This window comes from Monodon monoceros, unplaced genomic scaffold, assembly GCF_005190385.1.
Source record: "Monodon monoceros isolate NGI ecotype Baffin Bay Population unplaced genomic scaffold, NGI_Narwhal_1 Super_Scaffold_3, whole genome shotgun sequence".
Taxonomy (NCBI): domain Eukaryota; kingdom Metazoa; phylum Chordata; class Mammalia; order Artiodactyla; family Monodontidae; genus Monodon; species Monodon monoceros.
Genome location: NW_021703780.1, coordinates 841,617 through 985,795, shown reverse-complemented (window position 1 = coordinate 985,795; position 144,179 = coordinate 841,617). Strand labels below are relative to the sequence as shown.

General features: G+C 40.4%; 1 protein-coding gene across 1 annotated transcript; it reads right to left on the bottom strand.

Annotated features, from left to right (window-relative positions):
• Window positions 1-61,686: 61,686 nt before the first annotated feature.
• On the bottom strand, window positions 61,687-127,825 carry VAMP7 (vesicle associated membrane protein 7). The gene is made up of 8 exons (XM_029244201.1): window positions 127,706-127,825; window positions 113,001-113,155; window positions 107,437-107,494; window positions 105,317-105,454; window positions 95,717-95,807; window positions 74,409-74,476; window positions 66,698-66,790; window positions 61,687-62,580 (listed from the first exon to the last, which is right to left on the bottom strand). Exons 2-8 carry the CDS (start codon window positions 113,144-113,146, stop codon window positions 62,512-62,514), a joined length of 663 nt encoding a protein of 220 aa, XP_029100034.1. The 5' UTR covers window positions 113,147-113,155; window positions 127,706-127,825; the 3' UTR covers window positions 61,687-62,511.
• Window positions 127,826-144,179: the final 16,354 nt, after the last annotated feature.

Below are 144,179 nucleotides of genomic sequence, written 5' to 3'. Positions count from 1 at the left end.
ATTTTTCTCAAGTGCTCATGGAACATTCTCCAGGATAGATCATATCTTGGGTCACAAGTCAAGCCTTGGTAAATTTAAGAAAATTGAAATTGTACCAAGTATCTTTTCCAACCACAATGCTCTGAGACTAGACATCAATTACAGGAAAAGATCTGTAAAAAGTACAAACACATGGAGGCTAAACAATACACTACTTAGTAACACAGTGATCACTGAAGAAATCAAAGGGGAAATCAAAAAATACCTAGAAACAAATGACAGTGGAGACACAATGACCCAAAACCTATGGGATGCAGCAAAAGCAGTTCTAAGAGGGAAGTTTATAGCAATATAATCCTACCTTAAGAAACAGGAAACACCTCAAAGAAACAAACTAACCTTGCACCTAGAGCAATTAGAGAAAGAAGAACAAACAACCCCCAAAGTTAGCAGAAGGAAAGAAATCATAAATATCAGATCAGAAATAAATTAAAAAGAAATGAAGGAAACGATAGCAAAGATCAATAAAACTAAAAGCTGGTTCTTGAGAAGATAAACAAAATTGATAAACAATTAGCCAGACTCATCAAGATAAAAAGGGAGAAGACTCAAATCAATAGAATTAGAAATGAAAAAGGAGAAGTAACAACTGACACTGCAGAAATACAAAAGATCATGAGAGATTACTACAAGCAACTCTATACCAATAAAATGGACAATCTGGAAGAAATGGACAAATTCTTAGAAATGCACAACCTGCCAAGACTGAATCAGGAAGAAATAAAAAATATGAACAGACCAATCACAAGCACTGAAATTGAAACTGTGATTAAAAATCTTCCAACAGACAAAAGCCCAGGACCAGATGGCTTCACAGGCGAATTCTATCAAACATTTAGAGAAGAGCTGACACCTATCCTTCTCAAACTCTTCCAAAATATAGCAGAGGGAGGAACACTCCCAAACTCATTCTACAAGGCCACCATCACCCTGATACCAAAACCAGTCAAGGATGTCACAAAGAAAGAAAACTACAGGCCAATATCACTGATGAACATAGATGCAAAAATCCTCAACAAAATACTAGCAAACAGAATCCAACAGCACATTAAAAGGATCACACACCATGATCAAGTGGGGTTTATTGCAGGAATGCAAGGATTCTTCAATATACGCAAATCAATCAATGTGATACACCATATTAACAAATTGAAGGAGAAAAACCCTATGGTCATCTCAATAGATGCAGAGAAAGCTTTCGACAAAATTCAACACCCATTTATGATAAAAACCCCTCCAAAAAGTAGGCATAGAAGGAACTTTCCTCAACATAATAAAGGCCATATATGACAAACCCACAGCCAACATCGTCCTCAATGGTGAAAAACTGAAAGCATTTCCACTAAGATCAGGAACAAGACAAGGTTGCCCACTCTCACCACTCTTATTCAACATAGTTTTGGAAGTTTTAGCCACAGCAATCAGAGAAGAAAAGGAAATAAAAGGAATCCAAATCGGAAAAGAAGAAGTAAATCTGTCACTGTTTGCAGATGACATGATACTATACATAGAGAATCCTAAAGATGCTACCAGAAAACTACTAGAGCTAATCAATGAATTTGGTAAAGTAGCAGGATACAAAATTAATGCACAGAAATCTCTGGCATTCCTATACACTAATGATGAAAAATCTGAAAGTGAAATCAAGAAAACACTCCCATTTACCATTGCAACAAAAAGATTAAAATATCTAGGAATAAACCTACCTAAGGAGACAAAAGACCTGTATGCAGAAAATTATAAGACACTGATGAAAGGAATTAAGGATGATACAAAGAGATGGAGAGATATACCATGTTCTTGGATTGGAAGAATCAGCGTTGTGAAAATGACTCTACTACCCAAAGCAATCTACAGATTCAATGCAATCCCTATCAAACTACCACTGGCATTTTTTACAGAACTAGAACAAAAAATTTCACAATTTGTATGGAAACACAAAAGACCCCGAATAACAAAAGCAATCTTGAGAACGAAAAACGGAGCTGGAGGAATCAGGCTCCCTGACTTCAGACTATACTACAAAGGTACAGTAATCAAGACAGTATGGTACTGGCACAAAAACAGAAATATAGATCAATGGAACAAGATAGAAAGCCCAGAGATAAACCCCCGCACATATGGTCACCTTATCTTTGATAAAGGAGGCAGGAATGTACAGTGGAGAAAGGACAGCCTCTTCAATAAGTGGTACTGAGAAAACTGGACAGGTACATGTAAAAGTATAAGTTTAGATCACTCCCTAACACCATACACAAAAATAAGCTCAAAATGGATTAAAGACCTAAATGTAAGGCCAGACACTATCAAACTCTTAGAGGAAAACATAGGCAGAACACTCTATGACATAAATCACAGCAAGATCCTTTGTGACCCACCTCCTAGAGAAATGGAAATAAAAACAAAAATAAACAAATGGGACCTAATGAAACTTCAAAGCTTTTGCACAGCAAAGGAAACCATAAACAAGACAAAAAGACAACCCTCAGAATGGGAGAAAATATCTGCAAATGAAGCAACTGACAAAGGATTAATCTCCAAAATTTACAAGCAGCTCATGCAGCTCAATAACAAAAAACCAAACAACCCAATCCAAAAATGGGCAGAAGACCTAAATAGACATTTCTCCAAAGAAGATATACAGACTGCCAACAAACACATGAAAGAATGCTCAACATCATTAATCATTAGAGAAATGCAAATCAAAACTACAATGAGGTATCATCTCACACCAGTCAGAATGGCCATCATCAAGAAATCTAGAAATAATAAATGCTGGAGAGGGTGTGGAGAAAAGGGAACACTCTTGCACTGCTGGTGGGAATGTGAATTGGTACAGCCACTATGGAGAACAGTATGGAGGTTCCTTAAAAAACTACAAATAGGGCTTCCCTGGTGGCGCAGTGGTTGAGAGTCCGCCTGCCGATGCAGGGGACATGGGTTTGTGCCCCGGTCCGGGAAGATCCCACATGCCGCGGAGCAGCTAGGCCCGTGAGCCATGGCCACTGAGCCTGCGCGTCCGGAGCCTGTGCTCCACAACGGGAGAGGCCACAACAGTGAGAGGCCCGTGTACCGCAAAAAAAAAAAAAAACTACAAATAGAACTACCATATGACCCAGCAATCCCACTACTGGGTATATACCCTGAGAAAACCATAATTCAAAAAGACTCATGTACCAAAATGTTCATTGCAGCTCTATTTACAATAGCCAGGAGATGGAAACAACCTAAGCGTCCATCATCAGATGTATGCGTAAAGAAGATGTGGCACATATATACAATGGAATATTACTCAGCCATAAAAAGAAACGAAATTGAGCTATTTGTAATGAGGTGGATGGACCTAGAGTCTGTCATACAGAGTGAAGTAAGTCAGAAAGAGAAAGACAAACACCGTATGCTAACACATATATATGGAATTTAAGAAAAAAAAAGAAATGTCATGAAGAACCTAGGGGTAAGACAGGAATACAGACCTACTAGAGAATGCACTTGAGGATATGGGGAGGGGGAAGGGTAAGCTGTGACAAAGTGAGAGAGAGGCATAGACATATATACACTACCAAACGTAAGGTAGATAGCTAGTGGGAAGCAGCCACATAGCACAGGGAGATCTGCTCGGTGCTTTGTGACTGCCTGGAGGGGTGGGATAGGGAGGATGGGAGAGAGGGAGATGCAAGAGGGAAGAGATATGTGAACATATGTATATGTGTAACTGATTCACTTTGTTATAAAGCAGAAACTAACACACCATTGTAAAGCAATTATACTCCAATAAAGATGTAAAAAAAAAAAAGAAAGCAAGGACTGGAACAGATATCTGTACCCCATATTCATAGCAACATTATTCACAATAGCCAAAAGGTGGAAGCAACACAACACATCCTTCAACAGATGAATGGATAAGTACAGTGTAGTATATACACAATGGAATATGATTCAACCTTTAAAACTAAGGTAATTCTCACACATGCTACAATGTGGATGAACCTTGAAGTCATTATGCTAAGTGAAACCAGCCAGACACAAAAGGACAAACGTTCTATGATTCCACTAGTATGAGGTATGCAGATAAGTCAAATTCAAAGACAAAGTAGAATAAGGTTGCCAGGGGTTGAGGGGAGTTAGTGTTTAATGGCTACGGTTTCACATGGGGAAAATAAAGTTCTGGAGATGGATGGTGAGGATATTTTTACAACAATGTGAATGTACTTAAGGCCATAGTACTGTATACTTACAAATGGTTTAAATGGGGCTTCCCTCGTGGCACAGTGGTTAAGAATCCGCCTGCCAATTGCAGGGGACACGGGTTCAAGCACTGGTCCTGGAAGGTCCTGCATCCTGCAGAGCAACTAAGCCCGCGAACCACAGCTACTGAGCCCTCATGCCACAACTACTGAAACCCGTGCGCCTAGAACCCATGCTCCATAACAAGGGAAGTCACCGCAATGAGAATCCTGCACATGGCAACGAAGAGTAGCCCCCACTTGCCTCAACTAGAGAAAGCCTGCGTGCAGCAACAAAGACCCGACACAGCCAAAAAGTAGAACATAAAATAAAATAATTTTTTAAAAAGGTTTTAAAAAATGGTTTAAATGGCAAATGTTATGTGTGTTTAATCACAATGGAAAAAATGAATGAAATAATGATCAATGTTACAATGCGGATAAACAGTGAAACCATCCCAAGTGAAAGAATCCATACAGAAAACCACCCAGATCATGCTCATCTTGTACACTTTCAATCCAGCAAGGTTTTTAAAGTGAGGAAAAGCCCCAGTGATGGTTCCAAGAGGAGAAAACTGGATTCGAATAGAAAAATACATTTCCACAAAGCTGGGGCAACTGGTGAAAGTTGAAGCGGGTCTGTGGATAGGATTATAATGTGGAAACCTTAATTATTCCTCACTTTGGGGTTATGTGCTGGTTCCCTGGGAGAGTAGCCCTCCCACTCTCACAGGGTAAAACAAACTGGAGTATTTTGTGAAGGTGGAAAACTTTATACTACTATTTAAAGTTTTTTATACACTTGAAATTTACTAGAAAATAAAGTACTTATCAAAACAACAACATCATACCACGCCAGAAATACATACATCAAACTCTGTTATAGAGGTCAAGCCCTACCCAGATCCAGTTCACACACAGTGGTGATGCTAATCACCCTTGTAGGAGTCCACATACTACAAGAGGCACCATGGGAAGATTATATTGGGAGCCACTATGTCTCGGGTGCTGTGGATGACATGGATGTAGATGAAACAGTGGGATTTCTGAATTCTAGTTTTCCACATTCAACCACCAAAAAACTGTTACAACTAAAAAATGAATTCAGTAAAGCTGCAGGATACAAAAAAAAAAAAACAATGCACAAAAATCATTTGTGATTCCATACACTGATAATGAACAATCATAAAAAGAATTTTTAAAAAAATCCCGGGCTTCCCTGGGGGCGCAGTGGTTGAGAGTCCGCCTGCTGATGCAGGGGACGCGGGTTCGTGCCCCAGTCCGGGAAAATCCCACATACCGCGGAGCGGCTGGGCCCGTGAGCCATGGCCGCTGAGCCTGCGTGTCTGGAGCCTGTGCTCCGCAACGGGAGAGGCCACAACAGTGAGAGGCCCGCATACCGCAAAAAAAAAAAAAGAATACTGTGAAAATATGCATTCTAAGGTGGGACTTCCCTGGCCGTCCAGGGGTTGGGACTCTGCGTTCCCACTGCAGGGGGCGCAGGTTCGATCCCTGGTTGGGGAACTAAGATCCCGCATCCTGCATGCTACATGGTGTGGCCCCAAATTTTTTTTAATTTAAAAAGAATATACATTCTAGCCAAATTAATGTACACATTCAATGCAATCGTTACCAAAAGTCCAATGACATTTTCCGTAGAAACAGAACAAACAATCTTAAGATGTGTGTGGAACCACAAAGGACCCAGAAGAGCCAAAGTGACCCTGAGGAAGGAGAACGGTCTGGAGGCGTCTCCCTCCCTGATTTCACACTACATTACAAAGCTACAGTCCCCCAAAAGTGTGGAATTGGCACAAAAACAGGCACACAGACCAGAGGAACAGAGCAGAGAACCCAGGAATCAACCTACAGGCATGTGGTCAGTTAATTCACAAGAAAGGAGCCAAGAACATACACCAGGGAAAGGACAGTCCCGTCAATAAACGGTGCTGGGAAAACCAGACGCCACACGCCAAAGAACAACACTGCACTCTGTCTACACCACACACAAAAGGGGCCAAAATCCCAGTTTTCCACATCAAGCCCTTCCTCTCCTGGGTCCTCTGAAGACAGACACCCTCAGTGGTCAGCCATGCACAGGAACCTTCTGCCCACTTTTCCTCACCTTCTCCCTCAGCGGCATCACCTCCCGGCAGGTCCTGAGGAGACCAGGCTCCTGTCAGCATGAACTGGACCCCCCAGTGTCCCAAAGCTGAAGCCCCAGCGGGTCCTGAGGAGACCCGGCTTCTGTTAGTGTGGACTCGACCCCGGCTTGTCCCGAAGCCCCGCCATCAGCGTGGACTCAGCCCCGCGTGTTCCAGAAGCCAAAGCCCCAGCAGGTCCTGAGGAGACAGGGCTCCTCTCAGCTTGAACATGAACAGCATGATCTGAACAGACATCCAGACAGTAAAAGTCATACAGAAACAAGCTCAGCATCATATACCATTAGGGAACTACAAATTAAAATCATGAGATATCACAGCACACCTATTAGCACTGCTAAGCTCCAAAACTATGACAATACCAATTGCTAGAGGGTGAGGAACAAAAGGAACTCTCCCTCACAGCTGGGGGAATGCATGTGCTGCCACTTTGTAAGACAATTTGGCAGTTTTTTCCAAAGCTAAACAAGTCTCAAGTTGGGATCCAACAATCACACTTCCAGTATTCAGGCAACTGCTTTGAAAATCTATGTCCAAATGCAAACAAGGATGCACTTATGCACAGCAGCACTTCCATAATGGCTAAAAACTTGAAGAAATCAGGATATCCTTCAAAAGATGAATGCATAAGCAAATTGGGGCACATCCATGTCAAGGCGAGTAGAATATGCCACCCCAAAATATGTCTCTCTGGCATAAGGATTATTGGTCTGCTTTAAAAAAAAAAAACGACTTCCCTGGTGGCTCAGTGGTTAAGCGTCCGCCTGCTGATTCAGGGGACACAGGTTTGAGCCCTGGTCCAGGAAGGTCCCACATGCCTCAGAGCAACTAAGCCTGTGAGCCACAACTACTGAGCCTGCGCTCTAGAGCCCACGAGACACAACTACTGAGCCCATGTGCCACAACTACTGAAGCCCGCACGCCTAGAACTTGTGCTCCGCGACAAGAAAAGCCACTACAATGAGAAGCCCGTGCACCGCAATGAAGAGTAGCCCCTGCTCGCCACAACCAGAGAAAAGCCTGCACGCAGCAACGAAGACCCAATGCAGCGAAAAATAAAATAAATTTAAAAACAAATCTCAGAAAACTGAGATTGCCGTTTAATGAAGGACATTTACAACAGAGAAATCTCCATTTATGAGGGTACGTCCCTCTTTGCACCAAAAATAGAAGAATAATTAAATCTTAAGTAACTCTTTTCAATGGGGAAGTCCTGACTTAAATGTGCAAACAGTCATACCCTTGTTTACTGTGCTTTGCATGATAACCTGCCGTAACTGGCCTTCCCCCCTTCCCCAGCATCTTTCTTCTGTTTTTAGCTGAAGACAGTATTTAAGGGGATGGTTTTGGTCATTTCAGGGCGTGACTCAGTTTTCCGTGGTATCCCCCCTGTATTCAGAAGATATACATGTTATTAAACTTCGGCTTTTCTCCTGGTAATCTGTCTTTTATTACAGGGGTGGGGGGGCCTCAACCAAGAACCTAGAAAAGTAGAGGGAAAATTGTTTTTCCTCCCATACACGTGCAGTGGAATACTACTCAGCAGAAGAGAATGCACCACCAACCTATGGAAAGACATGGATAAATCTTCAGTATATACTGCTAAGTGAAAGAATCCAGTCTGCGGAGGCTGCACACAGCATGACCCCATTGATGACATTCTGGGAAAGGCAAAGCTACATAGATGATAAGCAGATCATGGGGTGGGGGGTTTGAAGTAGTCCATGTGATACTCTAGGGTGGATACCTGTCACTATGCATTTGTCTAAGCCCACAGATGTGCATAGCCCAAGGGGCCAATCATAATCTATTCAAATTTAGTTATTTAGGATGTAGGAGTGTTGCAGGATGGAATACATAATGTCACAGAATCTAACTGTATTAGAAATATATGGAAACAACTCACTGTAGGGGATGGGATAAAAGGTGCTGACCTAAGTTACCTTTGGAAATGAATGGAATCTGTAGACTAAAGGCAAAATGGACCGTATATAAACAGTGGGCTTTATTCTACGAAGTTCTTTCCAGGGTGTAGTAGCTAACAATTCTGAAACCTCTGCACGTGTAACCTGGAAAGGAGCAATGCACAGATAAATGGCAGATGGTGGGAGCCAGGTTCCTTGCTGTGGGAGTGGGAGGTTACAGATAAGCAAGGGGAGAGCCTCTGCCCTCATAATCCTGGATCTGGGCTTCCTGGGAGGATGTTGACTGGCTGGGGGAAACACACACATCTTCCCTCTGGGAAGACCCTGCAGACATAGGAAATTCACGCCCCATCTTTCCACCCATACCTTCTGGAAACACTCAGCCCTCCATAATCAGTCAATTGCAGCGTTTAAGACATTCTCACCCCCAGGCAGATAAAGGAGCATGAGGGTCTTGCTTACCCCTAAGCTGTCCCAGAATCCAGGCCCTGGGGTTGGAGCCAGGTTGGGGGTTCCTGGGCCTCTGACCAGCAGGTGAGAGGAGGGAGGAAGACCCGTCCTGAGGACAGAGGTTCCCTCAAGTCTGTGAGCCCAGGAGCCCCGATGGGGTTCATTCCCAGTGCGGACATGGGCGGGGCCTGCAGTGGTTCTCTGTTCCCCCTGGGCCCTTTGATGAAGCCATGGCAGCACTGGGCCCAGACGTCTCCTGGCGGTGTCTGCAACTCTGACACAGCAGTTTTACAAAGGAACAAGAGAATGGAGCTGAGCCCCTGACGGCCACTCCTTTCTGGCTCTGAGTTGCTTCCAACAGGACCGCAGTCACCTGCACAGTCTGCTGTGACCCATCTGCCCCCATTGGCCTTTCCTCTCCCTCCCTGTGATGATTCCTGTGACATTTCCAGCCTGGACCCCTCTCCCAGGCCAGACGCCTCTGTCCAGCCGCTGCACCCCCATCTCACCTTGGGGGCTACCAGGCCCCTCAGAGGACTGGGATCCCACAGCTCTGCACACCCAGGAGCAGCCCCACCTTCCCAGGTTGCTGAGCCCAGGCACCGGGTGTAACCAAGCAGGAACCTACGGGGCTTTCCCAGGACAGACCCCTCCCCCACATCCTCTGCTGTAGGTCCTCTCTGAAGTACCTGGATAACAATGTCTGATGCACGCTTCCTCCACCACGAAGTGGAAGAAATTAACTACTTGATGATCATGAACAGGTAGCCCCGGAGCTTCTGGTGCCTAAGAATTTATAATATTAACCGCCTGTTACCTCACCATCAACCAGAGAATTGTGCACCAGCTGATCACATACCCTGCGACACCCCTCCTTCACCTGGCCTTTAAAATTGCTTTGATGAAATCCTTCAGGGAGTTTGGGGTTTTAGAGCACAAGCCACCTGGCCTCCTTGTATTGGCACTTTTACAATTAAAGCTGCACTTTCCTTCACCACACCCGGTGTCAGTAGACTGGCTTTACTGCACTTGGGCAAGCAGACCCAAGCTTTGTTCGGTAACACTGGGGTCTCCCAGGCTCCCACCCTCCTTGTGCCCCAGTGACTGTCACCTGCTCCTCCAGAGTCTTGTTGCAGCAAAAATAGAAATGAAGTTTTCCCTCCCCCGAGAACAAGGAAAACAAAGGAACAGCGAACAGGCTAGAGAAGAAACATAACCTGGCCTGAAAGAGTTCATCACTCCTTGTTTTACTTTGTCACTCACTTGTAGTAACTAGATTTGTACTTTACAAAGCTAACCTCACTCCCTGACACTATATAATTTACATTCGGCACCCATCACCCCTGACTCTGTGTGAGTTACATCCCCTGCCTCTCACTCCCTAACCTTATTATGTCCAGCATTTACATTCTATACGCCCCTCATAACAAATCACCCCCTATAGTTTTTCATTTCAGAAACAAGGTCACCGGCCGATAAACCAGAGGCAAACGGACGCAATTACCAGACTGCCGGACCCCAATTACCAGGCGGCCTGACGCCAACTATGACTGTTTTGAAATAATGCAAAGGAAAGGAGGAATGCAAGACCTTCACTAATTTTATCCTCATCCTATACCCCGGACTGCGAGAGCCCCACATATAAAATCTTCCCTGATTTTCAAGGAGGGGATGCCCAGTTCTTCAGGCGCTAGCCAGCTGTGTCTTCCCTGCTGCCTGGCAGAAAAATAAAGCCATCTCTCTCTTCCTCCAAAATCCCTGTCTCCGTATTTCTGTTCGGCCTCGGTGCACAGGGAAGCCGAGATTTCGACAACAGTCTGTGGCCAGTTCCCACACTAATTCCCCTCTACGCCCACAGCCCTGGCCCAAGCCCGATCTTGTGTGTGCCTGGTTCCTCCATCAGGCCTGGCAAAGCTCCCTGCCCGCATGGTGCGTCTCACATCCCACCCCAACGTGCTCTTTCTGAAGCATAAACGAGACTGACTCTCTCCCACCTGTAATCCCCCAAATGTTTCCCCACTTTCACTAGGGTATCTGCCAGGAGAGACACCTGCCAAGGCCCTGAGAGTCCCCGGCATCCCCACTAGGCTGCTGGCTCCTGAGCTCCCTGACAATGGGCACCTCAGCATGCCGGGAGACACAGCAGGAAACCCCAGAACTGCTCACCTCAGGACGGGGCAGGCACCGCCACGGCCTGATCAGAGAGAGCAGAGAAGGGGTCCCCAGCTGGGACACAAACTCTGCACGAGTGGCCTCTCCTTGAGCCATTACATCAACTCGTGTGACTTGAAGGAAGGAAGGACTGAAGCACACTTGGTTCCTCAGGAAGATGGTATAGGCTCAGTCACGTCCCTCCAAATTCACATGCTGAATCCCCAACCCCCAGGACCCCAGGATGTGGCTGTATTTGGAGATGGGATTCTTAAAGAGGTGATCAAGGTAAAAATGAGGTCACAGGGTGGATCCTAATCCAATAGGATTGATGTCCTACAAGAAGAGATTAGGACACAGATAGACACAGGGGGAGACCATGTGAGGACCTGGGGAAAAGACAGCTGTCTAAGCACCAAGGAGAGAGACCTCAGGAGAAACACCTTGATCTCAGACAGCATCCAGGTCTGAGAGATGTCTGATGTTTAAACTACCCTTTCTGTGGTATTTGTTATGGCAGCCCCGAGCAGACTCATACACAGGGTAAATCAGGTCTCAGACTGGACAGAACCCACTGTTCATTCCTCTCTATGTGAGTTACAGCAGCCTCAGGAACTGAGGAGGGGGTCCCCAAGGAGAGACGCAAGATAGAAGATGCTAGGCATTAACATGACTGCATTCATGTGAATTATGCCTGAACTACATTCACATGAGATAGTTCTGTCCTATATGTACACCCACCTTCACCACCCTACTCGGCACCTTCAGTCTGAACTGCAGATCTTTGGATTCACCACCTCCACTGAGACCATTAGTTTCACCTGCTGTGAACCACCTCCTATAGGATTTCCAGAACTACAAAGCATGGAAGAGCTCATGCTGATGTGTAATCACGTTTCACAGTACCCACAGACTGTGCGCTAGAGTCCAGAAGACCCCACCATGACATCCAGGTGACCCCGCCATGGTGGAGCCACCCAGTTGCCCACTAGAACCTGTTTTCCTTTTTCCTGTTCATGGCTACCCTGTACCTCCCAGCCTTCCCACCCCTTGCAGCTGGGGTCCAGTGTCTCGTGTTACCAACGGGAAGTGGTAGAGGTGGTGAGGGCCTTGGCCAGCCTGCATCCTAGGATGGAGGGCATGGTGCCCACGTGGTCACCCCACCCTGCTGGTTGGAGCCCTCTACCCAGAAGCAGGGAAGAGAAACAAGGTGTACAGAACCCACCTGCCCTGGACTCTCACATGAAGGGGACAGAGACACCTTGAGCCTCAGTCCATTTTGGGGGGAACACTTTTTGTTCCAGTAACAAACCTTTGCCCTAAAAGTCAAGGTGCTTTACAAACCCCTCCCCAGCTGTCACAGAAAGTCAGGCTTAACCTCACACACTTTTCTCAAACCCCAGCTCACACTGAGACCACCACTCAGGTGACAGTGCTTCAGAGCAGCCCCTTTAAAAGATACCTGGAGTTCAGCTCCCCCAGCTCTGCCTTCAGCTTAAAGGAGAAGTTTCCCTGACAACTTTGACAAACCTGCTCAGTTTCCTTGACAACAAAGCTTTGCAATCTCCCAAACTCTTCTCCTTCAAACATTCCTTTCTAGGCTTGCTGCACCTAAAGGGACAGTGCTGTCATCACGTGCCAGAAAGCGATTCCTCCAAGCCTGTAGTTATTGGTTACATGATGCTATTGATGATGAAATCCCAGAAGAGCCACCTTTGCAAGGTAACTGCTTCTGGACTTGGCACTAGGTCTCCTTCCAAGGACAGGATGGAGTGGCTGTTTTCATGGGCCTTATGGTGGAAGAGCTCACCTTCTGATGAAGCCAGGCCTTGATCCTTTCTTGGTGATTCCAGGGTCTTCATTCTCCTCAGACCCCCACCCACATGGCTGCTGTCTATGCCAGTCTAAACAGGACCTTGGTAATCTCCTAAAATGAGGGTTATATTATACACAGATAATGGGTTGAATGGTGGCCCCAAAAGATGTGTCCCCCCAGAACACATGAACAGGACCATATCTGGGAAAAGGGTCTTTGGAGATGTAGTTAAGGATCTCGAGGTGAGGTCATCTTGGGTTAGGGTGACCCTCAATCCAATGACAGCATCCTTATAAGAGACAAAAGAGGAGAGACACAGACACAGACTAGAAGCCACGTGAAGACAAAGGCAGACATGGGAGGAATGCATCCACAAGCCTGGGGATGCCTGGAGCCCCCAGAAGCTGGAAAAGACAGAAAGAACCCTATCCTGGAGCCTCTGGAAGGACTTCAGCCCTGCAACACCTTGATCTAAGATATCTGGTCTTGGACTTCCCTGGTGGTGCAGTGGTTAAGAATCCACCTGCCAATGCAGGGACACAGGTTTGAGCCCTGGTCCAGGAAGATCCCACATGCCACGGAGCAACGAAGCCCGTGCGCCACAACTACTGAGCCTGCACTCTAGAGCCTGCGTGCCACAACTACTAAAGCCCGCATGCCTAGAGCCCGTGATCCACAATGAGAGAAGCCACCACAATGAGAAGCCCGTGCACCGCAACAAAGAGTAGCCCCTGCTCGCCGCAACTAGACAAAGCCTGCGTGTAGCAACAGAGACCCAACGCAACCAAAAATAAATAACATTTTTTAAAATAAATAAATAAAATATCTGGTCTCCAGGACTGGGTGAGGATGAATTCCTGTTGTTTTAAACCACCCAGCTTGTGGTCATTTGTTAGAGAAGACACAGAACAGTCACACAGACCCTGCTCTGTAGGATCCTGGAAGTGTGGATGTCACTACACGCAGACAGAGGCTGGATTACAGAACCCTTAGAGTCAGCATTGGGCCCTCAGAAATCCTAAAGCAGTGGCTGGACACCAGAATGTCGAGGGGTCAGTCAGAAGCCCATCCCTCAGGGGGCCGGCTGCACATGGCCTCCTCAGGTTTTTATGCCTGTACATGTTGGGGATAAGTATTTCCATCCTAATTCAGGACCTCTGATGTCACCGTTCACGTTGCTAATTAAGAACCCACTAGTTACAGAGATGAAAACCCTATCAGGACACTTGCTCCAGCGGTAAACAATTCTGAAGTTGGTCAGAGGTGGGGAATCGTCTCCCATGCAGCCAGCAGCCCCCTGACAAGGAGTGTTATTGCAAAGCTGGTGGACCGTGCAGAGGCATCTCTGAGTAAACGTGAGCTGACCCCCAAGCCAGCTGCTCCTGAACCTTATCCCAGGTAAAACACCTAAATATGCGCAAACACCTTACAGGCTGGATGAAAGGGCCAGTGACAGCACGCTTGCTGAGTTAGCTCCTGCAGGCCATGTGAGATGGTCCTGGCCTGTATGCTTTTCTGAAAGCTTTCCATTTACCTGAGTTACCCCTCCTGTCCTGGCCCCCACTACCTTTTTCTTGCTTTCTCACCTCTGCCTGGAGAGAACTTCCAGTGGCAGGTACAGGCAACACATCCTCTTCCTTAGCAGGTAGCAGCCCGGCAACTCCTGCAGAAGGTCCAGCAGAGCCCCACTCACAGCAGGTCACCCGCAAGGCTATGGCTCCTCACTCCCTTCCACCAGCCGAGCCCCACAGCCACTGACAGGGCAGGAAGTATGGCGTCAGGTAAGCTGCAAGTACTCTTGCTGCCTGGAGGGGTTGTTTATACAGACCTCAACTCAGGCACACCTGGGGAGGGCTGGCTGGTTCAGAGTTGAAGAAAATGGGCCTTGCTGCACTGGCCCGGTCCAAGGAACAGGTGTGGGGTCCTGAGGATCAGGATAGACAAGGGGCTGCAGCTCTGGCTTGTTTTCTAATCATTTTAACTGGCCCATAAGTGGGAGACAATTTCAAAAAGACCTTCTCCTCACAAGAGGAATCCAGGAGTCATGGAGAGGAGGGGTGGTGGGTGGAGACAGGGGCCTGGTGTCCCGGATGCAGTAGAAGCCTCTGGAAAGCCCAGTGGAGGGAGCCCACACAGAGTAGAGCTCAGGATCACAGACCTGTCCAGGAACTGCTGTTTGTTAGTTCAGGTCCTGCTCTGAGGTGCTCAGGGTCAGCTCTGACCAACAGGTAGGCTGGCGGTGTTCTGCAATGAGAGCTACATGCACGGTTCCTATGCGCCAAGCCCTGCCGGGGTGCCTGCCCAGGTGAGCTCCATATCCTGGGAGGGGCCTGACCACGAGAGCCCCGCGCACTGGGAGGGGTGTATGAACAAGCTCGCTCTCTTTGCAGCTGGCACAGAGTTGCTTAGGATGCAGATTAAAATCAGCCGAGGGCAGAAGTGAGGAGCAGGGTCGGGGTCCTTCGGCTGTGGCCACCCAGGGAAGCCCACCTGAATCCTGAGGTGCAGAGTTTATTGGGGTCTGTCACGTCAACATCGGGACTACCATGTGCCGGAGCTCGGCTTTCAGTCCCCGGGGGGGCCTCAGGAAGCCCCACCAGGCCTCATGCCGTCAGCACAGACCAGCCTGGAGCGAGGCCCACACAGCACAGACACTCCCATCAGACTCAAAGTGACCTTCTGGAGCCAGGAGCAGAGGCCCGACCCCTCTGTGGGCAGGTGAACCCACACCGCACAGGCCCTGGTGCAGTGCCTGTTCCATGTGGTCAGCATGGGTGCATACAGGTCAGCCAGTGTCTGTGTGTCTCAGCCTGTAACCACTGACCACACTGTCCTGCCCTGCTCACAAGAGCGAGGCCAGTGGAGGGACAATGGAGACATGGGGTCAAAGCCGGGTCACGGTCAGGTGAGAAAGGGTCCGAGGAGACAGAACACTGCTGCTCTTGCCTGATGAGCTTGACGTCACCCTGTGGTCAGTCATGTCTCCCCACATCCCACGGTAGGGCTTCCTTTCCTGCGTCCTGGGGTAGGGTCCTGCGTGGGTGAAGCGTTTGGGAGTGTCTGGAGGGAGCCGGCACCTGTCAGCACAAGTGGTCTGAGGACACCCCCAAGGATGGGCAGGCATGGGAGCCCAGGGGATGGTCCTGCGTCAGCCCTGAGGCTGGACAGAGGCTGTGGAGCTGGGGGTGATGGTGGTTGTGACAAAGAGCTTACCACCTGACAGGAGATAGGCCAGCCGGGCCAGCACGGGGAATTGAACACTGTACTCCACGGGAGGACGGAGAGACCAATAGACTCAACCACTGGCGTGAATATCCGGGCTGCTCTTTGCAGGCCTGAACCCGGCCCCGCCCCCAGCGGCTGAACCCGGCCCTGCCCCCAGTGCCCGGGACCTGGCACCGCCCTCGGACCAATGGCCTCCCTCCAAGGCTGGGTCTATAAACACAGAGGCGGTCAGCTCCAGGTAATCAATGGATCAGTTTATTATCAGGTAACTTACCGGGTGGTATCAGGACTGGGGGACAATCGGAAGGATGTGCAGCTGCGCTCTGCATGGCCACGGGGTCATTGGGACAATTTATAGTTAACACAGGGGGTTGCTTGGAAACAGTACGTGCATTCCTAAGTCAAGGTTTATGAATGGGTAACTCTTCTCATTGGCGCCGGGAACACGTCAGCAAAGGTTTTCACTGTTTGGGGACTAACAAATCATAGAGACCACCTGGTCCTAATGATTATTAAACAGTCTCTATTAACTAGAAAGGCCTTGAGGACAGAGAAGTAACGGACAACACAGTACAGTCCTGGGTAGGGTCAGTGAAGGACAGGAGGAGCTGTACGGACCCAGGACGGCATCAGTTATGCTGACAGCCTTACACGGGGGATCCAGGTCTGGGGAAGGTGCAGGCTTGAGTCCCGCAGGGGCCGCAGAGAAAGGGACGTGGGCCAGGCAGTGGGGCGGGCCTTGCACCTCGAAGGCACAGGGGTCGTGGCCCTAAGAAGTGACCTCACGCTTGCTCGTAGGGACCCCGCTCTGCAGGGTGGACACGTCTGTGTCCGGGGTCATGTCCTGCTGCTTTGGGACCTGACTGCTCAGACCTCTGCGTGACCTCTGCAGGCCAGCCTGAGCAGGAGCATATTGTGTCAGGAGTCTCAGGCAGGACACATCCTCAGGGTTCAGGGAGGACCCCCAGGAGGCCTTGGAGGCCAATTCTGTTGGGGGAGGGGCGGAAGGGCTCAACTCCAAGCACCGTGGGGAAAGTGAGCCGGGCAGCGGGTGTCCCATGTGGATGGGGCGGTGTTATCAGCTCACCTAAGAAAATAACCTATCACGGCTCCTGTGCGTTATGTAAAAATCACATTTCTACCATGAGGTTCTCAAGTAACTGGAGGTGCTCTGGTCTTACTCTGCAGCCGTGCCCATGTTCCAGCAGTGACCATGGACTGAAGGCAGTGTCGTCCACTTCACCTGGTAGGCCCCAGCCTCGGGCTGAGAGGAGTCAGGCCACAGGCCCCAGCGTCCAGGGCTGCGGTCAGTCAGTCACCAGTGCACGGCCACCGGCCCCAGGAGGCTGTTCACACTTGATGATGAAGCCGGCCAGCCCTCCCAGTGGATTCTGTCCTGCGCTGCTGGGGCCGCGTCTACACTTGGGTTGAGCCCTGGGTCTGCCTCTGGACCGTCCCAGTGTGGGGTCATTCACTCCCTCCTTTACACTCCACGGTCCCCACATGGTCACCCAGGAACCACGTGGGCAAGCAGACGGGGTCTTTCAGCAGAAATGCGAGTTCCCTGTGGTGTCAAGTTGTTGATGTGATTAACGATTTTTTTTTTTTAATTGTGGTAAGATATATGTAACATAAAACTCACCATTTACCATGAAAGTGGACAACTCAGTGGCATTTATCACGTTCGAATGTTGTGCAAGCACCACCTCTATCTGGTTCCAAAGCATTCTCAGCCCCCCAAAGGAGAACCCATCCCCATCCCCATGAGCAGTCACTTCCCATTTCTCTTCCCCTCCCCCAGCACCTGGCACCACTAACCCACTTCCTGTCTCTCTGGATTTGCCTATTCTGGATGTTCCCTATAAATGGAATCATACAGTTTGTGGTTATTCTGGGCTGGATGTTTGTGTCCTCCCCAAAATTCACATGTTCAAATCCTAACCCCCAAGGTGATGGTATTAGAAGATGGGGTCTTGAGGAGGTGATGCAGTCATGAGAGTGGAGCCCCCATGAATGGAATCAGTGTCCTTATAAAGAGACCCCAGAGAGCCCCCTGGCCCCTTCCTCCATGTGAGGACACAGTGAGAAGACACCATCTGCAACCAAGAACAGAGCTTCACCAGAACATGACCATACTGACACCCTGATCTCAGACTTCTGGCCTCCAGAATTGTAGAAAATACATTTCTGTTGTTTAAGCCCTCAGCCTGGTATTTTGCTATGGCAGCACAAGCAGAATAAGACAGTGTCCTTCTGTGCCTGGCTTCTCTCACTGAGCATCATGTTTTCAAGGTTCATCCACGTTGTAGCCTGTGTCAGAGTTTCACTCCTTTTCATGGCTGAGTAATATTCTATTGTGTGGATGGAGTACATTGTGTGTATCTGTTCTCTATTTACCAGTTCATGGCCATTTGAATGGTTTCCACCTTTTGGCTGTTGTGAATCATGCTGCTATGAACATGCATGTACAAGTGTTTGTGTGGACATGTGTTTTCCTTTCTCTTGGGTTTATATGTAGGAGTGGAATTGCTGGGTCATGTGGTGACTCCATGTTTGACATTTTGAGAAACTATCAGACTGTTTTCCAAAACTAGCACCATTTCACATTCCCACCAGCAGTGTTTGAAGGTTCCAATTTTTCCCCTTGTTATTGTCTGTCTTTTCGATTCTAGCACCTTAGCAGGAATGAAATGCTATGTCATAGGGGTTCTGTCAGCCCATCAGTCCCTCACTCCTTTTGTATCAAGTATTTTGTGACACTCCCCTCACTTTCTGAAATCAAATGCAGAGGTAACGTAATCTCTATACACATATAATTTAAATATAATTATATTTATGTATCTATGCAGTTATAGTTACAATACAGAGGAGCATTAAAGGGAAATATATTTTAATGAAATAATACATAATTTAACAGGTGAGTGCTTGGCTTCAACTCCACTAAATAATCAGATGTTTGCTTGAATTTTTCTTCAATTTAGATGAAGAAAAGGTAGATAACATTCAACTGAATTCAACCTTTATATTTAATGTTTGTAAATGAGAGCAAATAGACATCCTTGTATATAATTTGAATTACTGTTGTGACAGCAATCCTGGTGCATTTACTGGCAATTCAGAAACTCTGAGCCAGGAGATACAATTTTCTAAAATGTTGGAGAATTCTTGTTAAAGTTCTGAATAACTATGAGAACAAGCTTTTCTAGAATCCCATCATTGTTATATTCCTGCATAATTTAGCGTATCTTAACGGCATACAGAAATAACTTGTGGGTAAAGTAGAACAGAGTCAGATTCTTGGCTCAGAAAATCACGAGCAGGTCCTTCCCAGGAAGGGTGGGGGGCACAGGGCAGCCCTTCCTGCAGGAGGCCTGGCAGCTCAGGGTACTGCCACAATGTGCCTGAGAACCCCAACCTTTGTGTCGAGCACAAGTGCACCATTCCATGTGTGCCTGGGAGAACCCAGCTGAGACCAGAGGTTCCCAAACAGGGACCTGTGCCCCCTGTCCAGGGTGCAGGAGAGTGCATGGTTTGTAAGGGGGTCACTTTGCAGCTGCCCCTGAAACTGGCCTTCCTGGAGCCCCTGCTTGCAGAGCAGCTCACGTGAAGAGGAACTCTGGTGCAGTCCCCCCTTCCTAGGACATTAAATCCTTAAGGCCCCATAAATGCAAGACATCATAACTTGGTTACCATAACAAATACAACACACAGGGCTGCTTAAACAGCAGACATTTATTTCTCACAGTCCCGGAGGCTGGAAGTTCCAGAGCAAGGTGTCAGTGGGGCTGGTTCCTGCTGAGGCCTCTCTCCTTGGTATGTACACGGCCGTCTTCTCCCTGTGTCCTCATATGGTCATCCCTCTGTGTCTGCGTCCTAATCACCTCTTCCTATAAGGGCGCAGTCACGTTGGAGTATAGCCCACCCTAGTGATTTCATTTTACCTTAATCATCACCTCTTTAAAGACTTTGTTCTCCAAACACAGTCCCATCCTGAGATCCTGGGGGTCAGGACTTAACATGTGAATGTTGAGGACACAATTCAGCCCACAGCAGGCACATGCCTGGACCACAAGACTGCCTGCCTTTCCTGGCCCGGGGATGTTTGTGTTAAGGGCGAGGACAGGAGATGGGGCAGGGGGCCTCAAGGGAAGGCAGGAAATAAGCTGTTGGTGGAGCCAGGACAGTTCTGTCACGTGTGCCTCATCTATCCTCCAACCACATGAGAACCACTGCCCCCAAGTGGGAGCCCACTTGGACAAGGTGTCCGCAGCGCTGGTGAGAGGGGTGAACACAAAAATGTGTCACTTTTTTAATACAAGCAGTTCTTTTCAGCTTTTCTCTACATGAAAGGAAAGATCCCAGGAAGGTCAGGACAGGATGGGTTGTCAACTGTCATGCTGTCCTGGGCTGCGGCTGTTCCCTGGAGCAAAGCGCTCTGTGACTTCTTCCTGGTGGGCGTGCTTTCCTGGAGCAGCCAGAGCTTCTTTTGTTTAGTTTCATGTGTGGCTGGTCCTCATCAAACCTTAGAAAATGTCTATAACTTTCTATTAATAGAGTATCTATCGGTACACTTTTCTATTAATACAGTGTATTCTACCTGCTGACCTGATCTGCCCTGCCCCACCTGCAGTAAATACCTCTCTACTGCCTTGAAGTTTGACCGTGATAAAGTCATTGAAGGCACTTTTTTTTTTTTTTTTTGCGGAACGCGGGCCTCTCACTGTTGTGGCCTCTCCCGTTGCGGAACACAGGCTCTGGACGCGCAGGCTCAGCGGTCATGGCTCACAGGCCCAGCCGCTCTGCGGCATGTGGGATCTTCCCAGACCGGGGAACAAAACCATGTCCCCTGCATTGGCAGGCAGACTATCAACCGCTGCGCCACCAGGGAAGCGCTGAAGGCATTTTTAATCTTTATGTCTTCTTAGTTACTTATTCTGAAGGTAAAAACCAAAGTTTGATACAGCCACTCCCCACACTCACATGTACGTTTCCAGAAAGTGCAAAGTAATCTGTAGTGACGGATAGCAGATCCAAGTTTGCCTGGATTGGGGAGAGCAGGAGGAAAGTTCTGGGGATGAAGGTATGGATGAAATAAAAACTCATATTTTAAGGCAAGACAAGACAAATTAAAAACATAAGCTTTTTCTCTGCCCTTTGGCTTCCTCCCTCCCTACTAGTATGCATGTGCATTTGCATTATGTGTTCACCTGACCTCCCCAGTGACAGAAATATCTGCTCACACACAAAAATCATTTTTTCTCCTTCTGGCAACAGCCGTGTAACTCCTTATAAGGTAGCATTCCTTTCCTTATCCTGTAAGGGGTCACAATGACCCACCACTCACCTTGTACGTGCAGACATCTTTGGTGGACTTTATGGATAAGGCCATTATATCATTTCCCTTAAAGATAATGATTGGTGCAGAACAGACTGGTCAGACGACCTGGGGAGATACTGGGCTGCACCTAAAAGAAGTTCTTAGCTTAAATACTTACTTATGACATTATTAAAGTCACTAGCTATATTACTTGTATTCTGCCTATTTTACAAGATTATTCTTTCTTGCATTACCAAATGTGTGACCGAGCGTCCGATAAAAATAATGATGACTACGTGACCTAAAACAATTGTCAAATACATAGTTCTATAAGATCAGTGATTGTAATAGTGTAACTCTAGATATGGGAAGAAGCCACAAGAGGGAACCATTTCCTGGACCATAACAGACCAGTAGGACAGGCGGCCCAGAGGCTTTGGGCTACTGTTAACAGGGCCTAGTCCAGTAACAGAACATTGAGTGGCCTATCAAGGAAATCCTCGCCTAAACTGGGAATGAGCATTCCTAGCACCGTGGGATAAATTGGTCACTAAAATTCTCCCAAACCTTGGTCAAAATTAAGACCAAAAGGGAGGGGTTGTAACATAAAGAATGTTGCCCACCAACCAGTTCTACAAGAATTGTCATCACCCACCACAATCTCTGACTTACAGGACACGCTGAAAGGAATTCAGACAACAATCAGGATGAGGCACTTTGTGCCCTGGGAAAACTGGCCTGCAGAGAGTTCTATATTTTCAGGAGAAAATTTTTATGAACCTGGATTCTTACCTCTTCCCACACTTAGAAAAGCACTAAAACCATTAAGGTATCTGTTCCTTGTGAATAGCAGTAACCTCCTACCAAGCTGTGTGCTTGGCTGCACGTACCCCTTCATCAAAATCACATATAAACTGGCTTCCCCCCTTGCCTCTTCAGGACAGTCCTCAGACCTTTCTGAAAAACTGTCTCCTGGGTTATAATCCTCAGGTTGGCTGGAAAAAAATTTCCATTTCTTTCTTAGATTGACCATTGATTAATTTTTCATTGACAGTATAATCATTATCTTGATGGGGTACATGTGTTTCCAAACCTATCAAATTGTACACTTTAAACATGTGCATTTGTTGTATGTCGATTACACCTCGATAAAGCTGTTAAAGTATCCCAGCGTTTTAGGTAATAATGCATCATTGCATGTTCAGCGGCTTAATGAGAAGTGACATTTTGATCTCTCCTGTTTCTGTGACTTAAATAGGAACCAAGTTCACCCCAGCTCCATCATCTTATTCTGATCTCGATGGGGCTGCTGTTTGCCTGCAGTTTGCCTCTCACCGGTTTGGTGAGCCTCCCCGCAACACAAGCACGCACTTCTTGCAGTGCACATTGAAATGAGTCTTAACTATCAGAGAATCCAACCAGGCCTGTTCAATTGTTGCAACTTTCCTGGGCCATCAGGTTAAGCAAGACTTTCTCAGTGAAAGAGTAGCTGGTCAAATTGACAGTTGCTCAATTGCTGAGCCTAATGAAGGCTTTGTCCTGCTTCCTAGACACTGAGAAGGGATTCTCATAAATCCTATTGAAAGTTTTCCATGGTTTGCTTTCAGCAAGATTGAAAGAAAAGCTAATGACATCGTCAGCTGATAGATTACCAAATATTTTGTGTAATATTTAGGTAGGTAATTGGGAAAGAATTGAAAGAATAAGTGACATTTTTAAAACAAAACTCCCACTCTTATCTGAACAAGGTGTCTCAGTGCTAATGTGTAAAAGATACAAACTAGGAATAGATCCAATTTCTGAATCTTTTCTCTTCCTAGCAAATAGTCATGGTCATCCTTGAATACATAAAAAATTAAAAGGGAAAAGTCACATTCATTCTATTAAAAGATATGTTTCCAAAAAGCATTTATCGGGCTTCCCTGGTGGCGCAGTGGTTGAGAGTCCACCTGCTGATGCAGGGGACATGGCTTCGTGCCCCGGTCCGGGAAGATCCCACATGCCGTGGAGCGGCTGGCCCCGTGAGCCATGGCCGCTGAGCCTGAGCGTCCGGAGCCTGTGCTCCGCAACGGGAGAGGCCACAACAGTGAAAAGCCCATGTACCGCAAAAAAAAAAAAAAAACCAAAAAGCATTTATCTTTAATAATTATAAAATATGTGTAATAATATATATACTGTTTTAATGAGTTGGAACTACTTATAATTGTAATAACAATTAAGAAAAAAATGCAACCCTTAGAACTCTATGATCATAGTAAATAAAACAAAAAATTAATTATTTATAAACATGGATATGCTGGGTAGTCAGTGAGACTTCTAGGCATCAAAGTCCATTGCATTGGAATAAATCTCTGAGTGACATGGAATGAAAAGACAATTTCAAATAAAAAAAGAAGAACAGGAAGTTGGTCTGAGACGTTACATCCTGTGTGATTCCAACCAAATGACATATTGGGGAGGGCAGATTACAGAGACAGTAAGAGGATGGTGTTGCCAGGGGCTGGGGCATCAAATGGGCAGAGCACAGAGGATTTTTAGGGCAGAGAAATACTCTGTATGATACTATATTTGTGGATACATGACATTATGCATTTGTGTATATATGTATATATGTGTGTGTGTGTATAAATATATATATATATATATAGTGATGTATACACACATACATGTGTAAAATAACTCAATAATCAATAGCCATACATATGTCCCAATAATACATAGCCCAGTAGAAAACTGGGCCAGTCATAAACAACATTTCACAGGAGAGCAAACTGAAAGGGCCGGTCGACAGTGGTGAGAAGGTCCTCAACACGTGCCTTGACCTACGTGGTCTGAGGTCCCACATGGCTCTCCTTTCACCCACCGTGTTGGGGGAAGTTGAACCAGAATGTCTGGCCCTGTGTGTCTGACATGTCTCTACTGGCCCCCCAGATATGGGGCTCCTGGTGGGGGAAAACGCAGCCCCTCAAGTCCTTCTCCGTGGTCTCAGGTGCAGGGACCACCTCTCCGTGGGCCAGATGCCTTGGCACAGAGCAGCCGCTGGTGGGGGTGGCCCTCACTGAAGCAGCTGAAGAGGAAGGTCACCATCACCATGGAGGTGACCCTCTTCAAGTAGTACTTGCCCAGGGGACATACTCTGCGCAGGTGCAGCCACTGAGGGGGACATAGCTGGGGACATGGGAGCTGCTGGGGCATGTAGTGGGGGAAGGATGCTCCACACCAGGCAGGGTCGGTGGCTCGAACCTGTGGCAGCTCTGCAAGCCCTGTGGTGCCCTGCCCGCCAAGATGCCAGGTGCACCTGATCACGTGTGTTTGCACCACTGGTGCATCACATGTACCTGATTTCTCACACATGTGTGCTCACTGCTGACCCCACATGTGCCTGATGTCAGACACACATATGCTCACCTGCTCACTGCAAACCCATCACATACACTTAATCACACACCAGCTCACTGCTGCCTGTCACCCCCAGACCACATAGGTTGAGTCCTATAAGGAGGATGGAGTTGCCCTGCTGGACTTCATCAGCTGGTCCAGTGCTGCTGCTGTGAACTGGACCCTCACGCGGATGCTTCCTGGCATTCTTCACACTCGGGTCATGAGTTGCACTCTCCTGCCCAGGTCAATTTCCAAGACCAGGAGGGCTCAGATCTCTTCCAGGGGCTGGCTTAGGTAAGGGGCTTGCTTGTTTTCTGGGCAACATTATCTGTTATCTCAGAGTGAAGGGGTATCGTGTACCCCACAGGGAGACATCCATTTCCTGACCCCAGGGCCTCAGGACATGACCTCGTTTGGAAGTAGGGCCTGGTCATGTAAGTAGGTAAGACAAGGGCATTAGGGTGGCCCCAATCCTGTGTAACTGTGTCCTTATAAGATGAGTGGAGACACAGACACGGAGGGGAAGCCATGAGAAGATGAAGGCAGAGATGGGAGGGATGCAGCCACAAGCCCAGGGACACCTGGAGCTGGAAGAGGCGGGAAGGACCCTCCCCTGGAGCCTCCGCACTTTCCAGCTAGACGGCTACCATGAGTGGGCCTGAACTGAAGGCAGCACCGTGGCCCTGACCATTCGGTCTTGCCCACGTGGTGCCCTGGGGAGTGGCTCTCACAGCCCGCGGACCAGCGAGGTGTTTTCACATGAGACCGTAGGACACTGGTCCTGTAAACAGGCAGGCCCGTCTCACCTTTCCTTCTGGGCTCTGGTCTCACGGGGGACTGGGCACCGTGTGGGGCTGGGCGTTCAGCCTCTGCACAGGACCCCTGGGTGTTGCTTAAAAGTGCAGTTTACACCCCAAGAATGACGGAAGGTGAAACTCTCATCTGTCTCTGTGGATCTGCCTGCCCCAGGGGCCTCGTGTGAGTGGGATCACACAGTATTTGTCCTTTTGTGTCTGGCTCATGTCACTGAGCATAATGCCCTCAGGTTCATCCACGCTGTAGCCTGTGTGAGAATTCCCTTCCTTTTTAGGCTGAATAACATTCCTTTGTGTGGATGGACCATGTTTTGGTTTTCTGTTCAGCCATTAATGGACACAGGTAGTGTCTATGTTAATTTCTCATGTCTTATAATATTCAGGGAGTAACTTGCTCAGCACAGCCCCTGACTCTGATGGGGTCAGCACCTCTTTCCTCAGAGTGTCCTACTGTTCAGTGAAGGGGGTTCATTCTCCTCAAACTCAGCATCAAGAGTTGGGGAGTTGACAGCCCCCACTGGGTCTCCTTCATGTGAGACTTTGCTTTTGAAAGAGCAGGCACCATGCACACAGGGGTGGTGGGCATGGGATATGGGCCCCTGGTGGACAGGTGGGTCACTGGGTGGAGATGGGGCAGTGTGCAAGGAGTTCAGCCTGTGGGTTCTCCACTTGGATGGCTTCCCTTGAAGAAGACAGTGCAGTGCCCATTCTGGGCATCATACTAGTGCAGGAAGTCACTTGACCAGAAGCCATAGGAGCCATCAGGCCCACACACACACACATGCTGCTGGGAAGCAGGACCTGAGTGTGGGGCTCTCGGTGACCCTGAATGTGCTACGCCTGGAGTCAACCCGTGGGATGGACTGTTCTACCCAGGCTTCCAGTGCAGCTGCCTCCTGCTGGAAGCCCAGGACGCTGGAGTCAGGCCACTTCTGGTCTGTCCTTGCAGGAGCCTGGGCTGCATTACATGAAGCTCCCTGCTCACCCTGTTACCAAGTCCAACCTCATTCTGCTCACCACACGACAGGCCAATAAATTGGGAGACGAGATGTTGAGGCAAGGAATAGTGACTTTATTTGGAAAGCCAGGTATCCGAGAAGGTGGCAGACTAATGTCCTAGAGTACCATCTTCTCAGGGCCTGGATGCCAGTTTCTTTTATAGAACAGAGAGGGGGAGGAGGTAAGGAAATAAATAAAAATCCCATTAGTCTTACAAAATATCTCCCTGTTTGGCCAGCAACAGGGAGGGGATGTGATAACTTCTTCTTTTCTGCAGCCATTCACAGGTGGGCAGGGTCAGAACCTCTCCCTGTGAGCAGAACAAAGGCACTTCAGTTTAACATTCAGGCAGAGGGGCAGGGTTCCCCGAGGCAGGCCATTATGTATGCTTACAGCTATAGACAGCATCCTTTTAATGATTATAATAACAAAAGCAACTAAAACAAATGTTAAAGTAAAAGAAACAGATCCAACATGGAGTGAGATTTTGCTCTTCCCTGTTACAATTCCCCACAGTCAATGTTCATTCCACAATCTTGTGGGAAAAGGGGTGATGACCACTCTAACTGCTTCCTGAGGTGTAGGGTTGACGAGGGGTGATCATGGAATAGAATTGATCAGCCTTGTGCAGGGAATAATTCTTAGAATTTTTAGTAAATAGTGAAACTCCCAACTCTTTGAACCTGATGCTGTGTTGTTCAGTTGAATAGGATTAAACAAGTAGATTAACCCACCCTTGTCCAACTGTAAGGAAATTACAATCTCAGGTTAAGGAGTTTAGCAGTTTTCTTTGTATGGGAAAACGCAAGAGTCTGGGCTCACTGAAATCATTCCTTTGATATGCACCTCAGCTATCTGGGGCCTGAATCCTGTATCTTCACATCCTGAGTTTCCTCAAGGTTCACCATAGGGAGTGGCTGCAGTCTGATGGCTGCTAGATGGCAGGCATTCTTCCTTCCACAGGGCTCAACAGCTCATGTTGGAGGGCTGCAATCACCAATGACTGTGGCAGGAAATATTCCATTTCTCAGATCCTCCTCTTGGTCTGGAATTCGACCAATATTTGGGAGACATTTCATGACCAAATTTTGTCCCACAGCACTGGGAAGGCTCATCCAAGATCAGGTGAAAATTCTTGTTGATATGCCACTCCAGGTGCTAATTTCCAGATTAAGCCCTGGTGATAATTAAAGATTCTCTGTCTTTCTAGTCTATTATGATCCAGAAAATGTTTTCCCTTATTGCTTCCTCACATACTAAGAATCACAGTATTACAATTATTCTATAAGAGTCATAAATGTGATCTATTTCCTCAAGATGTTGAGCTATCATCAATTGTGTTGGAAACCTGGTTACATACTGGGTACTCTAAGAGACAACAATCTTATAAAATAGACAGTATATAAGTAATGCAGCTAGTAACATTGACAAAGTCATAGTGCAGTAGGGAGACACAAAACATAAACAATTTGGAAACAAAGAACAAATTAAAACAATGCTTAGTATAACTAGTTGTAATCCAGTTACAGTAAACCATCAAGTCCACAGGAGAGCTAGCTGGAGAAGCCAAATACTGGCAGGATCAGGTAGAGAGAAAAAGCTAAATGTTTCACCTTTGTTTACAAGGGTATACTTTATCAACTTGTTGTAGGTCATAGCATAAGAGAAAAGGTCTTTCTGGAAAACAAAGATTAAGGCTAGTATATTTCCCAAAGTCATAAAATTATAAATCATATCTATCAGTTCACTCAGTCCCATGTAATTAATTCCTGTTGATCTAGATGAAGTAATCAGTTTTCCCATTAGTTTTGTCATTTGTTACCCAGTCTAATGGTATTATCTAAAGGCTATCAGAAACTTATATTTGTTAAAAAATTTCTTTTTATGAGCTTCTTTTTTTTAATTTATTAATTTTTGGCTGCGTTGGGTCTTCGTTGCTGCGTGTGGGCTTTTTCTAGTTGCTGTGAGCGGGGGCTACTCTTCGTTGTGGTGCGTGAGCTTCTCATTGCGGTGGCTTCTCTTGTTGCAAAGCATGGGCTATAGGTGTGTGGGCTTCGGTAGTTGTGGCATGTGGGCCCAGTAATTGTGGCCCGCAGGCTCTAGAGCGCAGGCTCAGTAGCTGTGGCACACGGGCTTAGTTGCTCTGCAGCATGTGGGATCTTCCCAGACCAGGGCTCAAATCCGTGTCCCCTGCATTGGCAGGCAGATTCTTTTTTTTTCGCTTGTTTTTGCAGTATGTGGGCCTCTCACTGTTGTGGCCTCTCCCGTTGCGGAGCGCAGGCTCAGCGGCCATGGCTCACGGGCCCAGCCACTCCGCGGCATGTGGGATCTTCCCGGACCGGGGCACGAACCCATGTCTCCTGCATTGGCAGGCGGACTCTCAACCACTGCGCCACCAGGGAAGCCCCTGCAGGCAGATTCTTAACCACTGCACCACCAGGGAAGTCCCTATGAGCCTTCTTGAAAATGTGGCAGTTTTGCAAAGCATCACCTTAGCTGCCTATGAATGATAAAGGTCTTAAAAAGATAAGATTAAAGATCTGATTACAATTCTTCTTGGCAAAGAAGCTTATCCAAGTTGTTGTGACATACAACACTTTAAGATAACAACTAAAACTATAAAATTATACCAGGATATATGCAAATTTCAGAAACTTTATATAATTTTTAGAATGTCTATATCAATAACATTTATTCATACTGTACAATCTGAGGAGGCTTATCATTCATTTGACAATGCTTTCCATGTAATTTAGCATACCAACCAATTCTAGTCAGTTTAATATATATATATTCCCCCCCCCCTTGGAGGTGCCTCAGGGTCACAGTTCCCTAGCCCCAAAAAAGGAAGATTCCCAACCAGTGCCCAATCACTACAAAAGGGAAGAACCCCAACCAATGCCCCATTGGAGATGAAGCTGAATGAATGACCAAGCTAGTTCAAAAGGGAAAATCCCAACCAACACTCTGCCACAGGCAAAACCTACACAATAGGGAAGGCTCTCAGGGGCCCTCTGAAGCATCCCAAAGCTAGCTGAAGTCAAAAGAACTTTAATTAGAATTTGATAGGAAAATCATCAAAAATATCAAAAAAATTTTTTAAACATTTGGTCAGATAGAAAATTTAAGAACAAATACAGCTCAAAGGCAAGATAGTTCACACAATCTGTTATCAAAAGGAGCATTCTAGGTAAACTTGTTCTCTTAGCAAAGAGGCACAAAATCTGGTCCTGCACCAGTCTACTTTTAATAACAAAATCTATTTACCCAATTTAGTTTAATCCAATCTCAGCCTGACCACGCATAAAACTCCTTTTTACTCAAAACATATATCCCACTTTCCTATTATATAGTGAAATGTTTCATTATTTTTAGTAGTTTTAATTACATATTTAAATTAGAATCTCCAACTCTTAAAAACCTTAATTTCTAGTGAAAACCAAGAGGCAAGTAATAGTCACCAAATCTGGAGAGACTACTTTAGATAATTTTCAGAACATAATTATTCGTATAGAGTTTACCTGAAAGCTCTTATCTCGTTTACATTTACTTTAAAGTTTCATCATATCAAGTTATTTTCCTTGCAACAGATGTAATAAGGTCTTATTTGATTCCTACGTACAAAAAAGTATTATGCTTAATATTAATGACTCTGAAGACATGTCTATATTAATTAGATCAACAAGCTTAAGCCACCTTCAGTACCAGATATCAGTTTAATGTTGAGTATTTTCTAGATCATGTGAACCTAAAATTCATTCTGTCCAGTTTTATATTCCTGAGTATTTATATAAGCACTTAATTTTTTAAAAGTCAATTAGGTAGAGCTCTTTTACGAATTAATTTTGGTAATACCATACATCTACAACACACATAGACACATACAAACACACAAACAGAGAGACATAGTTCTCGTTTCAAAATTTCAGCCCTGAGTCAGGTACAGCATGTAAAATCCATCAGTTTACAAAAGCGGTTGGATTAAAATTGGGTTTCTGGCAATGGAACAAATCAAGCTCACTTGTCTAGATGGCTAAATCTTTTTACTAATGTTTATGGAAAAGACACTTAGGATTTCTATTTATCCTTGACAAGTCAATTTCTAAATTACTTTACCCTCTTTTCAAAATTTGCATTTTAAAAAGATGGCAGAGGTAAAGGGTTCTTGAGAAGACCAGGTAGGACATTTGCATCTTTAAGATATAGGCAAATTTCCCCTAGGATGACTTTGTTTCCCCTTTGTTTAATACTTACAAGCCTCTTAAGATAAATAGGGAAGGTTTGGGGAGTGGTTAAAGGATTGGTGGGTTTCGGATTATTTTTGGAGCCACACCTCTGGCTCTGTAAAGACTAGATTTGTAAAACAAGAACAGTTTTTTCAAAGAATTAGGTGGCTACCTCAATGATATTGAAGGACTGACATACCCATTTACCTACTTTGGAACGTTTTACTTTTAGCTGCTGTGATTCTTCTGCAATAGGAATGCAGAAAAAAGGCATCTTTTAAGTCCAGGACTGAGAACCAGCCGTATTCTCCCAGAATAGTTGTGAGCAGAGTGTATTGATTAGGCACCACAGGGTTTAAGTCTTGGACTACTTGATTTATAGCCCTCAAATCTTGGACAAAGCGATATTCTGCTGAGTTTGGCCTTTTGACCAGTAGGATAGGGGTGTTATATGGGGACCTTCAAAGTTTAATCAGTCCTGTTTTCAAAAACTTTTCCAAAATTGGCTGAATTCCCTTTTGGGACTCTTGTCTCAGAGGATATTGTTTTAGATTAGGTGTTCCAGCATTCCTTTTACAAAGGAGATCTCACCCCAAAAGGGGGATTGAACACTGGATGTTTCAGGGTGAGGTCCCCTAGTTGGCATTCTAGAGATTGTAAGAACGAACAGTTTTGTACTTCTCCAGAAACTCCCTTGACCAGGATAGACTGGGATGTTTTCTGTGCCACCTTGGTGTTTACCACAGAATATGTGACACTATCTATTAGAAAGTCAATCAACTTGTTCCCCACTGTCAAAGTTACCCAGGACGCCTGTGGGGAAATTAGAATCAGATGCGTCAAGCCCAAGGGAGTCCCCTGGCCTCTTCATTCATTAACAGAGTGTTCCTCTCTTTTTAACATATGAGAGGCTCCTGTCCTCCTTCTATTATTCTTTAGTCTAGGACAATCTTTTTTCCAGCACCCTTCCTCCTTGCAGTAAGCACATTGTTCCTTCCCCAGTGTTGGCTTACCTTCCTTTAGGTTACCCCCCTTCTGGGAATTCAGTGCTACTGCCAGAAAGGCTGCATTTCATTTTTCATCTTCTTGCTTCTGTCATTGTTCTCTGTTGTTGACTACTTTAAAAGCAACATCTACTAATTGAGAAGGGTTCATTCCAAATGCACCATCTAAATTCTATAATTTTCTGTTTATATCTGGGGTGCTTTGCCCGATGAAGGTCTTATTTACCATCCTTAAGTTCTCAGGGACTTCAGGGTCTGTATCTGTATACTACCTATAAGCTTGATAAATCCTTTCTAGAAACTCTATCTTGGTAAATCCTTTCTAGAAACTGTAGAAATCCAAATGAGGATGGATCCTCATTTGGTTTTTGTTTTATCTCCTGAATTTTCTTTAAGCTCTTTTGTCTAGGTCCCCTCTTGGATTTTCTTTCACACCACTGCACCGTAAGGCGGCAGCCCTCTGATTCCTTTTCCTCCTGATGCAATAGCATAAAAGCTTCTACACATGGAATCTCATCTCTTTTCCCTGCTCTTTTGCAAAACACTTCTAATTGCAAGATCATATAATAATTGAGTGAGCCATTCAGGAGCCATCACTCTTCTGATCCTAACATATATTCAGTCCACACCCTATTACAATAGTACATCATGTCTTTCTTAGTCCACCATCACAGCTATGTTTTGCCCATTTATCTAATATATGCCCCAAAGGGCTCTCCTTCAGGATAGATGGAGTATTTACCATTTTTATAAGTTTGATAACACCAAAACACAAAAGACGCAAACAAATTCCAACACAAAAGCCAAAAATAAATTCCAGCATTGATACACACAAAACCAAATCCAACGAACCGCTTCCCAAATCAGGTAGAGTCCAACAACAATTCCCCTCTCCAACAGGTACCCCGACCAAACAAATTGGCTTGTCCCATAAAGGGAAAGCCAAAATTGAGGGGGGACTATGCTCCTGGGGTGCACACCAGAGTGACTTACCCTCCAAAATCGAGTCCATCAACTAGCATAAGTTTGTAGTTTCCTTGCTTCAACTGCCAAGCGCTGGGGCAGCAGGTGCTGCTTCACCGAGTTTTGAAGGGAGGATCTTCAGGACAAATGGTCCCAGCAGCTCCTAGGGCCTTGCCCTAAAATTCCCTGACCAGGACTGGCTAGCCACGAGCAGGAAGGCTCCTGGCTGGCTAAGCCAAATTTGTTACCGAGTCCAAGCTCACTCTGCTCACCACACAACAGGCCATAAATCAGGAGATGAAGTGTTAAGGCAAGGAACAGTGACTTATTTGGAAAGCCAGGCGTCTGAGAAGATGGTGGGCTAATGTCCTAGAGTATCATCTTATTGGGGTCTGGATGCCAGTTTATTTTATAGAACAGAGAGGGGGAGGACATGTGGAAGTAAAGTAAAAAGGCCATAAGTCTTGCAAAATATCTCCTGGTTTTGGTCAGCCTCAGGGAGGGGATGTCTTAATTTCTTCTTTTCTGCAGCTATTCACAGGTGGGTAGGGTCAGAATGTATAAAGTGCTCTAGGTGCATGGGCTTCAGTAGTTGCAGCACGTGGGCTCAGTAGTTGTGGCTCATGGGCTTCTAGAGCGCAGGCTCAGTAGTTGTGGTGCACGGGCTTAGTTGCTCCACAACATGTGGGATCTTACCGGACCAGGCTCGAACCCGTGCCCCCTGCATTGGCCGGCAGATTCTTAACCACTGCACCACCAGGGAAGCCCTACACTGAGTATATTTAGACCTAACAGTATTCTGTCACTCTGACCACATTGATACTTGATGAAGTACTGTCTACACTGAGTACATTTAGACCTGAGCCTGTTCTGTCTATACTGGAACATTTAGACCAGAATATTTTCTGTCTATGCTGGGAAATTTAGACCTTACCATCTTCTTTACACCAAGTATATTTAGACCTGACAGTGTTCTGCATGCACTAAGATGTGGAGACCTAGGTAGATACCCAGCCTTGCCTCAGTCCTGGGAGCTTCAGGGTGGATGTGGAGACCTGGCCTGGCCTCAGCACTGGGAAGCTCTGTGCTTTCATCCAAATGTCAGTGCTCAGATGTCTGGGGTCTGGAGCTGATGTGGGCTTGTCTGGGTAAGAGCCTCTGCTCTGAGTGTGGTTACCTGGCCCTCCCAGGGGATGCATGCTGAGGGTCAGTGCTGTGGTAGGGGCCTCAGTTCTCATCCCTGTGAGGTTCACCTTCCCTAGGGCTCATGGAGATTCCTCAGGTGTGCTACCTGGTAATTATTCCTATTCACCAGCATGCACAGGGAGAGTAGGGAGGCAGGTTTACCTGGTGAGTTGATTGCAGGGCATGTGGACCTGGGCTTAAGGCTGATGGGCAGCAGGTGAGGTTGCTTCTGCACTGTCCTTCTGGTCGACCATCCATCCCCACTCTCTGGGCCTGTCCTCCTTTTTCAGCCTTCCTGTCCCATGAGTTTTCTCATCACCTCAGTGAGAAAGGAAAGGGCTGAGTCTGCCAGAACCAAGGTGGTGTGTTCAACTTTAGCATGAAAGCATTAAAAACAATTAAAATAACATAGAACCAAAGTGGAAACAGGAGGGGACTGACTTCTCTGGGCCAAGTGTGGGGAGAGGAGATGGACCCTACACTTCTTTCTAGGGTCCCAGGAGGTCCAGGAACCTGCCTTGTTCACACATATGGCCCCACTTAGCACAGCCATGGTGTCCTGACCAAGGTAGATATGTGACCCCCGGTGTGGAGTCTGGGGAAGTGGGAGTCACTTGGTGAGTGTGACAGGTAACCCCAGGTTCAGGGTCTGGGAAGGTGAGGGACACCCTGGAGAGTGTGGACGTGTGACCCGAGGTGAGCAGTTTGGGGAGGTGGGGATCACCCTGGTGAGTGTGGATGTGTGATCCCAGGTGTGGTGTCTGGGGAGGTGGGGTCACCCTGGACAGTGTGGACGTATGACCCCAGGTGGGCGGTTTGGGGAGGTGGGGATTACCCTGGTGAGTGTGGATGTGTGATCCCAGGTGCAGTGTCTGGGGAGGTGGGGTCACCCTGGAGAGTGTGGATGTGAGACCCCAGGTACAGAGTCTGGGAAGGTGGGGTCACTCTTGGGAGTATGGACAGGTGACCCCAGGTAGGGAGTGTGGGGATTGTGTGGGTCTCACGTCATCTGCATGGGTCAGGATCACGTGTACATCTGCTTTTTGGCTGTAGTGTGTCTTGCGCCCTCTGAGATTTCCAACATCTGAATTGAGGCTGTTGCCCTGATTAACCTGTGGTCCCTTTTCTTGTCTTAATCTTGTCACATTCATTTGAGGACAGGCAACTTTGAGCGAGTTGCTGTTCTGTGTTCTGCTGAGTGACAAATAACCCTTGGTGGTATCATATTAATATCATAGCATATTGTATATCTAATCTGAGGGGTGTCACCACTGTCTGAGTTCCCCTGAACAGAGCTTAGGTATCACAGACTAGCCCCCCTAAGAATGGTCCCTCATGTGCCATGGGAGGGTACCATTATGGCCCCCAAGGTGAGGGATGGTGCTTGGGCCTCACACATTTGTGATAAAGGAGAGTCTAACTGGAATCCCAATTAATAAGACATCATTTAAAAATTTTATTTTATTTTAAGTGAAATAAAACATACATTGTATACACTTTACAATCATCACCATTTTAAGTGCATGTTTCTGAGGCATCAGATATATTCACCTTCTCATGGAGTCATCACACCAACCCCAGAACTTTTCATCTTGTAAAAACAAAATTCCACAACCACGAAAGTCTCACTCCCACTCCCTCCCACTGTCCCAGCACTGCCGTCCACCTCAGTCCATGAGTTGTCAACTCCAGGGCCCCCATTTGAGTGGAATCCTGCAGTGTTTGCTGAGGGATCATTTTGGAAGAGCTGACTTTCAGTCTGAAGCTCTGCCTGTTTACATCTGAAGAATCTGCATTTAGGGAGAGGGTATATGAGGAAGGGGGTGTATGAAGGACAGGGTGTCTGGGGTGCAGATGAGCCAGGGCCTGACCAGCTGCTTGTTGGGCCCTCTGGTCCAGTCTCTTGGGCTGTGCCTCATCTGTATCATCACTGTCCCCGCTGGCACCCCTGGGGTATTGTTGTCTAAGTGAGATTCCTCTGGTGACCCTGCTCTCCTCCCCTCTTCCTGTTAGTTGGGGAGGGGGCTGCTTGCTGGGTGGTCTCTACTCCTGTGGCAGGAAGGACCCTGCAGCATGGACCCATAGATTGCGAGGTGTGGTCCCAAGAGCATGGGGCCCATGTTGGACACAGCATCAGGGCTATGCAAGCACTCAGGTCACTTCATCACCAACACATAATGTTCCCAAGACTCCGCTCAGGAGGGCATGATGGGTGGTCTGGGACCCTGTTTCTGTCGTGGAGCTCAGAGAGCACGTCCCCCATGGGCTCCAAATTCACCCCTGCATCTCAGCCATCTCCTTCTGTCCTGTCTTTGAATGCAGGAAAACGACCTCTGCTGATCATTGTCCACAACATAACGCCAGGTCCTGTCAATATTAGGATTCTTTAATTTAAGTATTCTGGGATAGCAACTGTTTTTTAGGCCTAAGAAGGAACAGCTCATGAGTGTAAAACATTTTCAGATGAAATTAACATTTGATGATTATCTCTATGCTACTCCCTTATTGACTTCTTTTTTTTAATTCCATTGATTTCTTTTTATATATTTATTATTTATTTTATTTGTTTATTTTTGGGGCTGCGTTGGGTCTTAGTTGAGGCACATGGGATATTCATTGAGGGATGTGCGATGTTTCGTTGTAGCACGCAGGCTCTTCGTTGCATGGCGCAGGCTTTTCTCTAGTTGATGGGTGCGAGCTCAGTAGTTGTGGCACGCAGGCTTAGTTGCCCCACAGTATGTGGGATCTAGTTCCCTGACCAGGGATTGAACCTGTGTCCCCTGCACTGGAAGGCGGATTCTTTACCACTGGACCACCAGGGAATCCCTTGTTGGCTTCTATTAGTTATAATTCTCCTGGTTTTAGATCTGATGTGGGGATTATAGAGGAGTCAACATTTAAATCTTCATAATCTGTGTATTTATAGCTTCAGCATCATTACTGACCCCTAGTTTTTATGGTTTGGGAAAAGTTATTGATTTCCTGTATCATGCAAAGGATTCACAATGATGATAGGGCAATTAAGATTACAATGATGGCTGGCAAATTGTTCAACTTCTCTTTACCTGTGCATCTGTTTTACGCATATGAGTCAGTTTAGTTGTCAATATTAGTGAAATAATATAGAGGACTAGAAAACTTATTTTAAAAATTATTATTAATGTGGGATTATGAAAATGTAAAAGTTCTTCCATAATAGATGATGCTGCATCTTGAGAGCCTAGATGAAGTGGATGTGCCTTAGTGATACACAGGATTTTTGCCTATGATTTAACTTTGACAAAGTTATGTAATTTTTTACTATTATCTCATTTATTGAGAAAGAAATAATGATTATGGTGTTGGCTTGACAGCAGTTGAAAAGAATTCTATTCCTTCCTTATTTTAACTTTACATAGCAGTGTATGAACAGAGGTAAAATGACAGAGCTAGCATTAGACTGTAAATCTAAAGACAGAGATTGAGCCCTCTTTTTGCCAAACACTGTGGTGAATCAACAAATTGAATTGTAACTTCAAAGAAGCAGCTTCAGTTCTGCTGGTGCTTTTCCCACCTTTTTTTCCTTGATGGCAAAATTAGATTGAAGCCAGTTGACTAGAGTACATACCTATTAATGAAAATTTCCTGGGGTGGAAGAACATCAATCTAGTAAGGATTTAGCTTAATTAAAGTGTTTTCTTGGCACTCAACTGATGTAGGATAGAGTCTTGCAATCCTTATTTTCAGGAATTAAGTAAATAATACTTGCTTAGGGCTTTGAAAGCTCTTGGTCTAAACTAACCTAAATTCCTAGTCCAGCACTGATAGAAATCAGAGTTAAGGGTAGTAATCATGTGGCTATCACGATTAGTAATGATAGGAAGGTCATTTGTTTTGTATGTTCAAACTGTTGTTTTACTTTTGTGTTGTTTATTGAAGGGAATATAGTTAGTGATGTGGAGTATGTTAGCTGCAAGTAGAAATATATGCTGAGTACTACTATGATGGCTATTAGTGTTGGTAGAATGATGTTATCATTTTTGTTATCTCTTGGATAATTATTCATTTGGGTAAAAACCCTGATAGTGATGGGCGATGTCCTAATGATACTATAATGGTGAGGAGAAGGATTGTGATGGGAGGTGTTTTATCTCATGTGTGTGATAATGATACTCTTGTACTACATGATCTGGGTATAAATAAGAAGAAGAGAGTGTTGTTATGATATAAGTTAGTATGTTTAGGATTGTTATAATTGGAATATACTTTATAATAGCTGTTATTCATCCTATATGGGCAATTGATGAGGAGGGTGTAATTTTTTCCAGGTGAGTATGGCTAAGTCTGCCTCGGCCTCCAGCTATGATTTATAATATCAGTATGATTAATAGTATATTTAGGTTGATGGATGGTGACATGTGGTATAAAACTGATAGGGGTGAAAGTTTGTCATGTTAATAGCATCAGGCCTGCTGTTCATGGGATGGCTTGTGTGACTTCAGACACTCAGAAGTGAAATGGGGAAAGTCCTACTTTTGTGACAAGGGCGATTGTCAAGATGGTGGATGCTGCTGGATTAAAGATTTTTGTTATTCATTGTGTTCTTTGGCCAGAGTATATTAGATTAATGATAATAGCCATTATAAGTAGTATTGATGTGGTGGATTGTTTTAGAAAATATTTGTTGAACGTTTCTATAGCTCATGAGTTAAATTTTTTATTATAATGGGGATAATAGTAACCAGTGTGAGTTTGTTACTACTATTATGGTTCCTGAGATGATGGTCAGTAGAATGATAGTAAAAATAGGGTTTCTTAGTACAGGAAGGATATACAACAACATTTTGGGGGGTATGGGCCCGATAGCTTATTTAGCAGACCTTACTATTGCATGTGGTGTTATGTGGTAGCATGGAGAATGTAAAATTCTTAAGGGTAGTTTCAATTCCTATGATTATAGGAATAAGAGCATTTAAACCTCTATTATTTACTCTATCATAGTGACTCTTTTCTCACACATATTACTTATGTTTGTGGTGTGATGCCTGATGCGATGACAGGTGATGAAACCTCTCATATATAATACATAGGGCTAATGTTAGTGGTAAAAAAATTTTATAAGAGATGTAAGTCAGAAAGAGAAAGACAAATACCATATCATATCACTTATATGTGGAATCTAAATATGGTACAAATGAACCTATCTACAAAACAGAAACAGACTCACAGACATAGGCAATAGACTTGTGGTTGCCAAGGGGGAGCAGTATAGAGGAGGGAAGGACTGGGAGTTTGGGATCAGCAGGTGTAAACTATTATATATAGAATGGATAAACAACAAGGTCGTACTGTATAGCAGAGGGAACTATATTCAATGTCCTGTGATAAACCATAATGGAAAAGAATATAAAAAATATCTATATGTGTATAACTGAGTCACTTTGCTGTACAGCAGAGATTGGCAGAGCATTGTGAATCAACTATATGTCAATATAAAATAAAATTTAAAAAATAAGAGATGTATAAGTTGATCCTATCAAAATTGTGCATACGATGCTCGAATTCATAGAAAGGAGACTGTTAGGAGTGTTTTAATGATGACATTAGCTGTATATAATTCTGGAAGGAAATGCGAAATTCTCCTAAAAATAAGATGGTTATGAAAATGTTTCTTATGATGATATTGACATATTCTTCTAGGAAGAACAGGGCAAATTGTCCGGCTATGTTTTCTACATTGAAGGCAAATACAGGTTTCTCCTTCTGTTAAATCAAATGGGGCTCCATTGGATTTCTGCTAGAATAAACGATTTATGGATGGGGTCAGGAGGAAAATTAGTTACAGGTGTTCTTGTGTGCCAAATAAAGGTTGGCACTTGCCGCCTATCTCTACAAGGATTAACTCACAAGCTGCTGAGACCACTGACTTTCAACAACCCCTGAAAGGAGTTCAGGGCAGAGATCAGGAATGAGGCCCTCTGTGCTCTGGGGAAAACTGGCAGAACAGGCCTTCAGATAGTTAGATATTTTCAGGAGAAAATTTTATGAGCCCAATTCTTGCATCTCCTCATATCTAGAAAAGCACCAAAATCTGTCATGGTGACATCTGCTTCATGAGACTAGCAGCAGCCTTCTGAAAAATCACATATGTACTGACCTTCCTCCCTACCTCTTTGGAGCAGTTTTTCAGAGTTGTTTGCAATGCTGTCTCCTGGGCTATAGTCCTCATTTTGCTCCAAATAAAACTTAACTCACAACTCTCACGTTGTGCATTTTTTTCAGTCCACATGTGTAATAATTGCTGTTGAAAGTGTAAATGATCCATTTATCAGTAGGACTGATAAGAGAATAACTGCTACTGTTACTTCATATGAAGTTTCCTGTGCTACTGCCCATAGAGCTCCAGTTACTGCATATTTTGAATCTGAAGTTCATCCAGGTCAGAGGATGGAATAAATGGCTAGGCTTGATATGGCTAATATAAATAGTATGCCTAGTTTATATTAATTAGTGGATAAGGTATAGGAAGAGGAATTCATATCGTGAGAGCCAGGGTTAAGGCTAGCATTGGCACAATAATAAACATATAAAGTGATGATGTTGATGGTCATAGTGGTCCCTTAATAAATAATTTGACTGCATCAGCAGTAGGCTGTAATAATCCATAGGGGCTGGTGATGTTTGGCCCTTTCTGGATTTCAATATAGCCTAGGATTTTCCATTCAGTTAATGTAAGGAATGCTGTGGTGAGTAAAATTGGGTAATTAGTGAAAGAATGTTAATTATAAACATATTCTTAGGAAGAGGACATGAACCTCTGGGAATAGAGGTTTAAGTTTTATGCAATTGCTGGGCTCTGCAAACCCTAACAAACCCTGTCTACAATAGGATATGTATAAATTAATTGAATGTAGATTTTATCATCATTTAGTTTGAAGGTGCTTTTGTAAAGTGGGCCTTATTTCTCTCATCCTTTCATACTGAGACAAATGTATAATAGATAGAAACCGACTGGGATTACTCCAGTCTGAACTCAGATCACATAGGACTTTAATCATTGTACAAACAGACCATTAATAGCAGTCACACCATTGGGATGTCCTGATCCAACATTGAGGTCATAAACCCTATTGTTGATATGAACTTTAGAAGAGGACTGAGCTGTTATCCCTAGGGTAACTCATTCCATTGATCAATATTTTGAATCAATAAGTGGTAAAGCATTTTGACTAGTTGGTCTAAATTTTAATCACTCGGAGGTTGTTTTATTCTTTGAGGTCACCCACCCAAAATTGTTAATTGATTAAAAGTGATGCTAGCAAAAAAAAAAGTGATGTTAGCCCTTAAAGTTTATTGTTTATTTTTTGGATTAATTAATTAAAGCTTCATAGGGTCTCCTCATCTTATTTCCACCTCTTCACAGGAAGGTCCATTACACTGATTAAAAGAGACAGTAAATCCCTTGTGTGACCAGTCATACAAGTCCTTCTTTAGAGAACAAATGATTAGGCTGTGTTTCCACAGTTGGGATACCACAGCCATTAAAGAGATGTCACTGGGCAGGCAGTGCCTCTAATACCAGAAGTGCTAGAGGTAATGTTTTTGGTAAACAGGCAGGGTTTGTGATTGCCAAGTTCCTTTTACTTTCTAAAATCTTTCCTTAAGTGCATACTTGTGTTGGGTTAACAGTGTTTGAATAGATTAAGTATTAGTTTAGGTTTATTGTTAACTATCAGTGGGCTATTTGTTCTGATATAAGCTTATGCATGGAGAAATATTTCTTGTTACTCATATTAACAGTATTGAATCTATTAATTAATAGATTAGTCCAGTATTAAATTAGAAGTTGGTTTATTTACTATTGGTATTAAGATGAATGTGTTGTTGACCTTGAATGCTTTCTTAACTGGTGGCTGCTTTTAAGTCAGCTATGGTGATATTTATGCATACTCTCTAAGGAAGGTTGTATCTTATATCTAAGAAGCTCTACCTTTTTATAATAACAATTAAAATTATGTTAAAAGTTATGTTTTTAAAGTAATATTTAAAGTTAAACTAAAATTCTTTTCTGGACCACCAGCTGTCACCAGGCTTGTTAGGCTTGTCACCTCTACTCATAAATCGTTTCCACTATTTTGCCATAAAGATGAGTTTGTTCTTGTAAACTGTTCATAAGTAGCTTGTCTGGTTTCAGGGTATTTAACTTAAGTTCTCTTTGTTAAAGTTTTCTAGTTAAATCATTATGCAAAAGGTAAAAGGGGTAAGTTTTTGCTACTTTTAATACTTCTTCCATCATTCTGTTATGGTACTTTATCTATAGCACCAGACAAATTTCTATATCCTATACTTAAGATGTTGAATGAATGTTTTATTTAATTTACTTAATGATAGTTGAATTTGGTGGGAAGTTTGGGCTACTTGTAGTACAAAGTGTTCATGCAGTATGAATTCTCTTGGGTGTGAACTAGGTGCTTTTCTTTTCTTATTTATTTTTTTAATTTTGGCTGTGTTGGGTCTTCGTTGCCGTGCACGGACTTCAGTAGTTGTGGTGTGCGGGCTCCAGTAGTTGTGGCACTCAGGCTCAGTACTTGTGGCTTGCAGGCTCTAGAGCGCTGGCTCAGTAATTGTGGCTCATGGGCTTAGTTGCTCTGAGGCATGTGGGGTCTTCCCAGGCCAGGGATCGAACCCATGTCCCCTGCATTGGCAGGCGGATTCTTAACCACTGTGCCACCAGGGAAGTCCCTAGGTGCTTTTCTTTAAGCTACACTTTGGTTCATCCAAGCACACTTTCCAGTATGCTCATCTCCTTACAACTTATCTCCTCTTATATGTCTGGAACCTATTACTGGCATATGAAATTATCAGTATTGGAGGGGGAGTGACAGTCAGTGTGTGTGTGTGCTTCATGGCCTGATTCATTTAAGCACTCTATTCTTAATTTACTACTAAATCCTCCTTTGGTTTTATTTCATAAAATCTTTCATATAAATTATTTATATTCTTGAGGTAGAAATTGTAGCCCATTTCTTCCCATTCCATAAGTTACAACTTGACCTAAATTTTTTTTTTTTTTTTTTTTGGTACGCGCGCCTCTCACTGTTGTGGCCTCTCCCATTGTGGAGTACAGGCTCTGGACGCGCAGGCTCAGTGGCCATGGCTCACGGGCCCAGCTGCTCTGCGGCAGGTGGGATCTTCCCGGACCGGGGCTCGAACCCGTCTCCCCTGCATTGGCAGGCGGACTCTCAACCACTGTGCCACCAGGGAAGCCCTGACCTAACATTTTTATGTCTTATAATTATGCTTACTACTGTTCCTTTCTAGGGTTTCCTGAGGATGGTGGTGTATATGTTTGGTGAGGTTTATTGGGGTTTATCGATTATAGAACAGGCTCCTCTAGCAGGGTATGAAGCACCACCGGGTCCTTTAAGGTTTAGGTTGATGCTAGTAAGTACTCTAGTGAATAATTTTGTTGTTATAATTATTTGAATTTAGGGCTAAGCATAGTGGGATAGCTAATCCCAGTTTAGATCTTAGCTGTCATATAATCAGAAATGTTAAGTCACTTTTGTAGCTTATTTTTATTTTAGCTAGGGCTTTTTAGCTTAGCTAGGATTTTATTTTGGGGTAATCTTTAACATGCTTTACTCTGTAGTTCTATTAATATGGGTTAATCTTATGACCAAGGTGGCTGATATGAAACTTGCCAGCCCTAATTAGTTAATATAACTTACTCAAACTTTCTTTTATGGCTTAATTTTTATCACTGCTATTTTCCATGGGGGCGAAATTAAGCAAGGCATTGTGAGCTACTTTTTAGTGTGCTTGATGCCTGCTCCTTTTAATCTTTTATGATTTAGAGGGCATTCTCAATGGGACGCAGATACTTGCATGTGGAATTTTATAAGAAATTAATAGGCTGGGATCACACCTATGTGTTTATGGAGTTAATAAGTTCACCTAGGCATTTACAGTGCTTCACTTTAATTATTAAGCTACATTACAGGTTAAGCAGGACTTTGTACATATAAGATTTCTGTATTTAAGTGATATATTGGTATTTGGTTTAGTAGTTTGGGTTGTGTTAAAATTAGTATTGAAATATTTAATATTTTTTCTTATGCAGAGTATTAAAATGTACTTTATTATTTATTTTGTTTGAAGTAAATGGCAGATCTAGGGGGATGTCCTTCTATATAAGACTTCTATAGGTAATTGGTATTATGAGGAGGCTAGTTTGTAGTTATACTAACTTTGGGTTGGTGAGGTAAGGGCAATATGTTTGTTAGATGAGTTAGTTGACTCCTGTGTAGTTATATGCTTTGCCTTGTTTGGGGGGTTTGGCAGGGCAATAATGGCATACAAAGTATGAGATTTAGTGGGAAGTAGGAGGGTTTGATTAAGGAAGCTATTTACTTGAAACGCATGTGCATATGTACATATATGTGTAATTGCTCTATGTACTGTGACCATTGACTCAATAACACATTATAGTTGCTTATGTTGGTAAATAATATTCAATTTAAGCTCAGTTACAAGTTGCTTGACTGTGTTAAAGCCTCTGATGGCCATAGCTGAGTCACAGCACCCCCCAAAATTTAAAAATACCAAATGCATGAAACCTGTTATGTGTTAACATGGGGTGGTTAGTCATTAGTCCATCAAGATGTCTTACTGAAGTAGAATGAGTAGGCAATTTTAGGTGAGATGGCCCTTAAGTAAGATGCAGATGCCAGATATAGTTCATTTACAAAAATCCCCATGGTTCATGGGCCCAGAACAAAGAGAGAGGCATGTTTGTGGGCGGGTTGATGATTTATTGTGGCTTACTGATTAAGCTCTCATTATCAGTTATGATAAACATGTTGACTGGAAATGATTTGACTTTATGTGGTATATATGATGAATAAATGTATGTCCTATGTAATATTAATCACTTCAATTATCCCTATGAATATCCTTAGGGACTGGAATCTAATATGCATTGAACTGTTTTAATGTGTTATGTAATATTAATAGACTGATGTACATGCTTATATGCATGGGGTAGATAATTGATTCACAATTATACATATATGTACCATGTATGATAAAGCATATTATGTGTTTATATATGTGGGAGGGCACAATGCACAAATACATAGTAATGTTAGCTTTTATGATGTCATTTTTAAATACTTATATATTACTTAAAGATAGTGTTTATGTCCCATAGCAAATTGTTCAGGGCATAGTTTAAGTAAAATTTCATCTTTGGGTCCTGATGGTGGAGCTGGAGCTTCTTCCTTGAGTCTTAGTGAAATATGTTCTCCTGGGCTTCCCTGGTGGCGCAGTGGTTGAGAGTCCGCCTGCCGATGCAGGGGACATGGGTTCGTGCCCCGGTCCGGGAAGATCCCACATGCTGCGGGGCGGCTGGGCCCATGAGCCATGGCCGCTGAGCCTGCGCATCCAGAGCCTGTGCTCCGCAACGGGAGAGACCACAACAGTGAGAGGCCCGCGTACTGCAAAAAAAAAAAAAAAGAAAAAGAAATATGTTCTCCTTTTCTGGTTTACAAAACCAGAGTAATAAATATACTACAAAGACTCTTCATTTTAGGGGGTTGTTTTCAATAATGCTTGTTAGTGGTATTAGAAGAAAGTATAGAATAGATGCTGGTTGTCCAATGATAATAAATGAATCATTAATGGGTTGTCCTCCAATTTATGTTAGTGTTAATAAGCCTGCTACTAGTACTCAGAATAAGTATTGGCTAAGAGGTCAGAATGTTATACTCTGTTGTTTTGATGTATGAAATATTTGGACAATTGCTAAAATTAGGATTGAGAAGATTAAGGCTAGTACACCTATTTTTTGTGAATGGATCATAGAATTGTGTATGCAAATAAGAAATATTACTCTGCTTTGATGTGTGGGGAGTGTTGGAGGGGTTAGCTGGAGTATAATTGTCTGGGTCCGCTAGAAGTTCAGGTGAAAATACTACTAGTATTAGTAAGATTAGAAATAGGAACAAGGCACCCAAGATATCTTTAATTTTGCAGTATGGATGAAATGTGATTTTGCCCATATTGGATGAGATTCCTGTTGGATTATTAGAGCCTGTTTCATGAAGGACTAATAGGTGAACAGCTGTTAAAGCTGCAATAAAAAATGGGAGGATAAAGTGGAAAGTGAAGAATCAGGTAAGGGTGGATTTATCAACTGAGAATCCTTTCAGATTCATTTGACTAGGCTGGGGCCAATGTAAGGAATTGCTGAAATGACTGTTGGTCCTCAAAAGGTATTTAGCCTCGTGGTAAGATGTAATAACCTACGCTGTGGCTATTTCTGTAAATAGTAGAATGATTCCAATGTCTCATGTTTCTAAGAAGGGTGCAAAATCCATAATACAGGCCTTCACCCTACATGAACAAATAAGCAAATAAAGAATATGGAAGCTCCACTTGCATGTAAGTATCGGATAATTCATCTGTAGTTTACATCTTGGTAGATATGCATTACAGATGAGAAAATGGTTATTGTATCTGATGTATAATATATTGCTAGGAATAAATCTGTTAATATTTGTAAAATTAAACAAATACCAAGCAGGGAATAGAAACTTCACTATGATGAGATATTTCATAGGACTGGTAGATCAATAAACTTGTCATTAGCAATTTTGATTAATGCGAGGGATTTTTGAATGTTGATCATTAGTGTTCTTATAGTTGAAATAGTGAGGATTTTTCAAGTCATTGGCCATGGTTACATTCCATGTAAGAATAATGATGACATACACTGTATTTAAGTACTATTTTTCTAGTTACTTGTATAGGCTTTTCTTTAAAACCTTCACAAATTTATTGTGAGCTTGTGTTAATTGTGAGTGTTAGAACTGGTTGTGGTATTGTAATGAATTTTGGTGGCTCATTTTTGGGCCTAATGGTTTTAAACATGTATTTAGGGTAAATGTTAATAGTTTGGGGTTATACAACAGCTATGGCTACTGAGCAGTATCCTGAGATTTGAGTTTCTAATAAAACCGTCTTAGGTATATTTTTCATGTTATGATGGAAACGCAAATTAGAACACAATGCAATATATATTCATATACACTAAATGGTTATAATCAAGAACAAACAAATAAACGTGTTGGCAACAATGTAGCAAAACTGGAACCCTTACACATTGCTTATGGAAATGTAAAAGTTCAGACCATATGTTTGGCATTTCCTCAAAGAGGTAAAAATTAAATTACCATTTGGTTCAACAACTCCACTCCTAGATACAGGCCTCCAAAGAATTGAAAACAGGTGTTCAAACAAAAAGTGGTACACGAATATTCATAGCAACTGTGTTCACAATAGCCCAAAGGTAAAAACAATTCAAATGCCCATCAGTGGATGAATGGATAAGCAAAACAGGGTAGATCCATAAACTTCCATATTATTCTGCCATATAAGAAATAAAGTAAAATGGTGCAGCCACTGTGGAAGACATGGCAGTTTCTCAAAATCTTAAACATAGAATTAACATATGATCTGTCAATTCCACTTCAGAGTATACACCAAAAATGTTTGAAAGCAGAATCTGAAACAGATATTTATACACCCATATTCATAGCAACACTATTCACAATGGCCAAAAGGTGGAAGTAACCCAAATGTCCAAAGATGAATGAATCCATAAAAAGAATGTGGTATATACACAAAGGAATATTATTCGGCCTTATAAATGAAAAAATTTATGACACATGCTACAACGTGGATGAGCCTTGAAGTCATTATGCCAAGTGAAATAACCTTGTCACAAAAGGTAAACGTTATATGATTCCACTTATAAGACGTATTCAGAGAAATGAAATTCAGAGACAGAAAGTAGAATGTGGTTGCCAGAGGTTGAGAAGCGTTTGTGTTTAATGGATGCAATTTCACTTCGTAAAAATGAAAAAGTACTGGAGATGGATGCTGAGGATATTTATAAACTCCTGACTCTTTCTCTTCCCTGGAACACTCTTTCAGTTTCACCTGAATTGCAATTCTTTTTTTTTTTTAATATTTATTTATTTATTTGGCTGCGCTGGGTCTTAGTTGTGGCATGTGGGATCTTCATTGCTGAGTGCGGGACCCTCATTGAGACATGCAGGATCTTTAGTGGCGGCATGCATGCGGGATCTAGTTCTCTGGCCAGGGATCAACCCCGGGCCCCCTGCATTGGAAGCATGGAATCTTAACCACTGGACCACCAGGGAAGTCCCTGAATTGCAATTCTTAAGACCTCGAATAAACTCTTCTTATTTGCAGCCTTCTGCATTGTTTTTTGGTCCACACTTCATATAGGCTTCTTGGCCCTGAATTCCCTATCTCACAGGATAAGGGTGTCTCTTTACCACCCTTATGGGAGTGCACCTTTCATAAGGGAGATGTATTTCCTGCTTTCAGGGAGATAGAGAGGAAGGTCAGCCATTTCTTAAATAACTTTAATTCAAAATAATCACTATGCCATTGTGGCATATTTTGGAGTGGGCCAAGCTAAGCTTCAACAGTACACATAGGTTGGATATATTTTCTTGCATTGTCATTGGGGCACATTTAGCTCCCACATGTACATTTTTAATACCATTCTCTAATAAAATGAACCAGGGCTCTTTGAAGAAATGGCTGATGCTAGGACTGAGACAGTAAATATATAAGCCAGGATAATCTTGAAAGTAAGGAAGTTCCAAAAAAAAACCCCACAAGATGGAATTATGTCAAAGGAAAACAGGAGCCAATGGAAAGACCTCTCAATAGTCAAATCAAGAATGAACTGGGGTGTATGTATCTTTTCAAATTAGTGTTTTTTTGGGTTTTTATTTTATATTGGAGTATAGCCAATTAACGATGTTGTGATAGTTTCAGGTGCACTGCAAAGTGACTCAGCCATACATATACATGTATCCATTCTCCCCCAAACTCCCCTCCCAACCAGGCTGCCACATAACATTGAGCAAAGGTCCTGTGCTACACAGTAGGTCCTTGTTGGTTATCCATTTTAAATATGGCAGTGTGTACATGTTGATCCCAAACTGCCTAACTATCCCTTCCCCCCAGTAACCATAAGTTCGTTCTCTAAGTCTGTAAGTCTGTTTTGTAAATAAGTTCATTTGTATCATTTTTTTAGATTCTGAATATAAGTGATATCATATGATATTTGTCTTTCTCTGACTTACTTCACTTAGTATGGTAATCTTTAAGTCCATTCATATTGCTGCAAATGACATTATTTCATTCTTTTTTATGGTTGAGTAGTATTACATTATATATATATATATATATATATATATATATACCACATCTTCTTTATCCATTCATCTGCTGATGGACACTTAGGTTGTTTCTATGTCTTGGCTATTGTAAATAGTAGTGTTATGAAGACTGGAGTGCATGCATCTTTTCGAATTAGACTTTTCATCTTTTCCAGCTATATGCCCAGGAATGGGATTGCTGGATCATACGGTAGTTCTATTTTTAGTTTTTTAAGGAACCTCCATGCTGTTCTCCATAGTGGCTTTACAAATTTACATTCCCACCAACAGTGTAGGAGGGTTCTCCTTTCTCCACACCCTCTCCAGCATTTATTTTTGTAGACTTTTTGATGAAGCCCATTCTGACTGGTGTGAGGTAATATCTCATTGTGGTTTTGACTTGAATTTCTCTAATAATTAGTGATGGTGAGCATCTTTTCATGTGCTTATTGCCCATCTGTATGTCTTCTTTGGTGAAATGTCTATTTAAGTCTTCTGCCCATTTTTTGATTGGGTTGTTTTTTGATATTGATCTGTATGAGCTGTTTGTATATTTTGGAAATTAAGCCCTTGTTGGTCGAATTGTTTGCAAATATTTTCTCCCATTCCACAGATTGTCGTTTTGTTTATGGTTTCCTTTGCTGTACAAAACTTATAAGTTTGATTAGGTCCCATTTGTTTATTTTTGCTTTTATTTCTTTCGCCTTGGGAGACTGAACTAAGAAAACATTGCTACAATTTATGTCAGAGAATGTTTTTCCTATGTTCTCTTCTAGGAGTTTTATGGTGTCATGTCTCATATTTAAGTCTTTAAGCCACTTTGAGTTTATTTTTGTGTGTGGTGTGAGGGAGTGTTCTAACTTCATTGATTTACATGGAGCTGTCCAGCTTTCCCAGCACCACTTGCTGAAGAGACTGTCTTTTCTCCATTGTATATTCTTGCCTCCTCTGTCAAAGGTTAATTGACCACAGGTGTGTGGGTTTATTTATGGGCTCTCTATTCTGTTCCATTGATCCATATATCTGTTTTTGTGCCAATACCACACTCTTTTGATTACTGTAGCATTGTAGTACTGTCTGAAGCCTGTGAGAGTTATGTCCCTTGCTTTGTTCTTTTTCCTCAGGATTGCTCTGGCAATTCTAGGCCTTTTGTGGTTCCATATAAATTTTAGGATTATTTGTTCTAGTTCTGTGAAAAATGTCAGGGGTAATTTGATAGGGATCACATTAAAACTGTAGATTGCTTTGGGTAGTATGGCCATTTTAACAGTATTAACCCTTCCAATCCAAGAGCATGGGATATGTTTCCATTTCTTTGAATCACCTTCAATTTCCTTTATCAATGTTTTATAGCTCTCAGTGTATAAGTCTTTCACCTCCTTGGTCAGGTTTATTCCTATGTATTTTTTTAATGCGATTTTTAAAAGAGATTGTAGTTTTTACTTTCTCTTTCTGATATTTCACTGTTAGTGTAGAGAAATGGAACCGATTTCTGTATGTTTATCTTGTATCCTGCTACCTTGTTGAATTCGTTTATCAGTAGTAATAGTTTTTGTGTGGCATCTTTAGTGTTTTCTATATAAAGTATCATGTCATCTGCATATAATGATAATTTTACCTCTTCCCTTCCAATTTAGATATCTTTTACTTCTTTTTCTTGTCTGATTGCTATGGCTAGGATTTCCAATACTATGTTGAACAGAATTGGTGAGAGTGGGCTTCCTTGTCTTGTTCCAGATTTTAGCAGGAAGGCTTTCAGCTTTTCATTGTTGAGTATTATGTTGGCTATGGGTTTGTCATAAATAGCTTTTATTATGCTGAGATATGTTCCCTCTATACCCACTTTGGTGAGAGGTTTTTTTTTTATCATGAATGGATGTTGAATTTTATCAAATGCTTTTTCTGCATCTATTGAGATGATGATGTGTCTTTGATGTTGTGTATCACATTAATTGATTTGCATATGTTGAACCATCCTTGTGACCCTGGGATGAATCCAACTTGATCATGGTGTATGATCCTTTTTATGTGTTGCTGGATTCAGTTTGCTATTTTGTTGAGGATTTTTGCATCTATATTCACCAAGGATGTTTGTCTGTAATTTTATTTCTTGGTAGTGTCTTTGTCTAGTTTTGCTATCAGGGTGATGGTGGCTTCATAGAATAACTTTGGAAATGTTCCCTCCTCTTCAATCTTTTGGAAGAGTTTGAGAAGGATGGGCATAAGTTCTTCTTTGTATGCTTGATAGAATTCCCCAGTGAAGCTATCCAGTCCTGGACTTTTGTTTGCAGGGAACTTTAAAATTACAGATTCTCTTTTACTTCTAGTGATCAGTCTGTTCAAATCATCTATTTCTTCTTGATTCAGTTTTGGTGGGCTGTATGTTTCTAGAAGCTTGTCCATTTCTCCTAGGTTGTTCAATTTGTTGGCATATAATTGTTCATAGTATTGTTATAATTTTTTGTATTTCTGCAGTATTGGCTGTTATTTCTCCTCTTTCATTTCTTATTTTGTTTATTTGGGTCCTCTCTCTTTTCTTCTTGGTGAGCCTGTCTAGAGGTTTGTTGATTTTTTTATCCTTCCAAAATACGAAATCTTGGTTTTATTGATTTTTTTCTATTTTTTATTTCTATTTATTTCCTCTCTGATCTTTATTATTTCCTTCTTCTGATGGAAGGAAATAATAGCTTTGTTTGTTCTTCTTTTTCTAATTCTTTTTGGTGGTAGGTTAAGTTGTTTATTTGATATTTTTCTTGTTTTTTTGAGGAAGGCCTGTATTGCTATGAACTTCCATCTTAGGATTGCTTTTCCTGCATCCCATAGATTTTTGTATGGCCGTGTTTTCATTGTGATTTGTCTCAGTATTTTAAAATTTCTGCCTTGATTCCATCATTGACCCACTGGTTTTTTAGTAGCATGTTATTTAGCCTCCATGTAATCTTTTTTTTTTTCCTCATTTTTTTTTTTGTGGTTGATTTCCAGCTTCATGCTGTTTTGGTCAGAAAGGATGCTTGAAATCATTTCTACCCTCTTATATTTGTTGAGGCTTGTTTTGTGTCCTCGTATGTGGTCTATCCTAAAGAATGTTCCATGTGTGCTTTTTTAAAAACATCTTTATTGGAGTATAATTGCTTTACAATGGTGTGTTAGTTTCTGCTTTATAACAAAGTGAATCAGTTACACATATACATATGTTCCCATATCTCTTCCCTCTTGCATCCCATGTGTGCTTTTAAAGAATGTGTATTCTGGTTTTTTGGACGTAATGCCCTGAAGGTATAAATTAAGTCTAACTGTTCTATTTTGTCATTAGGATCTCTGTTGTCTTATTGATTTTCTGTCTGGAAGATCTGTCCATTGATCTCAGTGGGGTGTTAAAGTCTCCTACTATTATTGTATTCCCATCAGTTTCCCCCTTTATGTTTGTTGATATTTGTTTTATGTATTTAGGTGCTCCTATATTGGGTGCATATATGTTAATGAGTGTAATATCCTGTTTTGTATTGATCCTTTTATAATTATGTAGTGTCCTTCTTTATCTTCCTTTACGTCCTTTGTTTTAAAGTCTATTTGTCTGATATGAGTGTTGTTACCCCTGCTTTCTTGTCATTTCCATTTGCATGAAATATCCTTTTCCATCCCCTCACTTTCAATCTATATGTGTCCTTCACTCTAAAATGGGCCTCTTGTAGGCAGCATATTGTAGGTTCTTGTTTTATTATCCAGTCTACCACTCTGTCTTTTGATCAGAGCACTTAGTCCATTGACATTTAAGGTAATTATTGATAGATATGTATTTACTGCCATTTTAAACCTTGTTTCCTGTTGATTTCATACTTCTTTGTTCCTTTTTATTTTTGTTTTTCCTTTTGTGGTTTGATTAGTTTACTTTTGTATTACGCTTGAGTTCCCTTCTTTTTGTTTTTTGTGAATCTATTGTATGTTTTTGATTTGTGGTTACCCTGGTTTTCAAGTATGTTAGCCCATTACTATATCTACTTACTTGAGACTGGTAGTCATATAAGCTCAAACACATTATTAAAAAAAATCTACATTTTCTCACTCCCCTCCCCCACACTTTATCATTTTGATGTCCTATTTTACATCTTCATGTTTATCCTTTTGCTATTCATTGTAGTTAAAACTGCTTTCACAAATTTTTTTTTTAAATCTATACACCTGCTTATATAAGTGATCTATAATCCTCTTATACATTTGCTTTTCCTACTGTGATTTTCCCTTTCCTACAGATTCTTGCTTCATTTCTATTTAGAGATGAAAATAAATATTACAATATTTCTTTTTCTTTGCAGTACACGGGCCTCTCACCACTGTGGCCCCTCCTGCCGCAGAGCACAGGCTCCGGACACGCAGGCCCAGCGGCCATGGCCCACGGGCCCAGCCGCTCCACGGCATGTGGGATCCCCCTGGACTGGGGCACAAACCCATGCCCCCCGCATCGGCAGGCGGACTCCCAACCACTGTGCCACCAGGGAAGCCCTCAATATTTCTTTTAGGATAGGTTTAGTATTGCTATATTCTTTTAGTTTTTGCTTGTCTGAGAAATTCTTTCTCTTCTATTCTAAATGATAATCTTGGTGGGTAAAGTATCCTAGCTTGCAGGTTTTTCCCCCTTCAGGACTTTGGATTCATCTTGCCACTCCCTTCTGCAAAGTTTCTGTAGAGAAACCAGGTGATAGCTTTATGAGGGTTCCCTTGTAACTAACACTTTGTTTTTCTCTTGCTGCCTTTAGAATCCTGATATCCCTTGGTTTAGGTCTGTTTGGGTTCATCTTGTTTGGGACCCTCTGTGTTTCCTGTACCTGGATATGTTTCTTTCTTTAGGTTTGGGAAGTTTTCAGCTATAATTTATTCAAGCACATTTTTGATCCCCTTTTCTCTTCCTTCTCCCTTGGGGATCCCTATTGGCATGCTTTATATTATCCCATAAGTCTCATATGTTGCTTTTATTTTTTTTCATTTGTCTTTCTGTCTGCTGTTCTGATCAGATGATTTCCATTCTTCTTTCAGATCACTTATTTGTTCTTCTGTATTATTTACCGTGCTATTTATTGCTTTAGCTCAGTTTTCATCTTGGCAATTGAGTTGTCTAGTTTTGATTGACTTATCTTTAAAGTTTTTAGTTCCTTGTTACAGTGATCTGCATTTCTATTGATAGCCTATCTTAATTCCTTCAGCATTTTTATTACCTACTTATTGAACAAAGGGTCTGGTAGACTGAAGGTCTGTTTCATTGTTTGTTCTTTCAGGGGATTTCTCTTGTTCTTTTAATTGGGAGTGGTTCCTCTGCTTCTTCATTTTACTTATATTTCTCTGACGCTATGAATTTAGGAGAAACAGTTATCTACTGTTGTCTTGAAGGCCTGTTTTTATGTGGGGTCATCCCTGTGTAGCCTGCACAAGTCTAATATTTTTGGTGCAAGGGCTGTTTTTGGTATGGATGCCTGCCATATCTTTCCTCAGGATGTGTTCGTCATTATCCCCTTGATAGGGGGCATGATAAGTGCTGTGGTGACCAGAGTCTGCACTGGATGTTAGACAGGGCCTCCTCTTTGCTCCATGGTTGTCACAGCCCTTTTGGGGACAGGGTCTGCTCTCCAGTTTTTGGAGTACAAGTCCCCAGATCCAGTTTTAAGCTGAGGTGTGAGGTAGGTGGAATTGGAGTGCTCCTGCTGGGAAAGGAGTCACTGTGTGTTCCTCTCCAAGAGCTGTCCTCCAAGACTTGTACTCTGTGATGTTGCCTGTCACCCATTGTGTGTGCTCACAAAGTACACTGTTGTTGGCACTACACTTGGGTCCACCTCTGCTGTGGAAGCACTTGGAAATCAGCTCAGATTTCAGCCCCACCTCTGTGTGTGTGCACCCATAAAGCCTGCTGCTGCTGGTGCTGGACCCACCTCAGCTACGGGAGCACCGGTAAACACCTTGGATGTCCCCCAGGTGCTGCGCTCACAAAACTGCCAGAATGAATCTGCCAAAGTTGCGCACCCCCTGGGAGTCAGCTCAGAGTTCAGCCCTCTTGCCCCCCAGAGCTTGCGTGCTCCCAGAACTCATAGCAGTGGAGCTAGGCCCATTGTGAGCAAGCTAAGAATGGGGCTGCTATGGCGGGGCCACACCCCTCCCTTCAGGCAGGCATTGATAATGGGGCTCTTATTGTGGACCTGAACTCCATCCTGCTCACACCACCAGTTGTGGCTCAGACCACACTCCAGGTCCTTTGGGCTGTCTCCACAGAGCCAAACTGAGTCCTGTCCCTGGGTCTGTCCACTGAAGCCTGGATTTCAGCACCCAGCCGATGCATACACTGGCAGGTACACGTGTCAGGCTGGGGTGTTCAGTGAGGTGGCCAGGTGGCCTTCTGTGCAGGTCTCTCTTTGTCCTGCCTGCTGCAAGCAGGCTGCTGCACTCTCCTCTGAGCCTCTGAAGCTCTCTATCTGTCCAGCTAATCTCCCAGCCAGTGAAGGGGGTTCCCAGGATGAGGGCACCTTTCCCCTTTCAGGGTTCCCTCCCTGGGGCATAGGTTCTGTCCTGATTCCTTTTTTTTTTTTTTGCCCTTTCGTCCTATCCAGTTATGTGGTGATCTTGCAGCTCTGGTTGTATGATATCATCTGCCAGTGTTCAGCAGGTATTCTGTGAGAATTATTCCACATGTAACTATTTTTTATACATTTGTGGGAGGAGGTGACCTCCATGTCCTTCTATTCCATCTTGATCTCCTGTCTGCTCTCAATTGCTTTGCTCCATTATCTACATCGTAGGCTTCGTCCCACACACTCTGTTCTATATATAGCCTGTCCCTTTAGGGATAGCTTTAGAGCCTTCTATCTCTTGCCTCTCTCCCTGGGTGGAATATCTAAGGCACTTCTCTGGAGCTAGGGACAGGAACCCACTTCCCTCAAAGTGATACCTGTGCTTTCTGACAGGGTGCTGAGCTGGAGTGGCAGCCTGTTTGCCTTGGCACAGAATCTGTACTCTACAATTGACCTGGGGTGAGGGAGATTGGAGCCCCAGTATTTTCATCATGCTGCACCTGAGGTGGACCCTCTGCCCTATGAAGGGGTACTAGGTGGAGGAAGGGAGCCTTGATTCTTGGCTGCACTGACCTAGGATTGAGCCTCTGTAATGTGGAGCTGGGGACATAAGAAGGGCTGGCAGCCTGACACTCCTGGGGAGATTCCATATCTCTTGACTGGAGCTGGAAGAGGAGGGATACCTATCTTCTAGCCTCACTCCATCAAGCTTGAGTTTGGAGGGGAAGAGAGGGAGTGGGTCAGGGTTAAAGTGCCACAGAATCTCACTGTTCTTACCAAGATGTAGCAGACTTTCCTGATTTTTTTTCATGTGCTGACTGCCCTTATGTCAATTTCCAGGACTGCAATGGTTTTTTTTTTCTTTATAGTTTTCACCAGCGTTGCTTGTTTTACTGGTGTGTGGGTCAAAGTTGATCTTTGTGTGCTCAGTTTATTTACTTCAAAAGCCACATGGAGCCATCAGAGAAAAAGTGGCTTTCAGAAATGTTATCGCTAATCAGAAACCCAGTGTTCATTTTCCTCAGGATTGTTGTGTATGTTTTACCTGTAGCAAGTATTTGCAGACCATAAAGCAAATAATAAAATTAAAATTCATGCCTCTACATTGTAACCTTTAACATGTATTTATCTGTGCTTTATCTATTTATGCACAATGATGAGCAACTGAACTGCCCCTAACCCTGACCCCTACCCCTACTCCTGACAACTACCCCTGGCCCCTGATTCTGACCCTTACCCTGACCCCTATGGAGTCCTTAACCTGATCATAAACATGAACACTGGAAAATACTTGTAATTTTCTAACGGCACACATTTTTGGGATTGTAGTTATGCAGTAATATATAATTGATAAAGGTATACTTTTGATTTCTCATGTCTCACTGTATCTCCAGTCACAATTCTTTACTAGGGTTAGTTTCTAAGCAAGAATCTGAAGTACAAACCAACCTCTAGTATTTATTTTTTTTCCCATATTATAGGGCTGCAGTTAGAGGTGACCCCAAACCTATCCCCCAATATTAATCCCTATACCCCGACCCCCGATGAATTGACACATAAACTCCTTTATCCCTGGATACTCTTTGCTCTGAAATCTACTTCATCTGATATTACAATAGCCATTCCAATTTTCTTGATTGGTGTCAGCATGTATATTGTTCCATGTTTTTACTTTAACCCATTAATGTTTAAAGTGAGTTTCTTATAGGCGTTTAGAGTTGACTCTTCCTTTTTTAAAATTCATTTTGACATTTAACAATGTATTTAACTGGTATGTTTCATTTGGATAGTTTGTATTGCTGTCTTCAAGGTCAATAATCTTTTCTTCTGAAACGTCTATGCTGTCACTAATTCTATCCAGTGTATTTTTTATCTCAGAAAACCTAGCCTTCATCTCTAAAAATTCAATGGGCCTTTTCAAATTCCATATCTTTACTTACTTTTTGGAACATATGAAATATAATATTAACAACTTTTTATGTCTTTGGTAATTCTAACATCTGTATCAGTTCCACGTTTATTTTAATTGAATGGCTTTTCCCTTATTATTGGTCATATTTTCTGCTTCTTTGTGTGACTGGTCATTTTTTATTTGCTGCCCTGCCCAACACTCTTTTACCTTGTTTATATTCCCACAAATATATCCTTAAGCTTTGTTCTAGGACAGTTACTTGGAAACAGCTTCTAAGGTCTGGATTTTAAGATTTATTATCCTGGGTGAGACTGTTAAGTCTAGGCCAGTGGTTCTTTTTTCTTTTTTTTTTTTTTTGCGTTACGCAGGCCTCTCACTGTTGTGGCCTCTCCCATTGCAGAGCACAGGCTCCGGACACACAGGCTCAGCGGCCATGGCTCACAGGCCCAGCCGCTCCGTGGCATGTGGGATCTTCCCAGACCGGGGCACGAACCCGTGTCCCCTGCATCAGCGGGCGGACTCTCAACCACTGCGCCACCAGGGAAGCCCTAGGCCAGTGGTTCTTAACCAAGGTTGATTTTGTTCCCCACCCCAACTTTGCAGGAACATTTGGGACATTCTTAGTTGTCACAATTGGAGAGAGGGTGCTACAGTGGGTTGAGGTCAGGGATGCTGCTAAACATCCCACAATGCACAGGACAACCTCAAAGAACATCTGGCCCCAAAGGCCAACAGTGCCAAGATTGAGAAACCCTGGTCTATGCAAGACCCTTCTGAGTACTCTACCCAATACCCTGTGACTCATGAGGTTTTCCTGTCTATCTCCTGTCTGTAGGGTTATTCCTAGCCCTGTGTGGGTGTAGGATATTCTTCCTTCTAGTCTTTGGGTGGTTCTTTCCCTGCCATTGGGTAGTTTCCTCAGATCTCTAGAGTCCTCTCTCTGCAACTGTCTCATTTTTAGTACCATGCCCTGCCCTGCAAACATCTCTGGGTATCTGTCATGTGTCAACTTAGGGAATCTTCCAGGCTCTTCCTGGGTTCCTTCTCACTCCATTGTAGCCTGGATACTCTCTCAACATAATAAGCTGGAGCAATAATTGGGTTCACCTCTTTGAAATATCACTGCCCTTCATTGCCTGGAGTCCAGTGTCTTAAAAACAGTTGTTTCAAATATTTTGTCCTTTACTGGGTTATTTCAGGTGGGAGGGTAAATACAGTCACTGTTACTCTATCTTGGCCAGAAGTGAAGTCTGTAAGGGGTATTACTGAATTTAATGTTCTCTCTCTGTGCATGAGACTTTTAAACTTTTCTTTATGCTGGTTCAAATTGGAATGCAAATAAAAAACAAGTAAATCAGGGTGTCAACCTGTGCATATGAATTTTCTTTCACAGTTATTCTTTTTGGAAGAGATGTAAAAAGTCACAACATATTTTGAATTTAGACGTTTTGTTTTAGTAAACAACACACATCCAAAATAATTTTGTACAATGTACCTTGACCAAAAGAATGCTTTAACTTCCCAAATGGTCTTTCTCCATAAGATGAAGCAGTTGATCTTAAAAATGAATATAGGAAGAACTTGACTGTGCTAGACTGGCACCACTGTTCTTGCTAGAAGCTGGGAATTTCATTAAAATTCCCTTCCCTATATGCTTTTAGAATTGTTTTGCCAGTGAAATGAACTCACGTAAGACTTGGAAAGCAGAAGGAAAGTGGAGGCCAATACTCTTTCAAGGTCAGGGCAGTCAGACATGAAGACGCTAAGGTGCCTGACATACCCTAGCTTTTTCTCTATCTCCTCCACTCTGCATCCAGCTCATCCTCTTGACTACTGGTCCTGCTGACCAACTGGGGACACAATTGGGTACTTGGCATCAGGTTTACTGAGCCTGTGGCTTCTTTTCCACACAACTCTTGTCACACACCTATTTTGGCAAACAGACGTGTAGGGATTCTCAGGTTTTCCAACAAGCTCCAACCTGTTCAACAGCATTAGCACTTTAAGTGGAAATGCTTAGGACTGTTCCTCTGATCCCCTGGCACCTCCCTTCCAGACTTTATCTTCCTACTTTGTCATACACCTGTATAAGCTTGAAGACAGTATTAAACCCCTTGTTTCAGTAATACTTGTGTTGGCTCTGTTTTACTCATTGAATTCAAACTGAATCATAGGTTAACCACCACCACCACCACCACTCTACCCCATTTATTATTTTTTAAAAGATGGAGTAGTCAGAAACAGATCTGCTTCTAATGTAAAACACTGTAGGAGGGTCTAGGGCTGTTATTTCTGTTGTTATATCAATTTCATTAAGATATCCAGGGAAGCAACCCAATTTCTTCATCTATCTTGAGGCTGGGAAAGCAGAGTTAAGCAAGGAAGAATCATTATCTGATGGAAGCCATATCCATCTATTCTGAAGGAAACTTAGGGACTGTGACACTATTTGACCTTGTGGCCAAGGGTTCGAAGTAAAGAGAAATAATTAGCTTTTACCACTTCTTTCTTTGTTCATAACAACCAAATAGCCTTTTTTCCCCCTCTGTCTGGTTAGGGAATGCACACTTCAGTTGAAACCTGGATGAGGCCTGGGGAGAGTTAAATGGGCTGTTTTTGAGTTGCTCTATCATGTACAGAAACATATTCTACCATTCTTGACTTCAGTTACCTAGGTTCAAAGGCCCAAAGTGACAGATTATTGTTTCGTTGTGGCCCAGTTTTTGTACATTTCATCTTTGCCACTCTTATTTCTTTTTTTCTTTACCTAAACCTGTTTTGCTCCAACAAATTATTCTCTCTCACCCTCAAATGCCTTCCTTTGAGCCATCTATTTCAGAACCAGTCAGTTGTGTTGAACTGGATTACAATCCCTGGGGTTCTTTTCCTGTTCTGTCTCAACCATGGTCTCAGGATGATGGCTGTAGATGCTGTGTGGTCATTTCATGATCTTTCATTGTTTTTGGTATGCCTTACATACTTTTTTAACTTCTTTTGTGTCTTTTGGTTTTGAAGAAATTTTATACACCTGAGACAGTGCTATAGCTCTTTACTGTAAGGCTCCAGGTCACACTTTTAAATGTATTTTCAGCATAAGTAAAATACTTTTGTTCTGTAAACTATGGCAAAATGTCATCAGAAGAAATTAGACTACAGGAAGAAACTCTAAAACAAGCAACTCATTGTATTACTCTTAAATTTTATTAATGCCTTCAGTTTGTGCATCATTTAAAACAAGATATGTGCTTTAAAAAGCATTCTTATACATAAATAGATCAAGGGATGGTTAAGTAATTTATCCCTAAAACATGCACATCATTTTTATTCAGGTGTGTATAAGAAAGGGAAATAAGCTTTAAGTCTTTTTCTTTGGATTAAAGACATTTGGAAATTATTATTAAGGAATGCCAAATGTTTTCATGGAACAAATGTGTTTTCCAACAGGAAATGCTGATGTAATTAAAAGGCATTAGTGTTGATAAAGAGGACTGAAAAAACATTTTCACTATACATGTTCACCAGGAAAAGAGTCCCAAGGGGTTGAAAATATGTCAAATAAACAAATCAGCATGAATTGAAAGGTATATAGATGGAAGAACAGGTGGCAGGTGCTAGATTATGTGACACATAAATATTCAAGGCACATGATTAGGCTAAAAAGGTGACTAGGTTTTACAGACCAATTTGTTCTTTCATTGGGAAAATAGTCAAATGTGATATAATTTCCATTTACTGGCATTTATTGATAAATAAATGCAATTAGATCTACAGCAGCAAATGCTGTCCTTTCAGATACACACCAAAAGTACACACTAGCTAACAGATGCCAGAGTAGCCAAAGCAGTATGATTACACTCCAGTTATTTCACACTGCAGTTACATGGATGTTAGCTAAAATGTCTTGTACTGTTTCTATGTATCATACTGTCTACTCTCAAGTTTCCCAAAAGAATTCTTCAAAACTAGGCAGATTAAAGAACTTACTAAACCACAAAGGATGCTCAAACTACTATTCAACACCAGTCAAACCCAAACCCTGGAGTTGATTGCTGACTATATTCAGTTTGGGCTTTTCCACTGTGGTTCTCTTTTTTTTCTTTGGTGAGCCAGAGGAATGTGTCTCCCCACTCCCTCCACTACCCATTCTATTATCTACACAATTGCCCTAAATACCCACCAAAGAAAAAGGAATATGTAAAAAACCACAACCTTCAACAATATTTAAACCACCGTCTTCTCAAATCAACTGCAATGGGGAAACAGAGGCTATCAAGCTCTGCGAGGTTTGTGAATGATCAAAACTTTCTTCCTAAAAGTTAATAGGCAGACAAGGATAATTCTGTTTGCTTCTAACAGGCTAGCAAAACGTTCCCCATCTGACTAAGATAAAATGTTTAATACTTTACCTGCTTGGGCTCCTAGAAACACCAACAATTAATTACAATTCCCCAAATAACAACAATTTTCCATGTATTTTATTTTCAAGCACTTAAAACCCTTCAAAATCAAAAGACATTAAGACGAGATGTTAGCAATACTGTCTCTTAAACTTTTGTGTGCACAAAGGTCATCCATAATTTCAGTAGACAGCTCATAAGACAGGTGGTTTCTACCTTGGTGATAGCTTTGTGCAGTTATAAACAAAAATGTATCTATAAGTAGATGACACTAGTTAACAAACCAAAGAAACAAAATGCCTTTTTAAGGCTACTGCTGCAATAAATGGTTCAGTCTGAAGTGCACTGGAATAAACTGGTTGATAGGACAAAGATAAATCTGGAGGCATAGAAGAATATTAAAAAAAGAGAAAGAAGAGGGTTGAAGAGACTGGCAGACACCATCTGTCAGTATTAAAAGGCTTGAATCACACGCATTGCTTTTAACTCTTTGTTCTCTCGTATCCTTGGTTAATGATAACTTTTTTATTTCTTCACACAGCTTGGCCACGTAAATCCACCACAGAGTGGTGACACAATAATATAGATGAATACCTGGGGAGGGGCAGAGAAGGCAATTTTATTTTCTTGAATCCATCATAGGCTCCTAAATAATATATAAAGACTGATGAACAAATATTGGTTCCATTAGAGTAGGAGTTGTGTAATAATACAATACACTAATCAAGTATTTTCAAACACAGAAGTGGAATTAAAATGATCTTTTCTGATATAACCCACATCCACTTGAATTCCACTGTTTTCTTTTCTGGTAGGGAAAGCAGTGGGGTTGTTTCTCTTCACTGGGAAGTAGGCAGAATGGAATTATATAAGCAACTCTACTGATAACATCATTGTCATAAAGATCACAAATTAGCATGATTCCCTTAAGTATGATTTTATAATTAAGTATATTTTTAGGTTTTTGCACATGGATTAATTTTTCATTATCAGGATGATTAAAAATATTAAAAAAGCATGAGTAGACTCTACATCTATAACACCTATGAGCAAAAATGTTGCCATGAACCTTTCAGTGGATTACAATGATAATTATAATTACCCAATTATAAGTAACACAGCAAAAATACTAGTCCTGATAAAGATGTACTAGCGTTTTAGGACTCAAAAACAGGATACACTGTATGATTCTGTTACGTGAAGTCCTAGAAGAGGCAAAAGTAGTCCACAGCAAAAGAAATCAGAACAATGGTAGCCACTCAGCTGGGGGTGGGGGTTGACTGAGAAAGGACATGAACCATCTTTCTGGGGATGAAAATACTCTGTATCTTATAAAAGTATGGGTTACACAAATGTGTGAATCTGTCATTGAACTGTATGCTTAAGATATGTGCATTTTCCTTTAAGTATCTCAATTTTAAAAAGCTTTAAAAATTGAAAAAACAAAAAAGAGGTATTAGCTTTTTAATTATGGTATTATAATTTTAAATTATGATATTCTGCATGGCATATGCTTGCTCAGATTACTACATTCCAAAAATAGATTCATTGTAAAATTTAGGTTCGCATTAAATCAGTCATTTTGTTCTGATTTAAATTGCAACTTTCTAAGATCTCTAAGTGACTGATTTCATTACTCACACACTTAGAAAAAAATACATTATGAATTACATGCTCCCTACCTAAAGTCAGCAAAGTGTTTTTCCTTACTTCTCTACAAATGTTGGGGGTAGGGGTTATAGAAAATTCTGGTTATTAATAAATAGGCTAAACTACTCAACATATTCACATAAACACAGATATTCCAATTTGATAGAAAGTTGACTCTTTGCCACAGCTAAAATATAAGGATTTTTAAAGCTGAAGTACAATATGTTAGGTGACAACACCTTCTGATAAAGGGTTGGCAAGTTGGCACAGTACTCTGCATGTAATAAGTAATCAGTAAATATAATCTGAATTTAATAATAATCTACCTTTATAAATCAATCTAAATTCCTAGACCAAAGAAGGAGGAAGAAGCTAAGCTGAGAAGCCAAGAATGTGCCACCTGAGGATCCTGAACAAGGGAACAATCAAGGCACAATTTCCAGTACAACATTAATAGAGCTATAGCTGCCCTTCTCTGTTAGGCAAGTCCAGCTGTCTAAGGTGGAAGACCTTCAATAGGGGTCAAGGAGAAGTGGAGCTGAGTCAGAGATATCTGCTAGGACTTAACTTTGGGCATCTGTAAATGAAAAAAGGATGAGGAGGAAATGCTGCTTTGCCCAGGCACAAACTACCCCCAAAGCAAAGCATCCCTCCCCCACTCCTTAGAGCAGCAGCTCTCGAGCTTTTGGTTCAGGACTTCTTTACACTCTTAAAAATTAGTGAGGACTCCAAAGACCTCTTGTTTAGAGGTGGGTTATAACTATCAACACTTAACCATATTAGAAATAAAATTTAAAAAATATACCCATTACGTATAAACATAACTAACTACATTTCTGTGAGGTCAGTTTTGTGTGTCAACTTGGGGAGGCTACAAGTGCACTGGTATCCAATCAAACACTAATCAAGGTGTTGCTGTATTTTGTAGATGTGATTAAAGCTCATAAATCAGTTGACTTTAAGTAAGGCAGATTATCCTACATAATCTGAATAAGCCTGATCCAAGCAGTTAAAAGGCCTTAAGAGTGGAGCCAAGGTTTCCTTGAAGAAGATATTCTGCCTGTATATACAGGTTTGCTCCTGCCCCTCAGGTCCAGCCAGCCCTTCCTGACAGCCTGCTCTGTGGATTTTGGACTTGCCTAGCCAGCTCTTGCCATTGCAGAAACTAATTCCCTATGATATATCTCTGAATATATATCCAGACAAATTCAAGGAGAGAGTATATTTGTTAACAAGTACAACTTCTATGAAAAAATAATGTTAAAATAAGAATAATAAAAGTTCTTAGAAATTTAAAGCATGGCTTTAAAAAATAAACATTTAAAAATTAATTTTTAAAAAGAAGAACTGGATAGCAGAATGAACAGAGCTGGAAGAGTGAGCTGAACGATTCACCCAGAATGTGTTGCAAAAAGGAGTTTAAACATATTAAAAAGGTTACCAGACATGCAGGATAGTTCAAAGAGGTCCAATATCTTTTTATATTGGGGTTCCAAAAGGAGGACAGCATACAGACTACATTTTTTTTTGTTTATATTGATGTGGACCATTTTTAAAGTCTTTATTGAATTTGTTACAATGTTGCTTCCATTTTGTGTTTTGGATTTTTTGGCCACGAGGCATGTGGGATCTTAGCTCCCCAACCAGGGATTGAACCTGCACCAGCTGCATTGGAAGGCAAAGTCTTAACCACTAGACCACCAGGGAAGTCCCTAGACTACTTTATATTTATAGACAAGGGTAAGTAAGTAAGTATTAGGGAACTGAACTCACCATGCATTAAAAGAATACTAAAGGCTTCCCTGGTGGCGCAGTGGTTGAGAGTCCGCCTGCCGATGCAGGGGACACGGGTTTGTGCCCCGGTCCGGGAAGATCCCACATGCCGCGGAGTGGCTGGGCCCATGGGCCGTGGCCGCTGAGCCTGCGCGTCTGGAGCCTGTGCTCCGCAACGGGAGAGGCCACAACAGTGAGAGGCCCGCATACCACAAAAAAAAAAAAAAAAAAGGAATACTACATAATGACCTCTTAGTACTTATCCCAGAAATGAAAGAATAGTTAATTATTAGTGCTTTCATTAATGTCATTCAATATATTATTAAATGTTGTTATATTATCAATTCATTGGGTAGAGAAATACCATTTCTTAAAATGAAATGCCTATTCCTGATAAAAAAACTTTTAGCACTCTAGAAATAAAATGTTCTTTAACTTCACAATAAAAGTAACAAGAATTCATATTAAATATCACTCATAAATATTAGAAGCATTCCAATTAAAACCAGGAATTAAATAAAGATTCCTACTGATACCACAATTATTCAGCACTGCTTGTAAATGAAATGTGTGTGTGTGTGTATAAATAAATGATGAGGTTAAGATTATTAATAGACAGTATCATAATTTATCTATAGCAGGAGTCAACAAACTACAGCCATTGCCTGTGAGCTAAGAATGGTTTTTATATTTTTCAACAGTTGTTTAAAAAAATAATATGTGACAGAGACTGTATGTGAACTGCAAGGCCTAAAATATTTGCTATTTGGACCTCACAGAAAGTTTGCTGACTCCTGATCTACAGCACACAGAAGAATCAACTGACAAACTATTACAACTACTAAAAATTATGCAAGGTTGCCAGAAACAAAACAGATGAATTAGAAAAGAGAAAACAGAAACAAAGGAATAGAAAACAGAATTAACTAGAAAACAGAAATATAATTAGAAAATATTCACTCAATTAGAAAATGTAAGTTTAAAAGAGTCCCATTTCAGCAGTGAGAAAACCATTAAATAATCAGGAATATCTGGAATGCCTTAAACGACTACTTACATATAAGAATTCTCAGTAGGGAAACAGGGTTTAAGTAGGGACGCTATGACACAGTAACTTCATAGGAAAGCTAATCCCTGGTCATGTGTTTCACCGTTAAAATTTATACGTAGCTCATTTCAGAGTGCTAATCATTTTTTTTCAGAGTGCTAATCACTGAGAAAGAATTCCAGCACCTAATTTCTTAGAGATTGAAAAATAAAACCATATATTAAAAGGACAAAAACTTACGACTGATATGATGATGATGATGATAGTGAGCTTGAGATTCTTCATACACATGGCTCGGGCAAGATTTCTGCTGGTTGTTTTGAAGGTGACAGACTAGAAAAAAAAAAGCATGAATTGTTTGATCCCTGGCATTGACTACATGATTGATTTGCAATAATACCTGCAAAACTTTTACTTTCATTAAATTCTGTTTCAATGGTTTTTACCCCTTCCCTCTCCACAGGTAGAGACTGGCCATTCATAATCACTAGTTCCACAAAGCAGGACTCTGCCACATATATGGTAAGCAGTATGAGCCCACTGGAAAGGATTCCCTCCTTTTTCTTCTCCACCACAGCAATGCATGTGATGTTGAGCACTAGAAGTAGTTCTTCGTGATAGCAGAAAAGCCTTTTCATCTTCATGCTTCCAATAAGAAAGCATGAGCTAGTTGGCTGCAAACACATTTGCCTATTCTGCCCAGTATAATCCTGGCATTGTGAACCATAAGAACCTGTTCAATTTCCATAGGAAGATATGTATTTACTCGTATGAGGGCCCAAACCCAAAGAACTTCACTCCTTCAGTTATCCATTTTCTGTTGCAGCATCAATTTCTCAATATCTACTGAACGATTCCCACCAGGACACAAGCAGTTTAAAACAAACAAACAAACAAAAATCCCTAAGAGCCCAGCAATTCCACTCCTAGGTATATACCCAACAGAGATATATGTATAAGTTCATCTAAAGACATATACAAAAATGTTTCTAACTGCACTATTTGTCTAATCTCAAGACTGGAAACAACTCAAATGCCTACTAAGTGTACTGTATCATAAAGAATTTAACCTTGCCCAAACAGGGATCTGACCTTTGCTCTCAGCTCCTGGGAGGTAACCTTTTCTTTTCTGGGGGCCATGGGCTAGCCAAATAGTAACAATGTGATTTAGTGCAGGGACTACTCACTCTAGAAAGCCCAACTATATGATTTAGGATAGGGGCTCTGGGTCTCTAGAGGAGCTAGAGACTGGAGACTCAGATTAAGCAAGTAGGCAATCAGTCAATCATGCTTATGTAATGAAACCACAATAAAAACTGAAAAATGAAATAACAAGGTCCTACTGTATAGCACAGGGAACTATGTTCAGTATCCTATAATAAGCCATAAGGGAAAAGAATGTGAAAAAGAATACATACATACATATATATATATATATATATATATACATATATATGTATGTATAACTGAATCACTTTACTGTACACCAGAAACTAATGCAACATTGTAAATCAACTATACTTCAATAAAAACAACAACAAAACTGAACAATGAAGCTTGGGCAAGCTTCCTTGTTGTACAATGCTCTGTGTATTTTGTGAAATAAAATTCATATTTTATGGCAAGACAAAAATTTAAACATAAAAATTTTTCTCTGCCCTTTGGCCTCCTCTCTTCCCACAATGTGCACTGTGTATCTGCATTATGCATTGACCAAACCTTCCCCATCAGCAAAAACTCCTGCTCAACCATAAAGACCAACATTCTCCCAGCACCAACAAGACAACTTAAAGATAACATTCCTTCTTGATCTTGTAAGGGGTCACAGTGACACTTAGATCTGGATTGTGTAAGTGTCAATAATATGTCATTTAATGTCCAGTCCTCTGTCTCAAAAGCCTTATAGAACTGTGACTTGACTTCTAACAGGCGGAACAGTTCTCTGAGCTTTCTGAGATTCTCTTCCCTGGTTATAATTCTCAAATTTGGCTCAAATAAAATTTTCCATTTCTTTCTTAGATGGACTGATTAATTCGTTGTTGACAATGTCATCACACATCTATGCTGGGAGAGTAATGAGCCCATGGGGAGAGAACAACAGAAACTGTGGGTTTGTTACCTCTCCAACTCCACCCAATGTGCTGCTTCTTTTGGCTGAGCTTAATCTGTAACCTTTGCCTGTAAAAAACCATAACTATAATAGCTTTCATAGAGTTCTGTGAGTCCTTCTAGTGAGTTATCAAACCTTAGAATGGTTTGGGGAATGAACAAACTTGCAGCTGGTGTCAGAATTGAGGGAGGCTTGGGGACTGTGCCCTCTAAATCGTACATAGTTGGTGAACTTCTCAGTTGCCCAAACTCTTTTCAATTACTCACAAACTAAGTCACAATAAAGACTCCAAGAAGGAGGAAGATAATATGAATAAGAAAAAGTAGTGAGCAATGAAACTAATAAACCTAAATACAGTTATGTGATTCAACAGGTTGGGGTGAAGATTTCTCCACAATCCTCAGGTCAGTATTTGAACACTGACATATCACCTGTTTAAAACCAGTTCAACTATAAAGAACAATTGTTACACCTTACCAAAGCTTCCCTTGGGGATGGGTGGGGGTGGATGTAAGTAGAAAAGAAGAAAAAGATATAAAAACTCCTGTGAGAATGACAAGGGCAAGCTGACCAGCCTGATGGCCTCTCCACTTCATGTAGATGGTTTCACTAGCAGCTGATGATGCACTAAAAATGGGCAAAGGACTTGAATAATTTCTCCCAAGAAGATATACAAATTGTCAATAAGCACACGGAAAGATGATCAACATCATTAGTCCTTAGGGAAATGAAAATCAAAACCACAATGACATACCACTTCATACCCACCAGGATGGCTATAAGAAAAATATGGAAAATAACAAGTGCTGGTGAAGATGTGGAAAAACTGGTATACTTGCACATGTTGGGAATGTAAAATGGTGTGGCAGTTATGAAAAAATGTTTGGTAGTCCCTCAAAAAGCTAAACATAGGATTACCATATGACCCAGTAATTCCACTCCTAGGTAAATACCCAAAGGAACTAAAAGCAGGGACTTGAATGGATACTTGTATGCCAATGTTCATAGCAGAATTATTCACAAGCGCCCAAAGATGGAAATAACTCAGCGGTCCATCAACAGATGAATGGATAAATAAAATGTGGTATATCCCTATAATGGAATATTATTCAGCCATAAAAAGAAATGAAGTCCTGACACATGCTACAACATGGATGAAACTTGAAAATATGATGCAAAGTGAAATAAGCCAGACACAAAAGGACAAATTATTGTAGGATTCCAATTATAGATCTCCAGAATAGGCAAATTCATAGAGACAAAAAGTAGATAAGAGGTTACCAGGGGCTGGGGGGAGTGGGAATGGGAACTTATTGGTTAACAGTTACAGAATTTGTTTGGCATAATGACAAAGTTTTGGACATAGATAGTGATGATGGCTGCACAACACTGTGAATGTAATTAATGTCACTGAATTATACACTAAAATGGTTAAAATGGCAAATTTATTATATGTATATATTTCACCACAATTAAAAATTATAATGTAATATGCCAAAACCCATTGAACTGTACACTTTAAATGGGTCAACTGTATGGTCTGTGATTTATTGATCAATAAATAAATAATTAAATAAGGTTGTTAGAAAAACCAAGAGGTGATAAAATGAAACAATTTTTTAAACATTTGAATAAACAAAATAAAAAAGAGGAACAAAGAGGACAGAGCAAATAAAAACCAAAGAGCAACATAGCTTACTTAAACTCAAATCTATCAATATTTATATTACATGTAAGTGGAATAAACATTTCAATTATAAATATACTTTATATATTAAGCAATGTAGAGGAAAGCATGCAAATGTTAAGGAGACACACGAAAGACATAAAAAAGATCAAAATCAAACTTGTAGACATGAAAAATACACAAAATGGGAGTAACAGATTACAAACTGCAGCATAAAAAGATAAGTAAACTTGAAGACACTGTAACAGAAACTATCCTAAATGAAACACAGAAAGAAAAAAGACTGAAAAAAACGAACAGAGCATCAGTGAGTTGTGGGACAACTTCAAGTGCTTTAATGTACACATAACTGGAGTCCTGGAAGGAAAGAAGGACAGAAAAATATTTGAAGAAATAACAGCTGTTTTCATAATTTGATAAAAACTACAAACCCACAGCTCAACAAACCCAGAGCTGAAGAAACATAAAGAAAACTACACCAAAGTATATTATAATCAAATTTCTTAAAACCAATAATAGAAAAATCTTATAAGCACCCAGAGGAAAAAAAGACAAATTATATATGTAAAAACAACAGTGGAATTTTTGTCAGAAACAATATAAAAAACAGTGATGAAACATCTTTCAAATATTGAAAGAAAAAAATAATATAGAATTCTATTCTGTGAAAATATCTTTAAGAAAAGGAAATGAAATAAAGACTTTTCTGATATACAAGTACTGAAAGAATTCATTACTAGCAGACCTACACTACAAGAAATTTTAAAAGACATCCTACAGGCAGAAAGAAAATGTCACCAGATGGAAATCTGGATCCACACAAAAGAATGAAGAGTTACGAGAAATATTAACTATATGGATAAATAGAAAAGATGTTTTTCTTATTATTTAAATCTCTTTTGAAGGTTATATGTGTGTATAAAAGTATGACAAAAATAGCACCAAGGCCAGGTAAAAATTGGAGGTATACTATTATAAGGTTCTCATACTATTTGTGAAGTGGGATAATACCACTTGGAGGTAGACTATGATAAGTTAAAGCCTTATACTGTAAACCTTAAAGCAATCACAAAATAACAAAACAGAATAAAAATGGAATTTAAGACGTACTCATTAATGGAACAGAAGGCAGAAAAAGAGAGTGAAGGGAACAAAGAACAGATGGTTAAAAAAAAAAAAAAAGGAAACAAATAGTAAAATGGTAGATTTAAAACCTTCCCACAAAGAAAACTCCAGGCTGAGACTGCTTCACTGGTGAATCCTTCCAAAGAGCAAAGGAGCAAATAATATCGATACTACCTAAACTCTTTTGGAGGATAGAGAGAGAGAGGTAACACTTCCCAACCTGTTTGATGGGGCCAGTATATCCCTGATACCAAAGCCCAAAAAGAAAAATAAATTATAGACTAACATCCCTCATGAACACAGATACAAAATTTCTGAATAAATCAATAGCAAATCCAATAAGGTATTAGATAAAAAGGATACTGTATCATGATCTTGCAGGAATGCAAGGTTAGTTTAACATTCAGAAATAAATATTAGTTTAGTAAGTTAGGTTCAGTCATATTAACTGATTAAAGGAGAAAAACCATATAATCTTCTCAATATATAGAGAAAAAATATTTGATAAAATTCATGAATAAAACTCTGAAATGAGGAATTGAAGGAACGTCTTTCACCTGATAAAGGGTACCTATTAAAAAATCTACAGCTAACAACATAATTGTGAAAATACTGAATTTTTCCCCATAAGATGTGCTTCATTCAAGAATGTCCAGTCACAACTTGTCTTCACTATTGTGTAGAAGGTTCTAGCCAGTGCAATAATACAAGGAAAAGAAATAAAATGTAAGCACCTACAAATAAGCTCATAGAACTAATAAGTGAATTTTGGAAAGTTGAAGGATACAAACCAGGTCAATATACAAAAATTAATTTCATTTCTATATAATTAGCAATAAATATTGGAAAACAAAATTTAAAATAGAATGCAAAAGCATGAAATTCTCAAAGGTATATTTCACAAAATATGTGCAAGACTTGTACACCAAAAACTAAAAAGCACTGGTGAGAAAAATTAAAGAAATCCTATGCAAAAGCAGACATATGCCAAGTTTATGGATAGGAAGACTCAATGCTGTCAAGATTACCAATTCTCCTTAAGTTGACCTATCAGTTAAATGCAATCACAATCAAAGATACAAATTTTTTTTAAGGATGGAAAATAACAAGCTTATTCTGAAACACAAACGGAAATGCAAAGGACCTAAAATGGAGAAGACAGTCCTGGTGAAGAACAGAGTGAAGGACTTAGGGAATTCTATAAAGCTACAGTTAGCAATACAGTGTGGTAATGGCATAAAGATAGACAAAGAGAACAATGTAACAAAACAGAGAATCCAGAATTAAAGCCCCACAGAGGAGGATGGATAAATAGTGGTAGGTAGACTTATACAATGGAATATGTAGTACAAAACAATAAAAAATAATAAATTATTACTACATTCAACAACATGGATGAATCTCATAGGCATACTGGTGAGTGAAAGGGGACAGATGCAAATATATAACATACGTTTCCATTTTTCTATACATTTTAAGAACGGGAAAAACATTATCTAGGGTGATACAAGTCAGAAAAGTTACTTCTGTTGGGGATTATTAACTGGAAGGGGCTTGAGGCTGCCTTCTGAGGTGCTGATAGTGTTTTATATCTTGACCTAGGTGGTGGTTACATGGGTATAAACATATGTAAAAAAATAACTGAGCTGCACACTTATTAAAAGTAGCACATTTGCTGCACTTTATTGTATTCGTTATTCCTCCATAAAAAGAGGCAGCAGTTAATGAGTACCTTTTGTTAATCTGGGTGACGTAGTCAACAAAATTAAGAAAGCTTTTTTTGGAAAGTGCAGACTATACTAGTACTGGTCAAACACAGGCCACTCCAGCTAAATAAGGTCATCTTCAGGGACTGAGGATACCTAAGAGATAGACTGGAAGTACAAAAAAACTTGTCATCAGATTTACAATCAGACACCTGTCTCTCTTTGTCCCCAAGCAACGGGTTACAAAGTGAGCCATTATAGAACCCTGGTGTCTTAACTTCCTGTATGGTGCCACCCTTCCTCTAATTTCCATGTACTTTGGTGAAAAAACTATTATCCTCCTAAGACCTAAGACCTACCGTTAATAGATGTCTCTGTAAAACTAACAATAACAATAAACCTTTAAATAGCTCTTACTATGTATCAGACACTGTGTTAGGGATTTTGCATGCATTGTGTGCTTTAACCCTCAAAACACTATGAAAAAGATTCATCTTCATTTTCCAGATGATGACGACTGAGGCATAGAGAGTTTAAGTAACTTGCCTAAGGTCCCACAACTAGTGAGTGACAGAGCTGGGATTCAATCCCAGGCAACCAGACTCTAGAGCTTGTGCTCTTAACCACTACAATCTACCTGTCAGTAAGAATGAACAAGATCACTCACTGATATCTGTTTCAAGGGGTAAATTTCTACTCTTCATGTAAATTTGTAATTGTATAGACCCAAATTGTAACTGATCTCTGCCCTTCTTCTATTCACTGTATATGTATCATCTTCCCTGAAAACTCTCATCCACCAACCAGATGGAAAATGCAGAGACACACATAATTGTAGCATAAGTAGGTTACAGGGACACATCCTTCCCTATCAATCTCTGCCTCTTGCTTAATACAAAAAAAGCTCAAGCTGTCACGGTAAGCAAGAAAGTGACTGAACTGTCTGATTTTTAGGATCCACAATGGGTCACAACTGGCCCGCACTTTTGTTTTGTGTTTTACGAATATACAGAGAACAGACTGGTATATGTAGCTAAGGTGCTAAATTATGTAGGCATCAATCCAAAGCTTTAAAAAATTGTTTCTTTATATTGAGTATGTTTTCCAAATGAAAGCTTCCTTAATGGCTATTAATGGGTTGTGGCTTTTTTCTATGCCTCATTGATATCCTCATGATCACAACGTAGCCACATAATGGGGGTTAGAATGGAAAAAAAACCCCACTAAAGTATTGAATTTAAGACATTTCCCTATTATATTAGCCATCAACCACGGTTTCTCTAGTTTACATCCTGGAAAAATATTACCATACCCCATACTTACCGAATCCACGAGATTTTCTGTTTTATCTATCAATAATTCCAATCTTTCGCCTCGCTGAGCTACCAGATCTGAAAATGTTGGAAAAACAAAAAATATCATGTTTATATTACAAATCTACTAATTTTGCCTTTAAGCCAAATCTGATTTTAATTATTGTTGGTATTCTTGACGACTCATATTTACTATGGAAGCACTTATATCTTTAAGTAATGAAAGACTTTAGTAAAGCTTATCAACTAAAGTAGGTGTTGTCAGTTTTTTTGTAAAGGGCCAGACACTAAATATTTTAGGCTTTGTGGGCCAAATGGTCTCAATTGCAATTACTGAACTCTGTCAGCCATAAACAATACATAAACGAATGGGCATGACTGTGTTCCAATGAAACTTTATTTAGAAAAAGAGGCCAGATTTGATCCAAGGGCTGTAGTTTGCAAACACCTGAATTAAGGGTATGATCTGAGAGGAAAAACCAAAAAAGAACCTTCAAAATAAATGAGAGTTGGACATTTCCAGAATTGCAGTGTGAGGAGCTCCACAGAGCCTCTCTCCAATAAAACCACCATAACTGGTAAAAATTATAAAAACAAACAAAAACAAGTTAAAGTCTCTGAAAACTGTGAATGTTCTAAGGGCATACAGCAAATGAAGAAACATTTACACAAGAAAATCAATGAATTCTTAGTAAGAAAAGTGAGAGTCTATGGTATTTGAGACATGATCTACTCCATGCTTCAGTTCAGTGAGATGGAAGCTCTACTCCTGGCAAATAAAGCCTGGGAGTGCTCTTTCCCCTCAGGTCCCATTCAAAGGCTATGCTTTGCCCCCAGGAGGAGCAACTCATCAGCATTTCTCCTCCTACCTCACCCCATCCCCAGGTCCATAAGGCAGAAGCTCTATTCTAGCATGGCATGACTGGTAGGTGTGAGGCTTCCTCCATCTACCTAGTCCCCATGCACAGGGCAGAAGCTCTACCGCAGGTGGAGGCCAAGAATAGTGGGCTCTGAGTGCCCCTGCCCTGACGTAACTCATAGAGTAGAGGTTCCACACTGGGAGAGGCAAGCCAAGAAAACCAGGGTTACCCAGCACTCCACTGGTAGGGCAAGGGTGTCACTCCAAGAGAAGCAGTCCACTGTCCCTATCCATAGCTCCAGAACAGTGGTTCATAGATTGTTCCCAGGGGGAAAGGCAGGACTTAAGAACAGAGAGCTTTCCTAAGAGAACAGACTTTATTTGGAACAGAGTATGGAGAAGTTCAAGCCTAAGGGTGCTGTCAAAAACAATGGAGATTTGAGAGATGAGCAGTTACAGGAAGCTGGGAGCTTCATGAGAATAACAAGCTAAACCATGTGACAGCTAGAAGTTTAACAGAGAGTACCTGGGGGAAGAGTCAGCTAAGAAGAACCCTCCTGAGGTCCGAACAAATACCTAAGACTGGCCTCAAACACAAGGGAACCCAAATCTAATTAGATCACTGGAGGACTTTATGTATGGGAAACTGTCAGAAAAATAAAAATGGAACAATTAGTCTGCAATTAGTGGAGGCTAACAGCTGGGTGAGGTACCACAGAGGCAGGCTTAATAGGGAGATTAGGAAAAGAAACAAGAAAGCTGTGTCATTCCAGGGTGACTGTGTGCATGCCCAAGGCTCTTCCCTCTGAGAGGTGACATTAGAGGCTGCACACTGTGGGAGAAATAGACTTCAAAGAAAAAGTGCAGCCAAGTCACTAAACAAATAAACCAGCAAACAATACACCCTAGGGGTTGGGAATCAGTACCCAGAGTTGCTACATTATTGAAAATGTCCAATTTTCAAAAAAAGTTATGATATGAAAAGAAACAGGAAAGTGTGATCCATACACAGGAGAAAGAGCAGAAATTAGAAACTTGCTTGGGGGAGGGGGAGCTCAGCTGATTCACTCAACAATGAAATGAAATTAGAAATCAATAACAAGGAAAACTTATGGGATTAAGTAAAAGCAGTGAATAGAAGGAAATTTATAGCAGCAAACACCTACATTACAGAGAAGAAAAATGTTATAGACTGAATTGAGTCCCCACAAATTCATATATTGAAGCCCTAACCCCTAATGTGATAGTACTTGGAGATGGGGCCTTTGGGAGATCATTAGATTTAGATGAGGCCATGAAGGCTTATGATGGGATTAGTGGCCTTATAAGAAGAAACACCAGAGAGCTTGCTCCCTGTCTTACTTCCAGCCATGTGAGGACACAGTGATAAGGCACCATCTGCAAGCTGGGAAGAGAGTTCCCATCAGAGCCCAACCATACAGGCACCCTGACCTTAGAATTCCAGCCTCCAGAACCGTGAGAATATCAATTTCTGTTGTTTAAGCCACCCAGTCTATAGTAATTTTTTATAGTACTCTAAGTTGACTAAGACAAAAGATCCCAAATTAATAACCTATTGTTCTATCTTAAGGAACTGGAAAAAGAAGAGCAAACTAAATCCAAAGCTAACAGAGGGAAGTAGATAATAAACATTAGAGCAGAAAAAATATATAGATCATAAAAGAAAAATAGAGAAAATCAATGAAACCAAAAGTAGGTTTGAAAAGATCAACAAAATTGACAAATATTTGCATAAACAGACCAAAAAAAGAGAGAATACTCAAATTACTAAAATAATAACTATCAAATTCATAGAAATGAAAGGGATCCTAAGAGAACTATGAACAAGAGTATGTCAACATATTAGATAAATGAAATGGATAAATTCCTAGAAAGACACAAACCACCAAAACAGACTCAAGAAGAAACAGAATATCTGAATAGAGCTACAACAAATAAAGAGATTGAATCAGTAATTTTTAAACTTTGCAGAAAGAAAAGCACAAGCACAGATGGCTTCAAGGGTGAATTCTACCAAACATTTCAAGAAGAATTAATACCAATTTTTTACAAATTCTTTTAAAAATAGAAGAGAAAGGAATACTTGCAACTCATCCTATAAGGTCAGTATTACTCTGGTATCAAAACCAGATAAAGGTATCACAAGAAAATAATAGATCAATATCTCTTATGAATAAAGACATAAGAAGTCCTCAGTAAAGTACTGGCAAAATGAATCCAGCAATATATAAAAAGGATTATACACCATGATGAAGTGGCATTTGTTTCAGAAATGCAAGGTTGATTTAGTATTGAAAAGTCAATTATTGTAATGTTTTAATAAAATAAAGGACAAAAACCAATATGATCATTTCAATAGATACAAAAAAGGACTTGACAAAAACCAACACCTTTACATGATAACTCAACAAACAAGAAATAGAAGGGAACTTCCTGAACCTGACAAATGGCACCTATGAAAGAACCACAGCTAACATCATACGTAACTGTGAAAGTCTTCCTAAGATCAGGAATAAGACAAGGATGTCCACTCTTGCTACTTTCATTCAACACTGTACCGGAGGTTCTAGCCAGGGCAATTAGGCAGGAGAAAGAAATGAAAGTTATCCAGATTGGAAAGGAAGAATTAAAACTCTACTTTCAGATGGTATGATCCTATATACATAAAATCATAAGGAACTATTAAATGAGTTCAACAAGATTGTACAAGATCAAAATACAAAAACCAACTGTATTTCTATACATGAGCAATGAAAAATCCAAGAAAAAAAGAGAAAAGTTCAATTTACAATAGCATAAAAAAATGGGAACAAGGCAAGCAAGATGTTGGAAGAGAGATACTATTAAAAAGAAATTATTCTGGCACTTGTCAAAAATGATAAGAAAGACTTTATTCAAGACTATTGCAATAGGGGTCAAGATTATTGGAATAGGGGAAAGAGACTGAGCTCAACTCTGAATATAACAAGGACAAGTGATGTCAGCATCATAGTGGCATAAGATATTCCTTTTTGTCCCCCCTTTTAAACAACTAGTTAGGCATCCATCCATGAACAAAAGTCCCTCTGTTAGAGTTCTGGGATCCAGATATGCCAAGGGACCTGGGAGGAGTCTCATCCACCTGTGCATCAGTAATAGGCAGAAAGACCATTGTATGAGCTGTGGAATCAGCAGGACCGGTGAACCTGCCCCAATCCCTCTTGGCCATGGTTGGGCTGGGGAAAACCTGAAGAGTACAGACTTGAGCAGGCACCCAAGGACAAAACAGAATTTGTATAACTCCAGCCTTGCTGAGGGGAGATTCCAGCATGCTACTGGAGCAAAACAAAACAAAACAAATTTGAGGCTGGGACCTCCATGACTGGGGGAAGGGGGAAGGGAAGAAATCAGGAAAGAAGCAGGTAAGAATATCAATATTAAAGGGATATAGTTCCTGATGACTGTATTCAAGACTTCAGTGGAAAGTCCATCCGTGAGCTTCTGGGAAACCCTCACCCGATGATCCCCTCACCAGTCCCACAGTCACCCCCAATGCCCAGAGTGCAAGACTCACATCTCCCCCCACTCTCCGGCCAGCTCCTTATATGTGCTCCTGAGTTCAGTGGCAAGAGCAAGCTCCAATAAAAGAAGTGCTCTCAAAACATCTGACCAGGGTCTATGTGAAAGGGAGAAACCAAAAACTTGAACTGTAGTGCTACCTTCTGAAAAACAAAAGAGAGGTTTCTAGCAGACATCCTGGTGAGCTGTAAGACCAGACAAGACATAAAAGAATAATTATGCCACAAGAGGGAGCAAGAAGCATGGAGCAGGTATATCCACACAAGGTCAGAGAAAAGCCCCGATATAACAGGACATATGAACAATATTTCCCACCTGAAGGCAATTCGCAAAGTTTTGAGGAAGTGTCTGCTACTTCATGTGTGAAAGCAGTGACACAAAAACTCCAAGGAACATGAAGAATCAAGGAAACATGATATCACCAAAAGGTAATAATCAGGGCTTCCCTGGTGGCGCAGTGGTTGAGAGTCCGCCTGCCGATGCAGGGGATGCGGGTTCGTGCCCCGGTCCGGGAAGATCCCACATGCCACGAAGCGGCTGGGCCCGTGAGCCATGGCCGCTGAGCCTGCACGTCCGGAGCCTGTGCTCCGCAACGGGAGAGGCCACAACAGTGAGAGGCCCGCGTACCGCAAAAAAAAAAAAAAGGGTAATAATCACCAATAACCAAAGACATGAAATTTTAGGATCTAGCTGATAAAGAATTCAAAATAGCAGTTTTTTGTTTATTTATTTATTTTTAGCTGTGTTGGGTCTTCGTTTCTGTGTGTGGGCTTTCTCTAGTTGCGGCGAGCGGGGGCCACTCTTCATCGCGGTGCACGGGCCTCTCACTGTCACGGAGCACAAGCTCCAGACGCGCAGGCTCAGTAGTTGTGGCTTACGGGCCTAGTTGCTCCGCGGCATGTGGGATCTTCTCAGACCAGGGCTCGAACCCGTGTCCCCTGCATTGGCAGGAAGATTCTCAACCACTGCTGCCACCAGGGAAGCCCAAAATAGCAGTTTTGAGGAAACCAAAAGAGCAGCAAGAAAACACAGAAAGACAATTCAACAATATCAGGAAAACAGTACATGAACAAAATCTGAAATTTAATAAAGAGATATAAATCATGGAAAATAACCAAACAGAAATTCTGGAGCTGAAGAATTCAATGAGTAAAATGAAAAATGCAATAGAGAGCATCTATCTCAGAGTAGACTGAGTGGAAGATAGATTAAATGAGCTAAAGGATAGGAAATTTGAAATCAGAGGATAACAAAGAAAAAATAATGAAAAAGAGTGATTTAGAAAGCCTATGTGATCTATAGGACTCCATCAAACATACAAATATTATAATAACTGGGGTTCCAGAGGAAAAGAGAGGGATAAAAGGCAGAAAAGTTATTAAAGATATAATAGCTGAGAACTTCCCAAACTCAAGGAAAGACTAGGACATCCAAATTCATGACGCTAATCACCCTATTATCTCAATGCAAAAAGACCTTCTTAAGATAAATTACAATGAACCTGTCAAAAATCAAAGAGAAATTCCTAAAAGCAGCCAGAGGAAAAAGATTGTGACCTACAAAAGAACCCCCATTAGGTTATCAGCAGTTTTCTCAGCAGAAACCCTATGTGCCAGGAGAGAGTGGAATGACATATTCAAAATGTTGAAAGAAAAAAACTGTCAGCCAAGAATACTCTATATGGAAAAGTTATCCTTCAGATATGAAGGAGAAATAAAGATGTTCCCAGACAAACATAAGCTGAGGGATTTCATCACCACCAGACCTGCAATGCAAGAAATGCTGCACGGAAAAGACTCTAATTAGTGAAATGAAAACATATGAAAGTATATAATACACTGGTAAAGGTAAGTATGCAGATTTAGAACACTCCAGTTCTGTAATAGGATGGTGTGTTAAACACAACTACAGTATAAAGGTTAAAGCAAAAGAGTATTAAAAATAACTACAGCTACTGGAGAGGAGTCAAGATGGCGGAATAGGAGGACATGGAATTTGTCACTCCTCACAAGTACATCAAGAATACATCTATAATACAATACATCTCTCATAGAGCACCTGCTGAACATTAGCAGAGGACTTCAGACAACCTAAAAGGACAAGAAAAATCCCCTCACAACCAGGTAGGATGAAAGAAAGAAGAAAAAAAGAAAAGAGGAATCAAAACAGGGACCAGCAATCTGGTGGGAAGCTGAAGGTGAGGAGAGGTCCCCACACTCAGAAAAACTCCCTCACAGTGGGGAAATCAGCTGGGACAGAAAACGGATCTTTGGGGGATCAAAGGAGAATGCAGTGGACACTCTGTGGAAGGCAGGACAAAGACTGCATGCATGGTCTACACTGCAGCTCTGCACATTCTGGCCTGAGTCGTGAGTTGCCTGTTGCAGAGGGGGGCTGGGTGCTGGAAAGTGGAGTCTGGAGTGCAGACCCAGGGAGGGAGCAGCTGTTGGCTGTGAAAAGACAGTCTGAAGGGACAGGAGTAAGGAGCTCCACAACTGAGAAAGTCTGTGGAAAAAATCCAGGATACCATAGAATCAAGGTGTCATTGTTCAGTGGTGCGTGAGGGGTGGAGCCGCCATTACAACCCCTTTCCCCACCCGCCGGCTTCTTCAGCCTCTGCAGGCACTGAGAGGGGCTCCCATCAGAGCAGGCCCACTTGCCTCTCGAGCTGGGGTCTCTGCCCGTGGGCTCTGGGGGACTGAGCGCTGCACACCCCAAAACCTCCTTGGGAATCAGCTCTGGGCACCCCTGCCTGGTACAAAAGTCTGTCGATGCTGGTGGGGGCTGAGAACTGAAGTGTGGGGTTGCAAGAATGGGTCTGGGGAGAGGAGTGCTGTTGGCTGTGTGGATATAGCAGAGGGGACAGGAGTGAGGGGATGCGCGGCTGGGAATGCCCCTAGAGGAAGTGTGGTCTGCCTGGAAAATGAGGCACCATTGTTGAGAGACACGTGGGGGGCAGGGCCACCACCGCCCCCACATTCCAGCTCCTGCCTCCGCGGGCACTGGGAGGGACTCTCACCAGAGCGAGCATGCCAGTCTGTTGCAACTGCCTGCTGGTTCTGCCACCGCAGGCAATTTGCACACAGCCCAACTGTGGCCACTGTACCCCCCCCACCCGGCCTGAGTAAGTGGGCCGCAAGCAGCCACTGCTTTCGCTCCCTCTCGCCTGGGCAAGGAACAGATGCCTGAGGGTGGTGCACACGCAGAGGTGGGGTCAAAACCAAAGCTGAGGCCCAGGGGCAGTGCGACTGAGGAAGAGGAATGGAAATCTTTCTGTGCAGCTGTGCAAGCCGCGGATTAAATCCCTGAGGTTGGCTTGCTAAATCCTGTGTCTGTGGAATACCTGAGTAGACAACGAGTGTTCCACAACTGAGACCAGTATAGCCTTTGCAGCAGTGGACTCTGGGGGCAAGGAGTCTGGCCAGGTCAGAGTCTGAGCTGGCCCCACAGTACCCACAGCAGGTCCCGAGGCCTAACTAGAGGTATTGGAAGGCCTCCTGGGGAGACAGGGATTGGCTCTGGCTCACTGTGGGGGCAAGGACACTGACAGAGGAGGCCCCAGGAAAATATTCTTATTACTATTATTCATTTTTGGTTTGTTTCATTTTGTTCAGTTGTTGGTGCTGTTGCTTTTATTATTTTATTACTTTTTACCTTTCTATTCTTTTTTAATTTAAAAATAATTTTTAACATATATATATATATATATTTTTTTTTTTTTTTGCGGTACGCAGGCCACGTTGTGGCCTCTCCCGTTGCAGAGCACAGGCTCCGGATGCGCAGGCTCAGCAGCCATGGCTCATGGGCCCAGCCACTCCACAGCGTGTGGGATCTTCCCAGACCGGGACATGAACCCATGTCCCCTGCATCGGCAGGCAGACTCTCAACCACTGCGCCACCAGGGAAGCCCCTAACATATATATTTTTAAATTTTTACTTTACTTTTTTGTTGTTTTGTGGGTTTATTCTTGTTTTTGTTCTTTCCCTTTTACTTTTTTATTGTTTTTATGTCTCTATTTTGTTTTCTTCACTTTTTTTGCTGTTTGCTTTCTGTTTTAGTTTTATTTTTCATTTTTTTGTTTTTGTTAGTTTAGTCCTTATGGACTATTCTCATCTTTGAATTCCTTTGCTTGTGCTCTTGTTTTGTTTTTGTTTTATTTTTTCTGTGTGTGTGTTTGTTGCTGCTGCTGTCTCTTTGCTGTTGTTTTTTCTATTTGTCTTGGATTTTGTTTGTCTGTTTGTTTTCTTTTCTATTTTTCCTTTTTTCTCTGGCCGCTCTGTGAAGCTTGCGGGCTCTTGGCTCCCTGGCCAGGGGTCAGGCCTGGGCCTCTGGGCTGGGAGTGCCTACTCCAGGACACTGGACCGCCAGAGAATCCCTGGGCCCAGGGAATATTAATCGGTGCACGTGCTCCTGGAGGTATCCACATCAACACCAGGACTCAGCCCACACAACTGCCTGCTGGCTCCAGTGCTGGACACCTCACGCCAAACAACCAACAAGACAGGAACACAGCCCCACCCATCAGCAGACAGACTGCCTAAAGTTGTACTAAGCTCACAGAAACCCCAAAACACACCACCTGATGCGGCCCTGCCCTAAGAGGGAAAAGACTCAGTTCCACCCACCAGAGCACAGGCACCAGTCCCTTCCACCAGGAAGCCTACACAAGCCCCTGGACCAACTTCACTCACTAGGTGGCAGACAACAGAAGCAAGAGGAATTACGACCCTGCAGCCTGTGGAAAGGAGACCATAAACACAGCAGGTTAGACAAAATAAGAAGACAAAGAAATATGTTGCAGATGAAGAAGGTAAAAACCCACAAGACCAAATAAATGAAGAGGAGATTGGAAATCTACCTGAAAAATAATTCAGAGTAATGACAGTAAAGATGATCCAAGATCTTGAAAACAGAACGGAGGCAAGGATAGAGAAGATACAAGAAATGTTTAACAAGCACCTAGAAGAACTAAAGAACAAACAATCAGTGATGAACAACACAATAACTGAAATGAAAAATATACTAGAAGGAATTAACAGCAGAATAACTGAGGCAGAAGAACGGAGAAGTGAGCTGGAAGACAGAATGGTGGAAATAACTGCCATGGAGAAGAATAAAGAAAAAGGAATGAAAAGAAATGAAGACACCCTAAGAGACCTCTGGAACAACATTAAACACACCAACATTTGAATTACAGGGGTCAAAGAAAAAGAGAAAGGGAAAGGTACTGAGAAAATATGTGAAGAGATTGTAGGTGAAAACTTCCCTAACGTGGGAAAGGAAATAGTCAATCAAGTCTAGGAAGTGTAGAGAGTCCCATACAGGATAAACCCAAGGAGAAAAAACACTGAGACACATATTAATCAAACTAACAAAAATTAAATACAAAGAAAAACTATTAAATGCAGCAAGGGAAAATCAACAAATAACCAACAAGGGAATCCCCATAAGGTTATCAGCTTATTTTTCAGCAGAAACTCTGCAGGCCAGAAGGGAGTGGCAGGACATATCTCAAGTGATGAAAGGGAAAAACCTACAACCAAGATTACTCTACTCAACGAGGATCACATTCAGATTCGATAGAGAAATCAAAAGCTTTACAGACAAGGAAAAAGCTAAGAGAATTCAGCACCACCAAACCAGCTTTTCAGCAAATGCTAAAGAAACTTCTCTAGGCAAGAAGCACAAGAGAAGGAAAAGACCCACAAGAACAAACCCAAAACAATTAAGAAGATGGTAATAGGAACATACATATCTATAATTACCTTAAGTGCAAATGGATTAAATCCTCCAACCAAAAGACACAGACTAGATGAATGCATTCAGAAACAAGACTCCTATATATGCTGTCTACAAGAGACTGACTTCAGACATAGAAACACATACACACAGAAAGTGAGGAGATGGAAAAAGATATTCCATACAAATGGGAATCAAAAGAAAGCTGGAGTAGCAATACTCGTATCAGAAAAGATAGACTTTAAAATAAAGACTATTATAAGAGATAATGAAGGACACTACATAATGATCAAGGGATCAATCCAGGAAAATATAACAATTGTAAATATTTATACACCCAACACAGGCCCATCTCAGTACATAAGGCAAATGTTAACAGCCAAAAAAGGGGAAACTGACAGTAACACAATAATAGTGGAGGACTTTAACACCTCACTTACACCAATGGACAGATCATCCAGACAGAAAATAAATAAGGAAACACAAGCTTTAAATGATACAACAGACCACATAGACTTAATTGATATTTATAGGACGTTCTACCCAAAAGTGGCAGAATACACTTTCTTCTCAAGTGCTCACGGAACATTTTCTCCAGGATAGATCACATCTTGGGTCACAATCAAGCCTCAGTAAATTTAAGAAAATTGAAATCATATCAAGCATGTTCTCTGACCACAATGCTATGAGATTGGAAATCAATTACAGGGGAAAAAAACTGTAAAAAGTACAAACACATGCAGGCTAAACAATATGTTACTAAATAACCAAGAGATCACTGAAGAAATCAAAGAGGAAATCAAAAAATACCTAGAGACAAATGACAATGAAAACACAGTGACCCAAAACTTATGGGATGCAGCAAAAGCAGTTCTAAGAAGGAAGTTTACAGCAATACAACCCTACCTCAAGAAACAAGAAAAATCTCAAATAAACAAGCTAACCTTACACCTAAAGCAACTAGAGAAAAAACAAACAAAACCCAAAGTTAGTAGAAGGAAAGAAATCATAAAGATCAGAGCAGAAATAAATGACATAGAAATGAAGAAAACAATAGCAAAGATCAATGAAACTAAAAGCTGCTCTTTGAGTAGATAAACAAAATTGATAAACCTTTAGCCAGACTCATCAAGTAAAAAAGGGAGAGGATCCAAATCAATAAAATTAGAAATGAAAACTGAGAAGACACAATTGACACCACAGAAATACAGAAGATCATAAGAGACTACTACAAGCAACTCTATGCCAATAAAATGGATAACCTGGAAAAATGGACAAATTCTTAGAAAAGTACAACCATCCAAGACTGAACCAGGAAAAAATAGAAAATATGACCAGACAAATCACAAATAATGAAATTGAAGCTGTGATTAAAAATCGTTCAACAAAAAGAAGTCCAGGACCAGATGGCTTGACAGGTGAATTCTATCAAACATTTAGAGAAGAGCTAACACCTATACTTCTCAAACTCTTCCAAAAAACTGCAGAGGCTGGAACACTCCCAAATTCACTCTGCGAGGCCACCATCACCCTGACACCAAAACCAGACAAAGATACAAAAAAGAAACTTACAGGCCAATATCACTGATGAACACAGACTCAAAAATCCTGAACAAAATACTAGCAAACAGAATCCAACAACACATTAAAAGGATCATACGCCATGACCAACAGGGATTTATACCAGGGATGCAAGGATTCTTCAACATACGAAAATCAATGTGATACACCATATTAACTAATTGAAGAATAAAAACCATATGAGCATCTCAATAGATGCAGAAAAAGCTTTTGACAAAATTTAACGCCCATTTACAATAAAAACTGTCCAGAAAGTGGGCATAGGGAGAACCTACCTCAATATAACAAAGGCCATATACGACAAACCCACAGCAAACATCATTCTCGATGGTGAAAAACTAAAAGCATTTCCTCTAAGATCAGGAACAAGACTAGGATGTCCACTCTCGCCACTATTATTCAGCATAGTTTTGGAAGTCCTAGCCATGGCAACCAGAGAAGAAAAAGAAATACAAGGAATCCAAATCAGAAAAGAAGAAGTAAAACTGTCACTGTTTGCAGCTGTACATAGAAAATCCTAAAGATGCCACCAGAAAACCACTAGAGCTAATCTATGAATTTGGTAAAGTAGCAGGATACAAAATTTATACGCAGAAATCTCTTGCATTCCTGTACACTAACAACAAAAGATCAGAAGGAGAAATCAAGGAAACACTCCCATTTACCACTGCAACAAAAAGAATAAAATACCTAGGATAAACCTACCCAAGGAGGCAAAAGACCTGTATGCAGAAAACTATAAGATACTGATGAAAGAAATCAAAGACGACAAAAACAGATGGAGAGATATACTGTGTTCTTAGACTGGAAGAATCAATATTTTGAAAATGACTATACTATGCAAAGCAATCCCTATCAAATTACCAATGGCATCTTTCACAGAACTAGAACAAAAAAGTTCACCATTTGTATGGAAACACAAAATACCCCAAATAACCAAAGCAATCTTGAGAAAGAAAAACGGAGCTGGAGGAATCAGGCTCCCGGACTTCAGACTATACTACAAAGCTACCGTAATCAAGACAGTATGGCAATGGCACAAAAATAGAAATATAGATCAATGGAACAGGATAGAAAGCCCAGAGATAAACTGACATACCTATGGTCACCTAATCTATGGCAAAGAGGCAAAAATATACAATGGAGAAAAGACAGCCTCTTCAATAAGTGGTGCTGGGAAAACTGGATAGCTACATGTAAAAGAATGAAATTAGAACACTCCCTAACACCATACACAAAAATAAATTCAAAATGGATTTAAGATCTAAATGTAAGGCCAGACACTAGAAAATTCCTAGAGGAAAACACAGGCAGAACACTCTTTGACATGAATCACAGCAAGATCCTTTTTGATCCACCTCCTAGAGTAATGAGAATAAAAACAAAAATAAACAAATGGGACCTAATGAAACTTCAAAGCTTTTGCACAGCAAAGGAAACCATAAACAAGACGAAAAGCCAGCCCTCAGAATGGGAGAAATATTTGCAAACAAAGCAACTGACAAAGGATTAATCTCCAAAATATACAAGCTGCTCATGGAGCTCAATATCAAAAAAACAAACAACCCAATCAAAAAATGGGTGGATGACCTAAATAGATATTTCTCCAAAGAAGACATACAGATGGCCAAGAGGCACATGAAAGGATGATCAACATCACTAATCATTAGAGAAATGCAAATCAAAACTACAATGAGGTATCACCTCACACCAGTTAGAATGGCCATCGTCAAAAAATCTACAAACAATAAATGCTGGAGGGGGTGTGGAGAAAAGGGAACCCTCATGCACTGTTGGTGGGAATGTAAATTGATACAACCACTATGGAAAACAGTATGGAGGTTCCTTAGAAAACTAAAAATAGAACTACCATATGACCCAGCAATCCCACTACTGGGCATATACCCTGAGAAAACCATAATTCAAAAAGAGACATGCACCCCAGTGTTCACTGCAGCACTATTTACAATAGCCAGCACATGAAAACAACCTAAATGTCTACTGACAGATAAAGAAGATGTGGTACATATATACAATGGAATATTACTCAGCCATTAAAAGGAATGAAACTGGGTCATTTGCAGAGATGTGGATGGACCTAGAGAATGTCACACAGAGTGAGTAAGTCAGAAAGAGAAAAACAAATATCATATATTAACACACATATGTGGAATCTACAAAAATGGTATAGATGATCTTATTTGTAAAGCAGAAACAGACACAGACATCGAGAACAAATGTATGGATACCAAGGGGGAAAGTGGGGCGGGGGTGAGGAAATTGAAATTGATACATATACATTAGTGATACTATGTATAAAATAGACAACAAATGAGAACATACTGTATAGCACAGGGACTCTACTTAATGCACTCTGGTGACCTAAATGGGAAGGAAATCCAAAAAGAGGCAATATATGTTTATGTATAACTGATTCATTTTGCTGTACAGCAGAAACTAATACAACATTGTAAAGCAACTATACTCCAATAAAAACTAATTAAAAAATAATTACAGCTACTATAATTTGTTAATGAATGCACAATATAAAAAGAGGTAAAGTGTGATGTCAAAAAGATAAAATAGGGATAGTAAATGGGTGGAGAGTTGTATGCAAAGTTAAGTTGCTATCAGCTTAAAACGGACTATTTTATCTATAAGAGCCTTTATGTAAGCCCAATGGAAACCACAAAACAAAAATCTATATTAGATTCACAAAAGACAAAGAAAGGGGAAATAGAGGACACAACCACAGAAAATCACCAATTTCAAAAGGTAAGCAGAAGTAGAGGGAAATAGGAACAATGAAACTATAAAACAGGCAGAAAGCAATGAATGAAATGTAATTAGTAAGTCCTTTCATAACAATAATTACTCAAACTGTAAATGGACTGAATTTACCAATCAAAAGGCACAGAGTGGTTGGACAGATTAAAAAACAAGACTCGGGCTTCCCTGGTGGCACAGTGGTTGAGAGTCCGCCTGCCGATGCAGGGGACATGGGTTCGTGCCCTGGTCCAGGAAGATCCCACATGCCGCAGAGCGGCTGCGCCCGTGAGCCATGGCCGCTGAGCCTGCGCGTCCGGAGCCTGTGCTCCGCAATGGGAGAGGCCACAACAGTGAGAGGCCCACGTACTGCAAAAAAAACAAAACCAAACAAAACAAACAAACAAAAAAAACAAGACTCAACTATATGCTGCCTACAAAGAGACTCACTCCAGATTTAAGTCCACACACAGGCTCAAAGTGAAGGGATAGAAAAAGATATTCCATGCAAGTAGAAACCAAAAGAAAGTGGGTATAACTATACTTATATTACACAAAATAAGACTGTACACCGAAAATGGTAACAAGAGACACATTAGGTCATTATAAAATAAAAAAGTGGTCAATTCATTAAGAAGATATAACAATCAATGATATGCTCACATGATATCAGAGCACCTAATTATCTTAGGCAAATACTAAAAGATATGAAGGGAGAAATAGACAATACAATAATATTAGGGGACTTCAATACCCCACTTTCAGCAATGGATAGATCATCCAGACAGAAAATCAAAAAAGAAACATTGGACTCAAAACACACATTAGACCAAGTGAACCTAACAGACATGTACAAAACAATTCATCCAACAGCAGCAGAATACACAGTCTTCTCAAGTGCACACAGAACATTCTCCAGGATAGATCATCTGATAGGACACAAAACAAGTCTTAACTAACTCAAGAAGATTGAAATCATACTATCTGTTTTGTCCACAATGGTATGAAACTAGATATCAACAATAAAAGGAAAGCTAGAAAATCTACAAATATGTGGAAATTAAATAACACACTCCTGAACAACCAATGGGTCAAAGAATAAATCAAAATGGAAATAAAAAATATCTTGAAACAAGTGAAAATGGAAAGACAACATACTAAAACCTATAGGATGCTGCAAAAGCAGTCTCAAAGGGAAATTTATAGTGATAAATGCATATATTAAGAAAACAGAAAGACCTCAAATAAACAACCTAACTTTACACTTCAAGGAACCAGAAAAAGAACAAAGCCCAAAGTTAGCAGAAGAAAGGAAATAACAAATATCATGGTGGAAATAACTGAAATAGAGACCAGAAAAACAATAGAAAATATCAGCAAAACTAAGAGCTGGTTTTCTGAAAAGATAAACAAAATTGACAAAGCTTTGGCTAGACTAAGAAAAAAAGAGGACCCAAATAAATAAAATCAGAAATGAAAGAGAAGATATCACAACTGATAGCTCGTATGATAGCTCAGAAATACAAAGGACCATAAGAGACTACTATGAAAAGTTATATGCCAACAAACTGGATAACCTAGAAGAAATGAATATATTCCTAGAAACATACAACCTACCAAGACTAAATCAGAAAGTAATAGAAACTCTGAAGATTCTAATAATGAACAAAGAGATTGAATCAGTAATCAAAAGCCTCCCAACAGAGAAAAGCCCAGTACCAAATGGCTTCACTGGTGAATTCTACCAAACGTTTAAAGGAAAGTTAATGCCAATTCATCTCAAACTCTTTGAAAAAAACTGAAGAGGAGGAAACACTTCCAAACGCATTTTACAAGGCCAGCATTACCCTGATACCAAAGCCAGATAAGGACACTATGAGAAAACAAAACTAGACCAATATTCCTGATGAATATAGGTGCAAAAATTCTCAAAAAAATATTAGCAAATTGAATTCAACAACACATCAAAACAATCAACTAGGTGGGATTTATCCCTGGGATGCAAGGATAGTTTGATATACACAAATCAATACATGTGATATACCACATTAATAGAATGAAAGATAAATATTTATGATCATCTCAATAAATGGGGAAAAGACATTTGACAAAATTCAGCATAATTTCATGACAAAAACTCTCAACAAATTGAACATTGAAGGGGTTTACTTCAACATAATAAAGGCCATTATGTCACACCCATAGCTTAACATCATACTCAATGATGAAAGATTGAAAGCTTTTCCTCTAAGATCAGGAACAAGACAAGGGTGCCCACTCTCATCACTATTATTCATAAAATACTAGAAATCCTAGCTAGAGCAATCAGGCAAGACAAAGAAATAAAAGGCATCCAAATTGGAAAGGAAGAAGTAAAATTGCCATTATTTAAGATGATATGATATTATACATAGAAAATCTTAAAAGATTCAAGCAAAAAAACTGTTAAACTAATCAATGAATTCAATCAAGTTGCAGGATATAAAATCAACATACAGAAATCAGTTGTTTCTATATAATAACAAAATATCAACAAAAGTAATAAAACTATCCCAATCAGAATACCATAAAAATAATAAAATATTTAGGAATAAACTTAACCAAGGAAGTGAAGATCTGTGTGATAAAAGCTACAAGACTTTGATGAAAGAAATTACAAACAAATGGAAATACATCCCATGTTCATGGATCAGAAAAGTTAATATTGTTAAAATATTCATAGTACCCAAAGTCATCTACAGATTCAATGCAATCTCTATCAAAATTCCAATGGCATTTTTGACGGAAATAGAAAAACCAATCCTAAAATATATATGAAACCACAGAAGATCCCAAATAGCCATAGTAATCCTGAGAAAGAAGAACAAGGCCAGAGGCATTACACTTCCTGATTTCAAACTATACTATAAAGCTATAGTAATTAAAACAGTATTGCTGGCAAAAATAGATACATGGACCATTGGAACAAAACAGAGAGACCAGAAATAAACCCCCACATATAGAGTCAACTAAGATTTGACAAGGGAGTCAAGAACACTCAATGGGGAAAGGATGGTCTCTTCAGCAAATGGTGTTGGGAAAACCACATGGATAGCCACATGCATAAAATTGAAATTGGACCCCTATATACATCACTCAAAAAATTAACTTGAAATGGATTAAAGACTTAAATGTAAGACCTGAAACCAATAAAACACCTAGAAGAAAATATAGGGAAGAAAGTTCTTGACATTGGTCTTTGCAATGATACTTAGCATACCAAAAGCACAAGCAATAAAAGCAAAATCAACAAGTTGGACTACATCAAACTACAGAGATTCTGGACATGAAAAGAAACAATCAACAAAATGAAAAGGCAACTTATAGAAAGGGAGAAAATATTTACAAACCATATATTGGATAAGGGGTTATCATCCAAAATATATAAAGAATTAATACAACTCAGTAACAAAAAAACAAACAATTGGATTAAAAAATGGGCAGAGGAACTGAATAGAATTTTTCCAAAGAAGATATACAAATGGCCAACAGGTACATTAAAAGATGCTCAACATCACAAGTCATCAGGAACATGCACATAAAAACCACAATGAAATATCAACCTCATACCAGTTAGAACGGCTATCATCAAGAAGAAAGAGATAAGTGTTGGTGAGCATATGGAGAAAAGGGAACCCTTATGCACTGCTGGTGGGAATATAAATTGGTTCAATCACTATGAAAAACAGTATGGAGTTTCCTTAAAAAAATTAAAAATACAACTACCATATATATCTAGCAATTCCATTTCTGAGTTTCTATCTGAAGGAAATGAAAGCAGGATATTGAAAGGATATCTGTACTCCCATGTTTATTGCAGCATTATTTCACAACAGCCAAGATATGGAAACAAGCTAAGTGTCTGTCAATGGATGCATGGATAAAGAAGATGTAGTGTACATATATAATGGAATATTATTGAGCCATGAGAAAAATGAAAATCCTGCCATTTGAAACAACAGGGATGGATCTTGAGGGCACCATGCTTAGTGAGATAAGCTAGTCAAAGAAAGACAAATATTGTATGATATTACTCATATGTGGAATCTAAAAATGTGACCCTTATAGAACCAGAGTAGAATGGTGGTTACCAGGGGCTGGGGGGTACAGGAATTGGGGAGATGTTGTAAAAGGATACAGACTTGCAACTAGAAGATTAGTAAGTTCTGAACATCTAGTGTACAGCACACTAATTGTAGTCAACAATACTGTATTATATACTTCAAAATTGCTAAGGCCACATTTTATATAACTCCATTTATATGAAATGTCTAGAACAAGCAAATCTATACAGACAGAAAGGAGATTAATTGTTGCTTAGGTCTGCAGGTTGAGGGGAAAAGAGGAGTGACTGTAAATGGGTAAAGAATTTCTTTGGGGGGTAGTGAAAATGTTCTAAAATTGATTGTGGTGATAGTCACACAACTCTGTGGACATAGTAAAAACCATTGGATTGTATACTTTAAATGGGTAAACTGTATGGTATGTGAATTATATGTCAATAAAGCTGTTAAAAAATCAAAGGGAGATGATTAGAAAGGTTTTTGCTACATTTTTAATTTGCTATTTCTGTAATTCTAAACATAAATGTCATTTAAGAGGAGTTGATTAAAAAGGTTCATTTTCTGGAAACATTATGCATCTGCAATAAATACTATTGTAGCAGTTGGCTGCTTCCACTTTTAGGCCAAATAAATATATTTGGTGACCAAAAAAAGAGAAAAATATTAGTAGTTTTTCAATAGGTATATTGAAAGATATATTTAAGAGTTCTCTAGTCTGCATCTAGACCTATATTTAAAACTAAAATCAATGAAAGGAAATCACTTCAAATAACCCAGAGACATACATATTAAGATAGGGCTTCCCTGGTGGGGCAGTGCTTGAGAGTCCACCTGCCGATGCAGGGGACATGGGTTCGTGCCCCGGTCCGGGAAGATCCCACTTGCCACAGAGCAGCTAGGCCCGTGAGCCATGGCCACTGAGCCTGTGCGTCCGGAGCCTGTGCTCCACAACGGGAGAGACCACAACAGTGAGAGGCCCGCGTACCACAAAAAAAAAAAAAAAGAAATATAAAAATGTTTCTGCCTTTTGATTATTAATCCCATTCCTGGGAACTAATCTCAACAAAATAAGAATAATATAATAGGCACAGAAACATTTATAACAGTACTGTTACTATAACACAAACTCTAAATCAGTGCTACCTAAGAGTGTTTGCTACTGCTCAACTAAGTTTCCAAGTATACTGTTCAGTCAAATTGACATTTTCATAGCAAGATGTTCTCAATGAAGGAAGCACAGCATTGACTTCTATTCTGGAGCAAGCTCCCTGCTGGTTGTAAAACAGCACTCTGAGTAATAATGCTCTAAAGACCCAAAGTGTCCAACATAAGGACATAATTGGTAACCTGTGATGTAACTCAAAGAAATACTGCATGAGCATAAAGTAGACTAACAGCTAACAATCATTCAGCTCTTACTATGTGCCAGGGACTGTACACAGTGTTTTACATACATTACCTCTTTTATCCTGGTAACCTCAGGCTCTATTACCTCCTTTTTGCAGATTAAGGAGTAAAGGTCAGAGAGGTTAGAGGACTGATCAAGGCTTAACAGCAGGTAGGAAGTGAAATCAGGACTCAAACTCAGGCATGTATGACTCCAAATCTTGATTACTCTATTATACTGCCTCCACAAAACTGAATATAAACTATGATTAACTATGTATACATGTAAGTAAAAATTTAAAGGAAAGAAAATGTAAATAAAACTTTAGGATGGTGAGACAAAGTAAATTTTTTAAAATGTCTTTTCATAACTTTTAAGAGTTCTAATAATAAATGTAAAATTCAAATAGTAAATTCAAAATTATAACTAAATGGACATTTATGAAATGACGTCTCAGTTAAATATCTTGTAAAGCATTTATATACTAATTTTTGTTCAATTTTATATTAAGAATTTATTCTCTGCAAGACATTCCTCTTAGAAGATATATTTAAGAGTGGTTCTATAACTTGCGTGTGCACTGGAATCCTCTGGAGGGCTTGTGAAAACACAGATTTCCCACTCCAAGAGTTTCTGATTCAGTAGGCTTGGGGTGGGGCCTGAAAATTTGCATTTGTAACAGGTTCCCAGGGGATGCTGATGCTGCTGGCCCAGGGACTATATTGTGAGAACTGGTGCTATTAAAAAATTAACATCATCCTAAATCTAAATACCACTGTTATAATCAATTAAAAAACAAACAGTGCATTTCTCTGGATTACTTTAATGTGGTAAATAGGTTCTTGACAAAACACAGGCCAATGGAATTCATGCCATAGTTCATTCTCTTGAAGAATACAACAGTTTTTTGGTCCAATTCTTTCTCAGTCAAGAGCTACAAACTTTCTAAGGAGGGCAAATAGTTATACTTTAAGTGTCTATACTGATGATATCAACTAACTGGGTATTTCCAGCCAAAACTGACTAAATTATTCTAAGTTGCTGAACTGTTTAAGGGTCTTGGAAATTAGTCTTGCTAAGCAAGCTAACAAATTTAGAATGAATAGTCATAAGTGCTAAAAAGAAACCATCATACGGTAGGCAGTATCATAGGTAAGTAATATCCATATCTCAGCTGACAATTAGCTTCCAATATTAAGAATAAGGAAGTGCTATTTCAGCCTCTCTAGAATGATTTGACCCCAATCAAGTAATCTATTATCATTTTTGCCCTCATGCATGCGGAGTATGCCATGAAACATACCTATGTTTCTGACCATGATTCCTTTAAGTTCATCCACTTGGGCTTGAGTCTCCATCACTTTATCTAGGCCCTTATTCTCGGAGTGATGCTTCTATAAAAGAATATGATTTAACTCATGATACCCAGACATTATTTACAATACAAAAACAAAAAGAAGAGGAATGACATTGAAGAATGCTATAAAACTGTCTTTATCTTTGGCACAAAAGATAGATGTCACTTCATTCAAAAATTGTTACCAAAAATATAGGCAAGCATAAAACTTGCTACCATATGAAATATAATTGTTATAGTATAAAAAGATCACCTTATTTTAAATGAAATAAAGCTAAACGTATTACATCAAATATACATCTGAGACTCCTGGGGCAGAAGTAGGGTGTTATATAATCTGTGCTCAGACAAGGAAGAAAGGAGAAAAGACTGTAGTGGGGGCAGGGGGAACAGGACAGGGAAAGGGTACTCTTAAATTTTTCCCCATTTCTTGGGTATGATGAGGTAGGGACTGGCCCAGCTTCTGAGCATCTGTTCTTGTTATCTGTTGGGATCAGAGTATGCATCCTATTTTCATTGGCTTCTTACAGGATCTAGAAATGTAAGACACTGAAGATAGTATATATATTTTGAAATTATCATCTATAGCAAACAATTGTGGACTGCTTAATACACAATATTCCAGTCACTTCACTGTGTTAAGTGCTTCAAATAAGGGATATTATTTAATCCATGCAAAAACTCTATGACGAAGATGCCATTTTTATTATCTCCATTTATAGTCAAGGATCCTGGCACAGATTTGTTTAGAGGTTCACACACACATCTGGAGCTAAAGACAAACCAGCTAAATTGAAAGTTTTGCTGCCAGCTAACCCTATTTACCTTTTTCCCCCCTTGTGATGAGAACTCTTAGGATTTACTCTCTTAACAATTTTCATACATAACATAAAGCATTATTAATTATATTTATCATGTTGTCCACTATATCCCCAGTATTTATTTATCTCATAACTGGAAGTCTGTACTTTTTGACTGCCTTCATCCAATTCCCCTCCTCACAACTCCGCCTCTCTGATCTATCTTTCTATGAGTTTGTTTTTAAAGTATGATTGACCTATAACACTATGTTATTTCCTGTTACACAACATAGTGATTTGATATTTCTACACATTTCAAAATGATCACAACAATAAGTTTAGCTATGATATGTCAAAATTCAAAGATATTACATAGTTATGACTATATTCCCAACACAGCACATTTCATACCTGTGACTCATTTATACTGCAGCTGGAAGTCTGTAACTCTTAATCTCCTTCACCTATTCTTTCCTACCCCCAACATTCTCCCCTCAGGCAACCTATTTGTTCTCTGTATCTATAACTCTGTTAACGTTTGGTTAAGTTTGTTCATTTGTTTTGTTTTTTAGATTCCACATATAAGTGAAATCATAGTGTTTGTCTTTCTCTGACTTATTTCACTTAGCATTATAGCCTCTAGATCCATCCATGTTGTTGCAAATGACAAGATTTCGTTCTTTTATATGGCTGAGTAACATTCCTGTGTGTGTCTGTCTGTGTGTCTGTGTGTGTGTGTATGCCACATCTTCTTTATCCATTTATCTCTTGATGGGCATTTAGGTTGCTTCTATATCTTGGCTGTTGTAAATAATGCTGCGATGAACATAGGGGTGTATGTACCTTTTCTAATTACTGTTTTTGTTTTCTTTGGATAAATACCCAGGAGTGGAATTGCTGGATAATACAATAGTTCTATTTTTAACGTTTGGAGTAATCTCCATATTGTTTTCCATAGTGGCTGCACCAATTTACAATCCCATCAACAGTGCAGGAGGGTTCCCTTTTCTCCACATCCTCACCAACACTTGTTATTTGTTGCCTTTTTTGAAAATAGCCATTCTGACACGTGTGAGGTAATATCTCATTGTGGTTTTGATTTGCATTTCCCTGACAATTAGTGATGTTGAGCATCTTTTCATGTGCCTGTTGGCCATCTGTATGTCTTCTTTGGAAAGACAGCTATCCAGCTCCTCTGCCCACTTTATAGTTGGTTTGTTTTTTATATGTTGAAGTTCTATCAGTTCTTTGCACATTGTAGATATTAAGCCCTTATCGGATATACTGTTTGCAAATATCTTCTCCCATTCAGTAGGCAGCCTTTTCATTTTGTTGGTAGTTTCCTTCACTGTGCAAAAGCTTTTCAATTTGATAAAGTCACATTTGTTTATTTTTGGTTTTGTTTCCCTTGCCTGAGACATATCCAAAAAAATATTATTAGTACCAATGTCAAGGAGCATACTGCCTATGTTTTCTTCTAGAAGTTTCATGGTTTCAGGTTTTATATTTAAGTCTTTAATCCATTTTGAATTTATTTTTGTGCATGGTGTAAGAAAGTAGTCCAGTTTGATTCTTTTGCTGTAGCTGTCCAGATTTCCCACACCATTTGGTGAAGAGGGAAAAAGACAGCTTTTTCCCCACTATATTCTTACCTCCTTTATCGTAGATTAATTGACCATATAAGCATGGGTTCATTTCTGGCCTCTCTGTTCTGTTCCATGGATCTATGTGTGTTTTTGTGACTGTACCATGCTGTTTTGACTATTGTAGCTTTGTAGTATAGTTTGAAATCTGGGCGTGTGATACCTCAAGCTTTGTTCTTCTTTCTCAAGATTGTTTTGGCTATTCTGCAACTTTTGCATCACCATACAAACTTTAGAATTGTTATAGTTCTGTAAAAAATGTCATTGGTATTTTGATAGGTATTGCATTGAATCTGTAGATTGCCTTGGGTAGTATGGTCATTTTTAACCATATAAATTCTTCAAATCCATGAGCACAGTATATCTTTTCATCCGTGTCTTCTTCAATATCTTTCATCAGGGTCTTATAGTTTTCAGAGTACAGGTCTTTTACCTCCCTAGTTAGATGTATTCCTAAGCATTTTATTCTTTTTGATGTGATGGTAAGGGGGATTGTTTTTTAATTTCTCTTTCTGATAGTTTGTTGTTAGTGTATACAAATGCAACAGATTTCTATATATTAATTTTGTATCCTGCAGTTTTACTGAATTTACTATTTCTAACAGTTTTTTTTGGCAGTATCTTTAGGATTTGCTATATATAGTATCACATCATCTACAAAGAGTGACAGTTTTACTTTCGAATTTGGATTCCTTTTCTTTCTTTTTCATGTCTGATTACTGTGGTTAGGACTTCCAAGACTATGTTGAATAAAAGTGGCAAGAGTGGGCACCCTTGTCTTGTTGCTGATCTTAGAGGGTTTTAGCTTTTCACCACTGAGTATGATGTTAACTGTGGGCTTGTCATATACAGCCTTTATTATTTGGGGGTATGTTCCCCCTTTGTTCAGAGGTTTTATCATAAATGGATGTTGAATTCTGTCAAGCTTTTTCTGCATCTATTTAGATGATCATATGGTTTTTATTCTTCAATTTGTTACTGTGGTATATCACATTGATTTCCAGATACTGAACCATCCTTGCATCTCTGGAATAAATCCCACCTGATCATGGTGTATGATCCTTTTCATGTATTGTTGAATTCAGTTTGTTAATATTTTGTTGAGGATTTCTGAATCTATGTTCATTAGTGATACTGGCCTGTAATTTTATTTGTGATATCTTTGTCTGGTTTTGGTGTCAGGGTGATGCTGACCTGTAGAATGAGTTTGGAAGTGTTCCTTGCTCTGCAATTTTTTGGAATAGTTTATGAAGGACAGGTGTTAACTCTTCTTTAAATGTTTGGTAGAATTCACCTGTGAAGCCATCTGGTCATAGACTTTTGTTTGTTGGAAGTTTTAAAATTACTGACTCAATTTCATTATTGGTAGTTGTTCTGTTCATGTTTTCTATTTCTTCCTGGTTCAGTCTTGTGAGATTGTACATTTCTAGGAATTTGTCCATTTCTCCTAGGTTGTCCATTTTATTGGCATATAATTGTTCATAGCAGTCTATTACGATCCTTTGTATGTCAGTGGTATCTGTTGTAACTTCTCCTTTTTCATTTCTGATTTTATTGATTTGAGACCTCTCTTTTCTTTCTTGATGAGTCTGGCTAAAGGTTTATCAGTTTTGTTTATCTTATCAAAGAACTAGCTCTTAGTTTCATTGATCCTTTCTATTGTTTTCTTAGTCTCAGTTTCATTTATTTCTGCTCTGATATTTATGATTTCTTTCCTTCTACTAACTTTGGGTTTTGCTTGTTCTTCTTCTGGCTCCTTTAGGTGTAATGTTAGGTTGAGATTTTTCTTGTTTCCTGAGGTAAGCTTGCATTGCTATAAATGTCCCTCTTAGAACTGCTTTTGCTGGATCCTACAGATATTGAATCATTGTGTTTTCATTTTCATTTGTCTCCAGGTACTTTTTTAATTTCCTCTTTGATTTCTTCAGTGATCCATTGGTTGTTTAGTAGCATACTGTTTAGCCTCCATGTGTTTGTGTCTTTTGCAGTTATTTTTCTTATAGTTGATTTCTAGCCTCATAGCATTGTGATCAGAAAAAATGCTTGATATGATTTCAATTTTCTTAAATTTGCTGAGGCTTGTTTTGTGGCCTAGCATGTGATCTATCTTGGAGACTGTGCCATGTGCACTTGAAAAGAATGTGTATTCTGCTGATTTTGGATGGAATGTTGTATATATGTCAATTAAGCCCATTTAGGTCTAATGTGTTGTTTAAGGCCAGTGTTTCCTCATTGATTTTCTATCTGGATGACCTGTCCATTGAGGTAAGTGTGGTGTTAAAGTCTCCTACTGGGCTTCCCAGGTGGCACAGTGGTTAAGAATCCGCCTGCCAATGCGGGGGACATGGGTTCGAGCCCTGGTCCGGGAAGATCCCACATGCTGGGGAGCAACTAAGCCCGTGTGCTACAACTGAGCCTGTGCTCTAGAGCCCGAGAGCCATAACTACTAAAGCCCTCAAGCCTAGAGCCCGTACTCCACAACAAGAGAAGCCACTGCAATGAGAAGCCCGCGCAACCCAACGAAGACCCAATGCAGCCAAAAGTAAAAAAATAAATTAATTTTTTTTAAAGTCTCCTACTATTATTGTGTTGCTGTCAATTTCTCACTTTATGTCTATTAATATTTGCTTTGTGTATTTAGGTGCTCCTATGTTGGGTGCATATATATTTACAATTGTTATATCTTCTTGGATTGATTCCTTTATCATTAAGTAGTCCTTCTCTGTCTCTTGTTACAGACTTTGTTTTAAAGTCTATTTTCTCTGATATAAATATTGCTATCCCAGCTTCCCTTTCATTTCCATTTGCATGGTATACCTTTTTCTATCCCTTCACTTTCTGTTTTCGTCTTCAGATATGAACTGAGTCTCCTGTAGGCAGTATATACATGGGTCTTGTTTTTGTATCCATTCAGCCACTCTATGTCTTTTGATTGGAGCATTTAATCCATTTACATTTAATTATTGACAGGTATGTACTTATTGTCATTTTGTTAACTGCTTTTCAGTTGTTTTTATACTTCTTTTTTGTTCTTCTTTTGCTCTCTTCCCTTGTGATTTGATGAGTATCTTAGTGTTATGTTCAGATTCCTTTCCCTTTTTTGTGTGTGTATCTAGTATAGATTTTTGGTTTGTGGTTACCATAACGTTTATATGTAACAATCTATACATACATAGGTGATTATTATAAGTTGCTCATATCTTAAGTTCAAATGCATTTTAACAACCCTGCATTTTTATGCCCCCTCCCACCACATTGACATATTTTACATCTTTTTTGTTTTGTGTATCCTTTATTGTGGTTATAGGTGATTTTACTCCTTTTTCTTGTAATCTTCCTCCTAGCTTTATATGTGGTTGGTTTACTACCTTTACTGTATATTTGCCTTTACCAATGAGATTTTTCCTTTCATAATTTTCATATTTCTTCTTGCAGCCTTTTCTTTTTTGCTTGGAGAAGCCCCTTTAACATTTCCTGTAAAGCTGGTTTGATGGTGCTGAACTCTTAGCTTTTGCTTATCTGTAAAACTTTTGATTTCTCCACCAAAACTGAATGAAAGCCTTGCTGAGCATTCTTGGTTGTAGGTTTTTCCCTTTTATCACTTTAAATATATTGTGCCACTTCATTCTGGCCTGCAGGGTTTCTGCAGCAAAGTCAGTTGATAGCCTTATGGGAATTCCCTTGTATGTGACACTTTGCTTTTCCCTAGCTGCTTTTAATATTCTTTCTTTAATTTTTGCCATTTTAATTACAATGTCTTGGTGTGGTCCTCTTTGGATTGATCCTGTTTGGGACTCTCTGTGCTTCCTGGACCTAGATATCTGTTTCTTTCCCCAGGTTAAGGAAGTTTTCAGCTATTATGTTTTCAAATATGTTCTCTGCCCCTTTTTCTCTCTCTTCTCCTTCTGGGACCCCTATTACGCAAATGTTAGTACATTTGATGTTGTTTTAGAGGTTTCTTAAACAGTCCTCATTTCTTTTTATTCTTTTTTCTGTTCCACCTCAGTGATTTCAACTACTCTGTCTTCCTGCTCACTGATCCGTTCCTCTGTATCATCTAATCCACTGTTGATTCCTTCTAGTGTATTTACTTCAGTTATTGTATTCATCTTTGTTTGGTCATTGTTTACACTTTCTCTTTGTTAAAAAATTCTAACTTCTCACTCTGTTAATCCAATCATCTCCTGGGTTCTTTGATCATCTTTACAATCACTACCTTGAACTCTTTATTCGGTAGATTGCTTATCTCCACTTCACTTAGCTCTTCTTCTGGGATTTTATCTTGTTTCTTCGTTTGGAACACGTTCCTCTGTGCCTTCATTTTTCCTAATTTCCTTTTTTTATTTCTATGTATTTTGTAAGTTGATTACATTTTCTGACCTTGAAGAAGTTGGCCTTTTCTAGGAGACGTCCTTCGAGTCCCAGCAGTGCACTTCCCTCTGGTCACCAGAGCTGTATGCTATAAGGATACCTCCTACATGGGCTGTGTGGGTCCTTCTGTTGTGGCTGGCTGACTACTGTGGATAATCTGGTAGGCATGGCTGGTCCCCAGTCTGGCTGGTTACCAGATCCTGCCTTGTGTGGAGGCTGTCAGCCTCTGGTGGGCAGGGCCAGGTCACAAGGCAGCTGGCTGTAGAGGTCCAGGGGATCCTGGGGTCTCTGGTTGCAGGGCCCTGGGGATCCCAGAGCTGGTGTTGGCCTGCTGATGGGCAGAGCTAGTTTCTGAGATGGCTGGCTGTGGAGTGTGGGGTGTCCCGAAGTTGGTGTTGGTCTGCTGGTAGGCAGGGCCAGTGCCCAGCGGGTCCTAGGGCTAGTGCAGGCACACTGCTATTCAGGGTCAGGTCCTGGGCCCTTTGTTGGGCAGAGCCAGGACCTGGAGTAGCTGTAGGCTCAAGGGTTCTTAAGGCAACCAGCCTGCTGGTGGGTGAAGGTGTGTCCCTGCCTGGCTAGTTGCTTGGCTTGAGGTGTCCCAGTACTGATGCAGATACGCTGATGGGCAGGGCCAGGTCCTGGCATTAATACGCTAGAGGGAAGATTCTAAAATGGTGCTTGCAAGCTCCATTAGTAAAGGATGGTAGAACAAGCTCCCAAAAAAGGTTGCCACCAGTGTCTATGTCCCCAGAGTGAGCTCCAGGTACCTCCTGCCTCTCCAGGAGACTCTCCAAGATCAGCAGGTGGGTCTGATCCAGGCTCCTTTCAAATTACTGCTTCTTCTCTGGTTTCCAGAGCATGTGAGATTTTATACATGCCCTTTAAGAGTGGAGTCTATTTCCCACAGCCCTCTGGCACTCCTGAAATTAAGTCCCGCTGGCCTTTGAAGCCAAATGTTCTGGGAGCTCATCTTCCCAATGGAGGACCCCAGGGCTGGGGAGCCTCATGTGGGGCTTGGACACCTCGCTCCTTGGGGAGAACCTCTGCAATTGTAATTATCCATTTGTGGGTCACCCACCCAGAGGTATGGATCTTGATTATACTGTGTCTCTGCCCCTCTGTCTTACTGTGGTTCCTTCTTTATATCTTCAGTTGTATAAGATCTTTTCTACTAGTCTTCTGTTCTTTCTCATCAATAGTTGCTCTGTAAATAGTTGTAATAGTTGTAATTTTGGAGTGCCCATGGAAGGAGGTGAGCTGAGGGTCTTCCTATTCCACCATCTTGGCCACCAACCTGACCCCATTTACTTTCAAGTGGGCACTGGTATATATTTTGCTGGTGATGTTTTACATAGCTTCACATATATGAATGTTTCCTAGTGGAAGTATGAAACAAACCAACTGATTGAATAATAAAGATTTATAACTATTTAAAGGAACTTCATCCCTACAGGATGCATATTTAGAAGTGTAATCCTCAAAAAGGGTATTAAAAAGGAGAAGTGAAAAGGAACGTATTCAATTACAGTAAGTCTCTTTTTCTCATTCACGACACCATCACAGATAAAACTTATGTCTTTGCACTCAAATAGTTTCATGGATAAAAGGTAACTAAGCATTTTTTTAAGGTCTCCACATCCTTAGTCATCAGGGAAATGCAAATTAAGACCACAATGAGATATCATTACACACCCACAAGGACGAATTACATTAAAAATGCAGACCATAACAAGTGTTGGCAAGTATGCAGAAACACTGCAAGTGCTAGTGGGAATATAAATGGTACAACCACTTTGGAAAAACGTTTGACAATTCATTATAAAATTAAACATCATTCACCATATGACCCAGCAATTCCATTCCTAGGTATTTACCAAGGAGAAATAAAAACACGTCTGCACAAAGATTTGTACATGGATGTTCATAACAGCTTTGTTTGTGATAGCTGAAAACTGGAAGTAACTCAAATATCCAGCAACAGGTGAATGGAGAAACAAACTGTGGTGTATGCATACAATACTACTCAGCAAAAAAGGAAACTACTGATTTATACAACATGGATGAATATCAAAAAGCTTACACTGACAAAACAAGGAAGACACAAAAGAGTATATAATGTATGATTCCATTTATAGGAAATTCTAGAAAAAATAAAACTAATTTATGGTGACAGAAAATAGAGCAGTGGTGGCCTCAGGCAGAGTGATGGGGAGGGAACTGACTGCAAAGGGATATGAGGAATCCTTTAGGGTCATGGAGATGTGCTGTATCTTGAAAAGGGTGGTATTTCACGGGTGTATACATATGTACAACTTTACTGAGCGGATAATTAAGTATTCATACAGATGAACAGACTTTCAAATGACTGACTGAGCTGTTCAAAAATTAAATTTGCCTCGTGGGAGGGTAGAGGTTAATGTACAGGTTAAGAGGCCATTTGGCATGTTGAGTGGATTTACACATTAAATGGGTAGTTGAAGTAGATGATCTTTGATCTCTTTCCCAACCCTGAGATACTCTGAGCACCATTTATAGAGAATATCACCAATTACTCACTTTCCATCCTAAAATGGCCCCTGTATATATTTTTTTAATCAGGGAAGTTTTACTATCTTGGCATATAATAACACAATCAGAAAAATACACTGCAGGTCAGAGTCCCCTATATTCATGGTGCTTTAAGGTAATAAAGAAGATATGAATCAAATACTATATCCTGAGAAAGATCTTACCAGCTGTGCAGCCAAGACACTTGAGAACTCACTATTCATGGCATATGGGAGCGCTGTTTGTGCTCTTGAACCATATGTAGTCTGGAACCTCTTTTTTATCTCATTCAGAAAATTAAAGGCTCTGGAACGCTCAAAATCCTGAAAGGAGATCAACACAGAGTTTACATTACAGTAAACAAAGACGATATGGATGATTAACAACAACCAGAAGAACAGCTAACATTTACTAACAATGATTCTATGAGGAGGAACTGACCTCATTTTACTAATAAAGAAACAAAAGCTCTGAAAAGGTAACTAACTTGCCAAAGGTGAAACAACTAGTAAATGAAAGAGCTGAGAGTCTAATCCAAATATGTTTGATTACTGCCAACTAAGATAACAGTACCTAGGTTAGCTTCTTGAGAGCAGGAATTGGGTTTTACTCCATCTATATCTTTCACAGGATCTATCAGAAAGCCCAGCACAAGAAGATGCTTAAGAAATCCATAATAGTACAGTCTTTCACATACAAAGATAACACTATTGACATAAAGTTTGAATTGATTTTTTTCAATAGTGGTGGTACATTTGAAAAGATCAAGGGATGTACTCTTATCTAGTCCCAGTCAAAAAGTGTGTGTGTGTGTGTGTGTGTGTAACATATATACAAAAATATAATTATAGCTCAAGAAATATAAGACTCAACTCTGACCATCCCAAATTTAGTGATATTTCTCACCTACTCCAAGCACTTTCACAGTCATTTCAGATATAGCTGTATTTTAAAAATAATTTTAGAAAATACTGTGAAATCAGGGAATATAAATCATTGTGATGATCACTGTGGTTGACACTCATCTCCATTTCACCTAAGATGATTAGTCTAAGCCAAGAGTTCTTAAAGTGTGGTCAATGGTCCAAATTCAAGGAGCTGATGTACTTGGATAGAAAAAAAAATCTCATCATTATTTTCACCAATCTTTAACTCAAATTTCAATTGTGAATGTGGTAACAAACCGGAGAAGTATTTAACAGTACCTGTGACTTTGTCACCAAGAGAAGTCTTTTTTTCATATACCATCAGTTATAAACATCTCTCAAAATATTATTTATACTCATCACCACATCAAAATAATTTTTATTTATTAGACCCATGAGTAGAACTTGTTATTTAATGAATTCATAAAGAAGCATATACATTACTATATCAATATTTAAAATATTTTGAATACTGTATTTCAATATAATTGGTTTTGTTTATAATCACACATTTAAAAAAATTCTGGGAGGGGCCCATGAGTGCCAAAGGGGTCTGTGACACAATAAACGTAAGAACCCTGACCTATGGCAATCATGCCAATTCCATGCCTCTTGTCAGTGATCAATTTAGAAATAAATACGTAACCTAGTCCTAGCCAATAAGTCATGAAAAGAAGTCTACTTTGAAAGTGCGGGGAGGGGAGGGTGTGCATCTGGGAAGTTTCCTCATTCATACAGTAAGAGACTTGAGAAGACATAGTCCGTCTTTTTTGGACACAAATAAATAAGCATGTGGCTCCATGCAACCATAAGGGGAATGTGTCCAGGAAGAAGCTAACACTAGGATTGCAGAGAGGAGAAAGGACCTTGATGACCACCGTTAAGTTATTGAGCATTTTCCATCTAGAAGCTACAAATACTCAAAAACAACCTACCAATGTGAACTACAGGTTTACAAAGCTGATCATAATGTATTGTGATTTTGTTTTCCCAAAGTCCCCATACATTAAAAGAAATTCACTATTGACTGGAGGAGTGAAATAATCTATTTACTATTTCAGATAAATAAATTTTGAGGGGGTCTGATACCAAAGAATCATAATTATGAACACCAATTCTCACTACACAATAAAATAAACGTAGAAATTACAAGAGGTTAAGCTAAAACTCTACAAAACCAAGTTGATTTGCATATACCCAGATATCAACTTTTATTTTGTTTTGCTGCTCTATATGATAAATACAAAGTATAGAAAAAAATTTCCAGCTACAGACATTATATTCACATCACCTTTACCCACCACAGATACAGATAATTAAGAACCGGCTCTATTAACATTACACATACTTAAATAGCAACATGTCTTCAAGTTACTTACATCATCAGTGATACAAAGATATACAATCCTGTCTTGGCAGATGTAATGAAACAAATAACTGTAGAATAAAAGATATAAAACTTACTGTGGTTATGAGTAATATCTCTTTCACTTCTATCTATGTATAAGAAATTTTACTACTGCCAACGTGACCATATTATTTATAGATACTGTCTATTCTCCCTCTCCCCTATATACATGTTCCTCTGAAGTCAAACTGATAGAAATAAATAAGAAATTAAAACAAGCTACATAGTGCAATGTTATGCACATTACCCATTAAAATAATAACTGCAAAAGCATAATTGGACTTTTTTTTTTTTTTGGCTGTGCCACGTGCCTTGCAGGATCTTAGTTCCCTAACAGGGATTGAACCTGGGCCCTGGCAGTGAAAGCGCCAAGTGCTAACCACTGGACCGCCAGGGAATTCCCAGATACTTAAGGTTTGAACAAGAGATGACATCTGAGGGACACGTAATTAAGAATAACCCCCAAATGGGCCATACAGTCTTCTTTGCCTTCTCCTAAGATTTCATAGCAAACACTTTTTCTACTGAATACTCAACAGTAACATTTATTTGGCATCTACTTTGAACTAGTTACTGGGCTAGGTGCTGAGGATACAAATAAGCAAAACCATCAGTCCCTGCCTTTACAGAGATGAAAGTGCAGGCAATTGTGGAACAACATAGTAAGCAGGATGATAAGGAGTTAAGGGTAGTACATGGTGCTGTGAGGACATAGAGGTGACACCTAACAGAGTTTGTCAAAGGGTAACAGTTAAACATCCTGGAGCAAGTGATGCCTGAGCTGAGACCTGAAGACTAAGTAAGAGATGGCAAAAAGAACAAGCAAGAGTGTTCCAGAGTGAGAGACCAACAAGCTTAAGGGCTTTGAAATAAAAGAGCAAATACTGGGTTTAAAAGTAAAATTAGTTAATATGACTAGAGCAGTTGTCCCCAACCTTTTCGGCACCAGGGACCAGTTTCGTGGAAGACAATTTTTCCACGGGCGGGGAAGGGGCGATGGTTCAGGCGGTCATGCGAGCGATTGGGAGGATGGTTCAGGTGGTAATGAATGTGAGCGAGCAATAGTTCAAGCAGTAATGCGAGTGACGGGAGTGATGGGGAGCAACAGATGATGTTTTGCTTGGTCACACGCCACTCACCTCCTGCTGCGTGGCCCGGTTCCTAACAGGCCTTGGACCACCACCGGTCCACAGCCTGGGGCTTGAGGACCCCTGGACTAGAGTATAGAATGTAAGGAAAAAATAAACTGCTTGCACAAATGAGGTTGTAAGTAAGCAAATATCATGCTGTATAAGACTTTCAAACCTCACTATGCATTATCCTAAGAACAATGAACAAGCATCAAAGGGTTTTAGCCTGGGAGTGTGATCAGATTTGCCATATAAAAGGATGCTTAGGCTAAAGTGTGGAGAACTGACCGAAAGGAGGACCAGACAGACTATTGAAGTAGAACAGTGAGAGAAACAAACTAAAGTACTATGGGCAGTGAAGAAGAAGGGACTGAGAAGAAATAATAGAACTTGATGACTGGCTACTGGGGGTGAGGCAGAGGGATAAGTCTATTTTGCTTCCCAGATTTCTACCCTGGGCAAGTAGATAGACAAGAATACTTGTTGAATTGTATTATTAATGTTCACATAGAGGCTTGATATGAATTACAAGGAGGTATGGGAACTCAGGCAAAATGTCTTCCTCCACCACTGAAATTGTTGACATCAACTCCACCAATGATTTCCACACTGCATATTCAGTGGCTCTCTCTGACACATTTGATAGTGCTGATCACTTCCTTCCTCTAGAAAGTGTTTTCTCTCCACTAGATTTCTTAACACCAGGCTTGCCTGGTTTATATGGTAGTCTCTTTCGCTCTCTGTTGATGTCTTGCAGCATCCGGAGCCCCCTGCTTTTCTCACACACATTTTCCTGGAGGGTGGCATCCACTCTCTTGTTTTGCTGTCGATATCTGTTTTCAGCTACTACAATCATAATGATTCCCAAATCTAAATCTGACCTATCTCCCGAGCTCCAGGCCTGCATACGGAACTGTCTACTAGACATATCCAACAGGAGTACCATAGACAACTTAAACACTACAGGTGCGAAAATGAAAGTCATCATTTTCCCCACAAAATTTGCTTCTCCTAAACCACACTTGGGAGTACGTTGGTGCAAAGACCACAGGAGGTAATGAGATATGGTCCTTGCCATCAAGGAGCCTACAGTCAGAGGACAGAGACAAAAAATAAAGATAGCAATTATAACACTGCTTCATAAGTGTTACAATATGAATAAGCACAGGATGCTATGGAGATACACAAAAAGGGGGCACCTGGCCCAGTCTTGGAATTCAGGGGTTTCCAGAAGAGGAAACGTATAAGCTCAGGAAGACAAACTCAGGTTTTTAAAAAGTAATAGCTATTGCAAAGGCTAGGAAGAGAGAAAGAACCCAACACTGAAATGCACATAGCTGAGTATGGCTGGAGAACAAAACTGAGGGCTCAAGTAAAGAGAGATAAGGCCAGAGAGGGGAGCAGGGGCAGATCTTGAAGAATCTTTCAAGTAGTGTTAAGGAACTTTACCCTGAGTACCTGCTGAAGGAAGGGACATGATCAGAATTGCCCTTTAATCAGAAGGATTAAAGTGACAATTAAGAAAGTATTTCATTTGAAACCTGTAAAATGAGCAAAAATTTACCGGGGGCCTAGGAATGGAAGGACATTCCAAGACACAAAATCATGAAAAAAGTATACCAAAGCTTGAAATAACATAGATAGGTCAGGTAATGACAAAGATTTCTATAGAGATAAGGAAAGAAAAGTCAGGAATAGACAAAATTGTGAAGGCTGAGTTTGGGCTTTATTCTAAAAGCAATGGGTTTTAAGCAAGAAAGTATAATCATAGGAATGTGAAATACAGATTTAAGGAGGGATCAACTAGAAGCAGAAAAACCAGCTAGGAGGAGGTTATTAGAAATGCGAAACAATGAATGCCTGAACAGACACTATGACAAGCGAGGATAGAGGAGATTGAAATACCTCCTGGAGGAGAATGGCAAGGATTTGGTTAAGGAGTCAAATATGATTCTGAAGTTTTAGGCTTAGCCAACTGAATGACTGGTGATGCTATTAAAGAAAGAAAGAAATAGCAAAAGGAAGGTCAGATTTCAGGGAGAAATGATTTTCATACAGTAAAATGTACTTTTTTCTGTTGGTGTACAGTAATAAAAGATATTTTATTCCCAAGCTGATTGGGATGATGGAACATGATTATAGGAAAGAAACTAAGGCAGAAGGTTAAAAAGAAAAGACAACTCAGTGACAGAGACTTACTCCAAAGGATACCGGGTAGGACTGGGTCAGGATGCTGGTGGAAAGACACAGCAGATGGATAACATCACTTTCTTGCGCTATAACCACATTTTCATTGGATTACATAGTCTAGCTTCTCTTGTAGCTATAGATATGGCTAGTGACTACGTTCTGCCTGATAAAATATGAGTGGAAGAAACATGCCCTACTTCCCAGCCTTGCCTCTACAAAGATGACATGTGCTTTCCCTGAGCACTTTCCTGGGAACTGACTAGAAACACGATCGTTGAGCCCAATAAATTTTTGAAGAAACCCTAAAGCCATACTCACAAGAAACTGAGGTCATTTAACCCAGAGGTAACTTCTTCGTCCCTAAACTACACCAGGAAGTAACAGACTACAAAACCTATACAGTTCCCAAAGATGACACACTAACACCCATTCTGGATGTGGCCAGAGAGGATAATGGACCAGGAAGAGCCTCCTGGAGAAGAAAGGGAGAAAAGATGAAGAATTTCTTCCAAGAAAGCAGAACCACTAACCACTCCCAGGTCAGAATAAGAGTCTCTGAAATTGCTGTGGAGTAGTTATTTGAGTATTGCTAAGAAGCAGTGACATCTATGTGTTTCTTGTTCTTCCCTTTTCTAAATCGAGGTTTACAACTTCCACTTGGTGATGCTGTTCTTATTCCACCAATGTCTATTGGGTTGGTCTGATGAAACAGGGAGATCATATGACTTGTCTTTTAGTTTGTTGTTAATGGGCCACAGGAGCCACTCCTGGGCGTGATGGAGAGGACTGCGTATCACTCGGACTGTCTGGACCTGGAGCTGGACACAGCGATCAGATGAGTCTTTGGGGCCACCTCCTGCAGAGAGGAGGTATGCTCCATGTTTGGGAAGAAGAGTACATCCTAATATTTTGGTGGCCCAGAAGAGTAGACTGGAAGATTGCAAGTTGTCTCCTGATGTCCTATAACTTCCTCCAGAGTAACAGAGTTTTAGCTGAGCATATGGCTGCACAGCTAGAGATGACAAATTCTAGTCTCCACTCCAGCTAGGTTAGCTACATAACTATGCAGTCAACAATAAACTGTCAGGCCACTTCTGGGCTTTGCCTTTTAAAGTACTGGGCAAGCACAGGGAAGTAACAAGAACTGAAGAAGCTGCCTTGGCCAGAGTTGGAAGGCACTAATTAAAAATGGCAGAGCCACCCCACCAGTCCCGAAGTACTCATCTCTGGGCTATCTCATAAATTAATACTGTATTTTGGGTTCTCTCTCTTACAGCAGCTTAGACTAGATCCTAAATTATACAAGGAGTTGGCCCTGGAAACCAATAAGGACCTCCTTCTGAGATAGGGTCTAAGGAAATTAGGATGAGTTAGGTAACAAAAGATTGTTAAGTACTGAGGAGGAAGGTTGAGGCACTTTTTATGATTACTAAGATTTCCCACCTATGCCCCCTCCAATTCATTCTCCAACCAGCCACGACAGTGATCTTTCTAAAGCAAAAGCTTACCAAGTCACACCCCAGCTGAAAACTTTCAATGCCTTCCCATTGCCCATACGGTAAAGTACAACCCCGTAACATGGCCTATGAGGCCCTACAGGACTTCTCTTCTGTCGGTCTCTCTAGCTTTATTTTCACCATGTTGGGCACCAGTCACAGACAAACACCTGCAGTTCACTAAATATGCCTCCATACTTCTCTACCAGCTGTTCCCTCTACCTGGAATACCATCCCCCGTCCACTAGCTTCTACCCTCTACTGTGATTACCTATGGATTTGACTGTCTCCTTCATTAAACTATAACCTCCATGAGGGCAAATACTGAGTGATTTCTTGTATCCCCAGCACCAAGCAAAGCGTCTGGCGATAGTCAAGTGCTCAGTAAATATTTACAGAAAGAATGAAAGAAAAAAATATTCTTCTTAACTACATCAAGTTTCACATGTACTAGAGCTCTATAGCAAAGTCACTTTTACATCTAACATTTCCATATCTTTCTTTAAAATATTAATATCACTTTGATGACAGAATAAAATAATTTTTAGTTAAATTTAAAATTAATAGAACCAGACATTTTCTAAGCTGGTAAAGATTATTGTTCTGTCAGCTTATTCATATTATCTACTGAGAAGCTTGCTTTTCTAGTTTTCTACTTTTCTGATTATAATAATATAATTCACTTCTTTCACCCGCTGCCCACACAGAGCAGAACTCACTTGCCGTGTGAGTACGTTAGCTTGTTATTTTCAGAAGGTATCTTAGCCAGAATCTGCTCTGTCACCTCCAGGAAGTTGCCTCCACACCAAGCATGTTTGGCAAGGATAGTGGTTCCCCTGGCAACAACAGCGAAAAGAATGGCCATGGTTTCAATCTATCAAAAGGAAAAAAGACACATAAGACTTAGAATATGTCTTTGACATAATCTTTCAAAAGTAACTTACTATCGTTATCAACATCCATCTGGAGACAGTATTGACCAAGGCACTGTAACATTAAACAGAACAGACTTAACAACAGACTTAACAAAATCACAGTCTTCTACAAACTTATAATCTAAACCACACTGATATGCATTCATATTTAGAGAAAAACCAAATGCATACACATAATATATTTTTATGTGTGTGTGTATATACAATGTAATGTATATGTGATACACGCATACATACACATACATTACACTGATACATAGGTTGCATTTACAAATTACACAGCACAAACTGTTATCATCCTCTGAAAAGCAATGACCATAGATGGCAAAGGGACATAAAAATGTCTTCATCCTTTAATAAAGTAATCCCATCCTGAAAATTTATCCTAGGGAAATAGTTCAACAGCAGTTAGATTCTATATTCACTAATATACCTATTAACAATAATAATAGCCCATATTTATTAAGCACTTACTATGCACCAGGCACCATTTTAAACACTTAATTTAATCCTTACATCAATGAAATTAATACACTATCATGATACTTACATTAAAATGAGGAAAATGAAATATAAATGACTTAAATAATTTGTCCAGAATTACAGAGCTAGTAAGTGGTAAAAGATGGGATTTAAACCCAGGCAGTATGGTTCTAGAACTCACAATTTTATCCCTATACTATATTCTGCCTGCCCTATGAAGGCATTATCCATCACAGAAATAAACTGAAAATAACCCAAATCTTCTGCAAGAGAGGAATGGTTCTATAAATTATGGTAAGATCCTTTATAAACAAAATATTTCTAAAACAATACAGAATGAGTTTAAGATTACAGTAATACCTTGGAGGTATTGCAAGTTCAGTTCCAGACCACCGCAATAAAGCAAGTATCACAATAAAACAAGTAACGTGAATTTTTTGGTTTCCCAGTGCATATAAAAGTTATGTTTACACTATGCTGTAGTCTATTAAGTGTGCAATAGCATTATACCTAAAAAAACACAATGTACATGCCTTAATTTTAAAAAACTTAATTGCTAAAAAATGCTAACCATCATCTGAGCATTCAGGGAGTCACAGCAGTAACACCAGAGATCACTGATCACAGATCACCATAACAAACATACTGAAAAAGTTTGAAATATTGCAAGAATTATTAAAATGTGACACAGAGACATGAAGTACGCAAAATACTGTTGGAAAAATGGCACTGACAGACTTGTTCAATGCAGGGTTGCTACAAACCTTTGATTTGTTAAAAAAACAAAAACAACAACAAAAAACCCCAGCAATATCCGTGAAGCACAATAAAGCAAAGTGCAATAAGAAGAGGTATGCCTGTATTTTCCTCGTGTTTATGAATTTGTACTAATTTTTTCCCCACAGAATAGCCTGGTTTCTCTTATTTAATGGCATGAACTTATAAAAGAGATGAACAAATATCTTCCTATTCTTCAACTAACTCTTCAACCTAATGTTATTTGTTAACATGTTCAGTTTCATCCAATAAGCCAGAGTCATCTTGGGTGGCAAAGTGAGAGTCACTTATTAAAAATTCAAATCCTTGGTATAATTCCCTGAAATTCTGATTCAGTAGGCCTGAGGTGGGGCCCTGGAATATATACTTAAGAGCCAAGCCTGTCTGGATGCAGGTGATTCACATGACCACGTTTTGTGAAACACAGCAACTATAAAATGCTTGAGGTCAGGGAATCCACTGATTCCCTCTTGGAATGCCTTTGCTATGAAGGACAGCATACAGAACAGAAATGCTCATGTGTCTCTTGAGCTGAACTCCTCTTGGAGTCTCTTCATTGCAGTCTCTAAATGAAGGTGTTTCGCAGGGTTGTGTCCTCAGCCATCTTCTTTCTGGATTTCTCCACACACATATGTAGTAGCATGTTATAATTTCCAAATGACTTTCTCATACACTATATCCCTTGAACCTAAAAGCCTCAACTGACCATGTAACATGCTCCAGGTACTGTTCCATTTCTTAAAATTATCATCTACACATTATCTCTGCTTCTCTATCTTCTTTTAATTCTTCTCTTCTATAATCTGGCTTTTCCCCTCAACACTCCACAAAACCATGCTTGTCAAGATCACCAACAGCCTCTACATTGCAAACTTCTGTGGTCATTTCTCTATTCTCACCTTACTTGACCTCTCAGAAATAGTCAACACATCTGAATAACCCTCCTTCTGGGAACACTCCTAAATGTCTGGCTGTTCCTTCTGTCTTCTTGCTGAATCCTTCTCCTCTAGCTGACCTCTAAATGTTGACTTTCCATGGGTACTGGTTCTGCACTCTCTTATCCTAGATGAGCTCATCTAGACCTGCCATTTTAAACATGCTTTATTTGCTGAAGATACATTGCATACAGAAAAAACCAAAGGCACAACCAAAGTTGAGGGAAAAACCAAAGACAAGGCATACCAAATAGTTGAGGGAAAGGTAGATGAATAGAGACCCACAAAGAAGATGGAGGAGGACCAACCAGGAAAGTGAAAGGAAAGCCAGAAGAGTATGGTGGCCTTGAAGCCAAAGGAAAAGAAACCTTGAAGAAGGAACAAGTGTCACCTCCCAGCTCTGTTCACTGATACACAGTATTAAGACTATAAAACAGTCACTGAAATTTTATAAGGAAGTAGGTCATTGGTAAGGGTCAAAGAGACATGCAGTGGAGTGGGAAAAAAACACAAAGAGAAACAGAGATGAGAAATCATATGGTCCCTGAGACAAAGAGATGAAAAGGTAGCAGCCTCAGTCCTTTAGCAGCTTCAAGAAGAAAACTGAGTTTAGTAACAATACAAAAAGATCTAGTGTGCTAGCGGACCATAAGTTCGTTATGAAGTGTTATGATGTAATTGCTTAAAATGCTTATGTAATCTTAAATTACATTAAGAAACAGGGTGTCTTGATCTCTTTAAGTACTATTGCCATTATACTCTGCGCTATTTAGAACACATGTGTAATACTGAGTTCAATTCTAGGTACAGTATTCTAAGACTGGACAGAAGGGCAAAGTATGGTGAGAGACCTGGAGATTGTATCACTTGAAGAATGGCTAGAGGAACTAGAAATATTACACATGAAAAAGACAGCAATCTTCAAGTTTATATAAAGTATAGTCACCTAGAAGAGGGAGGACATTATTTGGAATATAACTAGGAACAGTGAATATAAGTTATAAGGATAGCTATGTAAGTTATGCATAGCAGTGTTTTATTCAATAAAAGCAGTCCTCAATTTTAAAAATGCCTATTAAACATTGGGTACATCACATCCGAAACTTTACTTTCCTCTCAGATGTCACTAATAAACATTTCTTGAGGGAACCTTCAAGATGGCACAGGAGTAAGATGTGAAAATCACCTTCCTCCCCACAAATATATCAAAAATACATCTACATGTGGAACAACTCCTACAGAACACCTACTGAACACTGGCAGAAGACCTCAGACTTCCCAAAAGGCAAGAAAATCCCCATGTAGCTGGGTAGGGCAAAAGAAAAAGGAAAAAACAGAGACAAAAGAATAGGGATGGGACCTGCACCTCTGGGAGGGAGCTGTGAAGGAGGAAAAGTTTCCACACCCTAGGAAGCCCCCTTCACTGGTGGAGATGGGTGGGGGAAGCTTCAGAGCCACGGAGGAGAGCGCAGCAACAGGGGTGCAGAGGGCAAAGCGGAGAGATTCCTGCACAGAGGATCGGTGCCGACCAGCCTCACCAGCCTGAGACGCTTGTCTGCTCACCCACTGGGGTGGGTGGGGGCTGGGAGCTGACTGGACCTGCCTAAGAGGCAAGAGACCACTGTTTTGGGGTGCGCAAGGAGAGGGGATTCAGAGTACCGCCTAAACGAGCTCCAGAGACGGGCGCAAGCCATGGCTATCAGCTCGGACACCAGAGACGGGCATGAGATGCTAAGGCTGCTACTGCTGCCGCCAAGAAGCCTGTGTGCAAGCACAGGTCACTATCCACACCTCCCCTCCCGGGAACCTGTGCAGCCCACCACTGCCAGGGTCCTGAGATCCAGGGACAACTTCCCTGGGAGAACACACGGCGTGCCTCAGGCTGTTGCAACGTCATACTGGCCTCTGCCTCCACAGGCTTGCCCCACATTCCGTAACCCTCCCTCCCCCCACTGGCCTGAGTGAGCCACAGTCCCCTAATGAGCTGCTGCTTTAACCCCGTCCTGTCTGGAAAGGAACAGATGCCTGAGGATGACCTACATGCAGAGGCGGGGCCAAACCCAAAGCTGAACCCCAGGAGCTGTGCGAACAAAGAAGAGAAAGGGAAATTTCTCCCAGCAGCCTCAGGAGCAGCAGATTAAATCTCCACAATCAACTCGATGTACCCTGCATCTGTGGAATACCTGAATAGAAAATGAATCATCTCAAAGTTGAGGCAGTGGACTTTGGGAGTAACTGACTTGGGGTCTGCTGTCTGGAACTGATTTCAGATTTTTATGTTTATCTTAGTATAGTTTTTAGCACTTATTATAATTAGTGGATTTGTTTATTGGTTTGGTTGCTCTCTTCTTATTTTCATTATTACCTTTTTATTTTAATAATTAAAATTTATTTTTATTTTAATTATTAAAAAATTTTTTTTTATTATTCTTTTTTTCTCTTTTTCTTCTGAGCCGTGTAGCTGACAGGGTTGTGGTGCTCTGGCCTGGTGTCATGCCTGAGCCTCTGAGGTGGGAGAGCTGAGTTCAGGACATTGGACCACCAGAGAACTTGTGGCCCCACGTAATATCAATCAGCGAGAGCTCTCCTAGGGATCTCCGTCTCAACGCTAAGACCCAGCTCCACCCAACAGCCAGCAAGCTCCAGTGCTGGATGCCCCATGCCAAACAACTAGCAAGACAGGAACACAACCCCACCCATTAGCAGAGGGGCTGCCTAAAGTCATACTAAGTTCACAGACACCCCAAAACACACCACTGGTTGCGTCCTGCCCACCAGAACAACAAGATCCAGCCCCGCCCACCAGAAAACAAGCACGTGTCCCCTCCACCAGGAAGCCTACACAATCCACTGAACCAACCTTACCCACTGGGGGCACACACCAAAAACAACGGAACTACGAAACTGCAGCCTGTGAAAAGGAGAACCCCAAACACAGTAAGTTAAGCAAAATGAGAAGACAGAGAACACAGCAGATGAATGAGCAAAGTAAAAACCCACCAGACCAAACAAATGAAGAGGAAATAGGCAGTCTATCTGAAAAAGAATTCAGAGTATGATAGTAAAGATCCAAAATCTTGAAAACAGAATGGAGAAAATACAAGATATTTAACAAGGGCCTAGAAGAACTAAAAAGCAAACAAACTATGATGAACAACACAATAAATGAAATTAAAAATTCTCTAGAAGGATTCAATAGAAGAATAACAGAAGAACAGATAAGTGACCTGGAAGATAAAATAGTGGAAATAACTACTACAGAGCAGAATAAAGAAAAAAGAATGAAAAAAAGTGAGAACAGTCTCAGAGACTGCTGGGACAACATTAACCACACCAAGACACAAATTATAGGGGTCCCCAGAAGGAGAAGAGAAAAAGAAAGGGGCTGAAAAAATATTTAAAGAGATTACAGTTGAAAACTTCCATAACATGTGAAAGGAAATAGTCAATCAAGACCAGGAAGCACAGAGAGTCCCATACAGGATAAATCCAAGGAGAAACACATCAAGACAGATATTAATCCAACTATCAAAAATTAAATACAAAGAAAAAATATTAAAAGCAGCAAGGAAAAAGCAACAAATAACACACAAGGGAATCCTCATAAGGTTAACAGCTGATCTTTCAGCAGAGACTCTGCAAGCCAGAGGGAGTGGCAGGACATATTTAAAGTGATGAAAGTGAAAAACCTACAACCAAGATTACTCTACCCAGCAAGGATCTCATTCAGATTAGACAGAGAAATCAAAAACTTTACAGACACACAAATTTAAGAGAATTCAGTACCACCAAACCAACTTTGCAACAAATGCTACAGGAACTTCTCTAGGCAGGAAACACAAGAGAAGGAAAAGACCTACAAAAACAAACCCAAAACAATTAAGAAAATGGTAATAGGAACATACGTATCAATAATTATCTTAAATGTAAATGGATTAAATGCTTCAACCAAAAGACATACACTGGCTGAATGGATACAAAAACAAGACCCGTATATATGCTGTATACAAGAGACCCACTTCAGACCTACGGACACATACAGACTGAAAGTGAGGGGATGGAAAAAGATATTCCATGCAAATGGAAATCAAAAGAAAGCTGAAGTAGCAATTCTCAGATCAGACAAAATTGACTTTAAAATAAAGACTAAAACAGGAGAAAAAACGGACACTACATAATGATCAAAGGATCAAACCAAGAAGAAAATATAACAATTGTAAATATTTATGCACCCAACCTAGGAGCACCTCAATACATAAGGCAAATGCTAACAGCCATAAAAGGGGAAATCGACACTAACACACTATTAGTAGGGGACTTTAACACCCCACTCTCACCAATGGACAGATCATCCAAAATGAAAATAAATAAGGAAACACTAGCTTTAAATGACACATTAAACAAGACAGACTTAATTAAAATGTATAGGACATTCCATCCAAAAACAACAGAATACACTTTCTTTGCAAGTGCTCATGAAAAATTCTCCAGGATAGATCATATCTTGGTTCACAAATCAAGCCTCAGTAAATTTAAGAAGATTGAAATCATACCAAGTATCTTTTCCGACCACAACTCTATAAGACTAGATATCAATTACAGGAAAAAACTGTAAAACATACAAACACATAGAGGCTAAACAATACGTAACTAAATAACCAAGAGATCACTGAAGAAATCAAAGAGGAAATCAAAAAGTACCTAGAAACAAATAACAATGAAAATACGATGACCCAAAACCTACAGGACACAGGAAAAGCAGCTCTAAGACGGAAGTATATAGCAATATGATCCTACATCAAGAAACAAGAAAAATCTCAAATAAACAACCTAACCTTACACCTAAAGCCATTAGAGAAAGAAGAACAAAAATACCCCAAAGTTAGCAGAAGGAAAGAAAATATAAAGATCAGCTCAGAAATAAATGAAAAAGAAACGAAGGAAACAATAGCAAAGACCAATGAAATGAAAAGCTGGTTCCTTGAGAAGATAAACAAAATTGATAAACCACTAGCCAGACTCATCAAGAAAAAAAGGGAGAAGACTCAATTCAACAGAATTAGAAATGAAGAAAGAGAAGAAACAACTGACCCTGCAGAAATACAAATGATCATGCGACAACTATGAGCAACTATATGCCAATAAAACGGACAACCTGGAAGAAATGGACAAATTCTTAGAAAAGTATAACCTTCCAAGACTGAACCGGAAGAAAGAGAAAATATGAACAGACCAATCATAAGCAATGAAATAGAAACTGTGATTAAAACTCTTCAACAAACAGAAGCCCAGGACCAGGTGGCTTCACAGGTGAATTCCATCAAACATTTAGAGAAGAGCTAACACCTATCCTTCTCAAACTCTTCCAAAAAATGCAGAGGAAGGAACACTCCCAAACCATTCTACAAGGCCACCATCACCCTGATACCAAAACCAGACAAAGATGCCACAAAAAAAGAAAACTACAGGCCAATATCACTGATGAACAAAGATGCAAAAATTCTCAACAATATACTAGCAGAATCCAACAGCACATTAAAAGGATCATACACCATGATCAAGTGGGGCTTATCCCAGGAATGCAATGATTCTTCAATATACGCAAATCAATCAATGTGATACACCATATTAACAAACTGAAGGATAAAAACCATATGATAATCTCAATAGATGTAGACAAATCTTTCAACAAAATTCAACACCCATTTATGATAAAAACTCTCCAGAAAGTGGGCATAGAGGGAACCTCCCTCAAAATAATAAAGGCCATATATGACAAGCCCAGAGCCACCATCATTCTCAATGGTGAAAAACTGAAAATATTTCCTGTAAGATCAGGAATATGACAAGGGTGCCCACTCACCACTATTATTCAACATAATTTTGGAAGTTTTAGCCACGGCAATCAGAGAAGAAAAAGAAATAAATGGAATCCAAATCGGAAAAGAAAAGTAAAACTGTCACTGTTTGCAGATGACATAATACTATACATAGAGAATCCTAAAGATGCTACCAGAAAACTACTAGAACTAATCAATGAATTTGGTAAAGTAGCAGGATACAAGACTAATGCACAGAAATCTCTGGCATTCCTATATACTAATGATGAAAAATCTGAAAGGGAAATTAAGGAAACACTTCCATTTACCATTGCAACAAAAAGAATAAAGTATCTAGGAATAAACCTACCTAAGGAGACAAAAGTCCTGTATGCAGAAAACTATAAGCCACTGATGAAAGAAATTAAAGAGGATACAAACAGATGGAGAGATATAGCATGTTCTTGGATTGGAAGAGTCAACATTGTGAAAATGACTATACTATGCAAAGCAATCTACAGGTTCAATGCAATCCCCATCTAACTACCAATGGCATTTATCACAGAACTAGGACAAAAAATTTCACCATTTGTATGGAAACACAAAAGACACTGAAGAGCCAAAGTAATCTTGAGAAAGAAAAACAGAGCAGGAGGAATCAGGCTCCCTGACTTCAGACTTTACTACAAAGCTACAGTAATCAAGACAGTATGGTACTGGCACAAAAACAGAAATATAGATCAATGGAACAGGATGGAAAGCCCAGAGATAAACCCATGCACATATGGTCACCTTATCTTTGATACAGGAGGCAAGAATAGACAATGGACAAAAGACAGCCTCTTCAATAAGTGGTGCCAGGAAAACTGGAGAGCTACATGTAATAGAATGAAATTAGAACACTCCCTAACACCATACACAAAAATAAACTCAAAATGGATTAAAGACCTAAATGTAAGTCCAGACACTATAAAACTCTTACAGGGAAATATAGGCAGAACACCTTATGACATAAATCACAGCAAGATTCTCTTTGACCCACCTCCTAGAGAAATGGAAATAAAAACAAAAATAAACAAATGGGATCTAACGAAACTCAAAAGCTTTTGCACAGCAAAGGACACCATAAACAAGACTAAAAGACAATCCTCAGAATGGGAGAAAATAGCTGCAAATGAAGCAACTGACAAAGGATTAATCTCCAAAATACACAAGCAGCTCATGCAGCTCAATATCAAAAAAAAACAAACAGCCCAATCCAAAAATGGGCAGAAGATCTAAATAGACATTTCTCCAAAAATATACAGATTGCCAACAAACACATGAAAGGATGATCAACATCACTAATCATTAGAGAAATGCAAATGAAAACTACAATGAGGTATCACCTCACACCAGTCAGCATGGCCATCATCAAAAATCTACAAACAATAAATGCTGGAGAGGGTGTGGAGAAAACGGAATCCTCTTGCACTGTTGGTGGCAATGTAAATTGATACAGCCACTATGGAGAACAGTATGGAACTTCCTTTAAAAAACTACAAATAGAACTACCATATGCCCCAGCAATCCCACTACTGGGCATATACCCTGAGAAAACCATAATTCAAAGAGTCATGTACCACAGTGTTCACTGCAGCACTATTTACAATAGCCAGGAGATGGAAGCAACCTAAAGTGTCCATCAACGGATGAATGGATAAAGAAGATGTGGCACATATATACAATGGAATATTACTCAGCCATAAAAAGAAACTAAATTGAGTTATTTGTAGTGAGGTGGATGGACCTAGAGTCTGTCATACAGAGTGAAGTAAGTCAGAAAGAGAAAAACAAATACTGTATGCTAACACATATATATAGAATCTTAAAAAAAAATGGTTCTGAAGAACCTAGAGGCAGGACAGGAATAAAGACACAGACATAGAGAATGGATTTGAAGTCACAGGGAGGGGGAAGGGTAAGCTGGGATGAAGTGGGAGAGTAGCACTGACATATATACACCCCCAAATGTAAAACAGATAGCTAGTGGGAAGCAGCTGCATCGCACAGGGAGATCAGCTCGGTGCTTTGTGACCACCTAGAGCGGTGGGATAGGGAGGGTGGGAGGGAGATGCAAGAGGGAGGGGATATGGGGATATATGTATACATATAGCTGATTCACTTTGTTATACAGCAGAAACTAACACAACATTGTAAAGCAATTATACTCCAATAAAGATGTTAAAAACAAATAAGCATTTCTTACTCTTTCCTATACTGCTAAAAATCACACCTGTAATCAAGTCTCACATGGGCCCACTATTATTATCTTGCAATAGAATCTGTAATGTCTTAATGAATACTGGGACAATAGAAACAACTGTGGCCAAAAGAATACTGCATTTGAAGTCCGAAAACATGGCTCTGCTAATTATTAGCAGTATGTGAATGTCCGTTAAATGATAAAGTGCTATATAAGATCAGATTCAAGAAGAAAAAGAATTAAACTATAAACCAGAAAGAGAAGAAAAAAAAAGATAATGGAATATAAAAGAAAGTTGTCTTAACACTGTTCCTCCCTGTTCTCTTACTCACTCCTTGCTTGGTCCCATAGCCATCATCCCAATTCTACTACATTCCTGCTAAGAATCCTGTATGAGTTTCCTGTGGCTGCGTGACAAAGTACCAAAAGATGCAAGGCTTAAAATAACAGAAATTTATTGCCTCATAGTTTTGGAGGCCAGAAGCTCGAATTCAAGATGTTGGCAGGTCCATGCTCCTTCTGAAATCTGTAGGGGAGAATCTCTTCTAGAATCTCTTCCTAGCTTCTGGTGGTTTGCTGGCAATCCTTGGCGTTCCTTGGCTTGTAGCTGCAGCACTTCAATCTGTGCCTCCATAGTCACATGGCATTCTCCACGTGTGTCTATGTCTTCACATGGTAGTCTCTGTGTCTCTTCCCTTCTTATAAGGACACCTACTCCTGTATGACCTCACTTTAACTTACATCTTAATTACATCTGCAAAGACCCTATTTCCAAATATGGTCCCATTCACAGATAGCAGGGGTCAGGGTTCAACATCTTTTTTGAGGACACAACAAATCCCATCTTGGGAACTCACCAGTCCTCCCAAATCACTCCTACTCTCCCCTCTCCACATATTCGTATCACTCCAACTTGCCTTCCTCTCTTCTCCAAAACCTCTGTCTCACATCCTTCCATAATCATATTAGAGGCCTGTCCTTAGAATGATGGGCCAGAAGAGCAACCTCCAACAGCTTAGAGTTAGAAAGACCAGTTTCTACTGCCCAGAAAGTTTTAAGGAAAGAACATTTTTGTTTCAGTTGCTGGGATTCCAAAAAAAAGATATGCTACGGGGGAATCCGAGTGAGAATTCTGAATGTAGTTTTTTATAGAGGAATTATTAGAAATTGTGGTCAAGGTCTTTAAGTCCATTAAAGGTTATATATGATGCTATTCATTGGCTTAACAACCGAAATGTCATAAGTAGCATTATTTATAGAAAAAAATGCACCCAGATTTTCAAACAATAATCTTACAAAGGAAATTCTGGGATATATCCATTTGTAAGGGATTGCCTGCATTAAAAATATTGCTAACAAAATAGCACAGCAACAACATAAATGTCCCTCCTCAGTGGAGGCATCTTCAAATGGAAGTTGAAGATGGTTTCAGGGAACTGAGTAGGGTAAAAGGACAAGTCAGTGTTTCTCACACTCAAGTCTTTGTGTTCTGAGAAATTTTTTAATTCTGTATTTTTATTTTGATAACATTACAAATATATACGAATACCCGGATTATCTACATGTATACCATATAAATGAGTGATGGCAAACAATTCAGTGCTGCATTTGCATTACGAAGGCATAGGTGCCAAGAAATTCCCTAAAACAATGCTTAACTTTTAATGTATTGGAGGCATGTCTGGCTGCTCCTAGGCTGACACATCCTAAAATCATAATGACAATCATGACTCAAGCACTCTTGCATTCCTGTTGTGTTTTTTAATCAGTTATAAGGACAAAATTTATACTTTGCAGTAACGATTTACATCTGAAAGATATCTGCATGGAAAAAGGCTTTTATTTTTAAGAACTGAGACTTAGTTTTCTGACATTCTGAAAATGACAGTGTGGAAGAATAACTAACTCATAAATTATCTCAAGCTAAGCAAAAAATAATACTCAAAGGTGTTTGTACCAAATGGAACCCAAATGATACTATAATGTGCTATATGAATAAACACTGCGCAACTATTCAAACGGAAGAAAGAAATGGAAGAATTAACTCGTCACATAGCGCATGGCAATAGCCAATGCCAAATCAAAAGAAAGCATTTTGTATCATTATCTGTATTACTGCAAGGAAATGCATTATGTTTAATCCTTGCAACAGTTCATTAGCAGAATGTTTCACAGGAAATACATTATGGAAATTAAATTTTTTCCACCATTGTATCATGGGGCATACTATTAAATTGTCCCATTAAATTAAACGTGGGGGGCATGGAAGGTGCTCAGGAAAAAGATGGGAACTCATTTTAGGAGACAGCTATGAAACAAGAGAAGGCACAGAAGTGAGAACATGCTTGAGAAGGTAAATAAACTAGCCTGATGAGATGGAATGGTCCACATTTGGCAAATGAGAAGGTTTTGGGATAAGTCTAATGGCCATATGTAAAAAGAAGGCCTTGTATAAATTAAGTAACTTGTATTTCCTCAAATAGTTTTTCTATTTCAGTTCAACACATGTTCTAAGGCTTTACTATATGGCACCCAATATAGTAAACACTGGAGGTATGAAGACCAGCAAGAAAGGACATCTATACTCAAGGAAACCATAGTAAAATATGGAAGACAGACATAAACAAATAAATGCAATAAACTTTAAGGGTGAATAATCTAAGAATGCACCCAATTGTTTAGAAGATTTCTTAAAGTTTTGTGATTATCTCATCTTGGATGAAGAAAAAAAAATGCAGGTGTCAGCCTATGTATTGGGAATTCCCTCAGTATACAATTATTTCTTCTTGGAAGAGAGGTCAAAGTGTCTGTTTTATCCTTATTAGGTTCTCAATGTCCAGCACAGTGCCTGACATATAATAATCCCTCAAATATTTAATAAACACTGAGCATGCTTTGGTTTTAAATATACTATAAATGACAGATAACTTTATATTCAGTAGGACCTGGCAAGAACAATAGTTTGATTACCAAACTATCTCCCTAAGATAAAGGAGTCGAGCTGAGAATAATCCAATCCTCAACTCTTCTTAGGGAGGAACTAAGCAGACGACAGAAAAGCCACCAATTCTGATGTAATAACCTTGGAGGAGACAGAAGAATGAAGAACAAACATTGATATGAGAGAGAAAAAGAAGAAGTGTTTATGAAAATCCTGAAGTCTGGTCACAGATCAAGACTATTCTTGTTGGTATTACAAATATTCTTTTGGGGTGATGCTCTGAGACCCAACCCAACCCTTCTAACTTTCTCAGGACAGGAGACTACCCTGTCAAGTAAAACATTTGTTCTATTCTGCATTAACCACCACCACCATATAACATCACCTTGATTCTTGTTTGCCCCTTCCACACACACTCACAAATATGTAAGCTACTGAGAGTAGCGATCTTCTATGTCTTGTTTCCAGCTATATCCCTTGCACTTAGAAGAGTGTCTAGCACATATTAGCTGTTCAATAAATGTGTGTTAAACAAAACATATGAGTGGCTCTGCTCTCAGTCACAGCTTTTCAAAGGGAAAAAATGTCCGACACATGACAGTATACTCCGGGATCAAGGGTGGGACAATGGAGGTACAGGTAGTTGAGAGCAATTAATAAGACAAAAAGAAAAGGACTTGATAACTGATTGTTTGTGGGGGTTATGGAGGAGGGAGGTGTAAAGCATTTACTAAAGAATCTAGTACGTGGTCAGTTTGTTGCATATTGGCCAATAGTAATAAGAAGAACAACACTGTACAGGTCTGACGCTGAGGAAATAGGTCGGGGCAGAGATACAGAGCTCCTATCCGAACTGAGGAAGAGGAATTACAACACTGGGCCTTGGAGGAAGGGCACGCAGAGGGCTAGGAGCCTAGAAGTAGGAGGTTAAGCAGAAAGTGACGTCATCGAAACAAGGGCGTAGAGAGTTTTTAGAAGATTCAAGAAATCTCAAGATATTCAAATGGTACAAAGAGGTCTTGCAGAATGCAAACTGAGGGAAAGTTAACATTCTTTTTTCCTCTGTAACAACTTAAGTGACGCATTCTGACTCTTTCACTCGAGGCCCTGTTAGCGGCATAAAACGCACTTCACCAAAACTGGACCTGTCCGACAATTCGAACTGTCGACACCAGAGAAGCCCTAGTCAACCTTGCAGTGCCTCCTAATTCCACCTTCCCGTCGACACCTCTGCCCTCCCTCTGCCATCGTCTCCCCGCCTTCGGCCCAGCGCTCCCCGCTGCTTTTACCTGTCTGGACACCGTGTGAGAACTCGGGGATCGGGACAGAGCCGCGCCGGTTAGCGCGGGGTCGCCAACTGCCTGCTCCCGGAGGGGGCTGAACCGGACGCCGCCGGCTTCCGCAAAAGCGCCCCGCCCGCGCGCGGCTTCCTGGGAATATGAGCGCTCCTCCAATAGGAGCGAGAGGAGGGGAGGGGCCTGCTGCGTTCCCAACCTCCGCACTTCCCAGGAGCCGCACTGCATTCTGGGAGTGGTAGTTTCGGCTGGCCTATCGCCGATCGCCGAATCTGTCACTCGCTCCGTCAACAATTCTTGTCGTAAACAACATCAAGCGCTGTTCCTTAGAGAAAGCGAGAGAATGCCCGGCCACAAAAAGTCCACCGGCGGGATAAATGAAGAGCCGAGCTTTCCCCACCGTCTCCCTGCTTAGTCTCAGCAGGTAACGTCGCTTGTTACTTCACAGACAAGATAGAATTCATCTGACAGGAATTCCCTCTACTTTCGCCACGAAATTTTTTTAACCTCCTTGGATCCCTCAGCAATCCTTTCTCCCATTCTTTTGCAATAATAAAAATGGTAATAATAATAATAAACCAACTACTCTCCTTTGATGTAAACTCCCTCATCCCCTTTACATCCCTATTCCTTCTTACTTACTCAGTCGAGCTCCACTAATAAACTAGTCTGTCTCGTGTCTCAACGGCTCCCTGCTTATTTGCCCTTTATTATCAGCATTTAAAGATTGTCAAAGTTTCTCTCATCTAAAATATTCCAAAGTCACCTTTCTCAACCCCACACCACCCCAAACCTCTCACCACACACAGACTTAACTTCTCCTTTCCAGTCAAAATTCTCAACCGTGTTGCTAGAATAGACACTTTTTAACCATTACAATACTTCAACTCTGCAGGATTTTACATTGGTTATTCCCTCCTTCTTGAAACCCCCTTAGTTTGGGCTGCTTTAACAAAATACCTCAGACTGAATGGCTTAAGCAGAAATTAATTTTCCACAGTTCTGGAGACTGGCAAGGTTCAGACTAGGGTGCCACAGTATGGTGGGGTTCTGGTGAGGACCTGCTTCCTGGCTTGCAGACTGCTGCCTTCTTGTTGTGTCCTCATGTGGTGGAGAGATAGTATCTCTCACACATCCCTTATAAGGGCACTAATCCCATTCATGAGGACCCCACCCTCATGATCTAATTAACTCCCAAAGATCCACCTCCAAATACAATCACATTGAGGATCCAGTTGCGGAGCACAGGCTCCAGACGCGAAGGCTCAGTAGTTGTGGCTCACGGGCCTAGTTGCTCCACAGCATATGGGATCTTCCCAGACCAGGGCTCGAACCTGTGTCTCCTGCATTAGCAGGCAGATTCTCAACCACTGCGCCGCCAGGGAAGCCCGACAGCCTAGTATCTTAGAAAGAGAAGTTTTGGATCCTGACAGTCCTGAGTTAATAGCTATATGAACTCTAAATATTGCCTCAATTTAGAGGTTTTAGAGCTCTATCAAAGCCCCTCTTGTTACTCTATATTCTCTCCTAAAGTAATCTCAACTGTGCTTCAAAATTTGTATCTCTAGCACAAGCATTTATACTGGGAAATCAGGGAAAGTTCTCTCTGATGGGGTAATATTTAAGCTGAAATATAAATGTCAAGAAGGAATCAGCCATAAGAAGATCAGAGGGAACAGAAATAAAGCCATAGTGACTGGAGGGTAGTGGAAGTGAGGGGAGAGTAGTAGGAGAGGAGATCACACAGGCCTTTCTGCTCCTCAAATATGTCAAGCTCCTCCTCACTTTATATCTTTGCACCAGCTCTCTCTGCTTGGAGTTTGTTCCCTCTTATCTTTTTGTGGCCAGAGGGTCTTGCAAGGCTGCGTAAGCTAGAAGAAGGAGTTTGGACTTTATTCTAAGTGTAATGGGAAATAGAGAGGTTCAAGCAAAGGAGTGAAATGATGTATGGGTTTTAAAAACTTATCTGGCTTTATTTAGCATACCAATATACTGTCTACCCTGGTAATAAATTAATATGCACAGTTTTCAAAATATGTTGGGTAGTTTCCAAGAGGAGTGCTTCTGGATGTGTATACTACAGTGCATGCAGAACCATTTAAATAGGTGACTTTATAATTTGATAATTTTCAAATTTAGAAGTTCTGTTACCATTTCATCAGGTTACTGAAAAATGGATTCTCTTTTTTTATAATACATGATTTTAGATAGTATGAGCTTATGGAGTAAAGGTTTCAATTTCCATTTCAGTTCCTGCAGCTACCAAACCTGGAATTATAGAACTGATGGTTTAGATAACCTAATCCAGTCTCCCAATTATACACATGACAAAGATTACAAAGCTAAGAAGAGATGGAGCCTGGATTACAAACTAGCTTTCTTATAGTAGATGCTCCAGAACTGTCTGTTGTGCTAAAATAAGATACATATATCATACAGAACTCGAGTCATATCTGAGAGATCCTGGTTTTACATTCTGCTTAACAGGATTGGATCGTGATGTGTTATTTTGTAGTTCACAAACAAATCTAGTGACTGTTGTTTTGGCATCAACATCATTCACATTATTGCAATTTATCACTGATCACCAGTGCTATTTATGCTTCTTTTCTCCTGGATATTTGGACTTGGGCAAATTTTCTTCCTGTTCGTCTGTGCTCAAAATAGATCTACCTTGAGAATGCCTGTTCTCCTTTGAAATTCACAATCAGTAGAGGGAGCTAACACATTATCAATATCTACAAAATCATTGACATTTGAGTATGGGACAGTTTGTTTCTCTTTGTAGCTCATTCCAGTTAGTGTCATCACACTTCCCGCTCTGTTGGTCTGAGCCATCAATGGTTCCAACACCAGCTTTGGCAAAGCAGCTGTGGATTACTTCTGAGGTTTCTATCCCACATAGCAATGAAATTTCTCATCATACGAAGGACATGCCGTTTCTTTACATCTGCAATAGAACAGTGCTTCTCATAACATACCAAGCATTTCCATCATCCAACTTTTGATGATTTATTATTTCTCAGTCAAATGGCTACACGTAGCCATGGTGCTGGCAGGCAAAAATAAAAGACTACAAACGTTCTAATTTAAACCTCTTGTTTCCATGTGCAGCTAACAGTAATAGAATGTTCACATTCTGGTAAGCCATTTTACTTTCTAATTGCAGGATCCATTTCCCAAACAACCTGCCAGACGTCAGTGCATTTTTGTTAAGTTTATATACACGCAGGAAAGTTGTGTATAAAAGGGGAGTTTTCAAATTTCCATATTGATTCTAATTTCTTGCTCCTCTCAGCATTCTAATGGGGGAAAGCTGATGACCCAGCTTTCTTTATATATTTATTTTTCTCCAGGACAACATTCTTCTGTCAGAGTGTTCCTCTGGTTTGGTCACAGATTATAGAGGTGCATTAGATATGCCCCCAAGGACACATCTATTCAGATTTGGCTTCTCATTTTCAAGACAATCATCAGCAAACAGAGTTATTGTAGGTGCTTCACTGTTTAGGTTAAGTAAAATGATACTGTGATAGTGCTGAAAGCATTGTTGCCAGTCATAAAGACTTGACATCAACTCCCATCTGAAGAGCAATTTCATTAGCCTACTCTAAAAACAAGTGAGCATACAGATATAGAAATATCTGCCCTGGTCTGGCAAAATTATTCAAGTGTTCCACTTACTAAGTTGGCATATTTTGCTCCTCTCATTCTGTTATGAATTTTACCTCCCTCAGCTCCTTGACTTTTTCCAGTTTTCAAAAAAAATACAGAATATTCATGAGGAAATTCCAAATTTTGTGACCATTTAACTTTTTGACTTTTCTTTTTTATCCACGAACATTTAGTCCTGGAGAAATTGGGAGCTCACTATATTTTCACTTTAATGGCATGACAAACACTGCATGGAGTGTAACAGAAAAGGCCTGCTTCATAGAACATGAACATTCTCAAAAGGGCAAGACCAAGGGCAAGCCTGAGGCTTGGTGCAGGAGATGAAAGTGCAGCACTGACAAGGCAACTAAGTGTCTTAAGTTCCAAAGTTTCCAAAGCAAAGATGATGTCAAACTGTAAAATGGGCTACTTTGAATTATTTTTATAACCAAGTCAAAAATAAGGGATACTAATGACTTTGGGGTAGATACTGCTGCTATCAGACAGCAAGTAATTAGGTTTAAGACATTAAAATGATGAAACAGAGGGAAAGAAAGCACTGACTTGAAATTATCCTCCTTTACAATTCTGATGAAAAATTGAGAACACTTAGAGTTCAAAGCTCTAAGCATAAAATCCATATTTTGGCTTACTTATAATCTGATGTAAAGAATCCACAATCTAACGCAATAACAAACCACAAAACTGGTGTCCCTATGGGAGAGGCCTGTAACTTGACATTTGTTTTTTCCACCTTGCCTCATTTCCAATTGTTTAGAATTTTTGACTCCTCAAGCCTTCAGCCTTTAACCAATTATTTGCTGGTGGAAGGGGCTGGGATTGTTTCTCCACACATAAACTGATCTTTGTCATCAATCACTTTCATAATGAGAGAACATCCAGGACACATAGCAATGTCTTCCCCATTCTCCAACTCTTCCTTGGTAGGGATGAAGATGCCTATATAAGTTATCCCCACATGCACAGGGGTAGAAATACATCTCTAAGGCGTGATCATATTGCACGTCCATGATTTCTATCTTGGAACAGAGCTGGTATGTTCCTACCTTTGAGTTTTTGCATCAGCTGTTTACTCAGCACTGAACGCTGAACCTCCATATCTGTGCACATGTCTTTCTCTGGTATCAAATAGTATTCTAAGATAAATATATATTACTGCATTTAATCATTGGTGTAATGGTAGGAAGTCATTATTATTGTCATCAACCTTTTTTTCCAGATAAGAAAACCGTGGCTCCAAGTTGCACAGAAACTGAAGGGGCCAAGGTTTGCCTCCCGAGGTCTTGGCTTCCTAACCCACCCCGTCTTTCATAAGTTTCAGAAGTTCCTTAAGCGGGAATGCAAGGAAGGATAGGCAATCAGTGTTGGTTGACTAAATCCAACAGTCCTAGATCGACCTGTTTGCTTCCATTTGTCCCCTCCATTTCTGTTCCTGTGTCCTGGGCCTTCCTGTCACTTTGAAAAGGGACGATTACAACGCAGAAGCCGCAGAGGTGGGGGAGGGAGCAGAAATCTCACATTTCTCAGCAAAATGGTTGTAAGACAGTCCGTAAGTGCTACCGAAGGGTGAAGTATTTCAGAGTACACAGCCCAGGGACCTTGGCAGAAAGGGCCCAAGGGGCCCAGAGCTTGAAACAGAGCCGGGAACAAGGTCAGGGGACAGAGACCAGGAAGGCCTGGTGTTGTGTCACTGCCTGTGGCAGCTTCTCTGCTAAGGGTGCAGCGCTCCAGTGAGGAATGGAAGGGTAGGAGGGCCGCTACCTTTCCATACTGAACATGGCCGCTGAATGCGGGCTCGTGACCCCGGTTCGGGAAAGCAGCGGGAAACCGACCAAACCTGTGACCTTCTTCAAGGGGCAAGGGAACAGAACAGTCATGAAGAGCAGGTTAGCTTTGGTTTTCTTTTGTTTCTTTTATTGCTTCTCAAAAACACAGTGAGCAGGATTTCATCTCCCTCCCCACTCGGCTCGGGATTTACCTGGAGCACTTCTCTGACAGGGTGGGGGGTCGGGGTAGGGACCACCGATGGAGTCCAGTCCTAGAGTCTAAAATAGTAAGGCTCACAGGGGTTGCTCTAAATCATCCCGGGGTTAGAGACTGTGGATCTGGGACTAGAACCCAAGGCGGCTGCCACCCACACCTTTGGCGTCCCCAAGGCATCACAAGCCTTTTTTTTTCCCCTCCCACTACAGCCTTCAACTTTATTTCAAATCTGCGGCCGCGGTAGTTCCCTGTAAGGAAAAGAAATTTAAAAAAGCTTCAGAGGGCTTCCCCGGTGGCGCAGTGGTTGAGAGTCCGCCTGCCGATGAAGGGGACACGGGTTCGTGCCCCAGTCCGGGAAGATCCCACATGCCGTGGAGCGGCTGGGCCCGTGAGCCATGGCCGCTGAGCCTGTGCGTCGGAGCCTGTGCTCCGCAACGGGAGAGGCCGCAACAGTAAGAGGCCCGCATACCGCAAAAAAAAAAAAAAAAAAAGGCTTCAGATAGCTTACATGTAAAGATAATGGTTTTCATGCTATGTTTTAAGAGTATCTGAAAGCTGTGAGTCCATATGTAACACAATGGAAATCAAGGGATATATGTTTTTAATTTGTGTATCTTACTTCCTTCTGGGAAGTAATTGCAGAGTGTTTTGGAAGCTGTGTAAAAAAAAAGTGGCTGGAATTCATTCACGTATCCTGTGGCTCACAAGATCTCTAGGATACACTCTTGCTCAACTCTGCATTCTATCTTCACACAGCTGTGCAGATAATTAGCTTTGTTGAGAGATGGAAATATTTTTGTAAGAAGACAGTAAGTTTCTAAGTATAATGGAAAGTCATATAGAAATTTAAGAGGATTGAATCAACATTCAGGCTAATGGCTTCTATTTAGCAAACATTTATTGGAGCCTGCTGAAGACCAAGAACTGGGAGACTACAAACAAGGATAAAACCATACGTTCACAATCTGGGTCAAGGTACTTAGCATGGTAGAACAATAATTGATATGAGAGAGATTTTATGAACAAAGTAGGCAGAGGAAAGGAAACATTAACATTTTATTTATTGAACATATATTTAATGAGTCCCTGCTATGTCCGAGATACTAATGCAACAGTACACAAAACACAGTTCCTGCTCTCTTGGAGACTGCAGTGGTTGAGTTCCTACTAAGTGTCAGGCACGTTCTTACATTCACTTTTTTAGATATATGTGGTCTCAGTTAATATTCCAACAACCCTGGGTAGTATCTTCTTGAGGTCCATATCTTAAAATTTCAGTAACAACTAGAATTTTACAAACAATCCGTAAACATCTCTTTATGTAGATATATAAAAGAACATGGTGAAAATGGTGAGAAATCTTGGGCTTAACTCTTGTTAAATGTTAATAGCAAATCAGAAATTCAAATCCAATGTCTCTTTTTACTCCACAGTCCCCATATACCTTTATACAATGCAGCTTCCTGTGGGGCCAAGCCCAATCTGACTTCACAGTCAAACTGCATCTTAAAGGATGAGTGGGACAGGAGCATAATAGAGACAAAGGTTACTGCTTATGTAATAAATCCCACAGAAAGAACTTCTTTTCTTCAGTCATTAAGATAACATGATTTAGTTATCCAGACTTACTGAGTTATTCATACAATTTTAGCCTGCCAAATTAGGAAGGCCAACATTCTAGGAAATTTTTTTAGAAGTTATTGCCATGACTTTGATTACCTGCAATTAAACAGAGCAGTTCAGTTCAACAGACTTTACTGAGTCATCATGTGCCAAGAAGTATGCTAAGTACTAGAGATACATGCTCTGAAAACACTTAAATAATATATGCAATTGAGACATTTTTGTCCTGGATTTTGTTACAATTCTGATTTCAATACAATTCATATGTCTTCATCTTTCTGACTCTCTATAAATTATGAGGTTGTATTAGCTGGTCATTAAGAAAAATTTTTATAATTTAGCTGTATTAGAATCTGGTAAAAAGCTTTCTTTAAGTGGTTACTTTTCTCTTTCAAATTTTGCTGCATTCTATGGTCTGGTACTTGATACTGAGGAATAACAATAATCTTTCACTGTATCTTGGTAGGCAGGTGCTTCCAGTTGATGCATATAGAAGTTGTATCACATTTTTATTGCCCAAGGAGGACCCTAAGAAACTCTCATTATATGATCACGAAGAAGTGAATGTAAATGTCCATTCACCAAGAGTTTGGTGGTTTCTTCCTAGAACCATTGGACTAAAACATTGATCCTTTAACACCAGTGTATGCATAGGCTACACAAGAATCACCTGGGGTGTTAGCTGTTAACATAGATTCCTGGCCTACAAAGTCACATTTTTGAGGGTGTAAGATGAGTATCTGTATTTGTAGCAAGGAACACAAGTGATGCTGATAAGTTTAGAAAATACTGCAAAAGCAGAGACTATGGAAACCTATTTAATTCCCCAATTCCAAAATAGGATCAGATTTAATCCTAAACTGGGATCAGATTTTTCAATTTGCAGTAGTGCCTACCAGAGTTAACAACACAAACAGAATGTCGTTTAGTAGATATAACCAAAATCTATCATCCTGTAGTTTCAAGTCCATTTACTGTCCATAGTCTCTAGGATACACTGCTACCGAGGCCTAATTTCAGCTGCCACTTTGTAAAACAAATGCAAACGAAATCTGTCACTAGACAGACTATAAGCCTCATTATTTTCCAACCTTATTCAAAACCTACTTTCATTTGATAAGTCATAAAAGTTTTTTAAGTAATGCATGATCAGTAATAGAAAAATCTGAAAATGCAAGTAGGTAATAAGGAAAATATAAAAATCAACCTTAATCCTACCATTTAGGGTATATATCTCACAAGAATTTACATGTATATAGACGTGTGTATGTGTGTGTAAAAAATTACTTTAATTTGTTTCTGAGTGTGTATGATTTATGACATTGTATAGGAAAGCAAAATTCATTATACCATGGAAAAGGCCACCGATAAATTGATCACATAAAATTAGTCTGCCTCAAAAACCTAAACAATAGCATCTATACTCTTCATCATATCATTGGTCCTTCGTTGACTGTTGAATGCTAACAATGCAAAAATTACAAATTAATGGGAATTCCCTGGTGGTTCAGTGGTTAAGACTCTGCTCTTCCACTGCAGGGGGCGCAAGTTCAATCCCTGGTTGGGGAACTAAGATCCCGTGCATGCTGCGTGGCATGGCCAAAATAAAAAATTACAAATTAATTGCAAGGTAAAATTATAAATCATGCAAAAGATACAGGATTTCATAAATTTGAAAGTAGTGTTGGATACTTGCTTCAATACACCAAAGCCACTGACACATGAATTAGATCAGTTAACAACTGAAGTGAAGAAAATCTACATGGAGGATGATTGATAGGTATTTTGATACCAAATTAATGAGGAGTCTTTAGAAGAAACAATGAATTGTTCAAATGTTTGGGCAAAAATCACCTTTTTATGCTAGGAGAACAATAAATGGGGTGAAGGATACTGTATAATGTGATACTTTTATTGGAAAAATGCCCCAAATCCCCTAAACAATTCTTATTTCATTCTTTGTCCAATCTAAAAATTAGTGCATAGCTGCAATTAAAACCTAAATTCTTTTAAATATGAGATTAAGCAAGCTTATTTTCATAATCTTAGGTTTTATTTTTCTGGATGAAGTCCCAAACAAACCTTTTATCCATCATTTGTGATGAAATTTTTTTCCCCTTTTAGGTTGATACCCTTCAGGTTGCATTTTAAGTACCAGTTGTCCTTGGATAATGAGGACTTTCTATGTGTGTGCATGACATTGTTTTTGTTTTTATTTTAATCGAGATATAATTGACATATAACATTATACTAGTTTTAGGTGGAACCTAATGGTCCAATATTTGTATATATTGTGAAATGATCACCACAATAAGTCTAGTTAACATCCATCACCACACATAGTTACACCTTTTTTTCTTGTGATGAGAACTTTGAAGATCTACTCTCTTAGCAACTTTCAATTATATAATGCAGCATTATTAACTATAGCCACTGGGTTGTATATTATATCCCCAGGATTTATTTGTTTTACAGCTGGAAGTTTATACCTTTTGACCACCTTCACCTATTTTGCCCACCCTCCCGAATCTCCCACCTCTGGCAACCACCATTCTATTCTCTGTATTTTTGAGTTCAGTTTTTTCCCCAAGATTCCACATATGAGATCATACAGTATTTGTCTTTCTCTGTCTGACTCATTTCATTTAGAATAAAGCCCTCAAGGTCTATCGATGTTATTGCACATGGTAAGATTTTCTTCCTTTTTATGAATGAATACTATCCCATTGTGTGTGTGTGTGTGTGTGTGTGTGTGTGTGTGTGTAAAACATTTTCTTTTCCATTCACCCATTGATAGGAACAGCTTGCTTCCATGTCTTGGCTATTGTAAATAATGTGGCAATGAACATGGGGGGTGGATATATCTTTTTGAGTTAGTGATTTTGTTTTCTTTGGATAAATACCTGGAAAAGGAATTGCTAGATCATATGGTAGTTCTACTTTTATTTTTTGCGGAACCTCCATATTGTTTTCCACAGTGGCTGCACCAATTTACATTCCCACCAAGAGCTCACAAGAGTTGCCTTTTCTCCTCATCCTTGCCAACACTTGTTATTTCTTGTCTTTTGAAAATAACCATTCTAACAGGTTTGAGGTGAAATCTCATTGTGGTTTTTTCTTTTATGTACTTTTTTTTACATTTTATGAGAGTACAATTGCTTTACAATGTTGTGTTAGTTTCCACTGTATCACAAAGTGGATCAGCTATATGTATACATATATCCCCATATCCCCTCCCTCTTGTGTCTCCTTCCCACCCTCCCTATCCCACCCCTCTAGGTGGCCAAAAAGCATCGAGATGATCTCCCTGTGCTACGTGGCTGCTTCTCACTAGCTATCTATTTTACATTTGGTAGTGTATATATGTCCATGCCACTCTCCCACTTCATCCCAGCTTACCCTTCCCCCCATACTGTATCCTCAAGTCCATTCTCTATGTCTGTGCCTTTATTCCTGTCCTACCGCTAGGTTCACCAGAACCATTTTTTTATAGTCCATATAGATGTGTTAGCATACGGTATTTGTTTCTCTCTTTCTGACCTACTTCACTCTATATGACAGACTCTAGGCCCAACCACCTCACTACAAAACTCAATTTCGCTTCTTTTTATGGCTTAGTAATATTCCATTGTATATATGTGCCACATCTTCTTTATCCCTTCATCTATCAATGGACATTTAGGTTGCTTCCATGTCCTGGCTATTGTAGATAGTGCTGCAGTGAACATTGTGGTACGTGACTCTTTTTGAATTATGGTCTTCTCAGGGTATATGCCCAGTAGTGGGGTTGCTAAGGCATATGGTAGTTCTAATTTTGGTTTTTTAAGGAACTTCCATACTGTTTTCCATAGTGGCTGTATCAATTTACATTCCCACCAACAGTGCAAGAGGGTTCCATTTTCTCCACACTCTCTCCAGTATTTGTTATTTGTAGACTTTTTGATGATGGCCATTCTGACTGGTGTGAGATGATATCTCATTGTACTTTTGATTTGCATTTCTCTTATGATCAGTGATGTTGAGCATCCTTTCATGTGTTTGTTGGCAATCTGTATATCTTCTTTGGAGAAATGTCTGTTTAGGTCTTCTGCCGATTTTTGGATTGGGTTGTTTGTTTTTTAATATTGAGCTGCTTGTATATTTTGGAGATTAATCCTTTGTCAGTTGCTTCATTTGCAAATATTTTCTCCCATTCTGAGGATTGTCTTTTTTTCTTGTTTATGGTTTCCCTTGCTGTGAAAAAGCTTTGGAGTTTCATTAGGTCCCATTTGTTTATTTTTGGTTTTATTTCCATTTCTCTAGGAGGTGGGTCAAAACGGATCTTGCTGTGATTTATGTCATAGAGGGTTCTGCCTATGTTTTCCACTAAGAGTTTTAGAGTGTCTGGCCTTACATTTAGGCCTTTAATCCATTTTGAGTTTATTTTGTGCATGGTGTTAGGAAGTGTTCTCATTTCACTCTTTTACATGTAGCTGTCCAGTTTTCCCAGCACCCCTTATTGAAGAGGCTGTCTTTTCTCCACTGTATATTCTTGCCTCCTTTATCAAAGATAAGGTGACCATATGTGCATGGGTTTACCTCTGGGATTTCTATCCTGTTCCATTGATCTATATTTCTGTTTTTTTGCCATTACCATAGTGTCTTGATTACTGTAGCTATGTAGTATAGTCTGAAGTCAGGGAGCCTGATTCCTCCACCTCTGTTTCTCTTTCTCAAGGTTGCTTTGGCTATTCGGGGTCTTTTGTGTTTCCACACAGATTTTTAAATTTTTCATTCGAGTGAAAATGCCATTGGTAGTCTGATGGGGATTGCATTGAATCTGTTGATTGCTTTGCGTAGTATAGTCATTTTCACAATGTTGATTCTTCCCATCCAAGAACATGCTATATCTCTCCATCTGTTTGTATCATCTTTAATTTCTTTCATCAGTGGCTTATAGTTTTCTGCATACAGGACTTTTGTCTCCTTAGGTAGGTTTATTCCTAGATACTTTATTCTTTTTGTTGCAGTGGTAAATGGGAGTGTTTTCTTGATTTCGCTTTAAGATTTTTCATCATTAGTGTATAGGAATGCCAGAGATTTCTGTGCATTAATTTTGTATCCTGCTACTTTACCAAATTCATTGATTAGCTCTAGTAGTTTTCTGGTGGCATCTTTAGGATTCTCTGTGTATAGTATCACATCATCTGCAAACAGTGACAGCTTTACTTTTCTTTTCCGATTTGGATTCCATTTATTTCTTTTTCTTCTCTGATTGCCGTGGCTAAAATTTCCAAAACTATGTTGAATAACAGCGGTGAGAGTGGGCACCCTTGTCATGTTCCTGATCTTACAGGAAATGGTTTTAGTTTTTCACCACTGAGAATGATGGTGGCTGTGGGCTTGTCATATATGGCCTTTATTATGTTGAGGGAGGTTCCCTCTATGCCCACTTTCTGGAGAGTTTTTATCATAAATGGGTGTTGAATTTTGTTGAAAGATTTGTCTACATCTATTGAGATTATCATATGGTTCTTATCCTTCAATTTGTTAATAGGGTGTATCACATTGATTGATTTGCGTATATTGAAGAATCATTGCATTCCTGGGATAAGTCCCACTTGATCATGGTGTATGATTCTTTTAATGTGCTGTTGGATTCTGTTTGCTACTATTTTGTTCAGGATTTTTGCATCTATGTTCATCCGTGATATTGGCCTGTAGTTTTCATTTTTTGTGACATCTTTGTCTTGTTTTGGTATCGGGGTGATGGTGGCCTCGTATAATGAGTTTGGGAGTGTTCCTCCCTCTGCATTTTTTGAAGAGTTTGAGAAGGATAGGTGTTAGCTCTTCTCTAAATGTTTGATAGAATTCGCCTGTGAAGCCATCTGGTCCTGGCCTTTGTTGGAAGATTTCTAATCACAGTTTCAATTTCAGTGCTTGTGACTGGTCTGTGCATATTTTCTATTTCTTCCTGATTCAGTCTTGGCAGGTTGTGCATTTCTAAGAATTTGTCCATTTCTTCCAGGTTGTCCATTTTATTGGCATATGGTTGCTTGTAGTAGTCTCTCATGATCATTTGTATTTCTGCAGTGTCAGTTGTTACTTCTCCTTTTTCATTTCTAATTCTGTTCAATTGTGTCTTCTCCCTTTTTCTCTTGATGAGTCTGGCTAATGGTTTTTGTTTTCAATTTTCAAAATGCTTTCAATTTTGTTTATCTTCTCAAGGAACCAGCTTTTAGTTTTATTGATCTTTGCTCTTGTTTCCTTCATTTCTTTTTCATTTATTTCTGATCTAATCTTTATGATTTCTTTCCTTCTGCTAACTTTGGGGTTTTTTTTTTTTTGTTCTTCTTTCTCTAGTTGCTTTAGGTGTAAGGTTAGGCTGTTTATTTGAGATATTTCTAGTTTATTGAAGTAGGATTGTATTGCTATAAACTTCCCTCTTAGAGCTGCTGTTGCTCTCTCCCATAGGCTTTGGATCATCGTGTTTTCATCGTCATTTGTTTCTAGGTATTTTTTAATTTCCTCTTTGATTTCTTCAGTGATCTCTTGGTTATTTAGTAGTGTCTTGTTTAGCCTCCATGTGTTTGTATTTTTTACAGTTTTTTTTCCTGTAATTGATACCTGGTATCATAGCATTGTGGTCGGAAAAGATACTTGATACGATTTCAATTTTCTTAAATTTACCGAGGCCTGATTTGTGACGCAAGATATGATCTATCCTGGAGAATGTTCCATGAGCACTTGAGAAGAAAGTGTATTCTGTTGTTTTGGGATGGAATGTCCTATAAATATCAATTAATTTCATCTGGTCTAATGTGTCATTTAAAGCTTGTGTTTCCTTATTTATTTTCATTTTGGATGCTCTGTCCAATGGTGAAAGTGGGGTGTTAAAGTCCCCTAGTATGATTGTGTTACTGTCGATTTCCCCTTTTATGGCTGTTTGCATTTGCCTTATGTGTTGAGGTGCTCCTATGTTGGGTGCATAAATATTTACAATTGCTATATCTTCTTGGATCAATCCCTTGATCATTATCAAGGATCGATAGTGTCCTTCTTTGTCTCTTGCAATAGTCTTTATTTTAAAGTCTATTTTGTCTGATATGAGAATTGCTACTCCAGCTTTCTTTTGATTTCCATTTGCATGGAATATCTTTTTCCATCCCCTCACTTTCAGTCTGTATGTGTGCCTAGGTCTGAAGTCGGTCTCTTATAGACAGCATATATACGTATACATTCAGCCAGTCTATGTCTTTTGGTTGGAGCATTTAATCCATTTACATTTAAGGTAATTATCAATATATGTATTCCTATTACCATTTTCTTAATTGTTTTGGTTTGTTTTTGTAGGTCTTTTCCTTCCCTTGTGTTTCCTCCCTAGAGAAGTTCCTTTAGCATTTGTTGTAAAGCTGGTTTGGTGGTGCTGAATTCTCTTAACTTTTGCTTATCTGTAAAGATTTTGATTTCTCCATTGAATCTGAATGAGATCCTTGCTGTGTAGAGTAATCTTGGTTGTAGGCTCTTCCCTTTCATCACGTTAAATATGTTTTTCCACTCCCTTCTGGCTTGCAGAGCTTCTGCTGAACGATCAGCCGTTAATCTCATGGATCCCTTTGTATGTTATTTACTGCTTTTTCCTTGCTGCTTTTAATATTTTTTCTTTGTACTTAATTTTTGATAGTTTGATTAATATGTCTCTTGGCATTTTTCTCCTTGGATTTATCCTGTATGGGACTTTCTGTGCTTTCTGAACTTGACTGACTATTTCCTTTCCCATGTTAGGGAAGTTTATAATCTCTTCAAATATTTTCTCAGCCCCTTTCTTTCTCTCTTCTTCTTCTGGGACATCTATAATTCAAGTGTTGGTACGTTTAATGTTGTCCCAGAGGTCTCTGAGACTGTCCTCAATTCTTTTCCTTCTGTTTACTTTTTTCTGCTCCGAGGAAGTTATTTCCACCATTCTATCTTCCAGGTCACTTATCTGTTCTTCTGCCTCCGTTTTTCTGCTATTGATTCCTTCTAGAGTATTTTAAATTTCATTTATTGTGCTGTTCAGCATTGTTTGTTTGGTCTTTAGTTCTTCTAGGTCTTTGTTAAACGTTTCTTGTATTTTCTCCATTCTATTTCCAAGATTTTGGATATCTTTACTATCATTACTCTGAATTCTTTTTCAGGTAGACTGCCTATTTCCTCTTCATTTGTTTGGTCTGGTGGGTTTTTACCTTGCTCCTTCATCTGCTGCATACTTCTCTGTCTTCTCATTTTGCTTAACTTACTGTGTTTGGGGTAAGCCTCCTTTTCGCAAGCTGCAGGTTTGTAGCTCCAATTGTTTTTGGTGTCTGCCCCCAGTGGGTGAGGATGGTTCAGTGACCTGTGTAAGCTTCCTGGTTTGGGGGACTGGTGCCTGTGTTCTGGTGGGTGGGGTGGATCTTGTCCTTCTGGTGGGCAGGGCCACATCCAGTGGTGTGTTTTTGGGTGTCTGTGAACTTAGTATGACTTTTGGCTGCCTCTCTGCTAATGGGTGGGGTTATGCTCCTGTCTTGCTAGTTGTTTGGCATGGGGCATTCATCACTAGAGCTTGCTGGCCGTTGGGTGCAACTGGGTCTTAGTGTTGAGAGGCAGATCTCTGGGAGAGCTCTCATTGATTGATATTACATGGGGCCAGGAGGTCTCTGGTGGTCTAATCTCCTGGACTCGGCTCTCCCATCATGGAGGCTCAGACCCAACACCTGGCTGGACCACCAAGACCCTGCTAGCCACACGGCTCGGAAGTAAAAAAAGAAAGAGAAACTGAGCAGAGAGAACTGCAAAACAAATGGTAAAAGCAAAACTAAACTGACAAAGTCACACAAAGAAATATACACACACACAGTCATAAAAAGAAAAAACAAAAAGCCCCACAAAAAAACAAAACCAAACAAACAAAAAAACCAAACAGACAGAACCCTAGGACAAATGGTAAAAGCAAACCTAAACAGACAAAATCACCCAAAGAAACATACACACATACACTCTCAAAAAGAGAAGAAAAAAAAAAGGAGGAGAGCAACCAAAGCAATAAACAAATCCACCAATGATAACAAGCACTAAAAACTAAGCTAAGATGAACATAAAACCAAAAACAAATCAAATGCAGAAAGCAAACCCTAAGTCTACAGTTGCTCCCAAAGTCCACTGCTTCAATTTTGGGAACATTCATTGTCTA

What these genes read in the sequence shown, in the direction of transcription:
- VAMP7 (XM_029244201.1), bottom strand. Translation starts at nt 113,146, where the DNA reads ATGGCCATTCTTTTCGCTGTTGTTGCCAGGGGAACCACTATCCTTGCC. An exon ending in CTAACGTACTCACACGGCAA is followed by an intron (nt 107,495 to 113,000) that starts GTGAGTTCTGCT and finishes TTTATTCTACAG; the next exon opens with TTATTTGTTTCATTACATCT. An exon ending in TCATCATCATCATATCAGTC is followed by an intron (nt 62,581 to 66,697) that starts GTAAGTTTTTGT and finishes GCCCCTCCCCAG; the next exon opens with GTATTCATCTATATTATTGT.